Source organism: Peromyscus eremicus, chromosome 12, assembly GCF_949786415.1.
Source record: "Peromyscus eremicus chromosome 12, PerEre_H2_v1, whole genome shotgun sequence".
Lineage (NCBI taxonomy): Eukaryota > Metazoa > Chordata > Mammalia > Rodentia > Cricetidae > Peromyscus > Peromyscus eremicus.
Window position 1 is genome coordinate 4,663,058 of NC_081428.1, and position 143,360 is coordinate 4,806,417.

Genomic DNA, 143,360 nt, shown 5'->3' on the forward strand with positions numbered 1-143,360 from the left:
CTTGAAAAGTACCAGAGGTGGCACTAACCGGGGTCACGGCTGTGGGGGTCTGAAAACCACATGCTTCTTATGCAACTGGACAGTGCAAGTGTGAATTTAACACGCCCAAAGAGATCTATCTACTGAAGCGCTCCGACAGGCTAGTATTGCTGTTGAGAGCAGGTCTCGGTATCCAGGCCGGCCTTGAACCTGCTATGGAACGGAGGATGAGCAACCTCTGATCCTCATGCCTCCATGTCCCCGGTGCTGCAATGACCTACTCTGTAGATGCCAGGCAAGTGCTCCACCAGCACAGCTATATCTCCAACCCTGGGCTAGTATTGGTTTTGAAGAGCCCAGGAATATGAAAAAAATTGTATGCTTGTAGCCTGTACGCACATTTCTGAATGTATTAGGACTGACAGCTGCTGTGCCCCTTGCCCTGCATTCTCCCAGTTAGGGGAAAGGCGATTTAAATGACCCCACGACTATGTAAACATTTTAGACTAACACCCTGTAATCAGGAGCAGTAAATCCTGGATCCCCCTCCACCTCAGAGGTGCCTGGAGAGTGCTAGTTCAAGACCCCGGGACGCCCGAAATGGCATAAATCCCCAAATGTTCTCTCTGCCCTGTGTATAACCTTTGGCTGTAAAAAGGGGCCTGTAGCCCTTCCTCGGGGCTACCGAGTCAAATCATTCCCTGTAGCGCTGACTAGTAGAATTTCTTCCCGAGGTGTTTTTGAATAAACGTTGCTTCTGGTTTTTAGACCTCAGTGTTCCGCTCCCTGTTGTGTTTGTACAGTTCCAGGACCCAACAGTTGTAATTTTTTTTATACCCCAACCAAAGTCCCCGCCCTCACTCCCCATCCACTCCTCCTGTTTCTCTTCAGACACAGGTGGGTCTCCTATGGATATCAGCCAGCCATGGTATATCAAGCTGCAGTGAGACTAGGCTCCTCTTCTTCTATTGAGGCTGGGTGAGGCAATCCGGCAGGAGGAAAGGATCCCCAAAGCAGGCAACAGAGTCAGAGACAGCCCTTGCTCCCACTGTCAGGAGTCCCACAAGACTGGAACACATATGTAGAAGGCCTGCGTCATTTTTTTTTAAGTTTCAAACTGCAGTACCAAAGTAAGTGCTTTCAAGGTGATTGTGTGAAATGTTAAAATTACACTTTTGATAACCGTTAAGAAAAAAACAAACCCCAAACAAACACCCTTTAACTCCTTTAAATTAAATTAAGTGTGTGTGTGTGTGTGTGTGTGTGTGTGTGTGTGTGTGTGTGTGTGTGATGTATGGAGGTCAGAGGACAACTTTTCAGGAATTAGATCTTTCCTTCCACACACTGAACTTGGGTCATTAGGCTTAGCAACAGGCTCCCGTACCTACAAAACCATCTTGTCAGTCCCCATTTTTTTTACACTTCATTATCTTGTGTGTACAGGTATGGAGGTCAGAGGACAATTTGGGGGAATCATTCTCTTGTCATCCATCTGTGGTCCCGAGGACTTCATCTGCTGTCACCCTGGCAGCCTAACAACTTGCTAAAAGTTTTAGAGAAACAACATAGAACAGACCTACGTGTTTGCTTCAATAAAGACAAGGACTTTCACATGACAATCATGTGTGGTTAGATTATATATATTAATTTTATTTCCATTACATAAAGTGAGGAAGAAACACAGAGATTGAAATATATTACAAGGCATTTAAGGGAGGCGTGTTTGGTGGCTGGACAGAAAATACCTGAATGGACTTTCAGGGCTCTGGTAGAGTCCATTCAAATCCCCAGCTCCCTTCTTCACAGAATATCCTGTCCTCATCAGGGACAGAGAGCGGGATTAAGAAGCAAGCCCTCCTGGGGCGCTAACACTCTGGATGTTCCAGGAAGTCATGCTCCACACACTCCTCCAGCTGCCGTAGGACCCTTGGGCTCTCTGCGACAGGGAACTCCGGCACAGAGGTTCCTGGAGCATCGGAGGGCAGCTGGCTTTGGGTTTTGAAAGCACAGTTTAACGTCTTGAAGAACGGCATCAATTGCCTGATGCTGGATACGGAATGTTGGCGCAGAAGGGGAAACTCACTCTCCCTGGTGATCTCATCAGAGCTGCCAATTTCCTGCAGAGAGACCCAGAGCCGGGGAAGTGACCTTGGCTAGCGCTGAGATGCCTGTGCACACCTGTGGTAGGCTGTCAGCTCATGGCTGGTGCTAATAATAGAGGTGGAGCCTCACATTCTGATCTTTCATCCTTTCTGTCGGGGTTTCGGCCCAAGCCCAGTCCAACGCCAGGCTCCTGCCATTCCTCCTAGCAGGCTCCTCCTCTTCTTAGACTCAAAACCACAGAGCAAGTCGGGAAGAAAATCAACTTCTACATCACCGGTACCCAGGAAGCTTTATTTCCCACAAGAAAATAAGGGATGGAACTTATAACCATCCCAAGCTTTAAAACTAAGAGATGAGGCTTTGAAGTCCTTAAAAACCAAGAGATGCTAAGGGCTCTGTCGCTGCTTAGTCTGGGCGCCTCGCTGGGATTCTTTATTTTTTTTTGAGACAGCGTCATTTATAGCCCAGGCTGGTCTTGAACTCACTATGTGCCAAGGACGACCCCCAACTCCTGATCCTCTACCTCTGCTTCCCAGTGCTGGGATCACTGGTATGCACCACTCTGCCCTGTTTACATAGCACCCGCTGGAACCCAGGGCACTGTGTGTGTATGCCAGGCAAGCACTCTCCAGCTGAGCTCCATCTCCGGCCCTGTGACTGTGTCTTTTAAAAGGAAAGCACTTACCCCGTATTTTGACTTCAGAAGTTCTAGAATCCTGACAGTGTGAGGTCTGCATTCTTGGTGATTCTCTTCTAGCTCTGACAGGAAGGCAGGGTGCTCAGTGTCCACTTCTGGAACAAACGCCCATCTGTAACTGCAGGGCACAAACAAGGCCAGGTATGCTGAAGCAGAGCTCATGTAAACTGTCTACAGGAGTTCGAGTGAAATAATTTACATCCCACAACTCAGGGGCTTAATATGTTCATAGACTGCATCGTATAGCAATGCACACAATTGATTTCTATTAGCCCTAGAAGAAATCCTGTTTCCCTCACCATTATTGCTCAGTCTCTAGGACGAAGACCTAGGCAACCCACTAACCTGCTTCTACCTGTAGATTTCTCATCTGGACCTGAGGAGTGGAATCAGACATGCTCCTGGGGCGGGGGGGTGGGTGGGTGGGTGGGGCACCAGCCACTGTCACCGGTGTATTCTCAAGTGTCAGCCATGGTGGAGCAGACATCAGCATCTCCTTGCTTTTTATTGCTGACTGATGTTACATGGACAGACCACATCTGTCTGTCCATCTGTTGCTGATGGACACACAGGCTGTCTCCAGCTTTTGGAGACCATACATAATGCCATTGTCCACAGTGTCCATGGGAATGCCCTTCTTTCCGTGGCCTCTTGTCTCAGTCTTGCAGCTAAACGGAATAGCAGTGACGTTTCCTCAGATCCGAGGTGGCCATGCACAGCCCTCTACAGATACCGCACAGAGCAGAGTGTGGCCACGGCTTGGCCTCTACTGGCAGGCACCTACCACTCAAGCCTATGGTTTTCGTTAGGCTCTCTTGATGCTGCAAGGAGTACTGATCTGTCCACCAGCTGGAGACCAGTGCAGTCCCACTGCTGTAAAACTGTGCCCCCCGCCCCACATCTGTGCCCCCAGCAGCCTCTGCTCTTCTCCCTTGTTCCTAGGGTGGTGTACTTTCTAGAATATCACACAAACGGAATGATGCAGTGTGTGGCCTTTTCAGCCTGGCTTCTTTCATTTGATAATGGCCATTGAAGAGAATGCACACGTGTTTTTACCCATGACTCCTCTCTTCGTGGGGGGAAGCTAGAGAGCAGCAGCCTTTGGGGCCAGGCATGAAACTCAAAGCAGGAACAGCTGTGTTAAGCCTGGGGAAATGCGTGCCAAAGAGGCCCAGTGACCCGGAGAGGCGCTCCAAACGGATCCTCCACATCTAACTGCAAAAGACAACTGGAGCTATACAAATGCGGGGGGATCGGCACCGGCAACCCGGTTCAGAAGCTTCGGTAGCGAGAGCCACCTCAGCAGACATAAAAATACTCGTCTGTCACAGAGCCACATTTGCAAGCCTGACCCTGAGCCAAGTCATGAAACCACAGCTGTTTGGGGAAACCTGAAACCTGGGCTGTAGTGGGCTCACAAGCTGCTGGGGTGCTGCGGCTTCTCACACACTCACTGCACATGAAAGGAAAGTGAAGTGCTGCACGGCAGGGAAAACCACCGACTTCAAAGGGGGTGTGGGCCCCTCTGACTTACATCTGAAACAATGGCATCTTGTCAGGTGGGAAGGAGAGCGCCGTGTCCAGGAATTTGCAAGCAGAGAGGTACATGATGAGATCACTGGGGGACACAGCCCCGCCCGAAGGCCCGTTCCCATCGGCAACTGGGGCTTTTGTTCTGTTTTTGTTGCTGTTTCTACAAATTCAGAAAGAAATGTTCATTATACATTCGTCTACATCTTCTGCTCTTCATTCACTTGGGAAAAGTCCTTAGACACATTTCCCTGGAAATAGATCTTCTGAATATGGGCTCAGTGTGGATGCTGGTTGGGGCTGCACGTGCGGGAGCACTCCCTCAAGGTCATCTTCAGTTCAGAGTCAGTTTGAAGACAGCTGACCATATATGAGACCCTGTCTGAAAACAGGAGGCAGCCAGAGAGTCGGCTCAGCAGTTAAGAGCCCTTGCTGCTCCTCCAGAGGACCCCACTTCAATTCCCTGCACCCACACTGGGAAGCTCACCGCTGCCTTTATCTCCAGTTCCAGGGGATCTGATACCCTCTACCAGCCTCCTCAGACGTTTCATGGACATGGTGCATATACACACACAAAGGCACACATGTGCATATGCAAAATAAATACATCTTGAATAGAGAGGGGGAAGAAGTCTTCACACTAGCTAGTCCCATCACAAGTACTCCCAGAAGACAGAGGTGGTGTGAGGGCCTACATTGTCACCTCCCAGCATGCAGTGCGGAGCTCCCATGGCTTACCTCAACGATTCATCTTCCTCTTTCAGATCTTCTTCAAGTTGTATGAATGTCTGGATCTTAGGAAGAAAATGTATATTTAAGTCATTATGTGAGAGAGATCCCATTTACCTAAATGTATCTAGCTATAAAAAACCAGCAGGTGGGGGCATGGGGACACATATCTTTAATCCCAGCACTTGGGAGGCAGAGGCAGGTAGATCTCTAAGTTTGAGGCCAGCCTGGTCTACAGAGTGAGTTCCAGGACAGCCAGGGCTACACAGAGAAACCTTGTCTCCAAACCAAAGCAGACTAAAACAAAAACCTAGCAGATGGAGCCCAGGTAGAGCCTAGAGAGCAGGGAGGCACTGGGGCGGATCACCACAAACCAACAAGAGGAAAACTAGCAAATAATATCGTAGTGTGTGTAGGTCACAGAATTAAACACCCTATTCAGCTGAGAGATAACTATGTGCTATCAACACGATTACAAACAACTCTTAGAGGAGTCAGGCACCCACAGAGTGGATACTGTCCAACAACAGAAAGCATTTTAAAAGCGCCATCTTGTCCAAGACGGACACGGGTGCACTCACCAGCTCAGAGACCATGATTGGCCACAGTGAGGTCAGATGCTGAGGAGATATTCTTAGCAGCAGAACTCTGAAAAAAAGAAACATCTGAGCAGCGACTGTGGATGTCTGTCCGACTCGGAGGTTGTCTGTCAGGCGCTCTGAGGAAAGAGATTGTAGAGAAGTCACACAAATATGCAGGCTGGGGTTTCTTGTTAGCTACAAAAGAAGAAGAAAACTGTAACCACTTTGATATTGTGATGACAACCCAGTATAAGAGATGAATCCTATCTGGACCTGCAGGCACATACCTATAATCCTGGGCAGAGGCAGGAGGACTACCACAATGCAAAGCCAGTCTGCTCTACGTAATGAGTTCTATGCTAGTCAGGGCTATAGAGTGAACTCTACTCCCTGTCTGTGATGGAGAAAAAAAAAAAGGAGGGGTAGGTGGAGGATGTAGCTTAGTTGGTTCAGGCTTGCCTGGTATGCATGGAGCCCTTGGTTTTCTCCTTAGCACTATATAAACTGGGCGTGGTAGCACACACCTGTCATCCATAGAGTTTGAGGCCAGCCTGGACTATATGAGACTACTGAGAGATGGGGAGGCAAAAAGTATGTGTTTGTGCCACAAACACCCAACAGGATCCTATTATATATCCCAGGTTATCCTCCAACACAGTGACCCTGCCTCAGCCTTCCAAGCAGTAGGATGTGCCACCACGCATGTCTGTCCCACCTACCCTCGTGACAATCACAGTTGGCTAGAGTCCTCATGCCATGCACCTCACCTCACCCTCATGCGGCAGGTGCATCTGCAGTACTGCAGCCTGTACTGCACGCCTTCCCATCACCCCATCACTATAACAGCGCGGCCACTCTGAGGCAGGTGTGTTCAGCTCTGCCCTCTGTCCACTATGCACAGTGATGCCCTTCAGCACGCCCCGTTGGGGCAGTGGTCACTCATGAAGAGGCCGCACACCACAGCCAGGAGAGACTGGGTGATCCCTGAAGCTCTCTCTCCGACGGATGTGTGCTGCCTAACAGCGGCCTCCGCCTTACGGCTCTAACTAGAACATGGCTCCTCCACACTCCTGTCATGTATACTATGTTAAATTAAATCACATGATACAAAACTTCCCATCAGCCCCCACAAAAACTTATTAAAAGTCTGCTTTTTCCTTTGTTTTGGGGATTTATTCCAAAGAGGCTCCTTCCTCTGCCTGCCCTCAACATCCCTCTCATAGCATGCCCCCCATCTCTCATTTCTCACTCCTTTTAAAAAAGATTTTTTTATTAATTTTAACACTGTGAATGTGTGTATATTCACATGAGTATAGGTGCCCAAAGAGGCCAGAAGAGGGCGCCGATACCCTTTAGAGCTGGAGTTACACAGGCAGGTGTCAGCTGCCTAACTTAAGTGCTGGGAGCTGAGCTGCTCTTAGGTGCCTGCTCTCTAGCTGCCACACTGTAACTGTAACTTTGCACATATGGTGCGCATGTGTGGATATGTATGTGATGTATACATGAGGTTCACACCATCACACTGCCTGGTTCTCGTTCCCCTTCAGTAGAATGACTTCTCAGAGCTGTTTGCTGGAACTCTGCTCGCCCCTGCTTGAGAAAGGCTGCTGTGTACTTTTATTTACTTTTTTTGGATGATACAATGAAGTTATTGCTTACTGAACAATGCAGGCATATATATACAGACTCATTATATCTAGCCCCACCACAGTGACACAATACAGGAGCCATTCTGTTTCGTAAATAGGAACCTACAGTTAGATGGTTACTGATGCCTACGAAAAGCCTGGCTTCTACACACCCTTGCAATTCTTCAGCGCTCTGGGCCTCACCTACATGTCATAGGAGACAGGGAAGAGGAGGAGTATTCAGACTGGAAGGACTGGGGTGCAGCACACCCCTCCCACAAAGGTGGAGGCTTTACGGTAATGAGGTCCATGTGAGTGGCTTCAGCAGCCATGTGAAGGGACAAGCTTGTCCCTTCTGTGTTCGTCCTCAGGACTCTCCAGCTCCAGGACTGTGAGCAGAGACATTTTGTTCACCGTGAAACCCCCAGCACTGGGTCTTCTGCTGCATAGCTTGGAGCAGCCGAAGGTGGGCGTCTTACCTTGTATCAGAGGAAGGTACAGGTGGTACTGGTCAAGCTCGCCACTGAAGACAGCAAAAGCCTGGCGCTTCAGAAGCATGGCCTTCTGCTCAAAACTGGAGAAAAGCTTTAAGGAACTGCTCTGCATGTCTGCAATAAACACATCACAGTCAACTCATGTGAGAAGATCATTCAACCTGTGACGCTCCCCCCATCCCTTCACAAAGTCCGGTTCTCCTTTGAGAACATAGAGAAATCCACCCTGCACACATTTAAAATAAAACAAAACACTGCCTATCTCAGCTACAAATGGCAGTTCACGTCTATAATCTTAGCACCCGAGAGGCTGAAACAGGAGGATTGCCAAGAGTTTGTGGCTGGAGTTGGAGTGGTGGTGGTGGTGGTGGCGCACGCCTTTAGTCCCAGGACTCCAGAGGCAGAGCCAGGCCGATCTCTGTGAGTTCGAGGCCAGCCTGGTCTACAGAGCGAGATCCAGGACAGCCAAGGCTGTTACAAAGAGAAACCCTATCACAAAAAACTAAAAAATAAACAAAAAGAAGTTGGAAGCCAGCCTAGACTACGTAATGATGAGTTCCAGAATAGTTCTCTAGGCCATAGATCTAGACCCTTTCCTCAACAAAACAAAATGCCCAAACCAAAATGATAATACCGCCAAACCTAACCCTACCCCCAGTAAAGAAACCAAAATAGTTGCTCTGTGGGTGAAAGGCAAAAGTCTATTCCAAACTGCCAAGACTGTCTCCTGGGAAAGCAAGAAGGAGCAGGGGGAAGAGTTGGGGGGGGGGTGACTGACTGAGGGAGCCTAGGGCTAGCGACGACCTTGACAAGTTAGTAAGCACCACAGCCACAGTTAATGGAAGAGCCACATGTTCCTCTTGCCAGAGGTGAGGAGAACACTCTCTTTTTAGCAAGCAGAAACTTTCTTCAAGCCCCTGAGGGAATGGGGGTTTTTGTCTAAAGGCTGGACCTTGGAAAAAGGAATTTCTTGGGGGACCAGACACCCCCAAACAAACAATTCATGACCCACTATGTCAGGGAATCAGGAAAGGCCTGGGCTGGGTATGGCAGTGCTGGCCTGTAACATGGGCATTTGGGGGCCAAGAGAGGAGGATTGAGAGTGTGAAGCCAGCCAGGGCTACAGAGTGAGACCTGCCTGAGAAGTCAGAGAGCTGCCTAAGAAACTAGGCTGACTTTAGATGTTCTACGACAGGTGTCAGGCTGTGGCCCAAAGCCTTCAGCAGCATCTCTACTGGAAACTGAAATACAGGCAGTCAAGCCGGCCAGCAGACTGGGCGACTCACTTAGTCCTCTCCAAATCTGCACACCCCACCAGCTGTCACTCAGCACCATAGAAGTTTCCCAGCACTGGGGAGTCAGAGCTACACAGATCTCTTTGAGTTAAGAACCAAGTTCCAGAACAGCTACGGTTACACAGAGGGACCACCCCCACCCGTCTCAAAGAAAGTTTGACATGGCAAAAGCTGATTATGAGGGTACCAGTCCTGAAGTGTGACAATTAATTTGAAACTTACTCATTAAATCCTTAAACATTGTTTTCTCATGAGTCAGAAGATGGTCTATAATGGACTTCCAGCTGGATATGAAAAAGAAGCAAAATTAGTTAAATATGCAATTAATGACAATTTGATTAAAAGCATCAAGAAAATAACATGCCTTTCTAGAGCTATTAAAACTGCTCTGCAGAGCTGGAGAGATGGCTCAGCCGGTAATAGCACATGCTGTGAAGCCCAGGGACCCAGGCTCAAACCTCAGCAGCTACGGAAAAGCCAGGCCTGGAAGTTCACGTCTGCAGCCCCAGCACTGTGGGCTACAGGGGGGCCACTGGGGCTTATCAGCTGCTAGCCTTGCCCAAGGTTCAGTGAGAGACCCTGTCTAAAAAAATAAGGTGCACGGGAGTGGGGGGTGGGGTGGCGCACGCCTTTAATCCCAGCACTTGGGAGGCAGAGGCAGGCGGATCTCTGTGAGTTCGAGGCCAGCCTGGTCGGCAGAGCGAGATCCAGGACAGGCTCCAAAACTACACAGAGAAAACCTGTCTCTCAAAGAAAAAAAAAAAAAAAAAAAAGGTGGAGAATGACTGAGGAAGACACTTGAAGTGAACCTCTAGCCCCCACCTGTGCACGCACACACACACATAACCACACTCACCCAGAAGTGTAGACGGATTTTTCTTTGGGTCCCCAGCTCACAAAAAAAAAAAAACCAAAACCACAACTTGGAGACTTAACCCACATCGTTTGATCTGTGTTCTTTATGTGGCTCGGTTACCTTTACTCTGTCCTCCCCAATCCGCTTCCTCTCCATCTGGCTGGCGACTCCACCTTCTTCTTCCCAGAGCTCTCTGTCCAGAAGTCCTGCCTACACCTCCTGCCTAGTTACTGGCCGTTTAGCTTTTTAGTAAACCAATCACAGTGACATACACGGTGTCATCAAATATCTTGCAACACAGAAGTGTGTATACACACACACACACACACACACACACACACACACACACACACACACACACACAAAATGAACTTGAAGTGCATGGGCCAGGAAGCTGGGCAGAAATACTGCCAGGGACACCATGGGCTCTACTATCTCATGACTAAGATGGACAGGGGCAGACCGGGCACCCCCAGAACCTCCCATCGTGCTCCTTACGAACGACAGGCTCTCTCAATCTAGTGTAGTGTTTCTTTTGATAAAAAGGCACCTCGGTATTTTGAAGGATTTAATATCTTTTCAGCAAACACAGGATGGACGTGATCACCCATGACAGGGACATCCTAGGAGGTGGCACTATCGGTCTGCTTTCATTTCAGCACTGAGAATCATGCAAACCCAAGCACTGAAGACACAGAGCACATGTTTTTTGAGACAGGGTTTCTCTGTGTAGCCCTGGCTGGCCCGAACTCAGAGCCTGCCTCTGCCTCCCTAACGCTGGGATTAAAGCCATGCGCCACCACTGCCTGGTCAGAGCACGCGTTTATGGGAACAGCGTTTCTTACTGAACACAGGAAGTATCCATCTGAAAGAAAGTGGGGTCCAGATACAGTTCCAGCACTTCCTTCTTCCACGCTCGTTTAGTATAGGCGTAACCGCTCAGGGAGCTCAGCAGCTGGGCGCCGGCTCGGAAGCTGGGAGCGTTGTATGCACTAAGGGAAGAGGAGGGCCAGGGTCAGAGACTGTCCAGGAACACCACTGGATCCATTTCTCGAAGGACACATCTCGGCCTGTGGGCGGGGCGATGCCGTCACCTGTGGTTGCGCAGGTAGGGAAACACGTAGTAGAGCAAGCGGGAGATGAGTGGCACTGCCTTCTCTTTCTCGTCACTTCGATACACCATGTCCAGGAGAGAAGCCAGAACCTAAAAGATCGAGGCCGTTAAGAAACGGGCGTCTGCAGTGGCGATCAAAAGTGCCACACTACACCTGATGTCTATTCTAATTTGATCTAGAATGTCCCCTATGTGTTAGAGACTTGGTTGCCAGCCTAAGGCACTTGTGAGAGAGGCAGAGACTTTAGGAGGTGAGGCCGAGGGGCAGGAGAGAGGTCCCTGGCAGCATGCCCTTGCTTCTCACCACAGCCCAGAGCAACACGGCCAACCGCCCGGACTGAAGCCTCTACCTTCTTGAGCAAACAGACCTTCCCTTCCTTTAAAACGAGTCTCTCGGGTATTTTCTGTCGCAGGTACAGAAAGCTGACTGACTCAGGTCTGGACTTCAGAACTCACGCAGAGGAGTTCTGGCATCCGGAATGAATACAGGCCTTCAAAATGGCTGCAGAGGGCAAGCGCTCCCACGAGGGACCCCACGTCAGGCCCGCATTTACCTCTGCCAAGAGGGAGAGCGCCTGCACACTGTACATGGAGGGGGCAGAAGCGGACACCATCGCCGAGGCCGACGCTGCAGCATCTACAACAGAGAAAGGCGTTTGTTTAGCGCTGAGGCTGAGCCGGCACTTCCGTCCCCAAGCACCTTCGCTCTGACTGCAGACACTAACTTCGGGATTTGCATCATACTCAAGTTCACCCAGGACGGATGTCTACGTTCGGCTTGCTCCCCACGGCTTGCTCAGCCTGCTTTCTTATACAATTTAAGACCACAGGCCAGGGATGGCACGGCCCCATTATTCTGGGCCCTCCTACATCAATCACTAATCAAGAATATGTCCTACAGACTTGCCTACAGGCAATCTGATGGAGGCATCTTCTCAACTGAGGTTCCTCTTCCTGGATAACTCTAGCTTGTGTGAAGTCATACAACCTCATCTGGACAAAGAATGTAGGTATTTGGATCAAATACACCAGCACCAGCTCACTGTCTCCAAGTCCTTTTGGGTGACCAGCCAGCACTGTGGTCTCGATGCCCAGGGTCCATCGTCCAATACTGGCTTTGCTCCCAGTCTACCGATGTCCTTGGCACCCAGTTCTGAGCACACGTGACCTTCTCTTGAGCTCCCACACAGCCTCTGCCCCTGTAGGCTGTCTCCACTGTTCGGGAGCTGCTGCGGGACACACTCCTCCATCTCCACACAATCCTGCCTCTCACCCATCTGTGTCCTCTACTCTGCTGCTTCTCCCTCCCTCAGAAGGGCCCACCCAGGAAACGGAAATGCTGGCCAAGCCCATTGAGTGTAGGTGTGACGATGATTTGTCCCCTCTGGAATTACTGTGCGGTCAGTGAAATTCCAACCTGAATTTGCTGAAAGCAGACTAATACCGAAATTAAAAGAGACCTTCTAAAATGAGTATCCATGTATAGATTTTGCTTGATAAACAATGATGTTTGTTATCTGGGTCAGTTGGGGTTGGCTGGAGCCAGTGACTCAATCCCTCCTTGTAAAACTCAGTTAAAAGATGTCTCTGACGTACCCCATCCCTTCCCCCACGTGATGTTTTCTGGGTTGTTCAATAAATACAGAGCAAAGTCCTTTGTTAAACAGACACACAGTCACACAACAGCCAGACACAGGCACACTCAGGCACAGGGATGGAGTCACGAGACGGCATTCCGGCAAGCACACATTCAGACAGACAGACACCGGACAGAAGACACAGGGAGCATGAAGCAGTATTCAAATCTGGATTCACTCTTGCTTCAGTGACTCCAGGGGGAAGTGCTTTTATTTCTCTCCTTAAAGCGTTATTGGTGACTCAGAGTTAAACACTAATGTGTCTCATGTACGCAGCACAGGAGAGCTCCCTGCCCATTTTATACGTTGTTCTTAAGTAGTCACCTTGCTGTACAATAGTCTCTTGAAGGTACCCTTCCTACCCGAAAAAAATCGGTGTGTCCTTTGACTAACATTCCCTCCTCCCTTATACAATCTACTTGCCAACCTTTAGCAATAGATTACAGGTTAAAAATCTTTTCTGAGAATTCCATATATGAGTACTGCCTTCACACCATTTCTACCCTCTGTGATGGCTCCTTAATGGACGCTACTACAGAAAGTCAAAACTGGTCAAGATACAAGGAATAAGTGTCCATGGGGGGCACAGTCCCAGCTGCTCCATCTATAACGGAACTGCTACACCTAAGGCTCAATGAACGAGGTGGAAGAGGAGGTGGAAAGACAAGAGCCAGAGGACCAGAACCTGCTGCTTGGTAGTGTCTGAGAGACATGACAGGGAAGGTGCACCCACAGAACCTCAACACTATGACTGCCTGAATAAACCTGCACAAACACACCGTGGACAGGATAATCAGGGGGGATTCCTCAAGGCCCTGCCCCTAGATGAAGAGCTACAGGCAATCAACGGCAGAGAGAGGAAGAATTGGGGGAGCCCACAAAGGTTTCCTAGTGAGATCTGAGCTTGCTTTACCCAGCAGGGCTGCATAAGGGGATGGACTGACTGCGTGCGTGGTTAGTTACAGGTGTTCGGAAGGTCTGCACTTGGCTGTGCTAAGGGGGAGGTCTTTCGCTCCTCAATAGATATCAATAGCCCTTTAGCAGAGACAGAAGGTGCTGGTAGGTTTTGATCCAGGCCCTCCTGAGGTGATCCTGTGTTTCTATCTGTCTCTTTCCCCTCTATTTTTCTATCTAGATCTCTTATCCCTCACTCCTCAAGAGTCCCTGGGGGGAAAAGTGGGAGCTGGTCCCCCACAGAGAATCAGTCTTCTCCAGGGACAAGCCACCGGCTAGGTTATCCAGTCCCAAGTGCTCAGCCCCAAACACATACACATAGGAGCAACAACCAAGTAGGGTGTTTGTAAAGCAGTAGTTATAGAAGAAGGTGTCCGTGAGCTGGAGAAGGAGTAAGGGGACATAATGGGGGAGGAGAGGGAGGGGTGGGTATGATGTAAACACAGTACTCTGATGTGAAATTCTCAAAAACGCAAATATTTAAATTTTACAAAGATGGATAAATGACTTTTATGAGGGACTGGATTAGTTGCCATGAGAACAGGTTGTTAAACAGCAAGGCTAAATTGGGTTGGGCAACTGCTCCTGGGTAGATGCTCGCCCAGCACGTGTGAGGCCTAGGACTCGGATGGTGACACTACTGCCTGCCATCTCAACACGAAGAAAGTGGAGGCAGATGGACTGGGAGTTCAAAGCCATGCTCAGCTATATACTAAGTGTGAGGCTAGGCTGGATTGTGTGAGAGTCCTGCCTCAACAGCAACAAAGTCCCTAAATTGAAAACAAAACAAGCAAGCAAGAAAGAAGCTGGAAGCCAAGAAGCCAGCAGCAAGCCACAGCATTCTAGAGCCCTTACTGCTAACTGGTCATGATCCTGAGACCCGGCTTTGAGGGGTCCTGAGAGTCAGTCTCCTACCTCTCCCCTGCCTCTTCTCTGCTGGCCCCACCAAATGCCCCCTCCCCCCATCCTGATCCTGGCCAGACAGGTTTCCAGACGTCATCCTTCCGATCCCTGCTCTACCAACCTATTTCAGTCACCCCCGCCCCTCCCCCCCTCCCCTCCCCCCTCCCCTCCCCCCCGCCCCGCCCCTTTGGGAATTCCACCCCAGAATCTATTACTGTGCTGCGGGCTGTTTTCTCAGCTGGTGACTTCTTACTCACCCTTGAGGGTCATTTCTCTTCTCCTGACATCTCATGTGTAACGCTAACTTGCTTCTCCCATTCTTCTCCAAGCCAAAAGTCTCAACCGTCCTTGACCACATTTTCAGACCACGACATCTAACCTCCAGATCAATGGCAGCGCTCGCTGGTCCTGAGCTTAGATCACTTCTCTCAACTAGCTTTGCTGCCGATCAGCATTGTTTCTTGTGCAAACCACTCTGAAGTCCTTTTGGCGGGACCACTGGCTTCTGCTCTTGCACAATGTAGCCAGCCTTAACAACAGTCCAAGTGATGTTTTCTGATGATGGAGTATGATCACATGACTGCTCTGACTAATGGGCCAGGGCTCTATGCCAAGCCCGACAGCCTTCAGTCTCTATCTTATTTCTGAACAATTTCATCAAGACAGTGTTTTTCACTTTGAGAGACTAGGAGACAGGCAGACTCCCTGGTAGGCAGAAAGATAGGGAGAGGGGGCCATGGCCAGGAATAAAGGTGGCGAATCACCAAGATGGCTGACTTCTTCCTCACCCTCCTGATTAAAACAAAAGCCTGGCAGCGTTTGTCTCTCCCAGCAGGCTGCCTGCTGACGGACTAGCCAGTCCGCACAACAGCTGCAGACCAATCAACCATCCTGTCCGTCTTCAAACCGACCAAGCCTAGTGCAAGGGAGGAAAGCTCTGCAGAGGTTTTTAAACCCTCAGATGAGGCTGGATCTTCAGCTTTCCAAGACCCCTCTGCTGTGTGGGTCTTTCTCTCTGCGGTGTGCATGTCCTCACCCCCAACCCCCATGCCTTCCTTCACCAGCTGATTCTCTCTGCTGTGTGCATGTCCTCACCCCCCCATGCCTTCCTTCACCAGCTGATTCTCTCTGCTGTGTGCATGTCCTCACCCCCCCATGCCTTCCTTCACCAGTTGATTCTCTCTGCTGTGTGCATGTCCTCACCCCCCCCCCCCCCCGCCACGCCTTCCTTCAACAGCTGATTCTCTCTGCTGTGTGCATGTCCCCCCCCATGCCTTCCTTCAACAGTTGATTCTCTCTGCTGTGTGCATGTCCTCCCCCCCACACCTTCCTTCAACAATTGATTCTCTCTGCTGTGTGCATGTCCTCACCCCACACCTTCCTTCACCAGCTGATTCTCTCTGCTGTGTGCATGTCCTCACCCCCCCCCCATGCCTTCCTTCAACAGCTGATTCTCTCTGCTGAGTGCATGTCCTCACCCCCCATGCCTTCCTTCAACAGCTGATTCTCTCTGCTGTGTGCATGTCCCCCCCCATGCCTTCCTTCAACAGCTGATTCTCTCTGCTGTGTGCATGTCCCCCCCCACGCCCTCCTTCACCAGCTGACTCTGTTACTTGAGAGCTCTCTGCTGCCACCTGTTGTACTTCAGATTTTCCCTGCTTTTTACCTCTAACTGGCAAAGAAAAGAAACCCTTAGCAGGACCCCTAGACTGTATCACCTGGGGCTGGGGAGATGGCTCAGCGGTTGGAGCACTGGCCGCTCTAGCAGAGGACCCGTCAATTCCCAGCACCCACACGGCAGCTCACAACCATCTGTAACTATAATTCTAGGGGATCCAACACCCTCTCTTGCTTCTGTGGGCACTTGGCATACATGTGGTGCATAGACACACGTGCAGACAAAACCCCCACAACACATAACTGCTGTGGGATGTCTTTCTGTATGCTGTGAATATGTGTTGCTCTGATTGGTTGATAAATAAAGCTGCATTGGCCTATGGCAAGGCAGCTTAGAGGCAGGAGGAAAATCTAAGCAGAGATACGGAGAGAAGAAAGGAGAGGAGGGGAGATGCCAGCCGTTGCCCAAGGAACAAGATGCCAGCAGACTGGTAACGCCACGTATAGATGAATAGAGATGGGTTAGGTTATAAGAGCTAGCTAGCAAGAAAGCTCGCCATAGGCCATACAATTGGTAATTAATATTAAGCCTCTGAATGATTATTTTATAAGTGGCTGCGGGACCAGAGAAACCTTCCAGCTACACATAACAGACAGCCAGACAAATGACACTTGTCTTCCAGTACAGGTGTCTCAACTTAATGCAAGGGTGCCCCTGAGCACCTGCACACCTGTAGCAGCACAAACACGCCAGGTGGGGGGAGCGCCCCACTGCGGAGAGCTTCCTATGGCCAACACGACACCGGCATCTGTTCATCACCACTGCCACAGCCGGAAGCCGAAGTGCTGAGTGCTGCTGTGAACTCCGCCGAGTAAGGCTTACGGAGAAGCTGGGAGTGGGTCACAGCACTGTCATCGGTGGAGCTGAGAGACTGAACAGCAGACAGGCGACAACACTTGGTACAACAGAATGGATACAGCCGCAGGGGGTGTGCAGCTTGTCGGCGCCCACGGCACAGCAGGGAGTGTGCGGTCGGTCGGGGTGGGAGTGGGGCGCTCTTTCCCTACAACCACAGTCCTAACCACAGCACCGTCTGGGAAAGCATGGTTATTGGCTTAAAGCAGCAAAGGAAGGGGCTGGCAGAGAGCTCAGTCGACAAGCGCTTGTGCAATCGTGAGGCCCAAGTTTGACTCCCAGAACCGTGGAAAAAGCTGGGCACGATGCCTGGCTCGTGTGACCACGGGGCTGGGGAGGCAGACAGGTGGCTCTCAGAAGCCCGGGGGCCAGCCACCTTGTCCAATCAGCAAGCTCAGGTTCCAGGGAGAATACCTGTCTCAAGACATGAGGCAGGGGACCACTTCTGAAGAAATCTGAGGCCGACTTCTTGCCACACCCATACACCACCAGATCACATCATCACCACCACCACCACCACCACCACCACCACCACCACCACCACCACGGCCGTCGCTGCCACCGCCAACCACCACCAACGCACACTAGCAGAGCCTCCCCATTACAGCATTATCACTACGGGACAAAGCATCACTACTTCTCAGCTATCCAGCAGCTGGACAGGACTGATGGGCTGAGCGACCAGGTCTGTCCCTCCTCGTTCTTCGAGAGAATTCCTCTTTGGGTGGCAAGATATGCCACGTGGCTCCACTCCTTTTCAAACAAAAGATTTTCATTTTTGTTTTTAATTACATGGATAAGTGTGTCTCTAATGAGAATTTGTGCATGTGAGTGCGGTGCTGAGTCGGTCAGAAGAGGGCATCAGATCCCCTGGAACGGGAGTTACAGGCAGTTGTGAGCAGCCAGACAGGATGCTGGGAACAAAATACAGGCCCTCTGCAGGAGCAGAAAGCACTCCTAACTTCTGGCCAACCTCTCTGGCCACAGGCTCCAGCCCTTTTAGCCCCACTCTGAGTTAGCCTGTGACCCAGAAAGAGCCACCCAGAGTCTGTAGAGAACTCAACTCCACTTAAGTACTGGGCTTGGATGTGCCTGGAGCCTGATACTGATCAGAACTTCTCACCTGTGAGGTTTTCATTTGTGTTTTGGTTTCTCATACACCAAGATTCACATCTGCATCCTGTGGTGGTATTGTGTCCCCCAAAATATTGTGCACCCTAATAAACTTATCTGGGGTCAGAGAACAGAACAGCCACTAGATACAGAGGCCAGAAAATAGTGGCACTCACGCCTTTAATCCTAGCATTCCAGAGGCAGAAATTTGTCTGGATCTCTGTGAGTTCAAGGCCACAAGGATACAGCCAAGCATGGTGATTCACGCCTTTAATCCCAAAAAAGTGAGCCTTTAATCCCAGGGAATGATGGCAGAAAGCAGAAAGATATATAAGGCGTGAAGACCAGAAACTAGAAGCATTCGGCTGGTTAAGCTTTTAGGTTTTGAGCAGCACAGTTCAGCTGAGACCCATTCTGGATGAGGACACAGAGGCTTCCAGTCTGAGGAAACAGGATCAGCTGAGAAGTTGGCCAGGTGAGGTTAGCTGTGGCTTGTTCTGTCTCTCTGATCTTCCAGAGTCCACCCCAACAACTGGCCACAGGTTTGATTTTATTAACAAGAACTTTTTTTTTTTTTTGGTTCTTTGAGACAGGGGTTTCTCTGTGTAGCTTTGTGTCTTTCCTGGAAGTCACTCTGTAGCCCAGGCTGGTCTTGAACTCACAGAGATCCGCCTGGCTCTGCCTCCTCAGCAATCTGTGCCCACCTCTGCAGAACAACAACCTGCACACCCCAAGCAGTTTCTCAGTGCTGAGGCTTGGGGATGATTTGAGTGTCCCTTAGGGCTTTATGTGTTAAACTGAATCCCCGGCTGTGAGGTGTTCAGAGGATGAAGAAGTAAGCCAACTATGGTATCCTGAGGTGAGGCCTTCTGGTGTGACTAGGGTTACATAAGATCATAGGGTGACATCACCTTACTTCAGAACTGTACCTGCTGTGGGATGGTCTGTATGTCAAATCTGTTGCTCTGATTGGTCAATAAATAAAACAATGATTGGCCAGTGCCAGGCAGGAAGTATAGGCGGGACTAACAGAGAGGAGAATGGAGAGAACAGGAAGGTGGAGAGAGACACTACCAGCCGCCACCATGACAAGCAGCATGTGAAGATGTCGGTAAGCCACAAGCCACATAGCAAGGTATAGATTTATAGAAATGGATTAATTTAAGATATAAGAACAGTTAGCAAGAAGCCTGCCACGGCCACACAGTTTGTAACCAATATAAGTCTCTGTGTTTACTTGGTTGGGTCTGAGTGGCTGTGGAACTGGTGGGTGACATAGATTTGTCCTGACTGTGGGCCAGGCAGGAAAACTCTAGCTACATGTACCAGCAGGGAGGATGCCACCAAATGTGACCCCCTAGGCTGTGCTCCCAGAACCACAAGCCCAAATCAAACTCCCTTCCTTGGAACAGCTACTGGCAACAGAAAATGGACTAGCATGCCTGCCTGGAAAAGACCAGCCACACAATACAACTCAGGGACAGACATCCCCGTCCCTCAACTGCAGTGGGCCACGCCCTAGGATCTGCAAGGGACAGCCTACACTGTAGCTCCGACAGCATTTCCTTTGGGGCTCTTGACCTCTGCCCTGGGAAGCTCTGGTTAGGGCAGCATCCCCAGCACTGATTCTCGGCCTTTGGTCAACATCAAGCATACACAAGGCCATGGAACTCTGAAGCCTAGGAATGAGCTGGGATGACACTGGGAGATACATATGCCTGGCTGATTGCTGGGTGTTCTTTCCACACACCTCCGCCCCTAAGAAGGAAAACCACAGGTTCTCTGTTTCTATCACCAGGATCTTGTATAATTAGCTTGTATAATTGGATGTTCCTCTGGAGACTCCCATCTAGGTTCAGAAGAAGTTGACTATAGCAGCCTATGTCCCTGGCATCCCAGAGATGATCAGAAGTGAACCAGACTTTCTCGCTGGGATCCCCAGGGGCCACACTGGACTCTGGTAAGTGCCTTGCTCAGCCATCGCCGGGGAAAGGGGCCAAGGAGGAGACCCACAACAGGACAGTGTGACTTTGGAGCATTCAGTCCTAAATGGGGATATCTCAACCAAACCCCTCCACGCAGGGCTCAGGGCTCAGTGCTCAAGAGGCGGCAGGGGTGGAAAGGCCAGAGGGCATGGATGACTCCAAGGAAGTGGTGTCTCCCAGACACAACAGACAGACACACATAAAGTCACACAGACTGTGGCAGCACAGGGACTGCACAGGCCCAAGCCAGACGGTCTCAGTTGTGAGAGGAGGAAGTGGACACAATTTCCCACCCCTCACCAGACGCTTCTCCAATCGACATCAGCTCTCAAAGGGAAAGCTGGTTTCCTCCAGGGGAGTCTCCCTGGGTATATTAACCACACCCATGAGCAGGTGGTCAGCACAAAGTGACCTCAACAGTAGTGTTGTCGCGTGTGGCTTTGCCTGAGCTTTTGTTCTCCTGACCCTTTGCTCGTACATTATTGTTTACTGACAACTTTGTGATTTTATGGTTTCTGTGGATCTGTATACGCTTGTGTGTGTTTCTTATGCTTTTTCTTTTTCATTCTGTTTTCTTGTTTGTTTGCCTATTTGTTTTCTAAAGAGAGAGAGAAAGAGAAAGAGAGAGTGAGAGAGAGATCATGGAGTTGGCTGGGGTGGGGAGGATCCGGGAGCAGTTGAGGGAAGGGAAACCATGATCAGAATATATTGCCTGAAAAATTATTTTCAATTATATATATGCATAAATATATATGTGTGTACACACACACACACATGCTCATATAAAATAGGTGTGAACAGGTGCAGTCACTTGGCCCACAAGGGCATGGATTCAGGGGATGGGATGGGGTGGGAGCCTGGGCCCATGAATAGCCTAAAAAGGCAGTGTGCTTGTTTATGTGCTTAAAGTGGGTTTTCGCTTTCCAATGCCTCCTGAAGCTCAACCAATGATAGCTGATGGGTAAAAATGGCACACATTGGAGATTACAACCTGATGTTTCGATGTATGTCATAACTGTGAGGTCATCATAATCAGGTTAATTAACATCACTCCCATCCCCACACAGACCCTGTGTTCTTCCATTTTTGTATACGAAGAAGACTGAACGAACACTGACACTTGGTGAACAAAGCCTTGGGAACTGTGAAAGGCTCCAGGAAAGGCAGAGGGTGTTTTTACCTCAGGTACATTTTGTTCCCTGGATTGTTCTTGGACATGCTTTCGTGCCTCTCACAACAAACATTTACATCCAGTTTACAAGATGTGTTTACTCTTGTTGGATGTCAGATCATAGCTATAGAAGCCATCTGGTGAAAGGGTGTGCTGGGTGCTGTCCTCAGGGCACCCTGAATCTGGATATGGCCTCTTCTGCCTCGCTTTCCTGCTCTCCCAGACGTAATCTACAGAGCGGGCCAGGCAGCTGTGCTTAACTGATCTGTCCTGAGAAAGTTCTGGGAAAGGACTGCTCTGCCCACATTTAGCATGTGCTTCCTGGCGTTTATTTACATGTTTTTCTGTAGCCAAGAACCTTCCTTGGATCATCGCTTTCTTTGTTTCATTCATGTATAAAGCACACTGAAACTGAAGTACAGTTGTCTACAGCATTAGACTGTATCTGCCCCATTTTTTCAGGTCCTCAGATCCCAGGTCTCTCTGATACAGAACTGCATAGGTCAATGAAAGTCCAAAGAACACCTTTTTCTTAAAAAACCAGAACTTGAGCCCCTGGCTGAGGCAAGCGTTTCTTCCGAACCCTCCTCCACATACCGTGAACATCGTCTTCAGCATCAGACTCTTCCAGAGAGACCTGAGGCTGGGCTCTCACCTCCAGGTTTCTGCTCAGCCAGCTGGTTTGTTCCAAGGAGGAGCCAGCAATGGTCCCTACCGCTTCCAGGATTTTCTGCGTGATTTCCTGGAGAGCCAGCAGAAGCAAAATGGGACTTAGTCAAGGAGAAGGAAAGCTAAGGTCCAGTAGAAACAGGGTACAGGCTACCATTGGGAGCCACTGTGGCAACATTAGACTTTTTCAATCATTAGACTTAATAAAAGATTCTCTACCTAAAAGATACCAAATGAAACAGTGTGATTCTGACTGGCCACGCTCCAAGTCTTCACTCAGCACCTGGGGCTAATGGCTGCTGTTCTCTACCAGCCGGCAGACATAAGATACAGAGCTCAAAGTCAGCAGGACTGACAGGAAAGCTGTACTCACACCCTTTACTCAGCTGCTGCATCAGCCCTACCACGCCAGGCCAAAAAGGGACATGGAGTCACTCATGCTAAAACCCTCCTCACTGGCAGGGTGGCGACACTCCCTCTGCCTTAATCTTCACGCAGAAGAAAAGCAACATGGACCAATTACTTTCTGCTCCTGTCTTGCCTCCCCTCCCGCTCCTGACAGGGAGAGCCTCTGGGGCAATCTTATCCTTCGGCTTTGTTTTCCTGAGTCTCTGTCCGCAGAACCAGCAGAACCAGCGGTCTCTGCCTGGCACGCTGGGACACTTACTCTAGTTCACGGGATGGCTTTATTCTAACCACAATAAAGCCAATCAAGATCTGTATAAATCACGCGGTGTGCAGTAGCACATGCTTGAAACCCCAACACTTGGTAGGCAGAGAGAGGAGCATTTGGCTGGTGCTACACAGGGAGACTCTATCTCAAACAAAGCTGTCCTCAAGATAAATGGCTCTAGGTTTGTTATTTGCATGAGAAATACATCTTTCAATAATATGAGAAGAAACAAAATTAAGTAACTAAAGCTGGCTGGACTGGGATGAAGTGAGCAGCCATTTGCAATTAGGAGCAAGAGTCTGGTCAGGTTCTAGGCAAGAGCACGGTGCAAACCTGAGGACCTGAGTTCGAATCTCCAGCACCGATGTGGAGGGCTGGGCATGGCTGAAAGCATGCCTGTGACTCCAGCACTATGGGGGATGGAGAGAGAGGACCGCTGGCCTCGCTGGAGGCCAGTCTAACTCCAGGTTCAGTGAGAGGCTCTGTCTCAAGGGAGTAAGGCAGAGAGCAGCTGAAGAAGACAGCCAATGTCCTTCTTTGGCCTTAGCATGTGTGCACGTGGTAGAACACACATGTGCATACACCATACACACAGACCCACACAGACGCACATACACAAAAAACAAACAAACAAACTACCCCAATAAATTCTTTAAAAAGGAGATATTCACAGACACACACACAGTGTCTGCTCAGGGACTGGGGCTATAACCCAGTTGTTAGAGGACGGCATGAAGCCCCCCGGGTTTGATCCCCAGCACTGCACACAGCCAGATGTGGCACACACCAGCAATCCTAGCACTAGAGAGGTGGAGGCAAGAGAAACATGAGTTCAAGGTTTTCCCCAGCGTCAGAGAGTTCAAGGCCAGGCTGGGATCCATGAGACCTTGTCAAAAAAGAAGGAGTCTGGTCAGGAGCTAGATTCACAGGATGCCTGAGCAGGTTCCCACCACTATCACCACGTGCCACCAACGGAGAGTATCAGTGTCCTCTGACATCTGAGAACGTAACAACCCTAGTGTGACGTGAAGATCCAGATTCCACAGGACTGATGCAAACCCTGACTGTGGACAGCTGGGACGATGCAGACCCACGGCTGCTGGCTCTTGGGTGATGTTCACTTCCCTCAACAGCCATTTTGCCACGCCTGTCTGACCCAGCATCTTTATGGATGTCAAGGAATATGAACTTAGTTCAGACATCATCAGTGGCATCTGAAACCCACAGCGAAGATCTCTCACCTTTACTTAGACACAGAAGTCTGGTGAAAGGGGAGGCACTGGGGGCCCTCACCTGGCTTGCCTTTCCTGCTGACAGGAAATTTCAACACCACTGTTGAAACCAGAATTGCCTGAAGAGACAATACATGTTATGCTAAAGGTATCTCAAACAAGGATGTCAGGGATGGTACATAAACTGTGTTTACTCACTTTGGGCCAAAATGACCTATGACCTGGAGTTCTAGTTCTTTCGTGAGTGTAAATTCCTGAAGAGAAGCTGTGCCTGCCGTGAACAGAACTCCAGGGAGGAGTCTCTGTCTGCAGAGACTGACCAGCCAATGAGACTTTCAGTTCTGTGGAGACACTGGAATTTTACTTTATCTTGGGCTGGTTTTAGCTTCTGGAATGGCCATTCCTTGCCCAACTCCGTATCTGAACTAACAGCTTGTGATGATAAATAAAGACCTCTTAGGAGCTATTAACTCAGCAGAACACTGGCTTCTGCCAATCCAGGAGCTAAGAATGCTCTCAGACAGCCTCCTGGGCCTATAGCATAGCTCCTCCATCTCTTTGTAACCCGCCTCTCTGGTGTACCCACCAATGTATTTTAAAGTTGTCTTGATTTATGACTTTTTGTTCTGTAAAACTGTAAAACCTTCATGAAACTGCTTCTGAGTTGGAACATGGGATTTGGGGTAACCTAAACCTGTGTTCCTGGGCCATGTCACTCAATGGCTCCTGTGGTGATATCATGTTCCCCCAAATATTGTGCACCCTAATAAACTTATCTGGGGCCAGAGAACAGAACAGCCACTAGATATAGCGGCCAGAAAATGGTGGCACACACGCCTTTAATCCTAGCATTCCAGAGGCAGAGATCCATCTGGATCTCTGTGAGTTCAAAGCCACAATGGAAACAGCCAGGCGTGGTAACAAGAGCCTTTAATCTCAGGAAGTGATGGCAGGAAGCAGAAAGGTATATAAGGTGTGAGGACCAGGAACTAGCCTGGTTAAGCTTTTAGGCTTTTGAGCAGCACAGTTCAGCTGAGATCCATTTGGATAAAGACACAGAGGCTTCCAGCCCAAGGAAACAGGATCAGCTGAGGAATTGTGAGGTGAGGAAGCTGTGGCTTGTTCTGCTTCTCTGATCTTCCAGCACTCATCCCAATACCTGGCATCAGGTTTGTTTTCATTAATAAGACCCTTTAAGATTCGTGCTACAGGCTCCAGTATAGACGATCTCTCGTTCTCTTTAGGATGAGAGCTGTGATTTTTTACACTGAAACTTCTCATTGCTGAGCCTGGACAGCACCTCTCATAAACCCACCACACAACCTTGTTACAAAAGGAAATTCTTTAACCTTCACGTATAAATCACACGCTGAGGATGTCACTTGGAAGCCACAGCATCATGTACATGGCTGTTGTGAGGACAATAAACACGACCCACCTTTGAGAAGCTCTTATCCACACGTACCTTCCCGAGAGTCCCTTTCTCCCCTGAGCCTCGCACTTAGAATCTGCACTGCAGTTTCTCTTAATAAGCTGCAACAGTGCTACCCTGGTTTGTCCTAAAATCTTTCTGTGTAGAAGCCAAGAATCCTGGCTTGCCTGGACGCAGCTTCCAGGGGAACAAAACTCCTCAGACTAAGCTGGTGACAGTGTGGAGCTGTGCCTCAGTCCCCACTGATCACATTTCCACCAATGTATCTGAAAATGCCTTGAGTCTTGGCTGTCTGAGTTCAGTAACCATAATAACTTCACAACACCATCTCTCCACTGGAACATGGTATTAAGGACAACCCGAAGCTGCTCCCAGGCCACAGTCCCTCTCTCCCAGCTTACTCCCTCTGAGGTGAGAGCGGTGCTCTGTGTGACCTGTGAACACAGCCGCACTACCTGTAAGAACACATCTGTTGTAGAGGTGAGAGCCAGGTTAACACCCCCCCCCCCCCCCCCCCAGTCAGCTGGTAACGACCCAAGGTAACGACCAAAAGGAAAGGCCACAGCAGGGACTGCGGCTGAGAGGCGCCTCCAGGAGTCTCGGGGCTGAGCCATGGGTGTGACACTGAAGTTCTTCCTGGTATACAGTTCTGAAAATTCTTGACGGCGATGAACCAGCCTGCCTCCATCTTGGGCTTAGTAGCCATCTTACAGTAAAGACAACCTAGGTTCATTCCTGTTTACGACTGACCTCTGTTTCTCAAGATTGGGCTAGGCCTGTAACCTTAACTACAAATGGTTCTGTACCCCTGTTCCAGGAAAGGGTAGCCATGCCTTTGTTTCAAAAAGTTGTTAGAACCCTCTTGCAGCACTGTCCTTGTTTCAAAAGGCTCTTAGGACTGCCTTGTTAGGCCCACCTTGAGTCACGTCTGTCTCAGGAGGTCGTTCTGACTAACTTGTCACGCTCGTGTTCTGCTCCTGGAACCCCGCCTGTTTTGCCCACCAAACCCCCATTTGGAAACTGCCTACTGCTGAGCCTGTAAAAACCTTGTCCTCCTCACCTCTGATGCTGACCTCTCAAACCCCACCTTAGGGGAGGCTGCCCGTGCTTTAATTAATTTGGCCACGATGGTTTGGGTTGGTGGTCTTTCTCATCGAATCTTTGGGATTAACAGATAGCACTCCCCAGAATCCTTAAATACAAAATGATAAATGTCCTGCTGAATGTTAATAATCTGACCGGCGTCTGCGAGTCCCTGGAGGGCTTCAGGGACGCAAAGATCAGGACAGGAAGAGAGGGCTGAAACTTGCAGCCCTGCCCTTCAAATCTTGGGGTGGGTCTGAGAGTAGAACTGACCACTAACAGCCAGTACCTCAGGACCTTCATGCAGGAGCTTCCACAGCCCCTCAAGGCCTGGGAGGGGACAGCCTGCAGACTGACAGTGGGGTTCCTGGAAGGACAGTGTGAGCAGTGGCTCTTCACCTCTGGTGTCCTTGGTAACAAGCTGCAACTGTGCTTCCAAGCTGTCCAGTTATAGGGGGACTGGGAACCCCAACCTATAGTCCAATGAGAAGCTCAGACAAAATCACCCGGGGCCGGGCAAGGTGGCCGGCTTATGATCTCAGCACTCAGGAAGCTGAAGTGAAAGGTCTGCCCAGAGAATGAGACTAGCCTGGGCTACGTAGGGAGACTCGGTTTCAAAGAAACAGAACAATACCACCACTACCACCCAACAACCCGCCTCAACCCGGGGCTTGTGATTAGCATCTAAGGGACCATCACTGGCAATGAGCCCCACAAGGTGACAATTAAGGATGGAGCACACTGGCACTGCATCCCTGTCTCTCCATCTCGACCCTCTCTGGCTCTGCATGAGCCTCTTTATTTTCTCGATACATGACAGTGGATAAACATCTTCATGACGTGGGCCTCACAGTATCACTGAGCGGCGCCGACTGTAATACCGTCTCACCAGAACCGGGCTGTGCCCCTCAGGTGAGGACGCCCACAGAACCAGTAGTGGTGCCACAGCCGGAGCACACCTTAGCCAGGAGTGCCGTGACCACCTCTTGCCCCTGCCTCAGTTACTGCTCTATGTAACCCTGAAGTGCCCGTCGGGGCTCTGAGGATGGACTGGGGGCCACCGGAGCCCTTTGTCTGCCCTTTTGGCTGGTGTACTGGGACCAGTGGCTGGGCCGAGCTCGACTGGGGATTCTAGCAGTTTCTTTTCCCATTGCTGTGACCAAGCATCTGACAAGAAGTAAGTAAGGCAGGGGGAGGGGCCTTCTGGCTAACAGTTTGAAGGAATAGCTCCTGGGGAGGACACGGCAGCCTGCGGAGGCCAGCTGGGTGTCCCCCACTCATCTCAGAAAGCAGAGAGTGAACCCGAAGATGATGTCAGGAACACCCTTCTCCAGAGACTCCCACAATCTTCCCAAACAGTGCCACCAGCCAGGACCTTCATTTCAGCACACAGCCTGTGGAGGGCCGAGCAAGTGCTTTCCGGGCATGCACAAGGCCCTGGATCTATCCCGCCTCCCCCACCCTGCAAACAACCAACAGAATAAGAACCAGTTATGCCACAGTGCTGTGACAGAGGCCTAAAAATTGGGAACTGTTTTTAAAAACCGTCTTTTCCAGTTTTGGCTTCCTATAGTTATACGATGCTAAGCGCGCAAGTGGGCTGTGCCGAGAGACTCATCTCAGTAACTGGGGCTGTAACCAGGGCTGGCGGCTCAACCTCCAGGTGTGTTTGTGGCCGTGACTCCGTCCTTTCTAGAAGGTACATCACTGCTTTGGGCAAACCATAAACAACTAAGAATTTCTCTCCACCTATTTTAACCAAAAGTATCCATACATTCACTTTCTTATTTATATAAATATATTAATTGCTTTATGGGCAAGTGTTCTAACCCAAAGCCAGGCCTTGTGGCAGGGGCCTCTAGTAACCTCAGTGACCATGAATGGACAATTCTTGACGGTGTCACATGGATGTGTCACTTCTAGAGTTGATGCTGATGGCTCACTGGCCTTGGACAAGAGTGTCAGGAGGCAGACAGAATGAACTGCCGAGCAAATCAGACAAGCCCCGCCTGCCTAGAAGATTCCCAGGTCAGCCAAGCTCGCTGGAGAAGGCAGAGATCAGCCGAGCTGCCTGGAGAAGCCACAGACCGGCCGAGCTGCTTGGAGAAGCCAGAGACCAGCCAAGCGGCCTGGAAGAGGCCAGAGACCGGCCAAGCGGCCTGGAGAAACCAGAGACCAGCCAAGCTGCCTGGAGAAGGCAGAGACCGGCCAAGCTGCCTGGAGAAGGCAGAGACCGGCCAAGCGGCCTGGAAGAGGCCAGAGACCGGCCAAGTGGCCTGGAAGAGGCCCACATCAACTGAGCAGCCAGGAAACAGATACTCAATAATCCTCCATCCGCCTGCAGGCTGTCAGTGTGCCCCAGGTTCCCAGCTGTCATCCACGCTGGGGTGGGCTCCGGGGATGCAGCTGTCTGAGTGATTTCTGCTCCTGTAACCCCTCACCCATACGCCTGTACGTAACCCCTGTAAAACAGCGGTTCACCAAGTGGGACTTGGGTGGGTCCCTTCTCTTGGTCTGTCATTGTTCCTGTCTGGGGCTAGAGGATGTTTGCTCATGTCTCTCAGGAACAGCATCACAGAACAGATAAAAACTGAATTCTAGAGGGTTATAATTAAGTGCTATATATTTATCAGAATTTTTAAACTCAAGAAATGTAATTTTGTTTTTCTTTTCTTTTTTAAATTAATTAATTTATTTTTTATGTATATGACTGCTCTATATGCATGTATGATAACATTCCTGGCCACTCCCCCAGCTACATGACCCCACATGCGCGATCCAGTAGCCAAGCAAGAGGCTTAGTCATCCCAGGGCCTTACGTGTGTGTGTGTGTGTGTGTGTGTGTGTGTGTGTGTGTGTGTGTGTACCAGGGATTCAAAACAGACTCTCTTGCCAGGCGGTGGTGGCACATGCCTTTAATCCCAACACTCAGGAGGCAGAGGCAGGCAGACCTCTGTGAGTTTGAGGCCAGCCTGGGCTACGGAGTGAGTTCCAGGACAGGCAACAAAACTACACAGAGAAACCCTGCTGTGGGATGGTCTGTATGTCAAATGTGTTGCTCTGATTGGTCAATAAATAAAACACTGATTGGCTAGTAGCCAATACCTATACAGGAAGTATAGGTGGGACTAACAGAGAGGAGAATTGAGAGATCAGGAAGGCGGAGGGAGACACTGCCAGCCATGCCATGACAAGCAGCATGTGAAGAATCCGGTAAGCCACGAGCATGTGGCAAGGTATAGATTTATAGAAATGGATTAATTTAAGATGTAAGAACTAGATAGCTAGAAGCCTGAGCCATTAGGTCAAACAGTTTAAATAATATAAGCATCTGTGTGTTTATTTTATAAGTGGGCTGTCGGACCGCTGGGGCTTGGTGGGACCCGGAGAGAAAACTCCAGCTACAAAACCCTGTCTCGAGAAACCAAAAAAAAAAAAAAAAGAGTCAGGTTGCTGGGAAGACAGGGGTGGGGGTGGGGAGAACCAAGATGGAGAAGAATGTGAAGATGAGGAAGGAGATGGAAAAGGGTTAGAGTTATCAGAAGACAGGAGAAGAAGGGACAGAGAGGAGCTAAATATGAGAACAGAATTGAAGCTGTGTAGACAGAATTTAACCTCAGAGGAATAAAGTAGACAGACGAAAGAGCATCGTGTACTTAGATTATTTTCCCACAGATTACCCCCGCCACCGTTAGTAGCGTCTCTTCTGAGCCCCTGGGGTTAGGATCCTGTACATGTGCAGCTCAGAGTCTTGTGTCTTACGTCATCAGCACACACTGGTGACTACATGATAACACAATCTGCGCCTTAAGAAAGCCAGACACGGACCCCCTTCTCTCTCTGCTCCCTGCTCTGCTCCCTCTCCCACTTCCCTCCCCCACCAGGCCTGGCTCTCCTCCCCCACCTCTCCACCTTTCCCTCCTAATAAAGCTCTAAAAGTACCACTGGGTTCTGTTGTGACCGTGACCTTTCCCTGCGGTAACCAGCACCACTTACTATCACCTGGGTAGGAAATTAAAGAGGCTGGACCTCAGTAATTTCTGAAAGGTAATGAGGAATGAATATGATCAAAACACGTGTGTGAAGCTGTCAAAGAATAAATTAGAAAAAGATAAAAACTGGCCCACTCTTAATAAAAGTCACAAAAACAGGTGGATTTAAATTAAAGAACAAAAGTTTTTACACAGCAAGATAAGCTCTTGTGGGCTTCATTGTTTCTTTCCTTAGAGAAATTAAATCTTAAGAGAATCACTATATTTAAGCATCTGTCTGTTTTAAGGCTGGCTTTAACCTCCCCCTACAGGGTCTCATGTAGAACAGGCTGGCTGGTCTTGCCCCAAGAATAACCATGAACTCCCAGTTCTCTGCCTCTACCTCCTGAGATCCTCCTCCTGAGATCCAGGGTGTTCAAATGCCTCTGGCAGAGTGGGCTAAAGGTATTTTCTTAACTGTACTGTTTGCGGTCACCTAGAAGCTAAATTGCAAGGAACACTTAATAAGTAGTCATGTATATGTGTGTGTTCTTAATTTTTAATAATTTTTTATTTATGTGTATACAGCTCTGTATGGGTGGATGCTGACAGAGGCCAGAAAAGGGTGCCAGATCCCCTGGAGAGCTGATGGTCTGCTCCCTGTTAATTCCAGGACCCAACAATAGCTCAGTAGTCCTGGTTAATCCTCAGCACCACAAAAACAGACTCGGAAACAGCCCTAGGCATGGTGGCACAGGCCTATGGTCCAAGCATGGGAGACTGAGGCAAGAGGACCATTTTAAAAAAACCAGGGACTAGGAGGAAAGAGAACCAGATTAGATGTCCATCAAGAGACAAATGGGCCGGGCGGTGGTGGTGGCGCATGCCTTTAATCCCAGCACTCAGGAGGCAGAATCAGGCAGATCTCTGTGAGTTCAAGGCCAGCCTGGTCTACAGAGAGAGATCCAGGACAGGCTGTTAGGATTCTGCCACTCCTCCAGCTATATGACCGCACACGTGCAGCTCAGTAGCTAAGCAAGGGGTCTTAAGTCTTAGGTCATCTGTGTGCTGCATGATTACGTAATGCATGCAGCCTGGTCACGCAATCTGTGCATTATATAGTTCCGTAAGCCCACCTGCGCATGTGCAGGGAAATCCTTAAAGAGCCAGACACAGACTGTCCCCTCTCTTCTGCTCTCTCCTCCTTCCTGCTCCGTACATATCTTCCACAGGCCTGGCCATTCTCTTCTGTCCTCCCCGCCTCCTAATAAAGCTCTGATACTGGGTTTTGTCCTGCCTCCGACCTTTCCTCACAGAGTAAAACCAACACAGGCACCAAAACTACATGGAGAAACCCTGTCTCGAAAAACAAGGCAAAATAAAACAAAACAGAAAAAGAGACAAATGGATAAAGAAAAATGTGGTACATTACAATTTCACTGATGTGTGTACAATGGGATTTTACGTGACCACAAGGAAAAAGGAAATGATGACATTTGCAGGAAGATGGATACAACTGGAAGTCATTATGTTAAGCAAAATAAACTCAGAAAACAAATACTGTGAGTTTTCTATATGTATATGTACACTATGTGTACGTGTGTGTGTGTCGGGGGGGAGTGTCATGAAACCAGAAATGGGATTGTGAGAGGGGCAGATGAGATCTTACGGAAGGTGGAAGATGGTGAGGATGATGGGATGCACGCAGTTCAAAAGAAGGGTGACTGGTGGTGGTGAGGAACCAGACAGAGGAGGGGGAGGGAGCGTGGGGGAAGAGGAACAAACCAGAACGAAATTTAATGACACAGATGAGCAAAGATGCCAGGATGAAACCATTACTTTACACATTAACCTGAGATTAATAATAATAATAACAACAATGACCATGATGATGATGATGATGATGATGAAAGCCAAGGGCTGGGATGCAGCTTGGTGACAGAACACTTTTCTAGGTCTTGCCATGTGCACAGCCCTGGGTTTGATCCCTAGTACTGCGGGAGGATAGAAAAAAAGCAAAGGAAGAGAGGAGGGGGAGAAGGGAGAGAGAACACAGGAGGTTACGTCTGCGTTCTGGCAGACACTGTCAGTTAACAGGGACCTGGGCATTCTTGGATTTCGGCGTCTTATGTGTTAAGTGTGGCAGGGCAGAGAATCCATCTTGGATTCTCACTCAGGCCATTTCAGGTTTAACTAGAATGTGATCTCCTTGACGGAGGATCCTGTGGAAAATTACCCAACTCTGTTCTAGGACCTGAGGCCAAGATGTCCCTGCTAACTTATCTTAGCTCCTGTAAACTGCAGGCTTGTGCAAACCTCCCCCTGCAGCTGCAGAGTGAGATACTAGGATGTGGTTTTCCCTTTAAAAGCCCCTTGGTCTAAACGCTCGGGGCTACACTTTGGTCCTGAATACCTGAGTGTAGTCCCGGCTGATTAGAATAAAGACTTTCAGATGTCTATGAACTGGTGGGCTCCCTGTAACATTTGGTTTTGGAGTCGAGGAATACTGTACATATGTGTTTAAACTGAAGCCTTTGATAAAAAATAAAAATAGCCATGGACTTAATCAATATTAATAACGGTAGAATAGTGATGTTTAAACTATATCATGACTTTTTTTTTTTTAAAGTGGAGTCTCACTAAGTAGCCATGGGATTTCCTGGAACTCATAGCAATCCCCTTGCCTCAGCGTCCCAATTTTAGCATTCTGACCCTCAAGTGCTGGGATTACAGGAAGGAGCCACCATATCTGGGTAAGTTTCACTGTTTCTAGTATTTCTGAATTTTCTTATGAACACATAATTGCTCTTTTTATTTTTTTATTTTTTTGGTTTTCTATATAAGAGTCCTGGAACTCACTCTGTAGACCAGGCTGGCCTTGAACTCAGAGATCTGCCTGCCTCTCCTGGAATTAAAGGCGTGCGCCACCACTGCCTGGCCACATTGCTTTTATATTGGGGCAAAGAGAAGGTTTTGAGGAAAGCATCCTGGGATGAGAAACATCCATGTTTCACAGACATCAGCGTACAGGCAAGCAGGAGGGCGTCTCACAGACTCCCCAGCAGGCAGCTCCAGCACGAGACACAGCTTTCAGAGAAAACCCCAGCCCAAGCCCGCTTGAACTCTTCACTAATGGGAGGGACTCAGAAGCTAGGCTGAGGCTCTGTGTACAGGTTCTTTGCAACAGTGGCATCCTGAAGAGGCTCGACACTGCAGGATGGCCGACCTTTTCAAACACTCCCACATACACACCTGGAGGTCTTTTTGGTCCTTCTTGCTTTCCAGGTTGGGTGTTCTTGTCACAAAGTCATTCAGCATGCTGTTGGGAGACAATCAGCTTCAGGTCAGATTGTTACAGCAATCAAGTGTGCTGCTATAGTAAACACTGTATCCCCCTGCATGTGGAGACTGTACCTGAGAAGCAGAAAATACCCAGGGGGGGCCAGGTTCAGCTGCACAGACTCCTTCAGGACACCCAAGAGTGAGGGGAAGTTCTCCTGCAAGTCTGGTATCGAGAGTCTATATGAAAAGCAAAGACAGGGAAGCACAATCTCAGCGTGGGAAACAGAAGCATGTTTACTCAGAAGCACATTTCAGATGCAGGAGAGCAGATGGGCGAACAGCGGATTTGACTGGCCCAACGCTGGCCTGTTTTTAGTTTTTTTTACAGTCTGTGCAAGCTTGGTTTTAGCACTGGGGCAAGCATCTGCAGTTAGGAACCTGGAATTCAGCTTCTGGCATGTGGGGTACTCTGGGTTTCATTGTCTGTAAAATGAAAGTCTCAACCAGCCGGGCAGCTTTCCTCTCTGGCTGCATTTGCCCAGCACCGAGGGCAGCATGCATCATGGGTGGTAAGGATGCAGCGTAAAGGAAGGTGACACCTGCCAGTGATCACTGCCCAGGGCTGCTCTCAGTTCAGGCCTCTCCAGCAGCAAGGACGGTGATGATGTCACCTGGCAGAGATTTGTCCTGACTGTGGGCCAGGCAGGAAAACTCTAGCTACAAATGGCGCCCAACGGCTCGAGTTTCCACCTTAAACCTGAGAATATTTAATAAGCAATTCTAAACAGAGCCAAAACCAGGTTCCTGCTTCATATCTCATATGGGCAGCTAGGCGCCACAAAACGTGGGTTTGAGCTACTGGCGGGTTCCTGGCGTTTGCGCTTGACCTGCAGTATGTCGGGAATGAGGCATCTACAAGCGGCACATTAGCTGTGTGGTGGATTTAGCCTTTGCTAGTATTAAAAAAAAAAAAAAAAAAAAAAAAAAGAGGTTTCTGGGCTACACACTGCTTGGATAAAAACATAGACCCACGATGGCTCCCAGAGCTGGCGGTAAACGTACCACCACCATGTTGGGAAGCTGAGGTGGGCGGAGCCAGCAGCCACAGTGCTGTTTCAGTCTTAGAATGCTGCAGTTTAAAGCAATAGGCTCAAGGTAATATAAAAAATAAGCCATGTAAAGATGGCTACCACACAGAGAATCTGGATTATGTTCTCTTTGATATTTGTAACTGAAGAAAAATATTTGATTGCAAAAGCTGTTGAGTTATGCCAAAATGTATATTTTAAAGGTACCTTGACTTCAAAATTTGGATGTAAGGATATGTTGCTTTGGAAAGGAGGCTCTGCTTTTGTTTCCACAGAAAGCCAGAGGCTATGGATTTGTTCCAGGTTAAGATACATCAGGTTTGACCAGCCAAGACCCCCTGAAAGGTCTCCGATGACACCATGGCCCAGATGATCCAACATCCAGAATGGTTTGAAGGCAACTGGCTCAGACAATACAGCCTCATGGACTATTCCATAATCCTAAAATTTTCTTTGTGTCCCTATAAGATACAGCACCCTCCTCCAGCAGGAAGTAGTAAGAGAAGCTATGCCCAAATTCCCAAATTATATGTAATTTTACTTTGTTAAGGTTAAAACATTCCTTTTTGGAAAAAAAAAAAAAAGGGAAGTGCTAAAACACTGATTGGCCAGTGGCCAGGCAGGAAGTATAGGCGGGACAAGGAAAGAGGAGAATTCTGGGAAGTGGAAGGCTGAGTCAGAGACACTGCCAGCCGCTGCCATGACAAACAGCATGTGAAGATGCTGGTAAGCCACGAGCCATGTGGCAAGGTATAGATTTATAGAAATGGATTAATTTAAGATGTAAGAACAGTTAGCAAGAAGCTTGCCACGGCCATACAGTTTGTAAGCAATATAAGTCTCTGTGTTTACTTGGTTGGGTCTGAGCAGTTGTGGGACTGGCAGGTGAGAGAGATTTGTCCTGACAGTGGGCCAGGCAGGAAAACTCTAGCTACAGTCACCACTACACAGCCAGGTACTGCAGCACAGTTTGCCAAAGCTCAGATGCAGGCGGGAGGCCACACCTCCACACGCTGGTACCTACCTCACTACCTCTGGCTCCACTTTGGTGGCTCCTCCTCTGCAGCAGAAGGATGATAAAAACCTACCCTGAATCTGCTGGGCATCTCAGAGCACAGAAGCCACTGAGGTCAGCTGGTGTCACAATAGCACTGGCTATCCCAAGGAGTGGCATGCCTAGCTCAGAGGACTGCAAAGACTCTCGTGAGTGAAGACTGACAGCTAGTTTGAATTTAATCATCAATGCAGTGACTGCTGGGATTACAGTCCTCAGTTTACCTTTCTGAGAGCTAGACTGTGAGGAGTGGGAATAGCTGAGATGTTAACTGTGCGAACCAAGGGAACTGCACTGGGTTGTCAGAATATTTACTGTGAGCCCCGCTCCCTCCCCCCACCCGGAACACAACCCCAATTGACAGGCTCACATGTTTCAAACACATGGGTTCCAGATGGTGGTGCCGTTTTGGGAGGCTGTGGAATTTGGGGGGTAGGAGGCATGGCAGGATGAGGTGTATGCGTCCCCTCCACCCCTCACTTACCCCAGCACAGATGGCCCTATCCATGCTGTACCAGGGACATAGCTAGAGGCCCAGCTAAGTGCTCTTTGCATGCTGGGGAATCCCCCCACCACCAGCTTCAGTCCAGACCGGGATTCAGCTGAGTAAAGCAAACCAGAAGTCACCCGGCATAAACCACATAAGGCCTGAGCACAGTACACAAAACCATTTCTCCTTTTTCTAAAAGAGGCCTTTACCCTTTCCTAGCTGTGGGTCTCTAAAGTCAACCTCATATAAATCTAAACTGTTAGAGCTTGAAAAGCCTCATGCACAGCTTCGCTGAAGTGCAGAAATGGGTTTTAACGATGGCAGCTCAGCTCTTCAGAGAAAGAACAGTACAGTTACTGAGGCCACACCCTTGCCCTGGGAAGAGCGGAGCCACTAAGACACTCTCTGAACTCAAGCCACGTTGCTCCTCATGGTCCCACAGTGGCGCCTGCTGCAGGCATGCTGGAGGGGACGCCCACCTCTGGATGAAAGCGTAGCAGAACTGCAGCACAGGAATGTCCACCAGAGGCGATTTCTGAAAAGGAAGAGGACAGCAGTCACTCAGGCTGGTAGGAAGGCGGCTGTCAAAGAACTCAACAGAAATCTCAACAAGTCTGCAGCTGCTGCAGTTGGAATGTCACACGCACCAGTTCCCCAAATGGAAGTGCTATTCAGGAGTCTGTGGGAACTTTAGGGGCTGAGTGAGACGTCTCACTAGGGGGAGGGGAGGATGACGACAAACTTTGAAAGTCACATCCTGGCCTCCCTTGTCTCTTTTCCTGGTCTGCTGTGACATGAACAGTCTCCACACACATTCCTCCTGCTACCATGAGCTGAGCGGCTCTGCCATACCTTCCCTACCATAATGGATGGAGCCGTCTGAAGCCACGAGCCGGGTATGTGTGTCTGTTTCCTCAAGCTGTCCGTCTTGTGGTCAGGTGACATGAGACCAATAGAACACACTAATAAAACAGAGCTTTGAGCCAGAGTAAAACACGAGGACACACCAAGACAGCTGTGCTGCTGTTCCCGTGGAACCTCCAGCTCACTCCTGCTTTATCCGGAAAGCCCCATTCTTCTCTCTCCAAACCCCACCCTCTCAGAGAATCTCCAACAAAGAAAAGGAGCCGAACAGCCCAGTTCTGCATTCTTGGTGGCTGCAGCAGCTCCTCCCCTGAAGTTGTAAGCAGCCCAAGTCTCCGCCTAAATTAGTCGGCTTTTGACCATACTTGGACACAAACCCAGCTTGTGGAGGACGCGTCATCACCCCCTGGCCTACAGGCTATATAAGCTCCCTGCTTTAGTTCAGGAGTGTGACTTCTCCGGCACTGATCTCTGGGATTGGAGGACTCACCCAGAAGCTGCTTTGCTCAAATAAACCTGTTCTTTTACTTTTTCATTTCAGCTTGATCTGGCCTACTGTGTCGGAGGAGAAACCTATTATCGTGATACAGAAAGCCTGTTGCCTGTGCAGCCCCAACTTCCCTGCGCAGGAAACTGGGGAGAATGTGGACCACGATAAACACACAGAATGACCCTAGACAAGGGAAGTGCCCGGTCCTCAGTGTAAGAGCTGCCTACCTCAGACTTCCTTACGTCTCAAGTAGCTGAATTATATAAAAACGGTCCCAAAACACTTTTTCTCTTTATTCTTAGAAAGCTATTATGGAGATTGAACTAAAATAACCAGAGAACCATCAACTTCAGCCAGAGAAAACCTAGTTTCTTTTTTACACTCTCCAAACAAGAAGTCACAGTTTTCTATAGACTTTCAAGTAACCTGAAGAAACACAAGCCAAAGAGGTCCCACAGGCTGCACAGTGTGTGTGCCTCTCCAAGACAGTGCCCTGTGCATCCATGGCAGCGGAGCTAGCCTGACAAGGACCCCGTAGCATGCACTCTAATTGGTCTTTTCTTTTTTTTTTTTAAAAAGATTTATTTATTATGTGTACAAGTATTCTACCTGCATGTATGCAGGCCAGAAGAGGGCACCAGATCTCACTATAGATGGTTGTGAGCCGCCATGTGGTTGCTGGGAATTGAACTCAGGACCTCTGGAAGAGCAGCCACTGCTCTTAACCTCTGGGCCATCTCTCCAGTGTTTTTGTTTTTTTTGTTTTTTGGGTTTTTTTTTTTTTTTTGGTTTTTTGAGACAGGGTTTCTCTGTGTAGTTTTGGTGCCCGTCCTGGATCTTACTCTTTAGACATGGCTGGCCTCGAACTCACAGAGATCCACCTGGCTCTGCCTCCCAAGTGCTAGGATTAAAGGTGTGCACCACCACTGCCAGGCCTCCAGTTATTTTTCAACCTAGAATCTAGACAAACTGAAACAACACATTCAGTCTACTCTGCTTCCAGTTCATGTGTGTGCAATCCATGTGTGTACAGTTCGTGTGTGTGCAATCCATGTGCGTGCTGTTAGCATTTAGACATTACCTGCCTGGCTCCTTGAGAATCTTGCCAGTAAGCAAGTAGTACCTTGGCCAGCTCAGGGTCCTGAGAACACCATCCCATGGAGTCCTGTTTTCGTAGTCCATTTATGCATGCACCAAGGCTCTTTTAAGAGGTGGGCTCCAACTCCCCCCTCTCTCTTTTCCCACGAGGTCATGTCTGCACCTCCTCTCTCTCCCCTTTCCTCTTTTTCTCTTCTCTTCTTCTCCCTCTTCTCCTCAGCTCCCTTCTTTCCCTTCTCCCCAATAAAACTCTCTACAGGAGTGCGGACTGCATGGTGCATCTCTCTCTGGCTCCCACCTGCCGTGACCGCCGAGCACCATTTTTAAAACACAACACCTGCAGTTCGTGTGTGTGCAGCTCCTGTGTGTGCGGCTTGTGTGCCTAACTAGAACAGGTCTTGATAAGGACTCCATAATTGGTTAGGTAGAGACTTGCCGGAAGAACTCAGGAGCGTCACAGTTCATCCTGCCACCCTGGGAACTACAGCTCTCGTCTCTTCAAGCATCCTCAGACGGACACTGTCTGAGGAGGACCTCCAGAATGCTGCAGATAAAGAGCCCAGCCATCTAGGGCCGTCTTTAGGTCCTTCGCAGGCACTTTCGTCAGGCTGGATCAGATCTGCCAGCCTTGGGCTCCGTCAGGACTGACTGTCCTTAGTCTCCAACCTACAGCTGCCAACTTCACAGAGGCAACATCCGACCCCTGGAGCACAGAAGTCCTGGCTTGCTGCAGCCCCTCCTGGAGACCACAGCAACGAGCCTGTAAACACACTGCTTCGTGACTTTCTTCGTCCTGTAACTATACACTCACGTAACCTTTTCCACAGCCAGACACCTCCTTCAGGATAATTTAAATATGTGTTCCTCACAGGGTCACTCACATTCGGCTCCAACTATTTTTGTATCTCTCTTCAGACAGAGGTGATTCAGTCACACTCCGAAGCCTTGTGTTTCACTGCGGCTCATACAGTGTCTTCCTTCCCCGACTGTCTGAATAAGCTCTGTCTTCTGACTGTCTTCAACTTGCCCTCGGCCAGGGACTGACTTTGTACTGTAAGAGCTACAGTCATCAACACTGACTGTTTTCTCTAACACCCTCACTCACACAACACACTTGAGCCAACACTGGCCCAAGCTGCGTCACTCAAAGGCCGCAGAGAAAGCTCAAGGTTGCCAGAGGAATCTCGTTTACCCCTGGTCTCTGCGCACAGCTCCTTACCGGCTTTCCTACAGCTTTTCCTCACAAGAGCTGAGGACTATTAATACACCCGCTGTTCCTGAGTGTGTGCCTTCTACAACTCGGAAGTGTCTTTCTCAGGGACACGTGGTCCTTCCGAAGTAGGACGCGGGAAAGCCTGACCTATATTTCTTAGGCTCTATGGGAGGGTCAGGCCTAACTGACTTCCACGAACACCGGAGAGCAAGTCCAGATGGCCTGATCCCACACGGCCTGTGCCTGGTCCACTGTGCCCCCGCTCCCGGAGCCCATGCTCCAGTCCTTACTTAGTCTCTCCTTTCCTCACCACTGCCCACGGGGACTGAGCCCGGCACCTCCCCTGCCAAGGTGTGCCTGCACCCCGACAGCTTGCCTTTGTTTACTCTCCACACCTCTCAGGCTGTGGAGCTCCTGAGGGCAGGTGCCATTTCCTTTCTCTAAAAACTGTTCCATGAAGTACACAGAAGGTGCCAAGAACTGAGCACCAGGCCGTGCGTGTGGCAGCAGGGGTCAGGCAAGCTAACTCCCGTCTCTAAACAACACCGGGACCCTGTAGGCCTCCTCCAAACACAGTGACAGCCCCTCACTACAACCCAAGAATCCCGTGGTTGCCTCTGTGCCACAATTTATAGAAGTAGCACCAGGAAGGACTCCGGAACTCCTGGAGATCTCCCAGGGCGTGCTCCTCCGGGGTGTGCTCCCAGGGCGTGCTCCGGGGTGTGCTCCCGGGCGGCTCACCTCATCCCCTTTGATCTGCAGTGGCCTCTTCACCACCTCCTTCACCAGCTGCAGCACCGAGTCTGTCTGCAGGGTGCTGAGAGCACAAACCAGGTCGACAAGGGTGTGCTGGGATGCGCTGGTCACGGGGACGATCTGCCCGGAAGAGAAGAATTCCTTGAAAGCTTACTGGAGAAAATAAAAATGAAATGGCACACACACAGCCTTCCACAGCGGCTGTCGCTGGACAAAGGAATTTGCTTTCCCCATAGTGTGTATGGAGGTATGTACGTGTGCGAATCCACGTACACGTGTGTGTGTGTGAGTGTGTGAGTGTGTGAGTGTGTGTGAGTGTGTGTGTGAGTGTGTGTGAGTGTGTGTGTGAGTGTGTGTGTGAGTGTGTGTGTGTGTGTGTGTGTGTGGAGACCCGAGGTTGATGTTGGCTGCCTCCACAGTCTGTGCCTTTTTCATTTCATGTCATTTATCACGTGAGTGCATAGGTGTAGGAACACCCGCCACAGCGAACATAAAGAGGTTGGAGGACGATCTGTGGAAATCAGTTCCCTCCTGCTACCACACGGCCACCCCTCTGCTTTCATCTACCTTTGTCTTGCTGTGGCGCCGAGCTTGCTTTCTGCTCCACACTGTAGCAACTGCAGCCATCAGCTGAACCCCGAGATGGGCTGTCAAGGGGTTCAGCAAGTCTAAAATTTTCTGTCTTATAATCTGGTAAACAGAAAAGCAGGAAGTTAGCTGCAAATAAAAAGATCTTCACAGAGCAGTACCGGGCCCTCACCTGACGCACACTTAGCTGCCATCTACGGTAAGAACTGACTCAGAATTCCAGCAGTGTGTTTCACAGCTGAGGGGGCTGGGACAGAGGACGGGGTGGAGACCCTTGCAAGAGCTGGGTATGAGACAGAACAGACACCCCTGCAGAGGGAAGCACAGTGTGGCCAGGAAGGAGAGACACAGCCAGGTGAGGTGCTCGACAGGTCTTGAGACGGTAAATATTCCCGAGGGATAACTAAACCTGGTCACGTGTGTGTGTGTGTGTGTGTGTGTGTGTGTGTGTGTGTACACCTATGGATGTGCCTGTTTGTGTGCATTCCTCTGCAGCACTGGAAATGCAATCCAGGGTCTGGAGCATGCTTGGAAAATGCTCTCGCACTGAGGTGCGTTCCTCTCACACGGAAACCCCACAGCCTAGGTTTATCTCCAGCAGCTGGAAGAGAGCCTAGACTCACTAGAAAAGTTAATATTCAAGTTCTAAAAGTATATAGCATCCACCAAATTGTATCAGTTAAGCCATTCAGGATGAAGCTGTAACTTGGCCTTAGCCATCATATACTCTGCCTCTGGCTTCTCCCATTTCCTGAAAGCTGCTGTTCACTCTTGCTGCCCCGAACACTCTGCCCTGGTTCTACCCTGCTACCCTGGTCTCGGATCAGCCTCTCTGCCCAGTACTGCACCCTCCCTGCACCACAGAGCAGCCAGCTCCGTGCCATGCACTGTCAGAGCCTGTGGCCTCTGCAGGGTGCCCTCCTCTTCTCATCTTGGCCTCGGCCATGAGGGCCGGGCTCTGTCTTGCTGGCCCACAGGAGCATGGACAGAGGTCACTATGTCCTCACTGCTCATGCTTACTTCACGGTAGACGAGTTCTCAAAGCATTTTCCTTGACTGCAGTTAGCCCATCCTCCCACGAGGCAGCAGAGCCCAGCAACAGCCTCGTCTTCCGGATGAGGAGACCGAGGCCCAGACAGAATGAGTCCTACAGAGGGTTTTCCGGACCTGCTGAGAGCAGCTTCCGCAAGCAGCGGGAATTTGCACAGACTTCCTTTTAACGTACCTACTGGGTTCAATTTTCCTGCAGAGATGTGAGGATCTATGAACCATGAAAGGGCACCAATGACAGACCAAAGAATGTTGTCACCCCAGTCCAGCTTGGTAACCCGTGAGTCTGTTTATGAGAGTCTGTCTCACTATTACCCTGGAACTTACCATGGAGACCGCAGTAGGTTTGAACTCAGATATCCCTCTGCCTCTGCCTCTTGAGCACTGGGGTTAATGGTGTGCACTACCATGCCCAGCTTACTCATTTTTTAAGAATCCAGTAACTGACTTTTATTTACAACTAGTGTGTGTGATGTGCGAGTGTATGATGTGTGTGTGAGAGACCACATGTGTGCCACAGCGCACGTGTGGAGGTCCGAGGACAACCCTCAGGCCTCAAGCTGTTGTGTGGGTTTGGAGGCTCAGACTCAGGTCACCAGGTTTGAGAGGCAGGGGCTCTACCCACTGAGCCATCTCACCAAACCGCAGTGAGCTTAACTGGGTCTACTCGCAGGCGCATGTGTGGGAGGGTCACCCACAGGAATGCAGGTAACGTACACCACAGGGAAAATCTCCTCAGGGAGGGGTGGAGCATCCTCCCCCACACAACAGAACGTTAGTGGGCTCCTCTTGTCAGAGTCTCACGGGGCCCATCACAGCTGCTCTGATTCCAAGACAGCAATGGCCATGTCATTCCGAGGACGGCACTCGACAGAGCACCTTTGGAACTGCTCCACGGGAGCACCTCTGGAGCTGATGGGAGCACCGCAGATGCCAGCCCTGCCGAGCACTGGTGACTGTGAGCCCGAAGGCCACACCTGGGGTACCCAGCTCCTGCGTGAGGTAATTCTGAGCCACCACAAACAGTGACATAAACCCCAGGTGTGGCCCTCTGAGGCGGAGATGTGAAAACTAACAGTCAATGTTTTGGGGCTGGTATGTTTAGTAAGATAAACTCCCCAAAGCACACTGACAGCCCACACTGGAGTGCCCCGGCCTCAGATGCACGTCTAGGAGATGGGCCGTGTTTAAAAGCGGGACTCCTTAGACACTCAGGTGAGGACTAACACTATCAGACTTTAGCTTTATCAATAATGCATTTTCAACAAAGGCTGAATCACTCACACTCCTCTGTTCTGTATAAAAATAAAAAAATTTGTTTTTGTGAGAATGGGTCTTAGGTAAAGGTGGTTGCAAGCTCTGTTTGTAGCTGAGGCTAGCCCTGAACTCCTGGCTTTCCTGCTTCCACTCTCAAATGCTGAAAATTATAGGCATGTGCCGTAATATTATCTTAGGGGAGATTTCTCCATTTGACTTGAACTGTGGGTCCCATTAAGTATTTTTTATGATTTGTGTACATACACATTTTTATGATTCCGTACATACACATTTTTCTTTCTTTGTTTATTAAGACAAGGTCTGGCTACGTAGCCCTGGCTGGAACTCACTGTACAGGTCTGGCTGGCCTCAAACCTGCAGCAGTAGCATTCTCCTGAGTGCTGCCACACCTGGCATACAGAGACAAAAGAACTGATGAAGGCAGAGGAGGAACAGCACAGCAGTGCGCCGCTGCAGTCGTGAGCCCAGCTCGGGAGGCGGAGGCACACAGACCGTCAGGAGAGGCGCTCACCTTGGTGGTTTTGAAGTAAACGGAGGAGGACCCTTTTGTGGCCCCCAGGAGATCCACCGGTCTCTTCTGACTTTCCTCCTTTCTGAGAACATTCCAGATGAGGGCCATGGTGTTCACGATTCGAGGCAGCTCCTCCAAAATGGCGTTCTTGGCGTTCCTCAGGTTGATGGGGTCACTGATGGCAGCAGTCTGAAAGTTCAAACAGGGTGAGGAGGCTCACTGCACCAGCCTAGTCCCCTCTCCCCTGGGGATGGTGTCGCTGCTGGGAGTTGGGGTGGACCACCACCCACGTGGTGGTCTGGAAGCGACATTTGTCCTGGGATGTGTCGAGCTCCTGCTTGTTTTCAGAGAGAGAGAGCTGACATGCAACACTTCAAACTATGAACTTTTTTTTTTGACAGGGTCTCTATTATGTAGCCCTGGCTGGCCTAGAACTCACTAGGTAGACCAGGTGGGCCTCAAATTCAGAGATCCACCTGCCTCTGCCTCCCAAGTGTGGAGATTAAAGGTGTTCTCACTACATCTGGCTTAAACTTTTTCCAATCAACCAACAGTAGGTGTACTTTAAGATTGTGTTTTGTTTTGCTTTTTAAGAGAGGGTCTCATGTAGCCCACTGGTCTCAAACTTGCTACCAGAGTAGCCAGAGCTGACCCTGAGTTCCTGATCCTCCTGCCTCCACCCGTCAGTGCTGGCAGCATTACAGGCATGTACCACCAGGCCCAGCTTTTGTCCTGAGACTTATCTAGACGGGGTAGAGCAGCCTCCTCAGATTTCACAAGCATTGTATGACATCAGGAGGTTAAAAAATACTTAGACTAAGGTGTGTGCAGGGCAAGGGAGATGGTTCAGTGAATACGAAGAGTGTTCATTGTGCAGGCCTGAGGACCCAGGTTCAAATCCCCAGCCTCCACCTGAGTTGTACACAGCTGTATAGGCCTGTCACTTCAGTATGAAGAGGGGAAACAGGCAGATGCCGGGGCCCATCAACCAGCTGGCCAGCCGGCCAAAGCCGGCTCTTACGGTTCAGTCAGACGCTTTGTCTTATGGTAAAAAGGCAGAGAGCAGCAGAGGAAGACACCCAAGACTTCCTCCGGCCTCCATGCGCACGTACACAGGCTCATGAACCTGCCCATGCATGCACCACACACACACACACACACACACACACACACACACACACACACAGTCACTATAAGCCTAAAATCAAACAATCGGCTTTACATTTTATCCCCACTGCCAGCTGACTGAACAATGGGCAGCAGCTGAGGAACTCACCCATATTTGTTTCCTGAGTATATATACCTCCGTGTGTACATCTGCATACCTTGCATATATTTGCATAATGCATACACATATATTCATACTCACATTTGCATCTCTTACATATATTTACATGACATTTGCATCATTCATTACTATTATAGACTCGACAAAGTCACAACCCACTAAAAACAAACAATACAAGCAATGTGCCTCAAATTCAGGGGAAAGAAAACATACCTTTTTGTGCTGGGTGGGCTGTTCCAAAAGACAAAAATGGCTAATGGTTGTTAGACCTTCCAGAAGAGTGAGCGGGTAATCTGGAGAAATGTTTTCCTTCTTTGAGGTTGTGCTGTGGCGAAGAAATGAGAAACTGTTAAATAAAATAACTGGGCGGTGGCAGCGGGTGTGGGGGTGTGAGGGGGTGGGGAAGGCAGCAAGACTGCTCAGTGGGTAATGACCTGAGTTTGATTTCTAGAACCCACTTAGAAGGAAAGAAGTGAGTCCTAAGATGTCCTTTAAAGCATGCGTGTGTGTGCGTACACACATACACACACACACACACACAACTGGTCAGTAAATACTAGAAAAACATTTAAAAATGAGACACTGAATTGTGACAGGGATCCTGTGGTGTAGCTCTTCACAGCTGATGGCTTCTGGCGGGGGTGGGGGTGGGGGTGGGGAAGGACTCGGGTTTCTTTAGGGCTGACCACTGGGACTTTGACCATGCTCCAGTGCGTATATATGGCAACACAAAATGGACTAGGTATTTCCTTTTCCTTTTCTGTGGGGGAGGTCACAATGGGGGGGGGGGGAGTGGACCTGGGAAGATGGGGAATGAATGGGATCAGGTGCATTCTGTGAAACTCCCAAATAATCAATAAAAAATGAGACCCTGGTTTTGAGAATTTAAAAGATCATGAAGCCATGAAGGTTTTCAGTCCGACACGTAAACACAGGAAGGAGAGAGGTCACTATGCTTGATGAACTGGGGCTCCCAAAATAAAACGTACCGGCATCTTTGGTGTCCTTTTGCGTTTATGAGGTCACTATGGAAGAATGGTTTGAGGCGTTTACTCTGAAGCAGGTCCTAGTTTTGTTTATTTCCATTTGGCAAAACTAGCAGACTCAACTGACTGGCCGCTCGGAGATGGCCGGGTAGCTGAGGGGTTTATGTAATTTCACTTTGAGACAGGGTATCACGTAACACCCAGCCCTCTAGCCAAGGATGGCCTCGAGCGCTGGTTTATGCCGTGCTGGGGACTGAACCCACGGGTTTATGAATGCTGCCAGCAAACGCTCTACCAGACTGTGTGGGGTTAACACCAAGGGATCCGAACCTACACGCTCCTGGTGAATGCCCACCAGCCTTCTCAGGGGTTGGACTATCTTTCAGTTGGTAGCTTTGGCAAAACAGACATCCCTTACAAAACCTGCCAGTAGGAGCATCAAGTTCAGCATACCTGACGGACAACTTGACAGATTCGCTTTCATACTGCTTGACCAGCTCGTCCAGGTTTTTGCAAATCTGGATAACAAAGGGTGTCACCGTCCAGCCCAGAGACTTTCCAAAGTAAGGCAGGGAATGTGTGACCAAGCTCACCCAGGCGGGGTGCATGCCATAGCCATAGGCAGGCTGCAGGCCCCTCACCACCGCTGAGACCAGCAGGCCCTGGGAGGTGAGGGGGTGGGGCTGCACATACTGCATGGCTCCGATGGCCTGCTGAAAGTTAAGGGCCCTCTGCCACTCCCGGGACAGGGCCGGCTGACTCTGGGCATCCTCCTGACCCTGGCCCAGGTGGTGCTCCAGGACGATGAGGGCCTGCAGGAGCTTGAGCAGCTCGATCTGCAGCGGGTGCTCGCTCCAAATCTGGTCCTGTCCCAGGTTGATGAGGCTCTCCTCGAAGAGGCCGTCCTCCATCAGGCCCCTGCCTCGGTCAGCGGTGGCCAGGCCATAGCGCTTCTGGCTGGTGTACATGGACGCGGACAGCGACAGCAGGACAAACTCCTGGACCTTGCACCTCTGCAGCAGGCTGCGGATAAACTCCACGTTCTTCCCTTCCGAGGACTTGGCCACCGAGACCAGCTGCGTGGTTATCCTGATCAGAACCTCCACGCTCTTGACCTGCACGTCCCGGTTGCCGAGGATATCCCTGTGGCAGACCTTCAGGTGGCAAGGGTAGTAGGACCGCAGGAAGCTCAGGCAGAGGTAGGTAAGGAGCTCGATCAGCAGGGAGTGGGGGCACACGTTGGGGGCCTGGGTCTGCAGCTTGCCGTAAAAACTCTGGCCAATGAGAGCTTCCTGGTGGCGTGCCAGGAGATTGGAGATGAGGTTGAGGTGCGCGGTGGAGCTGGTGTCTATGCCAGTCCTGGACACAGCCTCAATGAACTCCTTGGGGTTGGTCTTAAGCACAGCCTCCAGCACGGAGAAGGCGTAGAGGACCCTCTGGGAGTCGTAGGGCTGCAGGTAGAGCAAGATGTGTTTGAACAAGGCCTCGAGCGTCTCCTGCTTCTCCCTCTGCTGCTTCAACAGCCTCGATGTGGTGATGGCCTGGAGCTCCACGTCGGCCTCCTCGTCGCTGGAAAGCGACTCAGAAGCCTGTGTCTTGTCCGAGTCTGCTCGCACTAGGCTTAACTTGGTGCTGGACTTGAGGCTTTCTGGCTGGAAGGCTGCCAGCAAGGCCGCTCGCTTCGAGTACGCCCTGCCAGCCACCGGTATGGGTGCACAGCAGTTCTCCTCATGGCTCAGGTCCTGCAGGTCGTGGGAGGGAGATGAGAAAGTGGACGTGTTCTCACTGTCGGTGTGGCCCGAGCTTGTGTCTGCAGACTCTGTGTGCTCGCTGCTGTCCTGGCCACCAGAGGCCACCCTGTCGGAAAGGTCCATGTAGTAGGGCGTGTCTTCCTCACTCAGATCGCTTCTCGGTGGGCATTTCTCCGGTTCCTTCTCTACTTCAGCCCAGATGGCTTCACGATCCACTGTGGTGAACTGGCCGAGGGGCAAGTGCTCCTCAGAGGCACCTTCTTGCAGCTCGGACACCCCACATGCCTCTTTGAATGTGGGCTTCTTCCTGTTAAACCAATGATGGAAGTCCTCTAGAAATCACAAAATGACAAACAGCTTTAGACCAGAGTGGCTAGGATGACAAATAAACTCTGAGGTGACCTCAGGCCTAAAGCAGACAATGCGCACTGGACCACACCCAGGTCTAGATCACGTCACGGGTAAAACAGACACAGCAACATAAACATGTTTAGCTGGGAGGGGTAGTCAGTCAAAAGAGAGCCATCTTAGAGTACAGAAGGCCCTGGGTTCGAGTCCCAGCACCGCATAAAGCTGGGTGCTGGCGCACACAGGTACATCGGCTCTTTAGAATATTCAGGAGACTGTGAAACTTAGTTCTACTGTCACGGTGTGTTATAACAACTTTCGGGTTTGTTTTTATTTTGTGACAAAGTCTCACTGTACAGCTCTGTTTGTCCTCAACAACAGTCCCCTGAGGGCCGGGGTCTGTGTTATGGGCCACTGTATCTGTTGAACACATCATTTTTGTTTTTATTGTAAGTTTTGGGAGAAGGCACTTTGAGAAAAAATACGAATGATTTTGTTCCAGAAATTCCCTCTTCGGAAATGCATTCCACAGAAAATCAGCATATTCCAAAGCTGTGAGGATAGGGCATGCGCTGAAGGGAGCTGCTTAGGAACACGCTGTGACAGACGGCGGCTGGACTGTTAAAGTGTGCACCTGTATGCACGGAGATGAGGCACGTACAGAACAAGTGGAAGGGAAGAGCCAGCTGCAGAACAGCTGGACAGCATGAGTCTACTTGGAGCGTATCCAGGATGCACAGCTGTGGGGCATGGGTAAGCTACCAACAGCACCCAGCTCATCAACGGGCATTGTCGGTAATGCCTTTACCTCTGAATTTCTGTGTGTGTGTGTGTGTGTGTGTGTGTGTGTATGTGTGTGTGTGTGTGTGTGTGTGTGTGTGTGTGTATGTGTGTGTGTGTGTGTGTGTGTGTGGTGTGTGTGTGTATGTGTGTGTGTGTGTGTATGTGTGTGTGTGTGTGTGTGTGTGTGTGTGTGTGTGTGTGCGTGTGTGGGCATGTGTGGAGGCCTGAGGCTGACGTCTAGAGGCTTCCTCTATTGACCTCCATCTTATGAAGGAGGCAGGGTCTCTCAGGGGAAGTCAGAGCTCCCAGACACAGCTAGGCAGTCTCTGCTTTCTGAGTGCTGGAATTACAGAAGGACCATTGTGTCCATCCAGAATTTATGTGAGTGCTAAGGATCCGAACTCAGGTCCTCACTTTATCCACTGAGCCAGCTCCCCAGTTCCATATCAAACTGTTTTGTTCTTGTTATTGTTTTAAGTGGGAATTTGCTTTAAGTAGCTCAGATTGGCCTCAAGGTGATGATCCTCCTGCCCCAACCTCCCAAGTAAGTGCTGGTGGCGAGCCACTATGTCTAGCCACTATCTAATTTTTAAAATAAGCACTTCTGTAATGAGGAAATATACAGCACTGTAAAATATCAACTCCTCTTTTTCTTCTTTCTTTCTTTTCTCTTTCTCGTATGAGTGTTCTGCCTGCATGTATGCCTGCACACCAGAAGAGGGCACCAGATCTCATTACAGATGGTTGTGAGCCACCCTGAGGTTGCTGGGAATTGAACTCAGGACCTCTGGAAGAGCAGCCAGTGCTCTTAACCTCTGAGCCATCTTCCAGCCCTCAACCCTCCTTTTAAGAGAGGTGAAAATCAAGACTTTGATACTATGAAAATTCTTGGCTAAGGAGCTTCCACCAGGTCTATGCCATGAACACCAGCACGATCAGGAGAGGAAGGTATGTAGAAACAGAGGTGGGCAGTCTGCGGGTGCACAGTGCACAGCACAGCAGAGCCAGGCGGGGCGGGCGGGGGACTTCTCTTCCCTTCAGTCTCTTGCGTTAGTAGGGAGCAGGCTGCATCTGCACCAGGCAGAAAACGGGAAGTGGTGAGGCGGTGCAGAGACAGAATCCAAAGAACCCGAGGAGGGGGTTTTTAAAGAGGAGGAGGAGGAGGAGGAGGAGGAGGAGGAGGAGGAGGAGGAGGAGGGGCGGGGGCTGGCTGGCAAGATAGTTCGCTTGCCACAAAGCCTGAGGACCAGAGTTTGATCCTTGGGACTTGCCTGGTGAAAAGAAAGAACCAATTCCAGAGCTGACCTCGGACCTCTGCACATGTTCCATGGCATTCGTGTGTCCATACAAATATATGTGTGGGACACACACACACACACACACACTCCACGTAAAACAAAAGACAAAAGAAAGACTAAAGCGTAGAGCTGGTGTGCAGAGCGTCATGAAGGTGCTTGGTTTATATTTCTCTAAGCGTCCCTTTCTTAGGATGTGGAATAACTCAGTCTCCTCTCTGAGAAGGGTGGCCAGCTTCCCCTGGCTCCCCCCATCAGCAGTTACAGGTTCTGGGAAGAACCTTGTACAGGGCAGCCCATTTCCTTTTTCTCCACCTACCTCAAGGTGGCGCTGTTTCTCTTTGTAAGATTAGCACAAACACAAGGACTGTGGTAATATATTGTGTACCCTAATAAAATTTACCTGAAGATCAGAAGACAAAACAAGCCACTAGTTTAAACACAGAGACCAGACAGTAGTGGCACACACCTTTGATCCTAGCACTCAGGAAGCAGAGGTCTGTCTGGATTTCTTTGAGTTCAAAGCCACCCTGGACTACATGAGATTGACTCAGTCTAGGAGAAAACAGAGCCAGGCAGTGGTGGCGCACACCTTTAGTCCCAGTACTGGGAAGCACACACCCTTAATCCCAGAAAGTGATGGCTGGGCGAAGAAAGGTATATAAGGTGTGAGGAGACAGAACTAAAGGCTTTGCGGCTGAAGTGTCCTGATTTCAGCTGGAGGCTTTTTTGGCTGGAGCATTTTAGGTGAGGACTCAGAGGATTTCAGTCAGAGGATTCGTGGAATTGGTAAAGTGAGATGTGGCTGTGGCTTGTTCCTTTGTCTCTCTGATCTTTCAGCATTCACCCCAATATCTGGTACCGGGTTTTTTTTAATTATAAGACCTTTAGAAATTCGAGCAACAAAGGACAACTGACCAGATTCCACACAAAAAACATTGACATTTTTAGTCACCCAAAACTATCCCAGATTTGGGGTGCAGACCTACACAGAGTGTCACTGGGCAACCTCACTTAACAACGGTGCTCACACACAGGCACCATACCTCTGCTAAGCAAGTCGGGGGAGGGGAATCAGCTTGGGGATGCTGGCAAGGATGTTCTAGCTGTACTAGAGACACACATGGATTATTTTCTCCGTGAAATAATCAAGAATCCCTGGACTTATTTGAAAAAGAGGCTACCCACTTGAAAAATGACAAGTGTGTATCGTGGCAGGATGAAATGTGGTTTTTTAATTGTGTACGTACAACCATGAAATAGTTATTAAAACATCACATACCTCACGTCACCGTTTCTTTTGTAGTGAGAACATTTAGAATCTACTCCTGCAGAGGTGAGAACAGAGGCAGCTGCCAGAGGCTGGGTGGGGAAGGCACGGGACATGCTGGGTATGAAGCATGTATGGGTATGAAGGTATGAGGGTTGGCACCTAAGAAGGGTGAGTTTTTTTGTGTCCTGTTGCACAGCAAGGTGACCACAGCTAATAATAACATATTGCATATTTCAACTATTTCCTTTCAATAACAAAATACTGACTTTTCAGTGAACACAGCAACCCACACCTTCTAGTTCAAAGTGCCAGATCCTGTGGTGCTTGCATTTCCAAAGTCCCCGTAAGTTTACAAGGGACAGTCGTCACACTGTTAGGCAGAGTAGACCTCCGCCTGCTGACCTCCCTCCCCATGGGGACTCCTCAAGCTGCTCACCGGCTGAGTTCTCCTGCTTGAGGCAGTGGATCGACGTCCTCTGGGTTTTGGGCTGGAGCAGCAGCAGGAGCATGGGTTCGAGGATGCGTGCCACATCTCCGAGGGAGAGTGCGCGCACCAGCCAGCCCTGGGCTGCAGCACTGATGGCACCGTCTGTGCAAGCCAGGCTGTCCAGGACGACAAACAAGGACCTACGGGTGGAGAGCTGCCACTCAGTCCCCACTCTGCTGCCCCGGCCAGCCAGGCATCATCCTACACTGAGGCCCTGTTGTTGACCACAGACACCCCGGGGAGCTTCATCATGCTGGCCTTAGGGACCAACTGAATGACACGCTGTGTGCCTAGCAGCATGCCGTGCTTTTAGAGACAGAGAGGGCACATGGCGAAGACAAAGCAGAGTAGAATATACCGAAGAATACGACATCCTAAGCATGTAGCTGATGCTGTAACAAGTGAAGTGGCTGCTTGAGGTCTAGACCATCTGCATCCCCCAGGATGTCCTCTCATCAGGGCAAGCTGATTCTGAGGCAGGGTGGGTTCCTCATCCCCATCACATTAAAAACTCTCAGAAGAGTCTCACACTTCTGGGCTAAATGAAATCACAGGACTCTGGATGCCATGTCCTATGCAGCATGGACTGAGGTCAAGGCCGGGGTCACAGCTCCAATGTGTCAGTCTCTCTCTCCCTCCCGAGCCCTGCACAAGCCTGGGGTCCCCACGTGGCTGAGGACGGTAGATCACGATGGAGAACGGCCTCACCTGTCAAAGGAGCGGTTGTGGGACGTCACGCGGCTGCCCTGGATCTCTCGTGTCAGGTGCCAGATCACAGAAAATCGAAACAGAGCCTCCAGCCTTGTTCCCTTATGAGGAAATAAATGGGAGGAACTTGGTCTCGTGACTCTGTATCAGTCACTGTAGGGCTCATATCTATGTAGTTATTTGTGGTACTGGGGGGTGAGCCCTGGAATACTCCAAGCAATTACTCTACCTAGGCTTCTTTCAACTTTTTTGTTTTGATTCTGACACAGGGTCTCACTTAGTTGTGCAGGCTGGCCTTGAACCTGGAATCCTCCTGCCTCAGCCTCCCCTGAAGGGATCACTGGCCTGTAACACCGGCTCAGTGCCTTATTCTGGCCTCCAGAGGTACCAGGAAGACACAGGGTACACATATATACATGCATGTAAACAAAACATACACATATAATAAAATTAAATAAATCTATCTTTTTAAAGAATTATTTATTTATTATGTATACATTGCTCTGCCTGTATGTATGCCTTTTTACCAGAAGAGGGGACCTGATCTCACTACAGATGGTTGTGAGCCACCATGTGGGGGCTGGGAATTGAACTCAGGACCTCTGGAAGAACAGCCAGTGCTTTTAACCACTGAGCAATCTCTCCAGCCCAAATAAATCTTTTAAAAAGAGATTTGGCATCACAGTGTCCAGAATCACACCCAAGTCCTATGGTCCAAGGAAAACACAGAACACAGTTCCTTTGTGTACCCTGGAAATGTCAGGCCCAGGAGCCTTAACGAGCAAGACAATCAGTTGGCAGAAAATTCTCAGAAGTCCAACAACTATCTACGACTAAGCCTTACAGGCAGCTCCAAAGGCTTCCAAGTCCTAGCTTCCAGGAAATCGGGGCAAGTGTCCATGGTGAGCCTCAACATGGACACACTGTGTTTTTCAGGACCCTAAAAGGAATGCCTCCATCTGCTGGAATCTTCCAGCCCTGGGCTTCCAGATCACCTCTGCTCATTAGGACATCCACTAGCCCAGAAAAGTCTTCGCCTGGGTGGGTACAGTCTGCCTTGGGCATGTAAAGTGGGGCAGACGCAGCAGCCTGCCGGCCACAGCACATAGGCTACAGGTGCACAGCTCACCTTGTCCGGGTCCAGCAGGGCATGGCAGATGATGTCCTCGCAGATGTTGGCCGTCGGAGCCAGGCAGTGCAGGCGATAGAAGAGCTCTACGCAGGTCATGTGATGCTCGCGGGTCTCCTTGTTCAGCTGACTCCAGAGCACACGAGCCACCCTCTGTGGGGGGAAAGGAGTGGGGTGACTGGAGCTCAGAAACACCCGTGCCTTTCCTCCTCGTGGGAGGAGGCCCTGGAGTGCAGGCTTCTATTTATAGCTGCTAAGGGAGACTCGTGAGCACCCATGCTGTGCCACCAAGGCTCAGGACCAAGCAGAGACCCGCCAGCAGCTGCCTGGCGAGAGGCCCCAACTGCTCCCCTCAGAGCTTGTTGGAGGGGAAAGGCTACATGCCGAGAGAGGCTTCTGCCCTGTGCCTGCTAAGGGGCACAAACGGCCAGGACTGGATCCAGAGACAGACCAGCCAGTCCAGGTCCCCCCAACCCTGTGGTTGCCGCTGGACCTTCACAGCCCTTGGGCCAGCCTGGTCTGAGGAAGAGGCCCACTGACCTACACGCACATGCTCCCAGTGAGAAATACCTGATAGAAGTCTGTTTTCTCCGCAATGACCTTCAGGATCCCGGGAGCAATGGGAGGGACCGTCACCATCTGTAACTTGCCAAAAAACGGGTTGTTCCCAGAGGTTTTGTAGCGCTTCATCTTGTCCTGGATGACGAGCGCCAGGGACTGGGAGTGGTTGATCACTTCCAGCAGGGTGGCGACGGCGATGTTCTGGAGGGCACAGTCGCTCACGCAGCAGCAAACGGTCATCAGGGATTTCAGCCAGGATGGAAAACTGCAGTCCCCGGCTCCTGGAAGGGCAGCGGACAGACAAGAGAGGCAAGCCGGTGACAGCGGTTCCCGCTCAGGGGCCACAGCACCCACTCTGGACAGTGACAGGGGTCGCCTGGACAGCAGTGCGCTCATCGGTAGGTGACCTCCGCGGTGAGACTCCCTTGAAAAGAAGGCCGTCCTAGAGACACTCGGGTGAAGAGGAGCCCCACCAGGGTGGGCCTCTGTTACGGTTTGGAACTGAACTGTCCCGAGAGGCTGGTGTTGGAACACCTGATCCCCAGCGGGTGGCGCTGTCCTGGGACGTTGTGAAGCCTGCGTGTCGGAGGCGGGTCGGTAGGATGTGGCCGGTTAGGGCCTGCCCATGTCTCTACTGTCTTTCTCCCTGCTTCCTGATCTGCCAGGATGTAAGGGGTGGCCACCTCATGTTTCCATCACACTAGGTCAGCTGTCCCGTCCCTGTTACCAGAGACAATCTCCTGAGACCCTCAGCTGAAAGGAACCTCTCTTCCTCAGGTTGCTTCTGTCAGATAACAGTCACAGCAGCAACAACAAAATTAACTAACGGATCCCCAACGCAGCACCGTGCCTGGAGCCCTCACTAAAGGAGTCGTCTGTATGGGGTGATGGGGCTGTGCTCCTAGGACCGCTTGCCACAGTGGCAGCCTGGAAGACACAAAGGGTTGTTCCCACTGCAGACAGACAGAGTACAGGTCTGCTGACGCCTTGCGCTGACGCTTCTGGTCTCTAGAACTGTGAGACAGGAAGTTTCTGTTGTTTAAGCCGCTCGGCTTTGTGATGGGCGGCTACGTCTCTAACAACACTGGGTACCTTCCATGAGTCAGATCTCCGGGTGGGCCAGACAGGTTTACAGACAAGGCCCGCCCAGAGAACCTGCTTGCAAGTAAAGCCACAGGAGTCAGACGCGAAGCCAGCAAGCTACCACTGGTGCAGCCAGTTAGGAACAAGAAAGGGAAGAGTGTGGTTGGTACAAACCCCTAACCGAAGGCTTGGTGTCCAACGTGCTTCGATCCACACGTTTTCAGACTTGGGGAAGTTTTCAGAGTTTCCTGAGTGATCTTCCCTAACCTAAACTGACCGTAAATCGTGCGTCAGTGTCTGACTGGGAGGCCGTCGCTGCCCCCTTCCTGGTGGACATGACTGTAGGTATTTGGACATCAGGCCCCTATCACAGGATTCCCGACTGGCCGGCCCTGCCCTGGGAGGGCTGCTCTCTCACCTGGCGTCTGGAAGAGCGTGTCACACAGCTGCTCGGTCTCCTCCTCAGACAGGTAGACGGGGAAGGTGGCGCAGTCCAGCAGCAGGTGGCAGGCGGCAGCGAAGGCCTCCCTGCAGTCCTCCTTGGAGCCCACCAACTCCACGACCACCTGGTCAATGTCCCACTCGGTTTCCGCTTTCCTACGCGGGCTGCTGGGCACAGATGACGGCGACTCTGAACTTTTTGTCTTAAAGGGAGACCCGCGCGCCGTGAACAAGTCCGAAAGCATTTGTTTAAACTGGGGCACAGTGATGGGTTTGGGATCCCAGGAGCCCTTCCTGCCAGAGTGGCTGATGCTCTGTGTCTGGCCCTTGCTGCTCTTCTCTGGGGGCTCCTCGGGTTTGCTTTCCTCCCCAGACACTGCCAGGGATGCTGCAAAGATGTTCTTGCTGGCGAAGTTGGCAATGAGCTCCTGGATGCAAAAGAACGTCCTCTGCATGCTCCCGTCCTTTTTCCAAATGTCGTCTCTGTCAGCAGACACCCGCGGTACCCTTAGGTGCTCAGAGAGCTCTGGCGACGAGGCGCTGAGCCCGATCCCACTGTCTTCAGATTTCAGTGGGGGGAAGGGAGCCTCCTCATCACCTGCGACTACAGCCTTTGTTTCCAAAGTGATGTCACTGTTGTCTCCTTTTACTGGACTCTGTAAAACATAAAGAAAGCCTGTATCCCATCCCTCATGGCTCTTCCGCTGCAGTTAAACCAGGACGATGGCGGTCACCACAGTAGTTTGGTTTCCAGACCTGAAGTTGTTTCTCTAGATTCTTGCCTTCCATGCCCTATAGACACCTCCCCACACCCTCAGTAATGGCCAGCAGGAAGGACACTTAGGACCACCTGACATTCTTTAACTGACCACTCGCTGGTCACTTCTAGCAACGCTCAGCTGGGGCTGAGATCAGGAGCTTTCTAATCTTCTCACCCACGTTTCAGCGGAAAACTAAGAAAGGAAGGTCGCTCTGCCACGTGGGCGGGAGCTCTCCTCTGAGGCCCAGCATGCTGCAGTCCACCCGTCAGTCTACAGCATCACCAACTCATCCAAGAACTCTCACCCCTAAAGAGCAATCTGCCTCAGTATCCCCCTGAGCCCCAAACCCGTAACTGTTCAGCTGGTTTGGCAACACCTCTCACAATTTCAAAGGAGCAATCATGCCTTTCAGTCACAGCCCACTGACTAAACTGTATCCCTCAGAGACTCAGGCACCCACCTACACACACTGTGTGAGGATGCTGTCTGCAAACCTTCTCAACAGCGAAAACCAAGGGGAGCTAGACAGCGGATCACGGGTACAGTTACTGGACAAGGCCACATCACAGAGGGACATGCAGAAATTACCACACACACAAGGGTGCTCCCGTGGTACAGTCTGAGAGAGCAGACAAAGTGACCACACAGAGCGGGTTATGATGGACTGTGCCCCAGACAGGTGCTCAAGTCCTAACCTCCAGAGCCTGGAGTGGGGTCTTATTCGGGGAAAGGGTCTTAGCAGATCATAAGTGGGGGGCATCTGGGTAGCCTAAATCCAAACAGGCTGTTGTCTTCATAGAAAGGGGGAATTTAGGCACAGACTGCACACACAGAACACCATGTGCATGTGAATGCAGAGATGGGGTGGGGTGGGGGTGGTAAAATTCTGACAAGCCTCAAGTACCACAGATGGCCAACAAGCCCAGCAGAAGCTTGCAAAGGGGTCTGGGGCAGCTTCTTTTATTTATGCTGGGAGAAAACAACCCGGAACTCCAAACTGGGAAAAGTGATTTCTGTTATTTAAGCCACACTGCCAATTCAGGGCATACTCTATCTGCATTTTAAGTGAGTCACGTCACATGCACACAAACTCACAGGGCTGCCTGTGGTTATTAGCACTGTCTAGCCATTCATGGTGGCTATGGGGCATGGGTGTGGGTGACATGAAGGAGATCAGCTACTCTAAACTTTACAAGTGTCCTGAACACAGTGGCTACACATCTTCTTGTCCATATTGTTTTCCAAACCATGCCCATTACCTCCCACTACTCAGAGCACCACAAGCACCCCAGTCCTGGGGTACATACCGAGTTCCCACTGGTGGGCTCCATGTCTAGGTAGGAGGGAGGCATCTGGACTTTGCTCAGCACCTTGAAACATGTCTTCAAGGCGTGTGTGAGCTCAGCTAAGCTCAGGGCGTCCACCTCCTCAGCCAGAGACTGCAGCAGGCAGCCGAGCAGCTGTGGGAGGTACTGAGTCTGCACCTCCGAGTACAGTTCCTGCAACAGAGAAGAAGGGCCAGTCACTCCCCACCACTGGCCATACCAGGAGAGCAAGAGCCTCAGAACAGCACCTTAGACCACTGAGATTTCAGAGTCAGTGTCACATTAGCCCCAGACCAAGGATGTCGTCCTCTCCTTTCCACTCATTACCTTCTCTTGGATAAAGTACTAACACTGTCTGCCACATGCATCATATGTGTTCACTGTCACCTCCAAAACTGTCCATCATCTGGTTTCCATACTTTGGCTCAGCCTATTACCAGGCCCAGAATTTACAATCCCTTTAATTAAAACAGCAAAAATGAGCCAGAAGGTGGTGGTGCGCACCTTTAGTCCCAGCACTCTGGAGGCAGAGGCAGGTGGATCTCTGTGAGTTTGAGGCCAGCCTGGTTTACAGAGTGAGTTCCCGGGACAGCCAAGGCTACACAGAGAAACCCTGTCTTGAAAAACAAAAACAAAAACAAAAACCAAACAGCAATAGCTGGGTTTTTGCCCCAGCTCAGCGGGAAGCGTGTGCTTGGGAGGCAGGAGGCGCTGGGATTGGTCCGATCATGAGAAAGGAAGGTAAGATTACACGGGCTACACTCTGACAAGCCAGCAGAAAGAGCGTTGAGCGTGCAGGGGAGCATCGCGTGTACCTACCAAGGGAATCACATCCAGCAGGAACACGAGGAGGGTGCAGAGCTCCGAGACGCTGGGGGGAGGGCCGGCAGCTTCTCCAACAGCCGCAGTCTGCTTCGCTGGTCTACGTCAACACAGGACAGGAGGTCAGTCCTCTCCCACAACCCCTGCAAACACCTTCTCTTCCTGCTTTACCAAGACGGTCTCTCTGGGTAGCTCTGGCTGTCCTGGAACTCACTGTTCTGTAGACCAGGCTGGCCTTGAACTCAGAGATCCGCCTGCCTCTGCCTCCCGAGTGCTGGGATTAAAGGCTTTTTGTTTTTGAAACAAGCCCTCACTAGAGTAGCCCTGAGTAGCTTCAAAGTCACTGGGATTACAGGCATGGGCCAGCATGACCGGCTCAATTTCAAACACCTTATGGTGTCCAGCAATTACTCTGTTTCGAACACTGTGGAAGACAGCTTCTGTGGGGGTCACACCTCAGTTTTGGTGACAGACTGCCTAATGTGGAGAAGTACTGGTGAGTGTCCTGCTGGAGTGCCTCTGAAACAAATTCTTCTGACTTAATCTTCATCTGTTCAGGTGTGGACTCACATCCAACAGACACACAGCGATGTCACTATGTACGGCTGCAAGTCCCTAGTGCCAACCGAAGACGGGTTTCCAGGGGAACGGCCTGCGTTACACAACACGGGCCAGAGGCTGTGTTTTACTGTTTGTTTTTTCTGTTTGTGTTTGAAACAAGGTCTCACTACACAACACTGCTGACCTGGAACTTGGTATGTAGACCAGGCTGGCCTCGAACTCACAGAAATCCTCCTGCTTCTGCCTCCTGAGCACTGGGGTCAAGGGTGCACGCCATCACACCCAGCTTATGTTTTCCTTTTTGAGGTCCCTGAGAGAGCTGTCTTCTGGAGACTGCAGCCCCACTGACTAATCCACTGCCAGGTGCTCATCCCCGGAATCAGCGTTTGTTTCTAAACAAGCAGAGATGAGCAGGGGTGGTCCGGATGGGACAGGCTCTCACAGTCTCGGGCACTGGAGCACTTGGTCCCCAGTTGGTGGCGCTGTTTGGGAGGTTTAGGAGCTGCCGCCCAGCTGAGGAGAACATCCTGCAGGTGGGTCTTCACTGTACTCCCTGTTTGAGTTCTGTGTGTGGTGCCTGCGGTTCTAACATGTGAGCGCCCAGCTTTCCTGTGCTGCCAGCATGGCCGCCACGCCTCCTGGCCAGGATGCTTTCTCACCCTCTGGAACCACAGGCCGAAATAAACTCTCCCATAGCTGCTTTTGGTCATGGTGTTTTATCACAACAACAGAAAATAACTAATTCTTGAGGACCTGAGTTTGAATCCCCAGAACTGAGGTAAACACAGATGCAGCAATGTATACATATAATCCAGTGTTCCCACAGGGAGAAGGGAGGTGGAGACAGGAGGATTTTACAGACACTCATGGGCCACACAAGCGCCATGGTCCACATGCACACAAATAAACACACAATACTGATAAAATAACTAGCCCGGGCCAGTGATACAGCCTGTAATGCCAAATACTTAGGAGGCTGAAGCAGGAGAGCAGCAATTCAGCCTGGGCAACTCAGTGAGACTCTGTCTCAAAACTACAACAAGCAACAGAACATGGAGGTGCACACCTTTAACCCCAGCACTCAGGAGGCAGAGCCAGGTGGATTTCTGTGAGTTCAAGGCCAGCCTGGGCTACATTGTCCATGCCAGCCACAACTATATAGTGAGACCCTGTTTCAAAACAAACAAAACAAGGACAGGAATGTGTGGTGATATTTTATTTGTGCTCTAACAAATAAAGCTTGCCTGCGGATCAAAGGACAAATCTAGCCACTATATTAAACATAGAGGTCAGACAGTGGTGGCGCACACCCTTAATCCTATCACTCAGGAGACAGAGATCCAGACATCTCTGTGAGTTCAAGGCCACACTGGGAACAGAGCCAGGCATGGTGGCACACACCTTTAATCCCAACACTAGTTAATCACAGAGGTCTGGAGACAGGAAGTGACAGAGCTGGGTGGAAAGAGGAAGTGATGTAGCTGGGCAGAGAGAAGAAGTGAGATGGCAGGGCACAGAAAGGTATACAGGCGTGAGGAAGTATACAGGAAGTAGCTCTCTCTAGGGCTACTAGCAGTAAGAACTTGTGACTGTGGCTTGTTCTGTCCCTCTATCTTTCAGCTTTCACCCCAATATCTGGCTCCAGGTTTTTTATTAATAAGACTGTTTAGCAATTCGTGTTACAGGAATGTGGCTTAGTGGCAGAGTGGCTTTGTGCTTAACACGCACAAGCCCCCGAATCTGATCCCAACACTGAAAAGAAAGAAGAAAAGAGGCAAGCTGCCACAGCACACTCTACCCTCCCTGCCGCTGCTGCTGCTGACTGGGCACAGGGACAGTCAACTCGGGATGGTTTCAGGGAGGCAGAGGAGCACTGAGGAGCCGCTGAGAAGTCAGGCATGCCTGGCATCGGACTCTGGCGGCTACTGACCTGCTGTGCTGGACAAGACCCTTTACGTCTCTGGGTTCCAGCTATCTCACAGATCCACAGCATGAAAACAAAATGCCTGCTTCTCAAGTGACTGCTCAAAGAATTCACCTCAGGCTTTGTAGCCACAGGACATGCATGGGCAAAGTTTACATGGGAAGTTAGTTTCCATCACAGTTCCAGGCCCCTGTAGGATGGGGTGGGAGTCGTGAGCCCACGCAGTATTCAGTGCTGGGTTAACAGTGGCACAAAGCTCATCATAATAGCTTAAAACATGAACATTGAACCATTTCATGGTAATTTCGTAAGAACTTAAGAAGACTGGAGAGTCTGAGTTCAGCACCAGACACCTGCACCTACGCCTGGGGAGGCAGACGGGGCTTGCAGGAGAAACTGCATCGATGAATGCAAGAGAACACTGTCAGGGGGCAGTCTAAAGTTAGAATTTAATGAATAATAAAGTGGCCCAGGGTCTTGAAACACAGATCCAGTCTCTGTCCTATCAGAGTCCTACATGACAACCAGCCTGTGTCCACTGGCCTCTGAAGCTCAGGAGAGACCACTGAGAGTCACTACCCGTGAGACCCTGGCCCTCCACACAGCCACAGAGCCGGCCACCTGCTCCCCTGCCCACACATCGTCCTCATCAGCACACTCACCTAAAGCACTCCTCGAAACACCGCGCCATGTAATCCCACAGGAAGTCTGTGCTGAGCGAGGAGACCAGCAAATTGACCGTCTTCACAATCTCGGAGGCGTGTCTGTTTTCTTTGATTGTGCTGTAGAAGAGAGAGAGCGACTAAACACACTGATGGAGGATCCGAATCACAGAAGGTGGTGCCGAAGAAGCCTCTGACAAGCTGATCAAGATACAAACGCCGCTGCTTCAATTACAGGAGAGGAGTTCCACAACGCCTCCCTAAATAATAGCTTTTCCAACGTTTTTCACCTCTCCTTTGACAATCTCATACACATATACAATGCACCATGGTCAAGCCTACCCCGACCCCTCCTGCCCCTAACATGTCCCCTCTCACCTTCTTTTCGTAAACAACCTACTGAGTCAATTATCAGTGCCTGCACGAGCACGGTCACCGTGCCAGCAGCCACACCCCTGAAGAAAACGACTCCCTGCTAAACAGTGTTCTTACTGATGGGTCTCTTAGAAACACGTAAGGGTTATTGTGAAAAGAACATGACGTTCAGCACTGGTACCCAACCCCACCCTCACCCCCACCCAACTGTAGGTTCAGCAGAGAGACTTGGCTACAGGTTTATGTATTTGCTTACTATGACGCTGGACGTCAACCCAGGACCTTGGACATACTAGACAGGTGTTCTACACCAAGCTCCACACCCAGCCCATCGCTAACAGTTTTAAATGCATATGTGCAGCTCGGTAAAGCCCTCTAGGGAACACTACAGAAATCCTTACTAGGTATACAAAGATACACGACCAGTTGAAAACATGGAAGCCACCTGAAAGGTGATGTCAGTCAGTAAGGGACTGGTCTTTTCATCAGGATTAACTTAATGACAAGTTCCTGAAGAGGAAGCTCGGGTAGTCACATTCCAGAGAATGTGCACCACCTGTGCACTACAGATCCAGTTGCCTTTGCTGAATGATGCTCAAGCTTGATCTGTAATACCCCTTACTGCAGGCTAGGAGGGGACTAAAGCTCTCCCCACATTCCCAAGGAGGGGCTGACCATGGGGCTCCGACCTGTGGCCTGCCCCCCACACCCCTCAGCACTTGATGATTCATACTGAAGAGCAGAGGGGGACAGTGGAGGAGGGATTATCGAAGCGGAGACTGTGCTCATACCTTATTAGCAGATTCCCACTCTGAGTGTAGCTAAGTTTAAGGTCAGAGCCAAGGACATCATGGCAATAAGCATAAAAGGCTCGGATGACTTCCAGAAACAAATTCTCAACCACTTGAGGTCCTAAAATCAATAGAAACCAGTTAGAAAAGAACTAATAATATAGTTAAATGTTTGCTTTGAGACGTGGCGCAGGCTAGTCTCAAACTCTCCACATAGCCAAAGATTACTGGATGCTGTTTCCTGATGCTGGCCAGGCACTCTACCCACTGAGCTACATGCCTAACCCTTAACCATCAAATTTTAAACTAACAGTACCAAGACACACATAGAACACACGGAGTAACTCCATCCGTGTAGTCTTTTTAAGATGTATAGGTATAGTCAAGGGTTCCGGCAGCGGCGGCGGCGGCGGCGGCGGTGGCAGGAACATCTTGGAGGAAAACAGCTGCACTACTGCACAGCGCACTGCGTCACACCCTGTTGCATTTGGGCACAGACTGACGCCTTCCCACAGCCACACACGCAGGCACTGCGCTGCTGTCCCTGACTAGACAAGGTGACAGGTCACAGCAGGCTCCAGCAGGTTGTCCAAGCCAGCTTCCCCTGGGTGGAGTTCCAAACCCGTGGACTGCTTGGCCAAACCCCACTCCGTAGAAACACCACAGGAGACAACTTCCCTGCCTTCTGCTCTTGCAATCAAGAGCAAGAACACCAAACGTGTGTCCTGAGAAGCTGGACGAGAGCCACGGAACTGCACCAGGCCCGCGTCAGCGCCGCGTCCTGGCCACGGGGTCATGTGGAGGGACGAGTTTTTAAGCGCCTGGTCCTGGGCACATCCGGAGGGATGAAAGCACGCCCGCTCTCAGCGAAGGGAAACTCCGCCTCTTGGCTGTGCAGATGGCGAGAGCACGCTCCTCTTATGTGCATTTGGTTTTCAGTGCTATGACCAAACCTGTAGCCTCACTGAGCAAATGCTCTAACACCGAGCTACACGCTGAGCTTCACAGACTCACAATGTGCCTCTGAGAGAACTCTTTTTATAATTCATTTATATTTTATGTGCATTAGTGTCCTGCCTACATGTATGCTTGTGTGAGGGGGTCGGATCCCCTGGATCTGGAGTTACAGACAGCTGTGAGCTGCCGTGGGGGTGCTGGGAATTGAACCTGGGTCCTCTGAGAGAGCAGCCAGTGCTCCCGACTGCTGAGCAGTCTCTCCAGCCCGTGATAGAACTATTTTTATAAGCTTTGTGTGTGTTTTATCTGCTGGAAGGGTGCCAAATCCTTCCTCCCACAGAAGGTTTTGCAGCCTCTTTCACAGAGACAAGAAGACACGGCTAGAGCCCACCTGCTCAGAGTGGGCCGGACCGAGAGGCTGCCTTGTGCTCCTGTTTCCATACAACCGACTCTATCTACCTACACACACGTCCCTCCGACAACCACGTCAGCGGAAGAGCAAACTTCACAACTGCTCTCTCAAACACTCACCCTCTTCTACAAAGTCCAGCCTGCACCCGGCTAAACGGTGCGGTTTTTTGCTCATGACAGGGCAGCTTTGACACGGAACACACATCTCCTAATGCTAAGTCTTATTTCTCCTTTGAATGTCTCCCTGAGCCACACAGCAAGCACCCAACATGCTAATACTACTCGATCCACTTCTTAGGCTAAGACACGACTTTCCTGAGATGGAGTTTACCTCCAGGTACAGAGGAATCTTGTGAGCCGTTGGCGGCGGTGGAGGTGGGAAGGAGGAAAAGAGAATCTGAAGGCACAGGCACTTCAGGAAGAAAGGCTCACACTGTGGGTTGGTCAAAGCCGACGGGGATTGTGAGGCTCGGCAAACACCCTATTTGTAATATATCAGGCATCTCCGGGCAGCTGCGTTCGGCACACCAGGCCAGCAGTGCTTCCTGAAAGGAAGGCTCGGCACTGGGTGACCTCAGGGAAATGAATCACCTTCGGACTCTCCCTTTGTAAGGTGGGTATCACAGAGGTCCTACCTCCATGTTGGAGGTGTGGAGACATGAGGCATGCAAGTCACCCCAACAAAATAACTGATGGGAAAAAGCTGCAGGCAGGACCTGTCCAGACGGCTCAGTGGGGAGACGTCTGCCACCGAGCCTAGCAAACCCAGTTTGACTCCTCAAAGTTGTCCTCTGACCTCAACATGTACTCCGTGGCACGCACAAGAACACGTGAGAGTGCACACGCATGCACAGTACATAACACATGCAATCGTTTTTAGAAAACTGCAGTGACACATAGTCCCTGTGTCTATAATCCCAGGACTTTGGAGGCAGAGACAGGAGATGATGGATTCGAGGCCACCTGGTTACAGATCCAGTTCCAGGCCAGCCTGGGGGGTACAGACAGACGGTCTCAAAAACCCAACGCACAAAGAAGACCAGCGTCCTAGTAGCTGGGGTGTCTCTTCCATCGTGCTGCCCTGGAGCACATACTGTCCTGGCCACACAGCACACACTTCTCACACTGTCCCGACCACACAGCACACACTTCTCACACTATCCCGGCCACACAGCACACACTTCTCACACTATCCCGGCCACACAGCACACACTTCTCACACTATCCCGACCACACAGCACACACTTCTCACACTATCCCGGCCACACAGCAGACACTTCTCACACTATCCCACACAGCAGACACTCCTCACACTATCCCACACAGCAGACACTCCTCACACTATCCCACACAGCAGACACTCCTCACACTGTCCCACACAGCAGACACTCCTCATACTATCCCACACAGCAGACACTCCTCACACTATCCCACACAGCAGACACTCCTCACACTATCCCACACAGCAGACACTCCTCACACTGTCCCACACAGCAGACACTCCTCACACTGTCCCACACAGCAGACACTCCTCACACTATCCCACACAGCAGACACTCCTCACACTATCCCACACAGCAGACACTCCTCACACTGTCCCACACAGCAGACACTCCTCACACTGTCCCACACAGCAAACACTCCTCACACTGTCCCACACAGCAGACACTCCTCACACTATCCCACACAGCAGACACTCCTCACACTATCCTGGCCACACAGCAGACACTTCTCACACTATCCCACACAGCAGACACTCCTCACACTGTCCCACACAGCAAACACTCCTCACACTGTCCCACACAGCAGACACTCCTCACACTATCCCACACAGCAGACACTCCTCACACTATCCCACACAGCAGACACTCCTCACACTATCCCACACAGCAGACACTCCTCACACTATCCCACACAGCAGACACTCCTCACACTATCCCACACAGCAGACACTCCTCACACTGTCCCACACAGCAGACACTCCTCACACTATCCCACACAGCAGACACTCCTCACACTGTCCCGGCCACACAGCAGACACTTCTCACACTGTCCCACACAGCAGACACTCCTCACACTGTCCCGGCCACACAGCAGACACTCCTCACACTACCCCAGCCATACAGCAGGTACTTCTCACACTGCTCCGACCACACAGCAGACACTCCTCACACTATCCCACACAGCAGACACTCCTCACACTATCCCGGCCACACAGCAGACACTCCTCACACTATCCCAGCCACACAGCAGGTACTTCTCACACTGCCCCGACCACACAGCAGACACTCCTCACACTATCCCACACAGCACACACTCCTCACACTATCCCAGGCACACAGCAGGTACTTCTCACACTGCCCCGACCACACAGCAGACACTCCTCACACTATCCCACACAGCAGACACTCCTCACACTATCCCAGCCACACAGCAGGTACTTCTCACACTGCCCCGACCACACAGCAGACACTCCTCACACTGTCCCACACAGCACACACTTCTCACACTGTCCCAGCCACATGGCAGACACTCCTCACACTATCCCGGCCACACAGCAGACACTTCTCACACTATCCTGGCCACACAGCAGACACTCCTCACACTATCCGGGCCACACAGCAGATACTTCCCATATTATCCCAGCCACACAGCAGATACTCAGAGCCGAACTCTGAACTAACGACCGGAGGGCTTCACGGCCGATGGATGCTCTTGGCTTTGTTCTTGCCAGAAGGCGACCGTACCCTGGCCTCTTAGACAGTACCCTTGAGCTTGCAATGCCATACGGGGGTGGGGGAGGGGAGTCTGGAGACTCCTGTTATGAGGCTCAGGTGACATCAGATCTGATATGAAGGGCTAACAGAGGGAGAGGTAACTTTCCTCAACAGACTCTCGGGGATCACAGTGTGTGTGCAGGAGGGGCCAGGGGTCACAGTGTGTGTGCAGGAGGGGCCAGGGGTCACAGTGTGTAAGAGGGGCCAGGGGTCACAGTGTGTAAGGGGGTCAGGGGTCACAGTGTATAAGGTGGGTCAGGGGTCACAGTGTGTGTGTAAGGTGGGTCAGGGGTCACAGTGTGTGTGTAAGAGGGGCCAGGGGTCACAGTATGTGTGCAAGAGGGGCCAGGGGTCACAGTGTATATATATGTACAAGGGATCAGAAGGCCACAATGTATGTGGAAGAGGGGTCAGGGGTCACAGTTTGTGTGTAAGAGGGCCCAGGGGTCACAGTGTGTAAGAGGAGTCAGGGGTCATAGTGTGTAAGAGGGGTCAGGGGTCACAGCATATAAATAAGAGGGGTCAGGGGTCACAGTGTGTAAGAGGGGTCAGGGGTCACAGTGTGTAAGGGGGTCAGGGGTCACAGTGTATAAGGTGGGTCAGGGGTCACAGTGTATGTGTAAGGTGGGTCAGGGGTCACAGTGTGTGTGTAAGAGAGGTCAGGGGTCACGGTATATGAATAAGAGGGGCCAGGGGTCACAGTGTGTAAGGGGGGCCAGGGGTCACAGTGTGTAAGGGGGGCCAGGGGTCACAGTGTGTAAGGGGGGCCAGGGGTCACAGTGTATAAGGGGGGTCAGGGGTCACAGTGTGTGTGTAAGGTGGGTCAGGGGTCACAGTGTGTGTGTAAGAGGGGCCAGGGGTCACAGTATGTGTGCAAGAGGGGCCAGGGGTCACAGTGTATATATATGTACAAGGGATCAGAAGGCCACAATGTATGTGGAAGAGGGGTCAGGGGTCACAGTTTGTGTGTAAGAGGGCCCAGGGGTCACAGTGTGTAAGAGGAGTCAGGGGTCATAGTGTGTAAGAGGGGTCAGGGGTCACAGCATATAAATAAGAGGGGTCAGGGGTCACAGTGTGTAAGAGGGGTCAGGGGTCACAGTGTGTAAGGGGGTCAGGGGTCACAGTGTATAAGGTGGGTCAGGGGTCACAGTGTATGTGTAAGGTGGGTCAGGGGTCACAGTGTGTGTGTAAGAGAGGTCAGGGGTCACGGTATATGAATAAGAGGGGCCAGGGGTCACAGTGTGTAAGGGGGGCCAGGGGTCACAGTGTGTAAGGGGGGCCAGGGGTCACAGTGTGTAAGGGGGGCCAGGGGTCACAGTGTATAAGGGGGGTCAGGGGTCACAGTGTGTGTGTGTAAGGTGGGTCAGGGGTCACAGTGTGTGTGTAAGAGGGCCCTCTAAATGCAGAGTCTAACTCAACCTTTTCCATTTTATACTGAAATGTTCTCATTTACAGAGGAGCAGCTTGCTCGTGGTCACAGGCATATGGGGTCCCTTATGGGTTCTAAACCAAGGTTCATTAGTAGTTACGACAATGGAGTGAACAGATTCGCTCTGCAGGACCCACACGCACCCACAGCAGGAGCCTGAACTTCATCTACTGTGCAGAGCAGAACACCAAACCATATGCTTTCAAGACTCTGTATGCTGACCACATCTGTGTTTAAACTCTCCCAAACATGTGATCTACATCTGTCCGGCGGCCGTGGCTTTTCCCACAGTACCTATTTCTGGCTTGTCCAATAGACTGACGAGGATGCGGAAAGGCTTCAGGTAGGCATGGTGGCGCTCCTCTACGTCAGCGTCTGAGAACTTCTGATGCAGTATCTCAGCAAGAGCCTGTGTTTGTTCACAAAGCCACACATTAGGGTACGGTATGTGGGAGGGGACAGCATTAGTGGCTGTCTTAATGCTAAACACGGAGGGAGAATGAGGAGCAGCCCCAGTCCATAACGCACAAATGTCAGTCAGTCCTTCAAGGGCCATACTCAGTGTCTACTTGGAGGTCTCACAAAGAAATGCACTGAAGAGCTATGATAAGGATCTGGGGCTGGGTCAGTGGGTGGAATGCCTGCCTAGCACGCATGCCGTCCTGGGTTCAATCTCTGGCACCAGTAAACCAGATCCAATGGTGCACACCTGTAATCTCAGCACGTAGGAGACTGAGGCAGGAGGGTTAGAAGTTCACGGTCATCCTAGGCTACACAGTGAGTTTGAGGCCAATCTGGGAAACATGAGATTTTGGCTTAAAACAAACACCCAAAACAAAACACAAAAACAGAAAGAAAGAAACAAGACTGTAATGAGAAATGTCCTGATTGTGGTCAGATTTCCATTTTCAGAAATGTCCTTACCTCAACTAAAAGATCCTTGGAGTATTTATCAAAAAAATATGAGGATTGGTCTTCGTAAGAATTTGAAATGACAGATTCTGGCACAATGGTATTTCCTTTAATGTCTGAACCTATAAAGAATAAACAGAGGCTGTAAAAAGACCCTGTGTTTCACAGGGATACTGCATTGTGCAAACTCCTCACGCTGCAGTATTTTAATAAATCCAAACTCCTTCAACAGAAAAGCAAAGTCAGGTCCAGTCCCTTTTCCCTGCTCCGGGAGGTACAGGTACGAGGCAAGTGTCCTACAACTGAGCCCCACATCTTCTGACAGTGACGTCCTGGCTAACATCAGGCAGGGAGAACTCCTCCCCGCGGGCATCAGTCAGTTTGTGCCGATCATTCACTACCCCTCTTCTGCAGTAGGATATAAGGACTGGAACAAAGATCATTTCACCTCACAGTTTGTCCAGCACTGCTTGACGTCAAGGCAGACTGCCTGACCCACTGTCTGCATGCCCTCATTTGGGGCTCTGGATTAGTTAGTGGGATCTCCAGGGCAAAGAAGAACATTCTCATGGTATAAGCAAAAACCTGAGGTCCCAGGCTAAGCAAGGCCTAGAGCTTTCTCCACACAGAATGCCATGGTCTTTCTTTTATTGGTTTTTCAAGACAGAGTTTCTCTGTGAAGCCCTGGCTGTCCTGGAATTCATTCTGTAGCCCAGGCTGGCCTCAAATCAGAGATCCGCCTGCCTCTGCCCCTGAGTGCTGGGATTAAAGGCGTGCACCACCACTGCCTGGCTGGGGCTGGAGACCTGCTTTGATGGTTAAGAGACATCCTGCTCTTGCACAGACCTGAGTTAAGCTTCCCGAACCCATATTAGGAGGCTCGTGACAGCCTGTACCTCCAGCTCCAGGGAACTTGGCAGTTCCTGGCCCTTGTAGGCACTGCACACTAACATGCACAAATAACTCAACACACACACACACACACACACACTACACACACATACACACATTTTTTTATTTAAATCTAAATTTTCCAAAGTGAGCTGGAGGTATATGAAGCCCTGGATTTTTGTCCCCAGAACTATGTACACTGGGCTTGGAGGTGAAAGCCTGTAATCCCAGCACTGTAGTCTGTACAGAGTACACACAACAGGCTCCTGCCTCCTCCACCTCTGTTCTTCTGTACTGAGGATTGGGCCCAGGCTTGTATATCCTAGGGAAGCCCCTCCTATTAGGCCACACCCCTTTCCTAGCTTAATTTGGTTTTGAGATAGGGTCTTGCTATGTCTCAGCCTAGCCTTAAACTCTTACTGTCCTGCCTCAGCCCCCTTGTCCTTTGGTTAACCCAAATGTCCCACCACACCTGGGTTTATAACAAGCTTCTCATTAAATGCCATTTAGCTATAGATTTTTTGGTTTTTCCAGATCTTAAAATGGGACTCAGCTGGAATTTTAAAACCCCACTTACTTCTCTTTTTAAAAAAGTTGCAGATAATCACAGCTCCTGTAGGAAGCCGACCTCAACTGGCCAGGGCTGTGTTAGTCATGGCTGTCTTTCCACAACTCATGATTCAGAAACATCACTCGAGGCAACACTTATCCCACAAAGCAGCACTGAGGCGCACACTCACACAGCGCTCAGTACCTAGTAACCAGGCGTAGAGTCTTCTGTTGAGAGACATGTCCCTTCTCAGTAGGGTCTGCGTGGCAGCAGAGAGAATGTGTACAACATCACGTCTGAGCAGGGGGATGGCTCTCTCCTCGGGATCCTAGCGGAAGGACGGAGAACGCATTACTGAAGGGAACGCTGAGGAGGCCTCTGCTTTTGACATGTCCCACCCCCAGAAGACAGCTGCCCACCAAAGACTCCAGTCCATCGCCGCTTGCTTGGCAGCCAGTTCCTCAGAACTGACGGTCTATCCTGGAGAGACCAAGATGCGGAAGCCAAGGAAACGTCACCAGAGTCACAAGGTCCTTCCCAGTGATGTGTAAGCAGTATAACTAACTGCCGGTGAGGGGAGACTCTGCCGTGAAGGTGGTGAGTCTCCCAAGGGGTTCCAGAGAAGTTTCTCTGAGTCTCAGCAATGCCAGGGGAGGCCCTTCCATGGTGACGATGCAGCTGCCTCTGAGTCACCAAGCAAAGCCATTGTTTCTCCAAGCTGGGCTAGGGGACATCATTCCCTGGCCTGTCGCTGGTGCCCTATCTGGCATAAAGAACCATCTGTTCACCTCTTCCCAGGACAAGTCACACAAGGCCCACAGAATAAATAAGGGCCATCCATGGGCTGAGGTGAGTGGAGACTGCCAAGTGGCTGAGCTCCATGACTGAACTGCTGTGGATACAAACACCTGCCCTTTGCCTTTGAAGTAACAGGAAGTGTCCAGGAGGGCAGACGTGACTCACCAGACAGGTATAAAATGGGAAGAAAAACAGAATGATTTCCAGGTTATTTCTTTGTACAAGAACATTCACGTCTAGCAGTGATGCACACAGTGATTTCACCTGAAAAAAACAACAACAAATCATAGTGCTTGTTCCTAAGAGACCCAGTACCCTCGGCCGGCTGCTCTTGTGCAGACACAAAAATTACGTAACCTTTGCTGGGAGTCTTGACATGACATTAGTCCACACAGGAGGTTGGGGGTGGGAGCAGGGCTTCAAACTCTGGAGACTATGAGGCTACATGATGTGAAGAAGACACACAGCTGTACACCTACCTCACCTGAGAGCTGGGGGGAACTGACTGTGCACCCAGTTCGAGATCTTAAATTCTGTAACAGGGTCCTCACATAAAACGAAAGGAAGACATAGGGTCCAGTGGACCCCAAGTCAAGGCAGTTCCTACTGAGTGTCCTCTCTGAATACAGAGGAGGGTGCAGACACACCGATGCTGGAAGCCACGAGGCTTGTGGGAAGCTATGAGGTTATGAGGCGTGGGGGCCGAGAGTCTGAGGAGAGAGCAGGTGAGCAGTCAGCTGGGAGCAGACTAGGATGCTCCTGAATTGGGACTGTGTAAGCCACGTATCACAGCAGCACAAGACAGGTGTGAGCTAAGTCTGCCTTTACAATAGGAATCCCTCAGTGACCGACAAAGACCCGTTGAAAGTGGGTGGAGGTAGTCAGTGGGAAAGCTGTCGGCCCAAGGGAGGCTTAGGCAGGAGAAACAGGGCCGTAGAAAAGGAGAGAACAAGCAGGTTATACTCACAGGGCAGGAAAGAGGGACACACACATGCAGGGATCTCCTACATCTCAACCACAGCCTGGCGGGGGTGGGGTGGTCTTCAATTCCATCATGTGACCCCCAGAAAGAACTATGGGAAAGTTCCACCACTCCTCTGCAGACAGGAATTCCTGCTAGCACAGACTTTTGTAACCCACTGATTTAATCTGGAAACATTAAGTTCAAAGTGCCGGTTCACGACCAGGTGGTGACAGACAGCGTGCCATCAAGCACAGGGTCACGGGTTGGGAAAGATAAAGGTCTGGGGTGCTCCCATTACCCAACTCATGGGCAGGGTTGGGGTTACCAGGGAATGCGGGTTCCCCTGAAGGGCCTGGAGAAGGAGGCTGGGGAACCTGACATTTAGGTGTGAGGGCAGTCTAAGAGGACCAGGGCACAAAGAACAGGGCAGGAGTCCCCAGGACACCAGAACAGGGGAGGAAACAAGACCAGAGAGAGGCACAGCAGACTCCTGGCAGTGGCTTCAGGCACCTGTGTGCACAGCCACGGGTCACTGAGGAGCCACGCTGCCAGGCCAGGAGAGCGGCCTCAGTGGGTAAAGGGAGTGCGCTGTTGTTCCACAGGACAGGACCCAAGTTTAGTTCCCAGTACCCACATGCTCCCAGGGCTCCGGGTCTTCTTCTGGCCTCTGTAGGTGCCCATCCATCCTAATACCTCTCTCGTTCTCTCTCTCTCTCTCTCTCTCTCTCTCTCTCTCTCTCTCTCTCTCTCTCTCTCTCTCTCTCTCTCTCACACCACTCACAAATAAGAATGCTCCCTGATGGAGAAGCCATGCCCACATCTCCGGGGGAGCCAGGCACCTACCGCGAGCTGGTAATCAGTACCCAGCATGTACTTCTGCTCCTTGCCCGGTGAGTCCCTGCTGATGTGGCTCACCACAAACAACGAGGCAGGGAGGCGGATAGAAGGGCTTGTCAGGACGCTGCCCCACAGGGCGGTGTAGAACACCTCCCGGCCCACCACCAGAGACAGTCTCAGGAGCAGGGCATCTGTTCTGTTGGGGAAAGACAACACGGTTACAGGGTTCCTCAACCTTCTGCACTGTGGGAGAGCAGGACACTCAAGGGTTCGCCCCTGGCCAGGGAACCCCATCTTCCTGTCACTCCAGACCACTGTCATCTCTACACTGGCGCATGTCCTGCCCACCTGCTGTCACGTGTCACACTGATGTGGCACACAGACCACCTCTCGGTTCTGGGGGTGGAATTCAGGTTGCTGGGCTTGGTGACAAGCACCTTTACCCACGGAGCCATTGCCCCCTTTACTACATTTTTTTTTTTTTTTTTTTTTTTTTGGTTTTTCGAGACAGGGTTTCTCTGTGTAGCTTTGCGCCTTTCCTGGAACTCACTTGGTAGTCCAGGCTGGCCTCGAACTCACAGAGATCCGCCTGGCTCTGCCTCCCAAGTGCTGGGATTAAAGGCGTGCGCCACCACCGCCCGGCCCCTTTACTACATTTTTAAGTAGATTTACTTTATTTACGTCTGTATGTCTACGTGTAGGTATGTGCATGTATTTGCAGGTGCCTGTGGAGGCCAGAGGAGGGTACTGGATGCTCTGGAGATGGAGTTAAAGGAGGCTGTAAGCCACCCAACATAGAAAGTGGGAACCAAACTCCAGGCCTCTTAAGGCAGCAAGTGCCCTTAACTGCTGAGCCATTCCTCCAGCCCCATACATTTAATTAATGCATTCATGTGTGTTTTGCGTGTGCAGTGTGTATACCTGTGTGTGCATATGTATGTTGCATGTGCTTGTGTGCTTGCATGCATGAACAACAGGCACGGACAGTTTGGAGGACAGTCTGGAAAAGCTGACCTCTTCTCCCACCATGCGGGTCCTGGGTATCGGACTCCAGACACCAGGCTTGGTAGCAGCCACCCTAACTGCCGGGCCATCTGCCAGCCCCCCTTTATTTTTAGACAGGGAGACTCTGGTATCCCAGCTGGCCTCCCGCCTCAGCCTCCTGAGTGCTGGGAGTCACAGGTGTCAGTCACCAGGCTTGCCACGCCTCCTTTCTTCACTTCATCTTCCCGTGACATGACACAGAGTCAGCAGCCCATGATGAGCGTCACCATCAGTGGATCAGGGCCCGTTTTCCATGGGTGCTAAAGCGAGGCTCTGTTCTGTGGTGCTGGCACTGAAAACCGCATGTGGGCTGGTGACAGGCTGCCAGTGACCCAGCAGAGAGGGTTCACCCCCGGGTTGACTCATCACCTGCAAGGACTCCATTTCTCATGTTTCCTACCTGCAGAGCGTTGGGAGGAAAGAAGGCCAGGAGCTGCTCAGTGTAAAGAGCAGCTCACAGCGTTCCTCAGCTCAGCCCTTCTGTGTTCAAATCCCGGCTATGGGGCCTGGGACAGGACTGACCTCTGCACGAACCCACACTCAGCCAGGAGAGAGAGCCAAGAGTCTTTGCCTCTGGAAGACGGTGCAAAAGTGGACTGGGAGTGTGTGTGTAAAAACAGCACAGAGCAACAGTGGGTACATGGGCTACGCTGCTGGATAGTAGCCCTAGTGCCCCGGGTCCTTCACGGTCCCCAATGCCAGATGAGGAGCACGACACACCAATCACCTTCAGCTTGCTTTTTGATTTCAAAAGCAAATCAACAAAAGGAAAGGGAAAAATACTTCCTGTAAATATACACTATGGTTATATATTAAAACAGAGTTTGTTTTTAAAAATGAGTCTGGGCGATTAATACAGAGACTCACACCTGGCCAAAGTGTAGAGACTAGAGGACTGCAGAATGCTGTGCTCCAAACGGAGCACCTGGATCACCCTCCCCCCCTGAGGCTCAGGGGTGGAAAGACCAGGAGCCAGGGGCCGGGAGGAGTGCTGGGGCAGTGCCTGCTGGACGTGGTACGGCCGATGAGCTCACAAACTCACCGCACCTGGGGTCACTTGCACAAGACCAGCAAAGACTGGGTCCCTCAACAGTTCATCAAGAGAAGGGAGGGGCTGGCGAGGCCCACCCTCCCTAAGGGGGTCACTTCCTGCAGCGACGTAGCCCTTCCTAAGGTGACGATGCTCTTCAGGAAGCCCTGTTCAAACTCAGTGGGTCACACACAGCAAACACAGGAAAGTGGGAGCCTTGCTGGGAAGAGGACAGGCTTTGGGGCCGGAGAGGGTCAGGGGCAACACAAGGAGGACAACATTCATTACATAGATTCATGAAACTGCCACAGAATAAAAAGTTAAAGAAAGTTTTCAATGCGCCTGAACCTTTCTGCCTCATAAAATATCTGCAGGAAATGATGCACTGGATCTTAGGAGAACAGGGCTGAGGAGGTGAAAGTCAAGCCAGGAGGTTAGGCAAAGAACACAGGAGGGTTTTGAGGATGAAGGTATTGATTGGTCTTCTATTAAAAGCTGAGCAAACACACAGGGCTTGGCTCTGCTCAGTTCTGGGCCGTCACACTGGGCGGAAGTACTGTTGAGAGGCTGCATTATGTGGTGAACTGGACAGATGAGTCAGTGTGTGCCCTGCTGGGCAGCCTCTGGGCTGGGCAGAGGAGATGCTCCTATGTGAGGAAGAGACTCCTTATCAAGGAATTACTTCAGGAACTCCCTGCCCTCGACCTAGATAAAACCCACTGTGAACACTAGAACATACATGCACATGCTCTTTTGTTCTGAACAGACCACCCCCAAGTATGAGACACAGGATGAGCTGCCAGCCGCTTGCACAGCTCCCCCAAGGAAGGCTCCACCATCAAAGCCAGGAGACTCTCCTACTGATCCAATGCTCAGGACACTGGCTGGCTTTCTGTACCGAAGAAATGCAACTGTATATCTCGTCACATTATTCTCACTACGAAAGAAAGGCCAGGCCTGGTTGGCAGCTTTGGGAGGCAGAGGCAGGTGGATCTCTGAGTTCGAGGCCAGCCTGGTCTACAGAGTGAGTTCCAGGACAGCCAGGACTGTTACACAGAGAAACCCTGTCTCAAAAACAAAAACAAAAACAGGGGCTAGAGAGATGGCTCAGTGGTTCAGAGCACTGACTGCTCTTCTAGAGGACCTGGGTTCAATTCCCAGCACCCACATGTCGGCTCTTCTAGAGGACCTGGGTTCAATTCCCAGCACCCACATGTCGGCTTACAACTGTCTGTAACTCCAGTTCTAGGGGACTGGACACCCTCACACAGATATCCATGCAGGCAAAATACCAATGCACATTAAAACAAACAAAACAAAACAAAAAAACACAAATAAAAAAAGGTCACAAAGAATAACTCTGACATAACTACACTCTGGAAAAACAAAATAACTAGGGTGAAAAACTAGGAAACTTTCTATCATGATAGAATGACTCAAATTACCTCTGTGGTTAGGATCTAAGAATCAGTGTGCAGTTTATAATACAGAACCCTAAACTTTTCTTCAAAGCCAACTGACAGCAATCATCACCACCATAACCGATCAAGCCCACGGTATCTCCATTCTTCCTCATTCTCCCTGCTACCCTGTCCCTCCTGCAGACACAAGCGCCATCAAGTGACACCGACCTTTACAGAGTGTGAAGTAAGTGGGTAGCCTGCCTAGGGATGGTACCACAGCCCCAGGCACCTCACAACCTCGGCTCTGACAGACAGGAGGCTTGGTGTCGCTGGAGCCATAGCTCGGTGTGACCCTTTGAAACTGAGCAAGCAACACAAATAAATATGCACGAATATCATCAGGTATTCAAAGCAGCATTTCTCACCACCCTGCAATCCCAGTTATGGGACATGGAGGCCAGGGAGAGGCTCCCAGGAGCCTTGGGATTTAAGACCTGTGGGGGAAACATAGCAAAACCCACTCTCAAAAGCCAGAACAGATAAACCAGAGTTTCTTAACCTAACACTACTGACTTGGGGCTGGCGCTTTGTCCCAGGAGAGCTTACGAACCTAGGTTGCCTGTGGCACTGTAGGCCTCTGCCAGCTACCCACCAGCAGCCAACCCTTCCCCAACCTCCCACCAGAAAGTTCCAGGTCCTGCCGAGCAAAGCAGTATCACTCTGCAGATGAAGAGCCTGATTGTGCTGTTGTTGAGACAGGGTCTCACTATGTAGTTGGGGCTATCTTCAAACAAAGGGTGATCCTCCTGCCTCTGCCTCCTGAACAATGGGATTAAGTGTATGTACCCAAGAGCCATTGACTTAACCGGTCATTTCTAGTTAAGCTGTGTCTCTTTTTCTTTTCTTTCTTTTTTCCTTCCCTGTGGATTTCTGAGGCAGGGTCGAAGCTGATCTGGAAGATGCTATGTATCCTGGCTGGCTCTGCCTCGGCCCCCCTGCGGCTAAGGATCCCAGTGTATGTCACTATACCTGCCTCTAGCCTTCACTTTCTCACAGCCATCAAGGCACTCCTCCTCTTCTCCTAGAAAGGAGTCGGGTGAGTATTCACCGTTTTAATCTCATTTTCTTAGTGCAGCAAAGCACAGGCGTGTGGCTTTGGTACCTTCAAAGGGCTCTGGAATAGGTAATAAATACGCCAGCCTCCAGAGGTTAGAAGCCAGAACGGTGACACTGTCGCACACAGGCCAAGAGTCCCGTTGGTTTGCGCGCACTGAGAACTGCAAACGGGAAGTTTCCACCTACGTGAAAGCAGTGCGTTACTTCATCCGCACAGCTGGGTCTAGCCCAGCCCTTCCCAATGTCTCCCAACACTGACACTGTGACCCTGGTCCCTCCTCTTCCTGTCTAGGCATGAGAATTATGTGCTGGGGTATTTCGCTCTCTTCGTAAGGGCTCAGGAGTCCAGCTCTTTCTCAGATTAAAACAAAAACAGCCGAAAACCATCTTATACTGCCGGGCTCACTCACTGTGCCTATAACATGCTCAGCCATCACATAAACCTTGACCAGCGTCTGCCTTGGAAGCTGGCCACCACATCTGGGCATGGCAGACAGGCTTGGTTTCCAGTGACAGCTAAATCTACTCAGTGATCCACGCAGCTACCCAGCTCTTGGTTCAATGTCAAGAAATCACAACGTTGGGGAAAAAATACCAATATTAAACAACACTATCAACTGTTCAAACAAAGTCTCATTCCTCAACCAAAAGAGCAAACAAAACTCCAACTTTCAACACGTTTCTAGTGTGAGTAACATAGATTTGAAAAACGTTTGGCGAGCTAAGTAATGTGTCCACCTGTTAGAGAATGTAAAAACTCAAATATGCACATACTAACACACACAGACACTCATGGGCGCACACGCACACATGGACGCACGCACACACGCACGCGCACACACACACACACACACACACACACACACACACACACACGCACGCACCTGTTGTCAGAACATGAACGCACCAGAACTTGCAGGAAGTCAGGTGATACCTGCCCTGATACCTCCAGTGTCACCATGACTACTGAGTCCACACACTCCCAGGCCTCACCACGTGTGCTAGCCACCATGGGTGCAAGGAGACAGATTCTTCCTCCAGAGATGTGACTATAATGGTGGGCTCTCCGCTGGGGAAATCAGGCCTGAGCTGTGAAAGCCTCAAGCAGTCCACACTAACCCTCTAGTTAGGCTTGTCCCATCCAAGTACAGATGCAAACGAAATGCAGACTGGGCTGCCGTCACGGACTACCATACTCCAAGCTACTCTGTTCCAGGTTTTCTGGAGCTTACAGGAACACTCCAAGTACGGCTGGGATTCACTTCCTGAGTCTACAAGGGGCTCCAGGCACCACCCCAGTGCATGCCAGGGTGATGTGGCTGAGGCCTGGGAACAGCACGGCAAGAGGGGCCCGGTGCCAGCACATGGGGTGTGCACAGGCATAGTCAGCAGCTACCACAGATGGGCTGGAACACGGTCCTATCACCAGGAGCTAACCATTACACCATCTCAGCATGGTCAATGTGAACAGCGTCACCAGAACCCTGTGAGAAACTTAAGAGCTTTAAGTACTTCTTCAGGTCCTGCTGAAAGCCGTGAAGAGATTTCTGCTCTGGTCCAACGTGGCAGCATGTGCCTATGATCCTAGCACTTGGGAAGTAGGGAACTGAGGCAGGAGGATTGCAGTTAGATACCAGTTGGGGCTACATAATGTAGCAAAACCTCTGTGTCAAAAAAATAAGAAGAGCCGGGCAGCAGTGGCGCACACCTTTAATCCCAGCACTCGGGAGGCAGAGGCAGGCAGATCTCTGTGAGTTCCAGGACAGCCTGGGCTACCAAGTGAGTTCCAGGAAAGGCCCAAAGCTACACAGAGAAACCCTGTCTTGAAAAACAAAAAACAAAAACAAAAAAAAAATTAAAAGAAGAAGAAGAAGAAGGAGAAGAAGGAGAAGAACAAGAAGAAGAAGAAAGAAAGAAAGAAAGAAGAAAGAAGAAAGAAGAAAGAAGAAGTGGGGAGGGGACCCTGCTCTGCACACTACTGATTATCTCTATGTCCTGCCTGTTGAAGAACCTGGCTTTGCCTTATTATTTAGAAACTGGAAGGGCAGTTCTGGAGTCTGAAGCATGTGGATTCTACTCCCAGTCTGTTGCTCCCTGTGGCAGCAGCACTGAGAACCCTGCTCATCTCCCCTCCCCCACCTGTGAATGGAGGTGCCCATCAGGGGATGCGTCCTCCACCAGAGGAAGCGGGCATGTGCATCTGTGTGTGTCTTCCCTCCACAGACTGTGACAATTCAGACAACTCCCTAGTGGACAGGATATAATGGGTGCCCTGCACGAGAGCCTCCCTTAACAACTAGGACTCTTCTCAAGGTCAGGGTCTAATATAATCTCTCCAGCCTTTGACTTCCCCTCTAGTAAAGAGCTTCTTGGGAGCGTGGGGACTCTGTTAAGTGGTGAGCAGAGAAATGTGAGCTAATCCTACCTTCTCTGCACCTTCCAGCCCCCCCCCCCATCGTGTGTGTGTGTGTGTGTGTGTGTGTGTGTGTGTGTGTGTGTGTATTGTTCTGCAGTGGGAGATCCCAGACCCGGACAGGTAGAGCCAGCACCCCAGCACCCCAGACATGCTGTCCACCAACCTGTCATAGATCTCGGAGCCCTCTTCCAGGCCGGGCAGCAGGCCTACGAGGAAGGCCTGGAGACTGGGCAGGAGCAGCTTCTGCAGCGGGAGGAAGTACTTCTCGTACAGGCCGAGCAGCACGGGCCGCACGGACATGGCAGCGTAGGCCAGCAGGGGAAACAGGCCGCAGCTTTGAGGAAGAGAAGAAGGGCAGGTGAGCGCAGTCAGACACCTTGTCACAGATCCCAGGGGTCAACGGCGGAGGGGAGGTTTGGGGTTTGCTTTCCTTTACTTTCAGTGGCTGGGGATGAAACCCAGGGCCTTGCCCAGGCAAAGGCTGAGCTCCACCCTAGTCCCAGAAGGGAACTGTAAGGAGCAAGCAGAGCCATTTAACTGGTGACAGACGCATGTTTGACAGGAGATGGTCACATGACACCGTTAAGTCAAAAGCAGGCAACCAAGCTATATGCACATTCCGCTCCTTACACATACCATGGAGCCTGGATGCAGGTCTTTCTGAAGGTGACCCGTCTCCTGGTCACGGCTGGATGACCAGATACTGTGTGGTTTTTCTCCCCTATGCGTATTTTGCTTGTCATTTTCCTTTAAAATTTTTTTTGAGGTAGGATTTCATGTAGCTAAGAGTGACCTTGAACTGCTCTTCCTGCCCTCACCTCCCAAGTGCTGGAATTACAAGCATGCACCACGACACCTGGCTTCTCAGTGCTAGAGGCAAGCACCCTACCCGCAGAGCGACACCCCAGCCCTTGCTGGTCATTTTCCACCTGTGAACTGGAACACTCTTGCCCTGGTGATGACAGTCCTGGAGCGGGAAGCGGCTGTACCTGTACAAGAACAAGTCCTTGGCCAGCCATTTCGTCCCCACAATCTTAAAGATGATCTCGTAGGTCTCGAGGGCTTTGAGGTGCACACCACTGGGCAGGGCGGGATGCAGACACTGCGCTAGCCTCTTGCTGATAAGGAGTCTTCGCGGCAGCAGGGAATACTTGAGGTTGCTCTGGAGAGCCTGTGAGACGAGAAAGGGAGGTGAGAGGGTAGCTGTGCCATCTACGGAGGGAGGCGGCTCTGTGGAGGCCCGGACACAGCATGGGCTGAGAGACAGACGTACGGAGAGGGGTCACAGGGACTGTGTGTGGAGGCGCCACGGAGACTCACAAGCCAGGCCAATGCTGGAAGGGAGGCAGACGGCTTGGTGACACGGTGGTACCCAAGGACAGACGAGGGCTGGATGCACCTCCATCCCAGGAGGCCAGCAGTCCCACAGAAATGAAGAGGATACTGGGCTGTAACCAGCATAGACAACATTGTCTCCCTACAGGGAGCCTGCTATGTGCATGGAAGCCCCGGCTGTTTGCTTAGGGAGAAGGGGTCCCGTCACTCTTCAGCTCAGCTACCTAACCATGCAGTTTTGGGTGGAGCTCATACATGGGGGGAAGGGCAATTTCTGGCATCTCTACCAATTAGGGATTGTGCTGAGAACATCTGAATTCCATAGGAAGAACACATTGCAACCCCAGTGAGATGTGCACAACAGTGTCCCCAAGCAAGGGGACACAGAACCCAGGACAAGGGTTCCTCATACAGTAGCTTCCGGAGCTGGGGATACAGCTCACAGCTAGGGTATTTGCTTGATGTGTGCAAGGCCCTGAATACTGAAAGCAAACAAGAAAACCTGCTCTTCCTAGCATCGAGGAAGAGAGGCAGAGTGCATGGCTAGGAGATTTCAATACCATCTGACGCTGCGGTCTATCAACCCACACCTCAGGTTATTTGCACACACATATCTGTACTGAGAGCATACGGGGTAAACTCCAGGTTTCCTGAGAGTCCCTCAAAGGCCTCCAGAGCATGGCTGTAGTCTGCTCTGCCTACCTCATTTCCACTTTCTTTTTTTGTGTGTGTATGTATTTGCACATGTGTGGAGGTCAAAGGTCAACATTGGGTGTTTTCCGCAATAATTTTCTACCTTTAAAAAATGACTTATTTAGTGTGTGGGGAGTGCACATACTACAGTGAGTGTGTGGAGGTCACAAGACAACTTGTCGGAAGTAGTTCTCTTCTTCCACCATGTGGGTTCCAGGGATATATCAAACTCAGGCTGCCAGCCCTCCGCCTTACTTTCTGAGATGGAGCTCTCACTGAACCTGGAGCTTGCTAATTCACTGGGCCGGCTGGCCAGGCAGCCCGAGGTCGCCCATGTCCACCTCCCTGGCCCGAGGATTACAAGTGTGCACTGCTGCACCTGCTTCTTTACATGAGACTGACCCCAGGGTCTCACGTTTGCACTGCAAGCCCTTCACCAACAGAACCACCTCAGCACCCTGTACCTCACTTCTTAACAGCCTGCTCCACATCTGTCACCACACGGAGCAGTCTTTGCTTTCTGCCTACACTTGGCAGCGCCTCACCTGAACACCACTCCCTCATCCACCTTGCTCACTCTTCCCCACGTGTGACTCGGCTCAGGCCCCCTCCCAGGGAGGCAGCAGGGTCCCCAGACAGGGCACTTCCTGCCTGCAACTCTGGGCAAGAACTGTCTCATCCACTCTGCAGTCCTCAGCATCCCAGCAGCGCTTGACACCAAGCAGGTGGCAGGGACCCTTGCTGCACCAGCCATGCCCCAGCCCTGGGTCAGGACGCTGGCCCTGGGCCATGTGACCTGGGAGCCATGACAGTTTCTACTTATAAATAGAGACTGCTTCCACCTCTAAACAACCCAGGTTAGGTGGGAGGTGAAGGGAAGAAGAGAAGGAAAATATTTTTCAGTAGAAGTCTGTAATCTACATGAACTCTCAAATTTAACACAACTGCATCTTTAAGAAGAGTTAGATAAACTGGAGGTTATCAAGACATATCTTTTTTTTTCTTTGTTTGTTTTGTCTTTGTTTTTCCGAGATAGGGTTTCACCGTGTAGCCTTGGCTGTCCTGGAACTCTCTGTAGACTATCAAGAAGGATCTTAAAGGGCTGGGGCTAGGGCTCAGGTGGTAGAGTGTTTGCCTAGCATGCACGGGGTCCTGGGTTCAGTCCCCAGCAATGTGTAAACCAGGCGTGGTAACGTACTCAGGAGATCAAGATAATCCTGGACTACACAGAGTTCAAGGCCAGCCTGGACAGATGTGGGAAACAGCACATTTTATGTGGGACTTTTCAAACACACAGAAGAACAGGCAGAAAAGCCAGGTGGCTGTCACCCTGCTTGGCAGATCAACTGATGGCCGGTCCTAAAGATACGCACTTAGACGTTCTCTGGGACTAGTGACCGACTGAACAGCAGTGACTCCTCAGGGCAGGAGCTGTCCTCACTGTCTCCCTGTTTCTGACAACATGGTTTCTCTGGTCAAGTCCACACTGAGTCTCAGGTGTGTTCAGTGCGTTCCAAGGACTGCTGTTGTCTGTGGTTTCACCAACGGGCTCCACACCAATGTGGGCAACTGGAATTCATGAGCATGTGCACAGAACAGGATGGCCATGTGATGTATGAAAACCAATACGGTCAACGGAATTGTCTGAGTCCTTTCTGGTATGGGCTCCAAAAGCCAACTTGAAGATCTTGAGGCACTCACTCCTGCCTTTAGGGCCCTGGTCCACGGCTCGAGGAAGCCACTCCCGGTATAGGCCCCTGCACATCACCAGCTGACAGAGGAAGAAGCCACTGAGGAACCATTAGGATTTGGGGGCCTGTTTTGTTGCCGACCTTCCCTATCTTGACTGATGTAACTCTTCTCATAGGTCCCCCTTATCCACAAGGATCTGAGACCCCCGTGGATGCCTGAGACCATACGACAGTATCAAGCTCTGTGTATATCATGTTTGCCTACACATACACCATCCAGATAGCAATCACCTTACAAATTAGGCTCTGTAAAAAACAGGCCGGGCGGTGGTGGCGCACATCTTTAATCCCAGCACTTGGAAGGCAGAGGCAGGAGGATCTCTGTAGCCAAAGTTTTCTCTGGTCCTGCCCCAGCCCCACGGATCCCACTGCCACTTATAAAATAATCAGAAGCTTATATTAATTAAAACTGCTCTGCCATTAGCTCAGGCCTACCACTGACTAGCTCTTACATTTAAACTCAACTCATTTCTGTTCATCTATATGTTGCCACGTTTTCCGTGGCTTTACCTGTGTGTCATTACATGCTGCTCCCTGGATAGTGGGCTGGCGTCTCCTGACTCAGCCTTCCTCTTCCCAGAATTCTCCTTGTCTGTTTATCCCGCCTATATTTCCTGCCTGGCTACTAGCTAATCAGCTTTTTATTTATCAACCGATCAGAGCAACACATTCACAGCACAGAGAACATCCCACAGCAGATCTCTGTGAGATTGAGGCTAGCCTGGTCTACAAAGTGAGTTCCAGGACAGCCTGGGCTATACATAGAAACCCTGTCTCAAAAAACAAACAGCTGGCCAGGCGGTGGTGGTGGACACCTTTAATCCCAGCATTCAGGAGGCAGAGTCAGGCGAATCTCTGTGAGTTTGAGGCCAAACTGGGCTACAGAGTGAGTTCCAGGAAAGGTGCAAAGCTACAAAGAGAAACCTGTCTCGAAAAACAAACAAACAAAAACCACCACCACCACCAACAACAACACACACACACACACACACACATACACACACACAAACAGCTGACAGCAATGTAATAGCACCCTGTAAAAAAAAAATATGATAAAATGTCTTTGGTACTGTGCTTACACTTCTTGTGACGAGGTAATTAATACGTTTTTCCGCCGTAAGCCAGATCAAGTCAAACTGAACAGGTGTACTGAGCAAAGCAACTCTCGGGTGGGTTCACTTGTCTCAGAGAACTAGGCCAGAGAAGTCCTGTGCCTGAACTAAGGAAGGAGATTTTAAAGATTGTAGGCCGGAGGTGTGATGGTGTGTCCGCCACAAGCTGGGTTTGTGCCTAGGTATGGTCAAAAGCCGAGCGCTTAGGTGGGGACTTGGCAGGTGGCATCATCAGGGGAGGAAGTTGCAATAGTCATCAAGAATTCGGAACTGGGCTTTTTGGCACCTTTCCTTTGTTCGAAACTCTCTGAGAGGGCCAGATTTGGGGGGGGGGGGGAGAGAGAGAGAGAGAGAGAGAGAGAGAGAGAGAGAGAGAGAGAGAGAGAGAGAAATGGGGCTTTCTGCACCGTGCGGGGAGAGCCAGAGGCTCCAACTGAGCAGTAGCAGAGGCCTGTGTGGTGAATGAAGACATGACCCAGGGATAGTGAGTCAGGGTGAGGGTCACTCCAACATGGCACCATGACATCCCCACAGCCGACAAGCTGGACAAAGGACAGACACCCTGAAGATACTTAACATCATCAAACTATATACCTGAAAAGGGTGAGGGAGGGTTCAGGCTGTGCCCGCCCTGTCTCAGCTACTGTGTGGGCTGATGTGGGAGGACTGCCGGAGCCCAGAAGTTTGAGGCTCTGAAGACAGCCTGCACAACACAGCAGGACACTGTCTCAGAGGACTGAAGTGTTAACTTTTATATTATGTCACAGTGATTTTAAAATGGAAAGGTTCTGTACTTCAGCCTCTTGCCAGCTGAGGTTTTGGAAACAGGGTCTTGCTGTGGAGTGCAGAGCTGGTCTCAAACACAAAGCAGTTCTCTGGTCTCAATTTCCCAAGGCTTTGAAAACAGCCTGAATAACAGAGCAGCACTCTCAAGAAAAGAAAGTTAGAATGGCGACTTCTATACTGTGTATTTGTTACGACAATTTAAAAAGGAAGAGACCCCATGTCTCACAGCAACAGAGGAGTTGCGGGCTAAGAGCCAGCTTTACAGGTTTTTTTGTTTTTTGTTTTTTTGTTTTTGTTTTTTTGGTTTTTCGAGACAGGGTTTCTCTGTGTAGCTTTGCGCCTTTCCTGGAACTCACTCTGTAGTTCAGGCTGGCCTCGAACTCACAGAGATTTGCCTGCCTCTGCCTCCCAAGTGCTGGGATTAAAGGCGTGCGCCACCACCGCCCAGCTTACAGTTATTTTTGACATGAGATGTTAAGCATGTGCCACCGTGCTTAGCCTTCCATCGCCACTCTCTGCCAATAACATGCCTCAATGCCCACCTGCACATGTGTCTGACATCACGACCCCTCAAACCTGGCTGAAAAAATGTGAAGACATGAAGCATTTGGGTATCAAAAAGGAAGCCCTAGCCACAGAGGTAACTCTCAGGCTATCCTTCTACCTCCCATGCAGCAGGATGAGGCAATTCCCTGCCTGCACGTCCCACCTTAGAGACTTCCCCCCACACTAACCCAGGGTTATTCATGAAGAGCTAGCCTCTTTTCCTAGTCCTTATCCCCTGTCCTCATCCCTACACATGGCAGCATCCCGGCCCAGGCGGGGAGGGCCATCCACTGTGCTGCTGTTTCCAGCCCCTGTAAGAATGCTGCTGTGGAATAGACTTCAGTGAGGAGGCCTTAGAAACACTCCCAGAGCAGGTCAGAGTGGTGTCGAATGTTCCTTTGCACCATGTGAATATATTCCGTTGTGTTTGGTCTAATAAGGAAGCCGCCTGGCCAATAGCTGGACAGGATAAGCTTGGGGGAGAGCCAAACAGAGAATGCTGGGAAGAAGGAGGGTAGAGTCAGAGGAGTTGCCAGCAGACATGGGAAGAAGCAAGATGGGCGTGCTGTACAGAGAAAAGGTACCAAGCCATATGGCAAAGCAAAGATAAGAAGTATGGGTTAACTTAAATGTAAGAGTTAGCTAGTAATAAGCCTTAGCTATTGGCCAAGAATTTATAATTTATATTAAGTCTCTTAGTAGCTATTAGTGAAAGGCTGCGGAGACACAGAAAAACCCCACCTACAAATGGCGCCCAAACATCCAGTACCAAATCCACGTAAGACCTGAGAAAGCTTAAAAAAGGTTCTAAACACACAAAAATGGAGCCAAACGTGGTTTCCTAGTCTTGCGTCTCTCATGCCAGCTGCAGTCTAGAGACACATATCCTGGCAGCTGCTAGCACGCATTGAGCTAAGCCACATGGCGGGTTCCAGCAGTCTCTCACACTACAGAGGCATCTCCCAGCTGCTGCCTTCCGACCTGAGCTGCCAGCATGAGCTCCGCCAACTCGCTTCATAGAAGGCTTGGGGTTTTGCTCATGCAGACAGAAAAGATTACAGATATGCAGTAAAGACTGATACAGGCAGAAAAAAAATCTCTAAATGGTTTATAATGTGTTTAAAAATGTACAAAGCTTGAGAGAGAAAAGAAAAAAGGTATAGACAGTCATAAAAAAGAAATATACAGTTTTAAAAATAATGAAGTCCTTAAAAAGGGGGTAAAGTTATATAAAAGAAAAAAGCCATGTAGAGATGGGAAATACAGAGAGTCTGGATCCTGCGTGTTATTGTGTTGTCTTTGAACTTTCTGGCTGTATTATAGAGACACTGTATTATAAAAGCTGCTTGATTAAACTAATCTATGTATTTTTAAAATGTCTTGACTTCAAAATGGAAGTCAAAAGATATGTTACTTTGGGGAAGAAGTTCTGCTTTTATTTCCACAGAAAATGAGAGGCTATGGATTTGTTCAAAGTTAAAGATGATCAGATTTGATCGAGGAAGACCCCCTGGAAATCCTGAATACAAACATAAAGAAATAAAGCTAGAAGAACTACAAGACACATGATGTATATTTTACCTGCTCAAACATAAAACAAAAAAATCATCTTTGGCTGACTTGTGTAAAATACAGTCTGTATTTGTATTAATACAGATATGTATGTTACCTTTAAAAGTTTATGTATTTTCAGAACAAGGGGACCAGACACCAATAAAAATGGATGGCGCAGGTGATCCAGCATCCAAAACAGCTTCAAGGCTGCTGGCTGAGATGATCCAGCCTCACAGAATACTCCAGTCAAGAAATAACAATTATCCTGATTTTTCTCAAGGTTCCTCCAAAGATTCCAACACCCCCAAGCAACAGGAAGTAGTCTAGACAGCAAAGCCCATATTCCCAAAAGATAGATTATGGATGTTTATTGTCATTTAAGGGTGGTTGGTTATAAATTGTTATTGGTCTTAGTCAAAAAAAAAAAAGACTAAACAAAAGCATTAAATTAAAAAAAATCTCTTTCTAAAGGAAAAAAGGGGGATATAATATAGACATGATGAGATAAAAGGTAGATTATTGAATCCACTTTAATCCAAAAAGCAACTATTAATCTCAAAATATTTTAATTGATATAGATTTTGGTTTGTTGACACAAATTTAGAGTTAATTTTATTATACTATATGTATGTTTCTACTCTTGTTTAGGGTATTACATTTATGCAGCTCATCTAAAAATGTAATATATAATTAAGAAATACAGATAAATAGTCATCTATAATAGTCAAACTTATAGTCATGTTAGGTATGTTTTCAAGGTTATTCACAGATATATTTAGATAGATAGATGGTCTTTAAACACTTCAAAGACCTACAGAATATGGCATTTAATATGTTCAATAACCTAGTGAGACACATCTGCTCCTGGCAGCATCAATCTACTTCAGAGAAGATGATGGGCATCGAAGAAACTATGTATGGAGTTTGTTTTCTTTCTTTCTTTCTTTCTTTCTTTCTTTCTTTCTTTCTTTCTTTCTTTTTTTTTTTTTTTTTTTTGTTTTTCAAGACAGGGTTTCTCTGTATAATTTTGGTGCCTGTCCTGGATCTCGCTCTGTAGACCAGGCTGGCCTCGAACTCACAGAGATCCTCCTGGCTCTGCCTCCCCAGTGCTGGGATTAAAGGAATGTGCCACCACCGCCCGGCAGAATTTGTTTTCTTTATGGCAAAAGCTAGCCATTTGGACAAAGAAACTGCCCTTGCCTCAATTGCTGACAATATACTATCCAAATTGGACCAGCGGGATACAAAAAAGCAATGGCCAAACTTTGCCAAGACAAGGTAGGACAGTCCTTCAAAATTCCCTTCTTCTCAGAAACGTATGTCAGATACACTAGGCCTATAGGCCAAAGTTGGATGCCCCAATGTTACAGAAGAACCTAGGGTTACTGTCCAGACAGTCAGATGTGCCTGTCGTTAGGTAACATTTAACTTTCTGGGGTCTTTGATGAAGCTGAAGACTAGACAGTCATAGATAAAGTTTTCCTTTGTTATGATAAAAGGTAAATTAGGCATAAAACTTTAGAATCACAAAGATAAGATAAATAATAGAGTATTTTCTCTAAATTATGCCAAATACAAATGGACTGCAGCCGCGGAGACACAGAGAAACTCCGCCTACACAGTGGAGGTTTATTTTCAGGAAACTGGAAGCCCAGATTGGTTGGTCATAAGCCTAACACACACAGTTCATGACAAACAGTCTACAAATACAGAACAAACTCAGAGAAGCCGACGAGCTGGTGGGGAAATTAGTCATGGTTTCAAAATCATTTTCAGTCAGCTCCATGGAAAGGAAAACAATGATTAAAGAGGAAAGTAAGCTTCCCTGTTCATTTCACTCAGGAGCTATATAATCCCCAAAGAATTCCTGAAAGTACAATTAGGATATAATGACAACACTCTTGACCTCATTGCATCCACAGACGCAGCAGACTGACCTTAAAACAAACTACCAGGGGCCGAAGGCGTAATGTCCCTAAGTAGTTCTGCTCAGCATGCAGAAGCCCTGGGTTGGATCCCTAGTCCCAAAATAAATAAATAAATAAATAAATAAATAAATAAATAAATAAATAAATAATAAAACAAGAATAAAATGTAAGTTTGAGAAAAAGGGCTGAATTACAGCCTAGTTTCATGACTAGAAACCAAGAAAGACCTATGTTCCACCCCAGGGTTTCTCTGCGCCTCATTTTGGTTCCTTCTGATATAACACAGTCGGACAGCGTGATCTTCTCCAGGACGCAGAGGCAAGCATATCTCTGTGAGTTCGAGGCCAGGCTGGTCTATAGAGCAACAAGTTCCAGGACAGTCAAGGCTACACAGAGAAACCTTGTCTCGACAAACCAAAAAGAAAAAAAAAAAAAAGAAAATAAAAGGCGTGTGTGTGGGGAAGGTATGTTTTATGTTATGTGTATTTTTAACCATTAATAAAAAAATAGTTTAAACATATTTAAACTTAAGAGCATGGGCATGGGTTTGATTTTAAAATGCCTTATTTAGCTAGTAAATGTCTCCTCTTCAAATTCCCAGAAGCGGGGAGGTGGGGGGTGGGGGTGGGAGGTGGCTCAGTGGCCCCAACACATAAAGCAGGATGTGGCCACACGCACACTGTATTCCAGCCCTGGGCTGGGGAAGCATGGGGGTGCAGAGATCTGAGGATCACATGGGCCTGTTGGTCATCATTTTAGCTCCAGGTTCAGTGTGAGAGCCTGACTCAACATCTCCCCCTGATCTGTGTGGATGCACATCCACACACGTGTATATACTACAAACATCACACACACACACACACACGGCACAGTCCAAACTGCCCCTGCAGAAGACAATGCTTACTGCAAGGGTCACATGCCACCTATAGGAAATGTAAGCAAGCCGGTTTAACATACATCTCCCGTCAGGACAAAGAGGCACAACAACCATCTAGTACAATACTCCACGCCTTCCTCTGGAAGTCTGTCACCTTTATGAGGATGCCCGTTTTACAAAGCAACAACTAAGCTGTAGATGTCACAGTGAGTCAGGCTGGCCAGGTGTATCAAGCTTCAGCGCTGAGTTACAGCTTTGCCAAGGGACACCAACAGTGCCCTTTAGACCAAACGGGATGGGAACAAATATTGAGTAATAACAAATTGGCCAGGACTTCCCACATTAAGGCAAGCTGCGGACTGACAGCAGGAAGTGTCACACCTCACTTGAGATGGCAGTGACACGGGGGTGGGGGGTGGGGTGGGGTGGGGTGTGTGTGCAAGGGACACACTGGAGAAATGGGTCTCCTGCCTCTCCTGAGAGCCACAGCTGGAGTCGGGACCCACAGCAAGGCTGGCCCGTGTTTAACTGGGGAGTGACACCACTTCAACTTCTGGGCAAACAAGAAGCTTCAGGATGAGTCAGCTCTCCATGCAGCACCCACCTCCTGGCACCTCACTTGGTAAAGCTTCCGGAGAGGAACCTGTGTAGGTTAATTCAACTGTTCGTCTCATGTAGAGAGATTAGAAAGCTAAGGTTTTCTTTTTACAACTTCTTAAGCCAGGTATGGTGGCATATACCACTAGTTCCTGCACTCAGGAGACAGAGGCAAGTGGATTCCTGCGTTCAAGGTCTATAGAGCAAGTTCCAGGACAGCCAGGGCTACACAGTGAAACCTTGTCTCAAAAAACCAAACCAAATATATACTTGTATTTATATAGAGAGATAGATGAATAAATAAAAATTCTTATTAAGTCGGATGCAGGGGCTCAGGCCTATAATCCTAGCATTTTCAAGGCAGAGGCAGGAGGATTGCCATGAGTTCAAGGCCATTTGTTCTTGCCCTATCAGCCAGTGCTTTCTGGGCTGCTGCTGGGGTGGTGAGTAGCAGCAGGTTGATGATTTGGACTAGGAGAGTCCCAAAGGTGCAAGCAGGAAGGTGAAGGGGCCTGACTGTAGCAGGGCAGGCCCAGAGGCCAAGCGCAGCCAGTGGGCGGTGGACAGGTGCAGAGACATTTATCATTCACCCAGAGTGGACTCTGTCAAGAGGAGATGCTTGGGAAAGAGCTCAGGAAGCCACTGTAAGACCAAGGGTCTGTACCTAACCTGCCGGGCTGGGTTAGGTCAGGGATCCTCCTCTCATGGACTGCCAGGCTGTCACAGGCTACCTGAGTGCCCCAAGGCTGTTTTCTCACACCGAAAATGTGCTGCCACCCACCTACTCACTGGCTGGCCATGTAAACACTGAAAGGAGCTGAGACACCCGGGGCATCCACCCCACTTCTCTAGTACTTTAACACGTAGTGTGCAGACATGCATACACACAGAGACATACAACCTACACATGCATATGCACATTTCTGCACATGCATATGCACACACAGGTGCCCTCTACATATGCACACACTCCACACATGTATACCTGTGTGTATTAGACACGTATTCCTTCCCTGTGTGTGTGTGTGTGTGTGTGTGTGTGTGTGTAAGACTCCTTCTGTGTGTGTGTGGCTCACACATGTGTGTGGAACCTCAGGCTAATGTCAGGGGTTTCCTCGGTCACCTTCCACCCTATCTACTGGGACAAGGTCTCTCACTGAATTTGGAGCTCACAGATTCAGCTGGACAGGCTGAGCAGCAGGCTCAGGGCCATTTGTGTCCCCACCTCCTCAGCCCAGGGTTACAGGCACGCACCGTTTCACATGGGTTCTAGGGATCTCAGCTCAGGTCCTCAGACAGCAAGCCCTTACAGCCAGAGCCGCCCTCCCCCGTCCGCCCGTTAGGACTCCTTAACTTCTCCCTGGAGCCGCACCCCAGCAACACCACTCCTTCACTGTTCCCCTTCGGGCAGCACAGTGGGGCTCACCTGGTGTACACCAGGCAAACCGAGCTCTACCCTCAGCCCCATCCTGCACCTTGTAAGGACACACAAACACTTTCACTGTCAATTGTCAAGTGTGTCTGCGTGGCCCACAGGGGAACCAGGCGCCAGCTCGGATGAGGTTAAAAGATGGGCTTGGTTGTGACACATTCGGCTGTATGGACACAGAGTATCCAGCCACACGATTTTAAATAAAGAAAACATAATGTAACTTATAAAGCCAAAAATCCAGAGCAAGGTCCCCCCCCCTTGGGGGAGGGCATTCAGAAATACCTGGAGACATTTATGACGTTTCTATTTGGGGGCAGAGGAGGGATGACTGGGCTGTACTGGTACATCGTGGACAAGAGGCCAGGACGCTAACAAACATCCTACAGTGCACAGAACGGCACCCACCTCCACCCCAGATGCCCCTGATCCGTGGCCGAGACACTCCCATACAGAGGGGCAGGCTTCCATCTCTGTTACAAATATAAAGAGAAGCACGACAAAAATAGCTCACTCTCAATGGAATGAAAACAAGCAAACAGTGTCTTCCTTTTATGTCTCGGAGCAGAGGAAATCCCTTTCAGAAGCTGGCCTGCAGCCTTCCTCCCACGTCTCAGGGGTCCCACAAATCACAAGGCCACGTCTAAAGTAAACTGCGTCATAGAAAACGGAATCAGCAGGATTCAATCTGAGAACCAGAGCATTACGCCTCCAGCTACCTCAGAGCTCACTCCCACGTGATCTCTCCACAGAACAGGGGTCTTTTTAACAAGAAAGAGAAGGGACTGGCTATCGGGTGGGCAGCCACATGCCTGCCCCACATTCAGAAGTAAGGAGTCTGAACTGAACCCAGCTGCTCCCTCTGAGCATGCTCAGTGCTCCTGCCTTCTTCCCCAGGCGGCAGCCCCATTAGACTATCTGCCAGCATACCAAGGCACTGAGACATCCAGCTGGGGAGTCACCAGAAGCAAGGGTCTTTCACTTGCGTAAAAAGTAACACTGTGTATCATTCATATACACACATTTTAACGGCTTATTTTATTAAAAAAAAATAACATACATGTGCCCATGTGTGGGTATGTAGATGTGAGTGCAGGTGATTTCGAGGCCCAGAGACACCGGCTCCTCTGGGTTGGAGTTACGGCGGTTGTGAACTGCCTGGTGTGAGTGCTGGGAACTGAACAAGAACAGCACGCACTCTTAACTGCTGAGCATCGCTCCAGCCCGACACTTCACATGTTGATCGGCTAGTGAGATGACGCACACACTAAGGAACACACTGATTCTTAATGACACAAGCAACAGAGGCCGGGCAAGGGTGAGGCAGTGAGAAGCACCAGAGGCCGGGCAGGGGTGAGGCAGTGAGAGGCACCAGAGGCCCTTCTGTTAGGATCACTGCCTAATGAGATCACCCGCCATTCTCCCACAGTAAAGGCTTGCTGGGCCATCTGCTCAGCCAGGGGACATTTTTCAGTGTGCCTGGAAGATGTGAGTGGAAGGAACATGTGCCATTAAAACTTACCAAACGTGTTGGGGCTGGAGAGATGCCCAGTGGCTAAGAACTTGTTCTGGTCTTACAGAGGACCTGAGTTCTGTTCCCAGCATCCCTGTTGGGCAGCTCATAACTGCTGGGAACTTGAGCTCCAAGGGGTCTGACACCTCTCTGGAGCCACCTGCACTTAACACGCACGCACGCACGGACGAGTGGGTGCACACATGTGCGCACATAAGCAGGACGGAGAGAGCTATGTAGAAACTACCCATTTACTTTTCCCTCCCTTCACTTTATCCCAGGAACATTCTCCTTTAGACTACTGGTCTACCTCATCTGAAGGCCACGTAAGCCATTGTATGTCACATCATGATTTACTTCAAGGAGCTCCCTAACTGACATAGTTACTTCCCATTATTTGTTACCATATACAAGAATAAAGGCCCTTACGACTGCCTTTGTGTTTTATGTGCACGGGATTAAAATAAATTTATAGTGGCCCATGTTAACATTCTAATTGTTTATCATGTGAAAAAATGCAAAAGTCACAATGAACTTTTACTCCATTCCCTCTGAATAGTGGCTCAAGTCTGCTCACACCAAGTGTTGAGGACAGGGAAGGGCTGTAGCTCTCACACATGAGCAGGATGTAGAATGGTGCATCCCCTTGGCAAACCTCTTGTGGCCTCTACAGACATTAAACATGCAGCCAGAGAGGTGGTTCAGCAGTTAAGAGCACTTGCTGCACAATCCTGAGGACCAGGGTCTGGAGCTCAGCACCTCATTAACGAGCCTGTGACTCCACGAGATCCTAGCTTGCTTCTGACCTCCACTCAAAAGCATAGGTACATGCACCTGTGTACACACAAATAAGTAAAAAAATAATAAAAAATAAAGCTTTAACAAATTAAAACAGGAGCTGGAGAGATGACTCAGTGGTTAAGAACACTGACTGCTTTTCCAGAGGACCCAGGTTCAATTCCCAGGATCCACATGGTAGCTCACAACTCTCTGTGACTGCAGTTCCTGGGGCTTCTCACATAGACACACAAATAAATCATTAAAAAAAAAATTAGCTGGGCGGTGGTGGCGCATGCCTTTAATCCCAGCACTCGGGAGGCAGAGCCAGGTGGATCTCTGTGAGTTCGAGGCCAGCCTGGACTACTAAGTGAGCCCCAGGAAAGGTGCAAAGCTACATAGAGAAACCCTGTCTCGAAAAACAAAATAAAACAAAAAACAAAACAAAACAAAACAAAATTAAAATACATACCCACTGGAAGAAAGTCAATTGTCTTCAACAGGAAATGGATCTACAAACTGTGTATCTGTGGACCTTCCCCAGCAGTACAAGGTAAATGAATTATCAATATCTACAGTTCGTTAACCTTCAGGATAGCTTTGTTAACTGCCAGAGGTCAGAGCAGGAAAAACAGGGGATGCGCCCCTTTATACAAAGTGTAGAGTAGCTTACTTTTAGGACCGTCTTAGGTAGCCCAGGCTAACCTTACGCTCACTATGTAGCTGGAGGCTGTCTCCTGCATCTAGCACCCAGCTGCTGGGATTACAAGTCTTTACCACCACACCTGGCTCTGCTTACATAAAACTTTTTAAAATGTGAACTCCTTTACAGTGGCAGAGAGGAAGGAGCCAGTTGTCTGGTGATGTGGATAAGAAACACCAGGAGGGAACTTCTGGAGGTGACAGACACACGCTCTTGATGGTGGTGACGGTCTCACGGGGCTGTATGCATGTCAAACCCCATCGAATCCCACTGGATATGTGCAGGGCTGGTGTTGTGGTTCTGTGGTAGAGTCTTTGTGAGGACCTGGGTTTGCAGAACTGTGTTCAGGCTACCGTGCGTCCATACAGCTTGGCTGGAGGTATGGGGCCCACTAAAAAGGACAGAGAGGAAAGCCTATAATGGACTCAAATACCAGCTTGAAGGTTGGTGTTCACGTCCGAACCGTTGCCTGGACTGAAAGGCAGCCAAGTTTAACTTCGCCCTTCTGTTTCAGTCTGATTGGGCTACTTTTACAAACTACACACTGTGTCTTTCAAACAACACGAATTTACTTCTCACAGTACCAGAGGCCATGAGCACGGGGCGGCTGACTCCGATCTCTTCCTGGCTTGCAGATGACTACCTTCTGACTGTGTCTTTGCATAGAGTGCTTGGAGAGAGCAGACAAGGAGGAGGTGTCTTTTTCCCCTCTTTCAAGGGCATAGTCCTATCCGATAAGGGCCCATTCTATGACCTCATTTAACTTAAATTGCCTACTAATGACACTTTCTCCAGAGTCACGTGGGGGTTGAGTCTTCAACATACTGCTGTCCATGCGGGGAGAGTTCAAGCTTCACTTTCTAGACAGAGCAACGTAATGGGTCACCATCTCTTTCCTGGACCCTGAACTCCATCCATTCTGCTGGATGGCACACTGCTATTGTTTGGTTATTGGTTACTGAAGAGTTACTTGTCTGTGTGAACCTGGCTGACTTCCATCCCTCCAGCAGATTGGAGAGGATGAACCACAAACAAATTCTTTCACTCAAACACAAAATAAGTCAGCTATCCTGGTCACAAACTACTGGAAAGCATAACGGACTCCTCTGCAGACAGAAAGCTCTTCTCAAAAAAGCCCCTCAACCTTGTCATGTTTGAGAAGCTCACACTGGGCAGCTGAGTCAGCAATGCCCTTGGAGTCTCGGCAAGAGCCCAGCAATCTGGGATGAGGGCCATGGTGTCATCTGAACCCCTGAACTGGGCACAACACACCAGAATTCAGCAGCTGCTGCCACATGCTGGAACCAGGGGTTTGAGCTGATCACTATCAGTGGAGAACATCGAAGGTTGCTAGCAAGTAGCTAAACAGACATAGCCCCAGACAGAGGGGTCACATGCCAGCAACGGACAAGAGACAGCCCCGGCATCTTATGGCTGGGAGGGGCGTCTCGTCACCCCCTTCTCAGGGCCCAGGCAGCGGGAGTGAGGAGGGCTGGCCTAGCTCCTCGGGGTCGGGAAGAGATCCTCACACACATCTGTAGGACACCCCACAGTGTTGTCCCTCCTGGAAGGAGTGGGTGTAGTGTGAAGCACGGCAGCCAGAGCTCAAGTCATCAGGAAGGCTGCCTGGAGAGAGCAGCGGAGCCTGCCCAGGACGTCCCCAGGGTCACCGTCACTCTAGCACTACACAGGCAAAGGTCTCCCTCCACAAGGCTCCTGGGCAGTGAAAAGGTTTGAACAAAGAGCACCGTAGCCTCCATTGGTGAGAAAGCCCATCTGAGCATCTGCGAGAAAGGAGCTTGTGAACTGCGATGTGGACAGACGTCTGGATTTCACTGCGAGATCTACTAATTGCTATCTGAAGTCCTAATACCCAATACCTTTCAGCAGACCTGCATGTGGAGAGACCCTTTCAAAGGTAATTAGGATAGAGTGAGGCAGTGGTGTGTGCCTTTTCCAGGGAGTGTCATTGGTTTACGAGACCGGACACAAGACAGGGAAAATAAAAAAGGGGGCATGGGAAGGAAGAAGAGGCCCCACCTCAGATGAATGGAGGATTTTGACACATATGACTAAGTTCGCTGTGGAAGTTGCCTAACTAGGAACACTATTCCTCCATGGAGGTATTTCCTATAGAAATGTTAAAATGGCACTGAACCATACTTAATGCCAGAATGTACACAACCTTGGATTAAACCTTACTCCTTTTCAAGGGTAAAACCCCAAACTTCCTGAGAATCTCACAAACAAAATTAGAGAGCTTGCTATGGACCAAACATGTCTTAACTCCTGTGTCTTACTATCGTAAGGATCCCTTGAATTCCTGCAACCTCAGATTTTTGTCTATCAGACCTCAATCCTGTCCAACACACCTCAGGAACCACCCTCAGATCCCATTTCCTAAGAAGGAAAATAAAAAGAACTCCTTAGAAACCTGTGGAACACATGCAGCCATCACCATGACACCTGAACATAGCCTTCTCTCGAGAAGCTCACCAACTCACTCAGGGGGACAAACTCGTTTTCTTCAGCCTCTTGTTCTCTCTAACGCCCCGCTGAAATCTCTTCAAAACCTTTTCTTAAGCCCTGCCCAGCTACACACAGATTCATCCTGAAATTCTCTTCTGCCCTAAAGCCAAGAGTCCTGGCTTCACCCGAGCAGAGGTCTCAGCAGGAGAACTCTGCTTCCGCTGCCTACAACACTTAAAGAGAGGACAATCAGGACATAGTGACGCCCAGGGGACATCCAGGCTGTGACAGGGCTGCCCCTTTACCACCACCACCACCACCACCGCCGCTTCCCGCTTCTCCCTAATTCCGCTAAAGAGAATCCACACCTAGAGCCAGGCACAGTGGTACACACATTCAGTCCCAGTACCCAGGGGCTTGAGCAAGGAGGATTGTAAGATCAAGGCTAGCCTGGGCTACACAGCAAGACCCTGTCTCCAGACTACAGAAGAAATGCTCCCACCTAGCTGGTTAAAGTATTAACTACCAAAGGAATTTTCTTTAGATTGGGATTCCCCAGGACATCTGATGGTCTCTGTCAGATGCCACCACAGTTATTGGTTTTGCTAACCAATCCCCGCCCAGCAGCTGTCTTCCTGCCCAACTCCTCCTTTCCCTCGCTATAAAAACCCTGTTGCTCCCCACAACTGAAGGACTTAATCCTAGGACTCCCCTTTTCTCTGTCACTCTCTCTGTCTCTAAAGCAGCCATACTTCACTGTGCCTTGGACTCAGGCCTTCAATCACAGACAGCCTCCCTGCCCGCTCACTCAGGCCTCTGCTCGAATGTCATGTCAGCAGAAAGCCACCTCTGTCTAAAAACCATCACCGTCCCCCTTCCCCACCACGTCCCACATTTAATTTTCCCTCCTAGCGCTCAAGACTCAATGTCACGCTGGTTGCTGTCCCACCATTAAAGCCTCATCTTCCACGTGAACAGGGGTTCTGTGTTCCTGCCACAGCCCGGCACCCAGATGTTCAGTCTACTGTGGCATCTGGCGTCCTCTGACGAACCTGCTCTAACAGATACAGCTGGGCTCACAAAGTGACTTAAACTGTGACACAGAGGAGCTGAAGGCACTGTCCACTCACACTTCAGGGCTCAGCACACCGGCTCCTCATGAGAGCTGACGATAATCGGCCCCCACATCCCAGCTGCTCTCACAGTCTGCTGGTCCGTGGTGTTCCCTAGACGGCACGGTCCTGTTCTCGTCACACATGGTGTCACTTATCCATACATGCCTGTCTGTGTCCAAGTCTCCTCCTTTTTCCGCAGAACTGGGGGCTGAGCCTGGAGCCTAACGCATGGTGGGCAAATGTCCTACCGCTAAGTCACAGCCCTCTGGCCCTCTCTCTAATTTATCAGGTCAAAGTCTCACAAACTTGCCCAGCCTGGCATCAGACTCTCTCTCTAGTCCAGGTGGCCTTCAGACCTGCTGTCCTCCTGCCTCAGCCTCCTGAGTAGCTGGGATTACAAGCCTGAGCCACCAGGCCTGGCTCAAATGTCCCCTTTCTGTGATGGTGCTCACCTTTACTTCCACTCTTGGGAGGTAGAGGCAGGTGGACCTCTATGAGTTCGAGGGTAGCCTGGTTTATATAGCAAGTTTCAGGCTAGGGATACATTGTGAGACCTTGTCTCAAAAAAAAAAAAAAAAAAAAAAAAACCAAAAAAACCCCAAGAAAACATGCCCCTTTATCATAAGGATACCTTACACAGTGGGTTCCAGCCATCACTAATAACTTCACTTCAGCTTGATCAGCTCTGTAAAGAGTTTATTTATTTGCAGATACAGTTACATTCTGAGGACCCAGAGTGAGGATTTTGATAAGTACAGTGCAACACACAACAGCCACTAACAGCTACTTGATCTGAACGAGTTAGTCAATAGCTACTGGCAAAGAAATCGCACTGGCCTCACCTGGGCAACGGAGTGGGGCTCCTTGGCCACGAGAAGGCACAACTCATCCTCCATATATAAACTGCATAGACTTCGGCAAGAAGACATAGGAAAAGACTAACAACAGCATAGCTCTGGGGGTCAGGCACGTGGGCTGAGCCTGTGCAGGGGCGTGGTCAGAGCTGGATGTCAACTTATTTTACTAGTAGCTTTTTATTTTATTCTATGCTACAATACTGGGGATTGAACCCATACCTCACACGCCAGGCAAGAGATCCACCACAGAGCTGTACCTGAAACCCTCTTTTTACTTTTTACTTTGAGACAGTGTCTCGCCTTGCCCAGGCTGGCCTTGAACTCACTCTGTAGCCCAGCCAGGCCTTGTATTTGCCACACTCCTTTCTCAGCCTCCCAATAGCTAGAACGGCAGGCCAGCACCACCAGGCCTGGGGTGTGTTACAGGTACAACACAACACGGCACAGCGAGTCCTTAACACACAGAAGTTCTCAGTGAACGTCAGCTACGGAAGGCAGAGCTGAGGACAGTCTTACTCTGGCACCCTTGTCCCACTGAAGTCTTGCAAATCCTTCAGGCTGGACGCTCTGACCCACTGCCTAATTACAGCAGCAGAGAACAAAGGGCCAGGGCTGCAGCTCAGCTGCCACACACGGTTCAACGCCATCACCACATACACAGATGCACCGTCGTGGGGGTGGAGGTGGAGGGTAGGCAGAGAGGCTAGTGCCAGGCTAACTGTGAAACATAGGACCTTGTTTTTGGTGGGGGTGGGTTGTTGTTGTTGGTGGTGTTAAGCAATAATGCCCAAAGGACAGGGTGGGATACCTTGGGTAAAAATCTGTAGAAGAAGTAACCTTTTAAATCAAACCTTTATCCAGTGCAATACCACAAACAGGGGTCCTATCAGGGAACAATCCTTAGGAAAATAAAGTGTTAAGAGCTGCACTCAGTCCTTCCCAGAAAGGAGGAATGACTCAGTTTCTACCATTTGCTGGGGACCGTGTAGACGAGACAAGTCCAGCAGGGTGACGGGACCTGCCACTCCAGCTCCACTCCACTCAGGGCTATAGCCTGGGCCAGGTGTGTTTCCGGAGGAGCCCTTCCACACCTCCATGTCTCAGAATCTGCTCCCACAACAACAGGACAAGCAACAAAAGTAACGCTCGCTACGGGTTGTACTTAGGAATCAAGCCCTTCAAAGCGTCCAAGACACTGTCCATCCAGCACCCATGACAGCCCTGGACACCAGGACTATAGCAGGAAGACAGAGCCCCAGGGTGCCTTAGCTGCACCCACAGTAATAGATTAGCTCTCCAGGATTCTGTTCCCTCACCTGAAATGCATCCGAGAATGTCAGCCCTCTCCTGCAGGAGAGTCTGTTAAAGAAACCCATTTCTTTCGGACTGCTATACGAGCATTAGCTCTACTAGACGTGACGGTTAATACTGTTAACTGTATGTACAGTAAGATAACTAAGGGGGGAAGACCCACCCTCCCTAAATGTAGGTGGTTCCACTCCTGAGGTCCTGGACTGAAGGAGAAAGTGAACTGAGTGTCAGTGTTCACCTCTCTGCTAATTAAGTGCAGATGCCATGTGACCAGCTCCTCAAGCTCCTGTTACCGTGACATATCTGCATGCATGCGTGCACGCAGGCACGCACGCACACACGCATGCATGCATGCACACACACACACACACACACACACACACACGCACGCGCGCGCGCACACACACACACACACACACACACACAGAGCTCAGTGTTCTTTCTGTCTTTCCTTTGTTTTGACACAGCCACAATAGCTCAGGCTGGCTTTGAACTCATCCTGTACTTGCGGCAGGAGCCTTCAGCTTCTGGTCTTCTCCACGTCCCCGTGCTGGAAGCCCAGTGCTTGGACACCTGGTAAGTCAGGGACTGAGTAGTAAAGCATCTGGCAGGACTCCAATGTGCCTGGGTGTGCCCCCCCCCCCCCGCCCCTTTAACCAGTCTCTGGGAGTCCCTAAGTGTTCACCTCCCCACCCGCCCTGAGTATTCCTGGGCTGGGGCTGTCCAACCAAGGAACCTCAGGCTCCAGTATCACCTCAAAAAACCTCGGGAGTATAATTTGTCAATCCTATTGAGCACTTACCTGCCTGTGACATTTCCAAGTAGATGTGCCTTGAAGGAAGCCAGGCCTTTCCTGGCCAATGGGCTGCAACCTCCTATCTCTCCCCAAGCCCGACAGCCATCTGCCAGGCTGAGCCGCTTGCCCCACCCCCACCCTACGCTGGGAACTGAGCCCAGGGCCTTAGGCCAGCCAGGCAGGCACTTTGGGAGCTGCTTTCTGGCCCCGGAGTGAGAGTGTTAAGGTGGGTACACGGGGAGGGGGACACACAGCTGCCCCATTCTCCACCACACCCCTACCCCTGTTCCTGGAAAATAAAGGGAGGCACTCTCTCTCCTCAGCGGGGCTTTCTGGGGCTCCCTGACATGCAGAATAGAGATGGAGGGGGAATCCTCCGACTTCCATCTGACACTCATGCTCCAACCCGAGTGCTGGCCAGACAGCCTGAGAGTTCTCTACTGTGCACCACAATGGTCACAGTGTGCCTAAGGATCCCTGTGGTGTCCTCCCTTTGGGCAGGACAGGAGAGTCACACAGAGACCACCGGAGCCCCATTTGATCCACTTGGGTCTTCCCAGACCATAACCCAGTCTCCACACCCAGACACACACACACACACACACACACACACACACACACACACACTCACTCTCACACACTCATATACTCACATGCACACACACTCATATACAAACTCACACTATTAGTTTACTTTCTATTCTTCTAGAAGTTACCAGTTAGTAACAAAAGGGCCTAAAAAGTAGAGCACAAAAGAAACAGAAAAACCCTCAGCAGACACGGAATAATCTTTCAATAACTAGGCTGACGATTTTAAATTGTCAGTACATAGACTTATTGAGAAAAGGCTACCCACAGGTGTAGTGTGGTAAAGTGTGGTGGCGCACACCTTTAATCCAGCACTTGGGAGGCAGGAGCAGGTAGATCTCTGAGTTTGAGGCCAGCTTGTTCTACAGAGTGAGTTTCCAGGACAGCCAGGGCTACACAGAGAAACCTTGTCTCAAAAAAACCAAAGAAAAGAAAAAAAGAAAAGGCCATTCCACTGTATCAATGCTATAAAAACCCAACACAACAAATTCTGTGCTCGACAGATGCTGGAAGAGTGCTATGCGGTGACCTGTGCTAAGCATGCTAAGTCTGAGGTACAGAATCTCTGGCTGTCCTCTCTCTTCTGTTTTTCTAGATGTTCTAACCTTCACAAATTCCTTACCATAACAAAAAGACAACTCCGTCCCCACCTCCACACCTTCCAAACAGGAAATGGCCCGGTACCTTGTTGAGTTTGCCCAGTGAAGATATGAGATCCGCCCATTCACTGGAGGACTCGAAGTTTCTTAAAGCCTTTTCGATCACTGAGGAGTAACTTCTGTATCTGTAATCGCTTAGCAGCTCCTGCTCCTCTGGGTCCATCGTACATTCTCACACTGAAGGAGGGCTCTAAAGGCGAAATCAGAAAAGGACATGAGGGAGCCGCTCCCAGGCAGAAATCCTTCCCAACTCCGAGTTACAAACGAGAGACCTGTGTCCACAACCTCACTAGGCAATCCAATTCAAATATTTAGCAAGGCTCCCAGACCAGGCAGTATGTAAGTAAAGATAAAGAGTTCCCACCCTCCTGGATTCTGAGGGACACAAGTGCACTAGGCAGAAAGAAGAAGGATGCTAGGACCTGTCTAACGGACAAAATTAATTCCAGGAGAGAAACCAGCAAAATTACATCTTACTGCTGGCTGGTCATTCTGAATGCAAAAGGCCCCTCCCATTACAAACCTAAGGGAGTGCTTTCAATCTGAAGGATCCACTTAGCAGTTCAATCCTCTACAACTAGACTAGGGTACTGGAAATATTCTCCACAAAAACCAAGTAAGAGAGCCGGCTTGATGGCTCAGGAGGGAAAAGTACTTATTACAGGAGCCTGGCAACCTGACTCTGGGCTAGACATGGTGAGCATGCCTATAATCACAGCACTAGGCAGTGAGGCAAGAGCATTAGGAGTTCGAGGTTATCCTCAGAGACACAGTGAGTTCAAGACCCACCTAAGACACATGAGATCCCGGGGCTCATGACAGATGGAGACAGACAGACATAGGTAGACTGAGGGAGGGGGACATGAGATGCTGCGGGGTGCAGGGAAGAGAAAGAAAGTATAAGCTTAGTGGAAATGGTCAGCCAAGCAAGATCATATATTGTATGACTTCATTTGTATAAAATACCCCAGGTGTGCAAGTCTCTCGTAATGTCAGCAGGTTAGTGGTTGCCTGGGGCAGACCAGAAACAGACAAAGATAGGGTCATTTGAGGTCACTGAAATGTGGTTATGGCGACTGTTACTCAACTCTGTAAATCTACTGAAAATCGCTGAATTATACACTTGGTGAATTTTGCAGTCTGTAAATTATACCCAAATTAACACTTTTTTTAAGCTAACCTAACTGAATTCCATCCACTCAGCACACTCTTCCCTCATCTTCCCATTCTATAGAAGGTGCCCCCTCTGTGGGCCAGACATGCTCCTCTAGACTCTTCCTTCCCTTGGCCTGCCACACTCAACCCAAGTCCTGCTGGCTCTGCCTTGTCCCTCTGTCCTGAGGTGCAAGCCCCCTGGCCCCTGCAGGTGTCCAGAGTCTCCCACCCACTCTCATTCTTCTCCTGTCCCATGTTCTCACACAGCACTCCCAGAATCCTCCTGTGGCGTAAGTGAACACTCCCTACACTAACGCCAGTCTCCAAGGCGCCCCTCTCTGCTCCCTTCACACTGCATGGAGCACGTTCCAAGACAGACTCATCCTACCACAGAGCCTCTGCGCTGCACTACGCAAATGAATCCGCAAAACCCACTCTCAGGAGGACCTGTAAGCTTTTTCTGAAATAACAAGCTTCACACTTGGTGAAATCAGAGTGAAAAGGTGCCCAACTGAGGCAGCGGCTTATTTTACCAAATCAAGTCTATGAAGTTCCTATAGCTGAGTATACCCCCTCTTTTTTTCTCTAAGGAATTTCCAGTCTGAACTCCGACATAACTTCAGTCCTGAAATACCCTATGTACGGCTTTCTTCTTTTCTTTTTTTTTTTTTTTTTTTTTTTTGGTTTTTCGAGACAGGGTTTCTCTGTGTAGCTTTGCGCCTTTCCTGGAACTCACTTGGTAGCCCAGGCTGACCTCGAACTCACAGAGATCCGCCTGGCTCTGCCTCCCGAGTGCTGGGATTAAAGGCGTGCGCCACCACCGCCCGGCTCAGCTTTCTTATTAAGTGTCCCAGAACCAGGGAAAGAAACTTGGGCAGGACTAACAGAGGAATTACTTAAAATGTTGCAGCTGAATTTGGCATACGGTGACCAAGGGTGGGCTGGAGTCAGGAAAGCGCTGAGGATCTGAATTCCACCCCCAGATATGGTGGGGCACACTCTTGTGACCCAGGCACCGGAGCTCTCTGTCCAGAAGCCCAACACAACCTGAGCTCCAGGCTTAAGGAGAGACTTTGCCTCAAAATAAAATGGATGGCCTTCCTGAGAAATGAAACCCACACATTTGCCCCCAACACACACACACACACACACACACACACACACACACACACACACACACACACACAGAGTCAGACAAGAAAAAGAAAGAGAAGAGGAAGTCCAACTATCAACAGACATGTCCTCAAGGTCCACAGGTGTGGACTCTTGTGTTACCAGGAAGAGAGCCACCACTGATAAGATCAGTGTTCAGGACACGGGTGCCTGGCTGCTCCCGGCAAGGAGGCTCTCAGCCAGGGATGAAGGCCGCAGGTGCAGTTCTCTGTTATGGTCTGATGCTGGAAGAAAGTGCTAGCTGGTAATAACAGTATGGCTAAGAAGCTTGGAAGTTATTCATGCAAGCTGTTGAAACACCTTCAAAACATGGGGCATGGGGAATTACAAAACTACACAGCGTCTGTGTCTGCTCAATACACCTCTCACTTATGAAACACACTGGAGTTCCATGAGGGATGTGCCAGCCGAAAGATGGGAATATTAGGAATTAGAGGTATACGTAGGATTCAGGCTCAGTTCAGCAGGAATCTCTGTTATACCAGTGCAAAGAATGACCAGGTCAACCTCTATCGTGCAGCTATGCTGGACACCTTGGTGAGATGCAGAAGTTCAGTAAACTGATAGTGCTAAGTAAGCTATATTATATATATAAAATATATATGCTACGTCTATACACAGAGGAACAGGTGTACGCACCCAAGTCATCAACCTCACAACAGAAAGCGTCAGAGGAGCTCTCTCACATTACCCATTCCTAATTTCGTAGCTCATACGAAAACCCCAAACCATCTGCTAGATCCGGAAGTCGATTGTAAATACTCTCACAAGGAAGGAGTCGGATGAACACGGTAAAAACCGAGAACCAGCAAGCGGCCTTCCCATTACCTGTCGATGATGTCCCTGCGTCTACAGCACATCAACCCTCTTCACCAACTGGCCCAGTTTTGACTTCGTTCTTTCAGAGCGAGATCAAATGGCACTAGAAAAAAAAGAAAAAAAAGCAGACACCTGACACCTCACAGCAATAGCTTTTAAATGTGGGGTGTCCTCAACAAACAACCCTACACAGGTCTCCCGAGAGGGAGGCTGCTGTCACCGGGTGAGAACCTCCTCGGCGGCTGCTAATCCTCCGGCGCAGAGCCAGGCTGGCTGGTGCACCCGCACGGAAGCTGGGACCCCATCGGGGAACCGGGAAGCCCTGCCCGACCCAGGCTGACCTTCTAGAACCGCCCTGGGCCGGCGAGGCGGAGACGGGTGGCCGTCCGACCTCCACTTGCTCGCAGGGACCCTGCCCAGGCGCGGAAGGCCGGGGCTGAAGCCCACACCCACGCGCGGCCGTACCCGCAGTGCAGCAGACGCGCCGCCGCCCGAGCCCTGCGCATCCGCCGCTCCCGGGCCCGCGGGCGGGGACGAGACTTACCGGCGGCCGGGGACCTCGGCGGCGGGCGTGTGGCGAGCCTGTCGGCTGCGGGAGACAGCGGCTCTGCGATACGGCTGCGAGCGGAGGAAGCGCAGCACCTCTCAGCCCAGCCTCGGTCGCCACTCCCGGAGGGGACCAGGCGGCTGGGGGTGGGGCCGGAAGGCGGGGCCTCGGGGGCGGGGCGGGGCCTCGGGACGGGGCGGGACCTGGAGGCAGGCCCTCGGCGAGGGGCGGGGTCCTCGGGGTGACTAGGCGGGGACCATGGTGAGCGGAGCCGTGACCTTGGCGCATGAGCGGGGTCGGAGGGGCGGGGCCTCGACCTGATGGTGGTGCTTCTCCCCTCGTGGGCGGGAATCTAGTCGCGTGGGCGGGGCCTTGGTGGCGGGTGGGTGTGGCCTATGCAGGATGGGGCCGGGCCCTGACCCCCATAGGGCGGAGACTTGGCGGCGGGGTGAGAGGAGGTTGGGCAGGGTGGGCGGGGCCTCGCGTCTCAAGGCGGGGCTCTGGGGGTGCCTAGAGACCCCCCGCTTGACGGCTGGTGGGTGGGGCCTCTGGGGGCGGGGCCTTGGGGTCAGAGGCCGGTGTGGGCGAGGTCTAGACTAAGCGTCCAAGCGGCCCAGGGCTGCCCGTGGTGGGCGTGGCCTCGCGATGCAGCCCTGCAAGCCTCCCACGGATGGGCAGGTAGCCCTGGGCTTTCCTGACACAACCAAAGGACAGAGGACGTCAGTCAGGGCCTGCCCAGAGCCGTCCGCCCCTGCTTCTTTGTCCCACGGAGGGCTGTTCCCAGGCTTTGCGTCAGGACCACACCCACATCCTCCACCGCGGGGAGGAGGCAGGAAAAATCCCAAGCTCCAGGAGCTGAAGGCTGGGGGACTCCGGGTTAGGGTGTCTCTGCATCCTCGAACGTTAATATCTCCGGGTTCACCCAACCGGATGGGCCTGACAGCTACGGATCAAGAAGAGTGGTGGGGTCTGGGAGCTCGCAGGGCTCACCCTGACATTGACCCCGTCTGGATCACTCCAGCCGCAGCTCCCAGCCAACTGAAACAGCGCTGCCTACCATCTAAGGTTGTCATTTCAGTGGTGGCCTCTTCCCCTTTTAACCCGTCAGAGTCCCTCGGTTTTAGATCTGCTCTGGGGCTAGGCAGTTCATTTAGAAGGAGCCATCTGTGCTGGCCAGTTTTATGTCAACTTGACACAAGCCAAAGTCATCTGAAAGGAGGGACCCTCAATTGAGAAAATGCCTCCATCAGATCCAGTTGTACGGCATTTTCTCAATTAGTGATTGATGGGGGAGGGCCCAGCCTATTGTGGGTGGGGTCAGCTCTGGGCGGGTGGTCCTGGGTTCTTTAAGAAAACAACTGAGCAAGCCATGAGAAGCCGGTAAGCACCTCCCCTCTGTGGCCTCTGTGTCAGTTTCTGCCTCCAGGTTCCTGTCCTGTTGGGAGTTCTTGTCCCGACTTCCCTCAGTGATGAACAGTGCTGTGGAAGTGTAAGCCAAATAAACCCTTTCCTTCCTGAGTTGCTTTTGGTCGTGGTGTTTCATCACAGCGATAGTAACTAAGACGCCATCCAAATCCATTTAGTAATCGTTTATAATGTTCAGTGAATATAGATACACATTTCTGGGAGAAATATATGTAGTTTGTATCATACTCCAAAATAGATGTATCCAGGTGGGCTAAGCAGGTAAAGGTGCTTGCTGCTAAGACTGAGTTTGATCCCAGGAGAAGAAAACCAACTCATAAAAACTGCCTTCTCACATACACTTACAATGTAGTACAGGTATGGACATACACATCACACACAAACAAATGTTAAAAAAAAATCCACAAAAGCAAAGCCCAAATGATAACCCCAAATAGGAAGAGTTATGTTAATGGTTAAATCTGGGATGCTGGGGGAAAAAACAAAACAAAACAATGGGGCTGGAGAGACGGCTCAGTGGTTAAGAGCACTGGCTGCTCTTCCAGAGGACTTGGGTTCAGTTCCCAGCATCCACATGGCAGCTCACAACTGTCTGTAACTCCAGTTTGAGAAGATCTGACAACCTCACACAGACATCCATGAAGGCAAAACACCAAAGCACATGGAGAGAAAAAAAAAAAAAAGTCTGGGTTGCTGGGTGGTGGTGGCACAGGCCTTTAATCCCAGCACTCGGGAGGCAGAGCCAGCTGGATCTCTGTGAGTTTGAGGCCAGCCTGGTCTACAGAGCGAGATCCAGGAAAGGAACCAAACCTACACAGAGAAACCCTGTCTTGAAAAACCAAAAAAAAAAAAAAAAAGAAAAAAGAAAAAAAGGGGGGATGGGGGAGTGGAGGGCTGGGTTGCGAACATTTATTCCATCCATTTGCTGGATACAAGGCCCTGGTCTTCTAGTGACGGGTTCTAGGAGTGGTCTTAAAATGGAAGGAGTGGAAAAGCAAAGACTTGAGCCAATTTAACAGGGAAATGTTGATTTCAGGAAAATTAACTTCCTAGCGAAGGTTTGATGAACTCTCGTCGTAGAAGTTGTACAAAGCAGGCAGACAACTGGCAGCAGTTTTCTCTTTTCTTTTCTTTCTTTTTTCTTTTTTCTTGGCTTTTTGAGACAAGGTTTCTCTGTGTAGGCCCGGCTGGTCTGGAACTCGCTCTGTAGATCAGGCTGGCCTTGAATTCACAGAGATCCACCTGCCCCTGCCTCAACTGAGGAATTGCCTCCATTAGACTGACCTGTGGGCACATGTGTAAGGTGTTAATGATTGATGTGGGCGGCCCAGCTCACTGTGGGGGGAGCCACCTCGGAGCAGGTAAAATAAAAAAGCAGACTGAGCAAGGCATGGGGGCAAGCCCAATAAGCATCGTTCCTTCAAGGTCTTTTCTTCAGTTCCTGCCTCCAGTTTTCTGCCCTGCTTGAGTTCCTGCCTCGGCTTCTGTCTTAGTTACTTTCCGGTTGCTGCGACTAAACATCATGACCAAGACAATTTATAAAAAAGTATTTAACTGGGGGGCTCACGGTGTGAGAGGATTCGAGTCGGTCACCTCAGAGAGCATGGCGACAGGTGGGTAGGCGGGCAGGCATGGCGCTGGAGCAGTAGATGAGCTTATGTCCAATCTACCAGCACAGGAGGCGGGGCGCAGGGAGGAAATGGAATGGTGTGGGCTTTTGAAACCTCAATGCACACCTACTCTTTCCCAAACAGTTCCACCAACTGGGGACCAAGTATTCAAATATATAAGCCTACATAAGGGGACCATTCTCATCCACACCACCACAGCTTTGCCAGTGATGGGCTGTAATCTGTAACCAAATTAGTCCTCTCTTCCTCCAAGTTGGTGTTGGTTAGTGTTCATCACAACCACAAGTAGCAAAACAGGATACTGTCTTAAACAAACAAAAAAACAAAGACAAAAATAATCGAGGCAGAAGATGGAGCTCAATAGTGGACTACTTACCTACCATGTGCAGCCTCTGGATTCAGTTCCTGTTAGGAAGGAACCTAACATCTGTCATCTGCCCAGAAAGCTAAATCGGACCTGCTTTCCAGCCTTTGCTCTGTCTGTGTGGATAGAGACTTCTCCAGCTCAGGACACGCCCCCCAGACCCTTATGGTAATTTTGTTTTTCTCAGTCGTTCTATACAACCTATCTTTATGGGCTTTTCAGTGTAGTCACATCTGATCCACATTTAGCTTACTTTGTTCCTCAAGGAGATTTATGTATGATTTGTTCTGCATATGGGATTGCATTAATTATTACCAGAATAATTTTCACAAAATTGTACTGTGCTTAAATATGGCTAAAATAAAGCATTCAGACCAGAGGTTTGAACCTGGCTATTGAGTGTTGAGATAAATTCCCATGGCTTGTCTCTCTACAGCCAGTGAAGGTCACAGAGACCCCGAAATCTCCCTTAAGTTTTATATCAACAGAGTTACCCATGTGTCTTAGGGTTTCTATTGTTGTGAAGAGACACCATGACCACAGCAACTCTTATAAAGGAAAACATTTGAGGTGACCACTTACAGTTTCAGAGGTTTAGTCCATTATCATCATGGTGGGACATTTTGGCGTGCAGGCAGACATGCTGGAGCGGGAGTTGAGAGTCCTACATCTTGATCCAAAGACAACAGGAAGCGAACTGAGACACTGGGTGTGGCATGAGCATATATGAGATCTGAAAGCCTGCTTCCACAGTGACACACTTCCTCCAAAAAGGCCACACATACTGCAACAAAGCTACACCTCCTAATAGTGCCACTCTCTATGGGGGCCATTTTCTTTCAAACCACCACACCATGGCTTCTAATAGAAACCAGATGGGCCCAGTGTCAGGTACCGAAGGACTTGATTCAGGCAGTCCTGGATATACCTTGTTTTCCACAGCTGTGTGGTCCAGGACAAGTGAATTAAGGTCTCTAAGATTTTATACCTTCACTTGAAAACAGAGTAAATGCAGGGTATGGTAGCTCACGCCTGTAATCATCACACTCGAGAGGCTGGAGCAGGGCTCTGATACAAGTTTGGGCTACATGGCTCTAGGCCTGGACTACAGAGCAAGTCCCCTGCTGTGGGAGGTCTTCTGTACGCTGTGAATATGTGTTGCTCTCATTGGTTGATAAATAAAGCTGTTTGGCCAGTGGTGAGGCAGAATAAGGTTAGGTGGTACATTGAAACTGAAGACGGAGATGAAGAAGTGGAGTCAGGAGAGACTCGGCAGACGCCAAAGGAGCAAGATGCCAGAGCACTGGTAGGCCATGGGCCACTTTGCGATACAAAGACTAATAGAAATGGGTTAACTTAAATGTAAGAGCTAGCTGGTAATAAGCCTGAGCCATTGGCCAAACATTTATAAGTAATATAAGCCTGTAAGTGATTATTTGAAAACGGCTGTGGCCCAGGACCGGGCGGGATAGAAAAAAGTCTCTGTTTACAGTCCCCATCTTAAATAAAACTCCCAAAATTGGGCTGGCAAGATGACTCAGAAGGTAAGAGCACTTGTCATACAAACCTGAAGACCTCAGATCCCCGGCAACCACGGCGGAGAGAACCAATTCTTGAAAGTTGTCCTCTGGCCTCCACACACATACTGTGGCATGCAGATGTCATGACTTACTCGTAACATGGCATTAACACACACACAAACATATATCCACAGTAATAAACACAGATAATAAAGAACAAAATATGGTATATATGTGCACAATGTCACCATGACACTTCCTTTTTTGTATGCTACACCCTCCCCCCTCAAAAAAAAAAAAAAAACCTGAAAGAACAAAAAGGAAAATGATAGCGTCATCAACAGCGCCGCCTTACCACACCGGTCACACAGCCATGTTGGGAAACACCAGCACGACACACAGGCTAATTAGTAAATGGTACGTCTTTAGGTCGTGATTTTGCTCTCCTTTGGGTTCTAAGCCTGATTATCATTTTCTCTAAGCACATGAGAGTATCTTGCAGCATCTCCTGGATGCCCATGCTCTCAGGAACTCTGAGGCAAGGGAAGAGCCATCTTGGGAAGGGGACTAGTCCCCACGCCACTTTGTAAATGCTCCTCTTGAGGGTTGACCTATTTTTTTCCTCTTTCTATGGCCTGCCTGGGTCTGTGCCTCTGACCACATGGTTGACCACATGGTTGGGGTGTGGCCATTCACAGCTCTAGCCCTAAGCCAGTTCAACCAGTCCTGCTTTTATTAGATGGAGACCAAGTCACCTACACTTGTCACTCAACCATGAGGATCCAGAGGAGGGGCAGCACATCCATCCAGTGTTCTCCTGTGTGCTGCGGCTGACAAGGGTCTCCTAAGCCTCACAGCTCCACCCTGGAAGCTGGGATTGGCTGGAGAGGAAGCAGAAACAGAAAAGAGGCAGGTGACTTCTCCACTTCCTGTGTTTAAGCAGAGCCTGTAAAGTTGGGAGCTTCCTTGCTAAGTCCCCACCAGCAGCAGGACCCTGGAGGGTGGCTGCAGGGGGACCCTTGGCTGTGGAAGCTCCTCAGAAGCTCGCTGAGACCATTAATGTTGTAGGAGCTACAGCCTGGCTGAACGGACGTTGGAGTTAGTCAGTGAAATAAAAGCAGGCTGAGGGGCTGGAGAGACGGCTTGGTTGTTAGGAGTGCTTGTTGCTTTTGAAAGGGTCCTTTACAAGCACCTGTAACTCCAGTAACTCCAGTTCCAGGGGATTCAACACCCTCTTCAGGCCTCTATGGGCACCAGGCATGCACACACACACACACACACACACACACACACACACACACACACTTGCATATATACATAAAATAAAAACAACCCCCCCTTTTTTTTTAATTTGAAAAACAAAGCAGGCACAAGTAACTGGCTGAAAAAAGTCAAGGACCAAAAAGAGTTTGGACATAGCAAATTGTTCAGATTTAGATTGTGGAACCACACAGGTATGAGCGGACCTTCCTTCTCAGCGTGCAGAGAGAATCAAAGCACATCAGCCTCCACTCATCTCTCTAACCAGCATTTATTAAACCACTAAGTCCCAGAGCAGACGGTCACCACGTTTGCACGACTTTGTCACGGACTAGCTGGCCCTGAGGCTCCGTGGCATCTGGAGGCAGGAGGGCCAGATAGACGGGGGTTTCAGCCCCCTCCTCCACGGTCCTGGTGCCCTGGTCCCTCGCCATGTCGGTCTTCACCCATCCCGGGCAGCAGGCATTCAGCAGAATCCTGTCTGCTTTCCTCTTTTCATCTAGCTGCCGGGCCAGGATTCTTGAAAGGACTGTCACCCCCAGCTTGGACACCCCGTAGGCCGAGTCTGGCCAACCTTCCCTCTCGTGGACCTCATTTTTTGTGTCCTCCACAAACTTTTTCATGAGGTCGACCAAGTCTCCCTCTGTGAGTGTGTCACACCGGAACCTTTCCTGAAGCTCTTCACTGCAGTTTTCAAGGGCCCGTGACCCCTGCAGACTGCTGATGTTCACCACTCTCCCTGCAACAGACAACATGTATGTATGTGCATGAGTGGACACCCCAAATAAATTAAACAAAAAATAAAAATAGAAAGCAAGTCTAGAAGACATACAGTCCATGCACCCGTGTATGTGTGTGTGTGTGTGTGTGTGTGTGTGTGTGTGTGTGTGTGTGTATTCCAAGGGGACAAACACATCTCTACCACTGGCCACCAGGCTTTCATTCCACAGCAATTCTATTCTACTATTGCTGGAGTTGCTGATTTAAGTTTCATAAAAATTAGTTAAATGCGGAGGCAGAGCCAGGCAGATCTCTGTGAGTTCGAGGCCAGCCTGGGCTACCAAGTGAGTTCCAGGAAAGGCACAAAGCTACACAGAGAAACCCTGTCTCGAAAAACCAAAAAAAAAAAAAAAAAAAAAAAAAAAGTAAAATGCATTCTTAGCATAGAATTTCCAACTGCCTTTGAAATGGCCCCAACATACTTCCACCATTTTGTAATATGTATTTATGTGAAGAGGTGTTCTTGGCACTAATGATTATAGAATCAAAATACCAATTGACTTTGGGAAATGTTGAAGATATGTTGCATCCTACAGCATCAAATGTTCAACTAAGATCAAAACTTCTATGTAAATAAAGAAGCACATGCATCTAATTAGTATGCAAATTGGCCTTAATCTTAAATAGTAAAACTCTATGTGTGTTTTTTTTCCTTTTTGAGACAAGGCTTCTCTGCGTTTCCTTGGCTGTCCTGGAACTCACTCTGTAGACCAGGCTGGCCTCGAACTCACAGGGATCCGCCTGCCTCTGCCTCCAGAGTGCTGGGGTTAAAGGTGTGCTCCACCACCTGGCTTCATATCCGCCCCCACCTCCCCATAGTCTCTCATTAGCTTAGGTTGGCTTCAAACTCTCTTTAAATAGCTGAGGGTTAGGATTAGACATTAGAGTTAGGCCAGATCCCCCTGCCTCCACCTCTGGAATACAGGCATATGCCACCATATCCAGTAAACACATTACTAGGAATTGAACCTAGGACCTTATGCATGCTAGGGAAGCACTCTACCAACTGAGCCACATCCCCAGCTCTAAATGAATTGTTTTAAAAATAAATGTCTTGATGGTTCATTATCAGAAATGTTGGTTTATATATCTATTTCATATTCCTGGTGTTGCATTAAATTTCCCTCAGAGTAAAAAGGTCACGGATGGAAAAGGCTTAAGAGGCCTTGCTTTAAAGATGATGGTATGTTAGATTTGTAGGAGGTCTGTGGCAGCTGAGGACCACCCAAAGGGGAACTAAAATACTGAATCAGGGAAGGAGTCCTTGGGATCACATCTGTTTTATGTTTTCACAGCAAAGACACAGGAGCATATGTGGGACCCAGGGGCCACCCACAGCCCCATAGTTAAAAAAACCACCCCTGGCAAACACATCCTACTCACAGGCCAGGGCCAGCCTCCTGACAACTTGCTCAATCAGGATGGGATGCCCTATGCAAATTGGAATCCTCAGTCCTTCCAGTGTCAGCTACCTGCCTCTTCCTTTGTTCAGAGCGATGACCCCATCCAGGAGGAGCAGACACCCTTTAGCTGCCATTGTGGTTTTGTTTTTTTAAGCAGCTGCCATAACAGGAAAGCTTCACTTATTACCTCCCCTCCCCCCTCAACTCTCCATCCCCCAGTCCAGACCCAGCCATGTACTTCCTAGTCCCAAGTCATCTCGTCAGGTGACAGAAGCACCAGGCAGCTCTCTATAAAACCCCTCTTCCTTCGACACACTACTCCACCTCCTCACCACCTCATCCCAGGGGACCCTGCCCTTCTCCTTCGGGATTAACCTCCTCAGTTCTCTAAGTTTGCATGGTTGGCTAGGGCTGCGGGCAGCCCCTCCATCCCTGAGCTCCAAGTGCCTAAACCAGAATGGGGCCACGCCTCGGGGTGACCAGCCTAGTGATGATCACATCTACACAGGAGGGAGGCCCGTTCCCCACCCTGGTTCTGACTTCATTAATCTAAGTTAACCATAACATGCTAAGTAACCGATTCATGAACATGAATTGACAAAAATTCACAGCTACTAAAGAGGCATTTGGGTTCATAATATAATTCCAGCACGTAGTGGGCTGAGGCAGGAGGACTGCTATGAGTTCAAGTCCAGCTAAACAGTTTCAGGTCTGCAGAGTCTACCCAGAAGGAAGGGAGGGAGGGAGGGAGGGCAAAGAAGAAAGTAAACAATAATTGTCGGAGCTGCTGGACGCCTTCGAGGAATTCTAATCCTTATGATGGGGAGTTGTCTGGTGTCCTCTTTGATCTGAGGGTACATGTGTGGGAGGCGCTGGGGTTGATTAAAGGTCAGCCTCATAACCAGATGGGGGGTGGTGTGTGTCTCCATGCATCCAGAAACACTGCCCGCCTCTTTTTAGAGAGAACAGGCAAGTAGCTCCCTCTCGTGGCTTAATTGTTACTTCAATTATTTTTGTCTTGAGCAAGTAAGCAAGACCCTTGCTTCTTAAAAGTAATGTGCTAAAAGCTAGATAGAAAGTAAGAGGCCGTGACGGTTAGCACTGTGTCCCTCAGGGACCATACCTTTAGCAAAGTCAAGTATTCTTTCTATACTATAAGTCAGATTTCTCTTTGGGAAGGAAATCACCAACTTAATTAATACATGGTTCCTCTTGTTCTTACACTCTGGGTTAACCCCAAGCCCCACTCTCCACAGGACTTTCCTTTATCTTTCAAAATAGCCTGGTTCACATTTGATGCTACGTGTGTGTGTGTGTGTGTGTGTGTGTGTGTGTGTGTGTGTGTGTGTGTATATATATATATATATATATATATATATATATATATATAAATTTTTTTAAGAAAGGGTTTCTTTATAGCCTTGGCTGTCCACGAACTCTCTCTGTAGACCAGGCTGGCCTCAAACTCTCAGAGATCCGCCTGCCTCTGCCTCCTGAGTGCTAGGATTAAAGGTGAGCACCACCACTGCCTGGCTGATGCTATAATTCTTATTTCAATAGAATGAATTGTATTGATCAGATGGTGGAGGTCATGTTGACCTCTAGAATCTCAGGCTCCTGAGTTTGGGGATTGCAGGTATGGAGTTCCTGTAGACTTTCTATGATCCTGTCCCCTAAGAAAATGATGGAGGAGTGACCTTGCAGGTTGGGAGTGAACAGGTGGGTGGGCAGGAATTCAAGTTCATCTCTTATCACACTTTTCAGATTGAAAATTTCTTACAGCTAAACTGATGTGGTGGTGTACCCCTAGAATCCTAGCATTCAGGAAGCAAAGGTAGGAGGGGGCATCAGAAGTTCAAGGCCAGCCTGGTCTACACAGCAAATTCAAGGATAGACAAGACTATAGAGTGAAATCCTGTTTCAACACAACAACCCCCACCAAACCAGCCAACCAAACAAAAACAGAGAAAGAAAAATTCTTGTATCTTGAGTTAATTCTCATTCAAAATGTTTTAGATTTACTTATGTATGAGTGTTTTGCCTGCATGTACGTATGTGAACCAAATGCATGCCTTGTGCCCAAGGAAGTCAGAAGAGGGTGTTGGATCCTCTGGAACTAGTTACTGGTGGCTGTGAGCTATGTGGGTGATGGGAACAGAACCCACGTCTTCTGCAAGACAAGTGCTCTTAACTGCTGAACCGTTTCTCTAGCTCTGAAAAATTACATTTAAAAAACAATAGCCACAGGGTTTCCCCTCAGTATCACAGCTAATCTTGGCAAAAGAAAATCCTCAGAGAAGTGTTCTGCCCCCTCCCCCAGCACAGCTGCCATTTCCCACGCTTAATTAATTAATGTTAATTAATCTCGGTATCCCAACTCAGCTCCAGGATCTGTGGATGAGATGGTCCTCATGTGTACATCACCATATTAAATATTAGAGGGAAAATTAATAATCTATTGAACCCTCACAGGCTGGAGGTAGGTAGTTTCCCATCAAAAAGCATTTCTTTTGGATTCTCTCAGTCAGTTTACAACATCTAGAATAAAAACTTTCACATACGTTTTCTGAAATTTTACACAAGAAGAAAGGAATAGAAGGACTGTCATAATGCTAGACAAGTCAGGGGTGGGCTCATCCTTGCAACATCAGGGGAGGACTCTCAGACATCACAGACCTTTGGGGACAGGCTACATCCCGTGTCGGAGGGTTGAGCTCATGATCTGTCCCACCAAGTTCTGACAACCACAGCTTAAAGGCTCCATCGAGAAGCCAGACACTTTGAGAAAATAAGGCAGTTCTCTATTCCCAACTCAGGAACAAATAGCAGCCCTGGGTGATTCCTGTAGGTGGCCCTGTCCGAGGGACCTGTGGCTGCTTCCTGAGGGACACCAGTCCCACGCTGGACTTACCATGTGGTTTCATTATGGGCAGTAACTCAGTGCAGACATTTCTGGTGGCGAAAAAGTTTGTCTTCAGCGTCGTCTCAGCTTGAAGGTCGAAGGGTGTTGGATCATCCACTTTGAAAAGCATAAGAGAAAAAAAAGGAATTACATTTCTCTCTGAAACTCTTATGAGATGGTGGATCCCATCACATAACAATTAAAGGAGAAGTAAGCTAAATTTAGAACAGTCTTGCTGGGCATGGTGATGCTCACATCTGCAAACACACACACACACACACACACACACACACACACACACAATCTTACAATCTTTAAACTAAACGTTAATAGTTCTAAAGCTATTGTGAGCAAAGGGTAAGAACTTTCTGGTCCACACACCAAGTTTCTCATCAGCAGTGTTCATGCCACACTTTAAGAACACCTAGTTGGGCTTTCCCATCTCAGGCTTGAATACACATAGGTGGTTCCTGGGGATTGGGTGAAATGCAGGCTCTGATGCGGCAGGTGGTAAGACCTCAGTTTCTGTGTGGACAGCTGGAGCTCAGATATACATATGCATCGCATCGCATCGCATCGCATCGCATCGCATCGCATCGCATCGCATCGCATCGCATCGCATCGCATCGCATCGCATCGCATCGCATCGCATCGCATCGCATCGCATCGATCACACTTCCAGAAGCAGGAGCTTCCGGGGCCATCGTTCACAATCCCTCCTCCATCAGTGGCTCACGGTTGCTGGGGTGGTGAACTCTCGATTCCCCTTCTCGAAAGTCCAAGGACTGAGTTTGCAAATGCAGGCTGGTGGCGGGTATCCTTTGGTCTCAGGCAACGCACCTGTGGCTGCTCAGGACCAACAGGATAGAGACTTGTGCTACACAATTGTCTCCGCCTCTTGTCAGTCTCACTTCTCCCAGCGTTTTAAGTGAAGCTGGCCTGTTTGTTTTTGCTCCCAGCACGTGACAAATAGATAATTTTACTAATTGAGCATTTGTTAGAGTAAATGATCTTGATTCCCTCCCCTCTTAAGGAAGATGCTTTTCAAAAGCACACTTGCATGTTTGATAACAAACCTTAGCTCCCAGGAGGAGGAGGGAAGCGGGATTCGCTTCCTTTTCGCTAGAGCCTCTCAAAACGCTCCAATAAAGCCCGTAGGAAACCCACTACCGTGCCAGCGCGCGCTAATTGTGTCTGGGCGACACATTTCCTGTCTTCAGCAGATGTCCCCTGGCATCTATGAATGCGCCCTTGTTCCACGCGAAGCGAAAACTCCAACCGCTTTTGGAAACCCCCTTTCTGAGAAAAGCCTTCGTGCGTGGGACAGAAAGCTGATGAGCTTGGCAAGGCGTGGCCCACTCCCAGGAGGCCGGTTTTCTTGCAAACAGGCGCAGCTGAAAGTTCCAAGGAGGGCCTCGGGCAGCGCACAGGCCAGCACAGGCCGCCGACCGACTGGGCAGGCTGGGCGTGGAGTGGGGCGCCTGGGCAGGCCGGCACCCGTGTCACCGCACGCGGGAACCCGCCTCGCAGGGTGTGAGCCGGGCGCACCCACAGGGCATGGCGCAGCCCTCCCGGGTTGCCAACGCTCGCTGCCCAGCACCCTCGTAGAACCCCGGGCACCTCCTCCTGGAACCCCGCACCTACTTCTAAAGGCGATGCCCGCGTTGTTGACCAGCACGTTAAGTCCCCCGTACTCCCTGCGCAGAAAGTCGCGCAGGGCGCGGATGCTCTGCGGGTCATCGATGTCCAACTGGTGGAAGCGCGGGCTCAGGCCCTCCGCCTGCAGCTGCTGCACCGCAGCCTTGCCCCGCGCCTCGTCCCGCGCCGTGAGCACCACGTCCCCCGAGAACTTCCGACAGAGGTCACGCGTGATGGCGAAGCCGATGCCCTTGTTACCCCCGGTCACCAGCGCCACGCGGCTGCAGGACGACATCTCGGAGGGACACGCGGATCACCGGCTTGCTGGGCCGGCTGGGCAGCGGGCCACGCGTGGTCAGAACCGTGGCGCAGGACTAAGTTCTGGGACCCGGCGCTGCGACTGCTCGAGAACAAGGCCCTGGGAGTCGGTCCCTCCCCTCCGAGGAGGGGCCATCTGTTCCCGAAGGGTCCGCCTCCTCCCGCACGCCCGCCGGAGCAGGGATACGGCTCAGGAGCAGAGCGTGTCAGGGACCTGCTCCCAAAGGAACCGTAAGGGGTCAGCGGGACTTGTGGCAGTCGGATTGAAGCAGCTATTTTTTTTTTTGGGGGGGGGAACCCTCAAAAGGAGGAAAACAAGTGCTACGTAATTTTCTTGGGCTGGAGCTCGTGGGCTGGAGGCCGTCGTTTTCTGCAAAATGTAAATGCTTGCTTCTGCGGAACTGGCACTTGAGATTACTTAACACCGAACTACTGTAGAGCCGATTCCAGGCTGCTTGCTTTAGAGAACAGAGCCTGGGAGTAGGTTTAACAGGTGTGGGCGAGCTCTGCGCCTCTGGAGCTCTGCGCGTCTGGAGCTCTGCGCCTCTGGAGCTCTGCGTCTGGAGCTCTGCGCGTCTGGAGCTCTGCGCGTCTGGAGCTCTGCGCGCCCCCACGTGGGAGAGCAGGCTTGTGTTTACAGGACCATTTTATGTAATCCGAACACCTACAGGAGCCAGCAGCGCCAAGGCCGTTGGTTTTACCCAAGTGTACAGGAGTGTACAGATGGATAAGTGTGGGTCTAGGTCGACGCAAATCCTCTCCCAAGAAGACTCTGAATTCAGAAGCAAAATTCCAGGCGCGCCTAAGTGTGGGCATGAAATTAGACCTCCTCCCGTCTTTAGTGGAATCCCAGTCTGTGTTGATCCCAGCAATTGGCTAGCGATTCAGGGTTTAAGGACAACTAAGTCCTCACGGTGATTCAGCTTTTCCCAAGCCCAGCCTGTCAAACTGCCCTGGCCTCTTGTTCCCGACTCCACCTTCTGTTTCAAAAGAACCCTGAGGTCAGAAAGATGAGCTCCGTGGGGGCCTAGTGTGCCTGAGATGGTTAACTTGAGAGATCCTAGACTCACCCAGGAGACAGACCAATGGGCATGTGAGGGACTTTCTCAATTAGGCTGACGGGGTGGGAAGGCCCATCCTTAACGCGGGCAGGATGGGATGATGCGCTGAGGCTGTGGAGCTGGCTCAGTGGGTAAAGGTCATAAGGCCTAGAGTTCAAATCCCCAAGATCCACATAAACGTAGGGCAGGGTGGCTGGTCTGTAATCCCAGCCTTTAGGATTCCCGAAGCAAGCTGATTAGCCAAGTTGGCAAGGTCTGGGTTCAAGTGAGAGACCCTGCCTCAAAACCTCTGGAAGAAAGGGATGGAGGCAGGCGTTTGATGTCAGCCTCTGGCCTCTGCTCATAGGCACCCTCCCCCCCACATGGTGGCACATACATATGCAAAGAGAAACAACATGAGCCGGGCGGTGGTGGTGCACACCTTTAATCCCAGCACTCGGGAGGCAGAGCCAGGCGGATCTCTGTGAGTTCGAGGCCAGCCTGGGCTACCAAGTGAGTTCCAGGAAAGGTGCAAAGCTACACAGAGAAACCCTGTCTCGAAAAACTGAGAGAGAGAGAGAGAGAGAGAGAGAGAGAGAGAGAGAGAGAGAGAGAGAGAGAGAACATGAGATGAGCCTGAGTATCTGTTTCTCTCAGCTCCCTGACTACAGACAGTTCCACCATCTGTCTTATGCTCATGTCCTTACGATCCCACAACGGACGGGACCCTCAAACCGTGAGCCAACATAAACCCTTCCTCCCTCCCTCCCTTCCTTCCTTCCTTCCTTTCCTTCCTTCCTTCCTCCCTCCCTCCTCCTTCCTTCCTCTTTCTTTCCTTCTTCGGGGTGGGAGTGGGGCATGGTTTCTCTGCTTAGCCCTGGCTGTCCTGGAACTTACTTTTTAGACCAGGCTGGCCTCAAACTCAAAGGAATCCAACTGCCTCTGCCTCTCAAGTGCTGGGATTCCACTGCTTTCTCCCCTAAAGACCAGTGGGGATTTGGAGTGTTGTTCAGTGACAGCACACTTGCATAGCACACCCTTGTGAGTGCAAGTTCCTGAAGAGAAGCTGTGTCTGCCCTGAACAGAACTCCAGTGATGATAAATAAAGACCTCTTAGGAGCTATTAACTCAGCAGAACACTGGCTTCCACCAATCCAGGAGCTAAGAATGCTCTCAGACAGCCTCCTGGGCCCATAGCATAGCTCCTCCATCTCTTTGTAACCCGCCTCTCTGGTGTACCCACCAATGTATTTTAAAGTTGTCTTGATTTATGACTTTCTTTGTTCTGTAAAACTGTAAAACCTTCACGAAACTGCTTCTGAGTTGGAACAGGGAACTTGGGATAACCTAAACCTGTGTTCCCAAGCCATGGTCCCTCAGTTCCTTAAGGATAAACTGTTTTGTTATGGAAATTATTTTAACTATGTAAAGATGTGTTACATTTGTTTAATGATGTAAGGATGTGTGTTCAGTTATAAAGATGTGTTGCATCTGTTTCACCTTGCCTGCCTAAGGCACCTGATTGGTCTAATAAAGAGCTCAATGGCCAATAGCTAGACAGAGAGAGGTTAGGTGGGACTTGGGGGTGGGCGGAGACACAGAGAGGTCTCAGGGAAGAAGATAGACATAGTGGCCAGCCTGAACACAGAGGGGGTAAGACATACAGGAGGAGAGGTAGAAGTCTTGACTCACATGGCAACAAGTAGATTAATAGAAATGGGTTAATTTAAGTTACAAGAGTTAGTGGGACAAGTCTAAGCTATAGGCTGAGCTTTTTTAAAAATTATAAGTAATAGTAAGTCTCTGTGTCATGGTTTGGGGGCTGGCAGTCCAGAAAAGCCTGCCATACTGTCTCTTACTCCTTTTAGGATGAGAACTAGGGGTTCTGTTTATTCATTTATTTATTGTTTATTTATTTTTTTGTTTTTTGAGATAGAGTTTCTTAACAGCCTGGCTGTCCTGGAACTCACCCTGCAGACCAGGCTGGCCTCAAATTCACAGAGATCCTCCTGCCTCTGCACTACTGCCTGGTTGAGAACTGTGGTTTTTATGTCAACACCTGGTACTGGGGTGGGGGGAAGGAAATTTATGTTAAGTGCATACTCTGGGTCTGGTGAGATGGCTCAGTTGTGAAATTCCAGTTTCATAGCAGCAGGGATGACTCCCAACGTAGGAAGTTATTGGTTAGGGCTTGGTTCTCACTCTAAGATCTTTTTGTTTTTGTTTTTCAAGACAGGGTTTCTCTGTGTAGCCCTGGTTCTCCTGGAACTCCATTTGTAGACCAGGCTGGCCTTGATCTCAGAGATCTGACTGCCTCTGCCTCCAGAGTGATTAAAGGCATGCGCCACCACCACCTGCTCACTCTTAAGATTATTAAACAAGGGGAAAGGCACTTGTCACCAAGCCTGGTGACTTGAGTTTGATCCCTGGGGTCAACATGGTGGAGTGAAAGAATTGACTCTTGCAAGTGGTTCTTACACACACACACACACACACACACACACACACACACACACACACACTCATGAGTGAAATAAAAAATGTAATAAAATTTTTTTAAAAGAACAGAGTTCTATTTAATTTTTTCCCTCTCTCCCTCCTTCCATTCCTAGATAAAATCTCTTGTTGCTTCCCCAGGTGACCTTGCACTCAGCTGAGGATGACCTTGAACCGCCTGCACTTCCTGCTGGAATCACAGGCCTGCATCACCTTGTTTCTTTCTGAGTCTTATTTTTTTGACACAACACTGATGTTTTGTTTTGGAGATAGGGTCTCACTGTGTTTCCCTGGTTTGTCTTCAACTCCTGGTTCCAGCAATCCCCCAGCCTCTGTCTCCAGAGGAGGCACTGGTTCCACAGACACACACCACTATCAGGCTTTCCATCTGTCTGTCCTCTTTACATATCTGGCAAAGATTTAACATCTTCAAGAGAAAATTTCCCAAGGAACCAACTTTTGCATTCCTTAATCCTCTTTTCTCCATTTCCCCTGATTAGTTAAATTTTGTTTTTGATTTCTACTTCCTGCTTTTTGCTTACTGTGGGTTTTATTTGCTTATTAGTCCCTTGAAGCGGAAGCCATGGTTGCTGGTTTGAGATGTTTCCTCTTTTAGTAGCATTCTTAAAAACTGCTTTGCTTTTGGGTTTGGGTGTTGGATCTAGAGCCAGAGCCCAGTGCAGACTAGGTAAGCACTCTGCTGCTGAGCTATACTTCCAGTCTGCCTTTGGATACCTTTTTTGACGAACGCTATTCAGAGAAAACTTTTAATTCCAAACTATTTAGTTAGGGTTCTGGCTATTTTTCTGTTGATGTCTAACAATTTCATTTGTTATGAAATTAGAGACACCAAACTCTAATGGCATCTTTTAAAAAGAGTACACAACTGTCAAGGAAGGAGGATGAGGCAGGGGCGTGGGTTCAGATCAGGAGTTCAGACCAGCCTTGGCAATGCAACAAAGCAATATTTTCTCCCCCCCCCCCCCCCCCCCCCGCCACCCACCCTCCAGCCCCTTGTTATGCTCTCCAGTATGCTCTGGAATTTGTCATCCTCTCTCCTTAGTCTCCCAAGTTCTGAGCTTACAAGTCTGTGCCCTCATGTCTGGGAAAACCTGTCTCTTAAAAAGAAAAAAAAATCTTTCAAAAGCTGAGAAATACTAAAGAGTGTTTGTTCTATGTAACGATAATTATTTCAGAGAAATGTAAAAATTAGCAGAGACAGAATAATTGGAGAACAAAATGTGTGGGAAGAGAAAGTTGCCGGTTCCAGGTGTCCCATGGAAACCTCAGCTGGCTGGGTCCCTGTCCACTGGGGAGTGGAAGGGAAGCTGTGGGGCAGACACACAGTCCTACCATGGGTCCTACCACAGACACAGTCACGTGCATATTTTCCAAAGAGAGATGGGTTCTTGTGGTTTAACAAAACTTCCCTTTTTGTTACCATGACAACGATGTGTTTCATTAAGACATTTCTGTACATGCGTACCACTCTGCTCATTTCCACCCCAGTACTCTCCTGACCCCACTTCCTTTTGCTCCTTCTCCCCCCAGTGTGCAGTTCCCATCCTACTTCCTGTCCTACATAGATCAACCTGGTCTCTGCGTAGAGAAAATGGGTGACGCTCTTGTACATGGCTTATTTCACTTAACACGATGCTCTTCCTCCAATTCTGCTCATTTTCCTGCAAATGATACCATTTCATTCCTCATGGCTAAATAAAACTCCACTGTGTACAAATGCCACATTTTCTCTCTCCATTTGCCTGTGTGTGGCCATCTAGGCTGGTTCCCTGTTGTGGCTATTGTGAGTAAGGCCTCAGTAAACATGGATGTCTAAGAATCTCTGCTGTATGCTGACTAATATTTCTTCAGGAACAGTCCCAGTCACAGTATAGCTGGGTCATATGATAATTCTGTATCAAGTGTATTTGGAGGAACTTCCTATTCTCTGGAGGGTTTTTAATTAATATGATGAACTTCTTAACTTGTCTTTGTTCTCATTGAGGTTATGACTACCCCTGCCTCCCAGCCTCCCTCTGTCCCTGCCTTCCACAAGATCTCATGTAGCCCGCTTAGACCTCATGAATTCAGGGATCACAGACACACTCCACTGCTGTGGATATCGCTTTGTATAAATAAACACTGATTGGCCAATAGCCAGACAGGAAGTATAGGCGGGACTAACAGAGAGGAGAATTGAGGAAACAGGAAGGGAAGGGAGAGATTGCCTAGAGTCGCCACCAGAACAAGGAAGATGTAAGGTACCGATAAGCCATGAGCCACGTGGCAAAGTATAGATTAATAGAAATGGGCTAAATATAAGAGTAAGAGCTAGACAATGATAGGCCTGAGCTAATGGCCAAGCAGTTTAAATAATGTAAGAGTCTGTGTGTTTATTTTATAAGTGGGCTCCGGGACTGGCCAGACCTGGCGGGAGCTGGAGAGAAATTCTCCAGCTACACTCCACCTTACCTAGAGACCTGCTGTGTTTCTTAATCGTAGAGTAAAAACTGAGTCCTAACCAACAGCCTGCTGTATTGAGGCTCTCTTTTGAGACTCCTGCTGCATATCTGTGGAACTGGGTGCCCACAGATAGTCCTTCACCTGCACCATTCAGTCGAGGTTAGGTATAGGGCATGTTCAGGAGTGAAGCTCCCTGACCCTGGGGCTGCTCCCATCTCTCCTATTTTCTGTGTGACTTTGGGCAAGATTCCCAATCTCCCAGTGCCTCAGTTTTGTCCATCTGAGATGATTGTAGTGCTGGGTTGAGTGACAGCTGTAAGTTCCTACTATAAACATGCTGGGGTGGGGTGTGGGGTGTCTCAGCTGGAAGAGCACTGGGTCTTCTCCAGGGGACCTGTTTTCTATTCCCTGCACCCACACTATTGCTCATACTCATCTGTAACTTCATTCCCATGGGCTCCATTGCCTTCTTTTGTCCTGTGTAAGCATCAGGCACGTACACGATGCACAGACATAGATGTAGGCAAAGCACCTATATACATAGAGTTCATTTTTAAAAATTAAAGGTAGGTGCTGAATTCTTGGGTCATGTCTCCTTTAAGCTGTTTGTAGACAAAATTCTGATGACATCAGACAGCTTCCATGCTCCCAGAATGAGCAAGAAAAGGTTTGACATTATTTCAGAATCCATGTGCCGAGTTGGTGTTCTAGTTAGGGTTACTCTTGCTGTGATGAAACACCATGACCAAAGCAACTTGTGGAGGAAAGGGTTTATTTGGCTTATGCTTCCATATCACTGGTTTTCATTGAAGTAAGTCAGGGCAGGAACCTGGATGCAGGAGCTGGTGCAGAGGCCATGGAGGAGTGCTGCTTTCTGGCTTGCTCCTCATGGCTTGCTCAGTCTTCTTTCCTTCCCTCTCCCTTCCCTTCCCTTTCCCCTCCCCCTTCCCTTTCCTCTCCCCCCTTCCCCTTCCTCTCCCCCCTTCCTCTTCCCTTCCCCTCCCTCTCCACCTTCCCCTTCCCCTCCCTTTTCCCCTTCCCTTCCCTTTCTTTCTTGTTTTTTGAGATAGGGTTTCTTTGTGTAGCCTTGTGTCCTGGAACTCACTCTGTAGATCAGGCTGGCCTGGAACTCACAGATCTACTGCCTCTGCCTTCCCAGTGCTGGGATTAAAGGTGTGCGCCACCACTGCCTGGCTCAATCTACTTTCTTATAGAACCCAGGTCTGGGCCCTCCTACATCAATTACTAGTTAAGAAAATGCCCTACAGGCTTGCCTACAGCCCAATTTTATGGAGGCATTATCTCAATTGAGGTTCCCTCCTCTCCAGTGACTCTAGCTTGTATCAAGTTGACATAAAACTCTCCAGCACAGTTGGCAACTTCAGACATCACCAAATTGGTGCTGGAGACAATCCATCTACAAGGAGACATCTGAGGATGAGGACACCCCCTGAAGCATACAGCCCTGGGATCTCATCTATGGCAAACGCTGACCAAACACAGATGCTTCCCAGTTTCTCATTTAAGCTTCCGAGACATGGCAGACATACGGTGTTTGGGAAGAGGAAAGCTGGCAGGAGCACCCTGTAAGCCACGGGGCACTTTTTGTCCAGGAATGTCAAAACCAGCAAGAAGGTCACCATTGCCAGCTGTGGACAATGACAGCACTTTTCGTGGGGAGCTTAGACAGCCCTGAGTGAATATATATTGTTTGATATGGGTATGGCCACGTCAGGAACCAAAGCCTCAGACTCCCGGGAACTAGGCAAAGCTCTCTTGCCAGCTCACAGGGACGGCAAAACCTTCCTCTGGTCCCGGTGTGAATATTGGCAGTGTGTGCAAAGACTAGCAGCGACGGCTTCCTCCTCTGGGATGTGCACAGCTGGAGTCTGCGGAGACCACTGGCCTACAGAAACCCCCCATGGAGGCCAGCTAACTCCTCCCTGTGCGGTAAGTCATAAACTCAACGAGTTTCTGGTTGTCGAGCAGTAGGTATGCGCTATCAGAGCAAGTGCCACCCTCCTGATCCCAGTTTTTCTGTACGTGTGTCTGTCCTTTCTTCATTCCCTCGATGCCCCAGTCAGATAAAGTTCCAACCGCACTGGATGTGGTAACTTTTGACTTGAGTTCCTCTTAACCACCAGACCGTTCCTTCTGTAGCTCAGGAGAGTGCCCTCTACTCCGTCTGCTGTCAATATCTCATAACCTCTGTGCTCTTGTGAATCTCAAAGATTCAAGGAGAAAGATCACTGACCCAAATCATCATGGCCAACCAAATAAAGCAAGCAATTAATTAAAGCAAGCTTTTTTCTTTTTTAATTCACCTACACAGACTGCCTCATCCTAAGGTGGGTTCGAGAAGACATGAGGAAGACAAGGTTTTTATAATTCAGTGGTGGGGGGTTTCCAAATGGATTGGGCAGGTAAAACAGTGGGGTTACAGGAGCAGAACATAGTATGCCATAATGACCTTCTGAAACAAAGGCATGTGTTGTGGAATATTATTTTAAGGTGTGTTGCATTTGTTTGTGCTATGGAACATTTGTTTAATGATGCAAAAATGTGTTGCATTTTTTTATTATTATGTATATAATGTTCCGCCAGAAGAGGGCACGAGACCTCATTACGGATGATTGTGAGCCACCATACGGTTGCTGGGAATTGAATTCAGGATCTCTGGAAGAACAGCAAGTGCTCTTAACCTCTGAGCCATCTTTTCAGCCCCATGTGTTGCTTTCTTTTATGTTTCATTTGTTTAATTCTGTGAAACTGTGTAACTCTGCCTGTCTAAAACACCTGATTGGTCTAATAAAGAACTGAACAGCCAGTAGCAAGGCAGGAGGAAGGATAGGTGGGGTTGGCAGGAAGAGAGAATAAATGGGAGGAGAAATCTAAGAGGAGGAAGGTGTTAAAAAAGAAGGGGCCAGCTATCCAGCCACACAGCCAGCCATGGAATAAGAAGGAAAGAAAAAACATACAGAAATAGAGAAAGGTAAAAGCCCAGAGGCAAAAGATAGATGGAATAATTTAAGAAAAGCTGGCTAGAAACAAGTCAAGCTAAGGCTGGGCATTTATAAGTAAGAATTAAGTCTCCATGTGTGATTATTTGGGAGCTGAGTGGTGGGACCCCAAAAGAGCCAATGAGCCAAAAGGGGGGGGGAACCCAAGTACAGACATGATTGCAAGGTATTTAAAACAAGGCAATCACTGCCTGGCGGTGGTGGCGCACGCCTTTAATCCCAGCACTCGGGAGGCAGAGCCAGGCGGATCTCTGTGAGTTCGAGGCCAGCCTGGACTACCAAGTGAGTCCCAGGAAAGGCGCAGTGCTACACAGAGAAACCCTGTCTCGAAAAACCAAAAAAAAAAAAAAAAAAAAAAAAAAAGATACTTTAAAAAAAAAAAAAACAAGGCAATCACAAGAACCTTTTGAAACAAAAGTAGTACTGCAAGATAGTTATAACTTTTTTTTGGTTTCTTGAGACAGGGTTATATAGTAACTTTTTGAAACAAATAGGAGGTACGAACCATTTGTAGTTTAAGGTTACAGGTGGGGCATAGCTCAACCCTTGAGAAAGAGAGGTTCAGTCATAAACAGTAATGAACCTAGTTTGTCTTTCCTATAAAATGGCTACTAAGCCCAAGATGGAGGCAGGCTGGTTCATCTTTTCTCCCTTGTCTATGTTTCCCTTGATATGGTCTTAGCATTCTAATTATCCAGGTGTGGGGGAACAAAATTTGTAATGCATGGAAAGATACATGGCCCATTTATAAATTATACCTGTTGGTTAGCACGGAACAAAAATTTTAAGTCCATATACTCTTGGTACGCCAATAAGTAGCTGTTTGGTCTTCTTTTCCTTTGGACCTAATATTTCAACCGTTTGTTGAGGGGGTGATGTATGTACCCTCCTCTGTAACTACTTCCTGCTGAAATTAGGATATCCTTGTCAGGGCCCAGGAAGCTGGAATATTAGCCAAAGGCCAGGAGGGGATTAGGGCAATGGGGCATTCATCAGAAGCATCTGATTCACTGGCCCAGCTGAAGAGTCAGGGAGAAATCACATTGACTGGACTGGTCCACATCAGGTTTTAGCAAGCCCAGAGCTTTCTGGTTTTGAAGGACTACCTGGGACTGGTGTGGTATAAATCACCTTTGGAACAGTTTGCAGTCCAAAGGATGGTGAACTCTGACCAGACAGATACAGACTAACGACCAAAGTTAACATTATAGAACTTCGAGGAGAGCTGCTGACATGTGATACTACCAGCGCCTCTTATTTGCATGCTGCCCTTGGGGGCAACTCCTCTCCTAGTGCTAAAGACACTAAGAAGATACTAGAGAGCATGGGCATCGAGGGAGCTTGGGCATAGAGGCGGATGATGACCGGTTCAACAAGGTCGTCAGTGAACTGAATGGAAAAACATTGATGACGTCGTCGCCCAGGATGTTGGCAAAGTTGCCAATGTGCCTGCTGGTGCAGCTGTGACTGTTTCTGCTGCCCCTGGCTCTGCAGCTCCTGCTGCTGGTTCTGCCCCTGCTACAGAGGAGAAGAACATGCAAATAAAGCCTTTTTTGTTAAAAAACAAAACAAAAAAAACTTAAGGGAATCTAATATTTGGAGCTTCCCCCTCAGGAATAGGCAACAGGAAAGGAGGAAGGTTAAACTGTTGACTGACAGGAGTACTTATCTGCAGTCTTTTTGACCTGTGAGAGGTGGATCTAAGTCTTGAGACTTTTTCGACTCTCTGGAGCTTATATTACCACTATTGTAATCTGCATTGAAAGCCACAATAGAACTGGCAGACAGCAGGAAGAGAAGGTCACCCTAGGTGTGGCTGGAGCATCGGATACCTCAAAGCCCACCCTGTAGTGACATACTTCCTCCAACAAGGCCACACCCACTCCAGCAAGGCCACACCTCCTAATAATGCCACTCCCTATGCACCTATGGGGGCCATTTTCAAACCACCACACTCCTTAAGTTCTATATTTAGAAGACAACCAGAGGAAAGTTAAAGTCTTCTCTTTGTGATTGATAATAGTAATCAGTGCTTTAGCAGCTCACCAGAGCTTCACTGATTAATGTTAAAACTCTGAATTTTTAAAATCTTAGCATAGCCGGGCGGTGGTGGCATACGCCTTTAATCCCAGCACTCGAGAGGCAGAGCCAGGTGGATCTCTGTGAGTTCGAGGCCAGCCTGGTCTACAGAGTGAGTTCCAGGACAGGCACCAAAACTACACTGTGGTATTGTGTTCCCCAAAATATTGTGCACCCTAATAAATTTATCTGGGGTCAGAGAACAGACAGCCACTAGATACAAAGGCTAGAAAATGGTGGCACTCACACTTTTAATCCTAGCATTCCAGAGGCAGAAATCTATTTGTTCAAGGATACAGCCAAGCATAGTGACTCACACCTTTAATCCCAGAAAGCGAGCCTTTAATCTCAGGGAGTGGTGGTAGAAAGCAGAAAGGTATATAAGGCGTGAGGACCAGAAACTAGAAGCATTTGGCTGGTTAAGAATTTGGCTGGTTAAGCATTCAGGCTTTTGAGCAGCAATTCAGCTGAGACCCATTCTGGATGAGGACTTAGAGGCCTCCAGTCTGAGGAGACAAGACCAGCTGAGGATCCGGCAAGGTGAGATAGCTGTGGCTTGTTCTGTCTCTCTGATCTACCAGCATTCACCCCAATAACTGGCCTCGGGTTTGATTTTATTAATAAGAACTTTTTAAGATTCATGCTACACTACACAGAGAAACTCCGTCTCGAAAAAAAAAATCTTAGCATAATGATAGCATAGAGTAACTTGTATTTTATATACCTTAAGTCATACCTTACGTCCTAGTCACTTTGTTTAGATTTTTATATCTTTAGATGTCTATAATTTAAATTACTTTTAGATCTTTATAATTTATATAATACTTGAACTTTTAAAATCTAATTATTTACCATTAGACACACGTAAGTGGTTGGTTACTGAGGGAAGTCTTTGCAAAGCAAGCTCCTTTAAATAGTAAAAGTTACATGTGAAACCTGTTGAACTTTTAATGTGAAGCCTGCTAGTCAGGCAAACCCGTCTGTGAGTTTACCTCTTCATCAGGAGACCTAATAGCTCTAGAGGAACAAGTCCTGGTTTTTACATTTGAAGTGCATTGACCAGGGAGCAGCTGCTAACGTGCTGAAGCTGCAGTTATCTGTCAACACCACCAGAGACCCGAGAAGGATAAATTACAGCGGTAAGAACAATCCAAATGGCCTGTGCACCAGTTAAAATGACAGAGACTGACCCTAGGCTCCCGAGGTCTTGGTGGCTTCATTAGGAAGAGGTAGTCAGTCTTTGGCTGTCATATAGGACAGCATTACATTTTCAGTTGCTGCACAGGATGGCATAGGCTTTTAGCTGTCAGACTCAGGAGGTCCAAGAGGTTTTCCCGTGGATGAGGAACTTGTAAAAACTGACCCACTTTGACCAGGCAGAGCAGGGCAGCCAACCCAACAGTATGTCCACAGTTTGGGCACAGCCCTGGTGGCAGGGGCAGTTTTGCCCAGTGGTTAGCAATATTAATTTTGGTCGAGTCATCTGTGCCTCATCATCTTTGGAGGCCTTAGGGTCACCTCTAGGAGCTGGCATCTCTGTCTCTCATACAAAGAGTTTTCCATTAAACATTTTAATTAATATATTCAGCAGAACTCTGAAAATGTTTTGAGGGCCAACTAAGTATACCTGATTTTAAATAAACTTTACTTGTTTTTAGTTACTAGGAGGCTAAATAAATCTTGTCCTTGTAAATGAATTATATTTGTAAAGAATTTGATCATTTATAAGGTGACTATTAAACTTTGAGTTTTAATTATCTCTAACAGTTTACAACAAGGTAGTAGCTTTTATAAGATTAGAATTTTACAGTTTTATCCATGTTAAGTTTAGTCTTAAAAAATTATAATTCTTGAATTGAAGCTCTTTTAGTATAAATCATAAATACAGTCTATCTGGAGACTGGCAACTTTATTTTTCTGGTCCTTTCATAGTGTACCATTGCAGAATATCACAGTTTTTTGTCTGACTCAGTTTGTCAAAATATAGCTAAAGCTTAACCAGGTTAACAAAGGCAAGAAGGCTTGACATACATTCTTAAGTCAGTCTCTGTTGGCCTGAACAGACCTTAGGTAGAGAGACATTCTATAGGCTCTTTGCCAGACTGCTTCGGTCATTGTCTTGTTGTACCATAAGACAGGAGTATCCCAGTTTCTGGTGTTTAGTGTTTGGTATTGCTGTGGAACAATCCTTTTCTACACTGTGAATATGTATTGCTCTCATTGGTTAACAAAAAGCTGACAACAGGCTGGCAGCAGGGCAAGGAGTTAGGTGGGAAAGACAAACTGAGAATGATGGGAAGAAGGAGGGTGGAGTCAGGAGATGCCAGCCAGCTGCTGAGCAAGCAGGACCTGTGAAAAATGAGGTAATAAGCCATGAGCCAGGTGGCAATACATAGATTAATAGAAATGGGTTAATTTAAGTGTAAGAGGTGGCTAGTAACAAGCCTGAGCTATAGGCCGATCATTTATAATTCATATTCAGCCTCTGAGTTGTTTATTTGGGACCTGGAGGTCGGGATAGGAAACATCTGTTTACAGTTTATAGTTGTGGCCCTGACTTTAGTAGGTCAATGACATGCTGGTGTTTAGGATCCCAGTGTAACCTTGGGTCTTTCTCAGGGTGAGTCCTTAAGCATTTAAATCATGTTAGCAAGAATCATTAGCCAGGGCCAGGTGGTGGTGGCGGCGGCGCACGCCTTTAATCCCAGCACTTGGGAGGCAGAGCTAGGCAGATCTCTGTGAGTTCGAGGCCAGCCTGGGCTACCAAGTGAGTTCCAGGAAAGGCGCAAAGCTACACAGAGAAACACTGTCTCGAAAAACAAAACAAAACAAAAAAAGAATCATTAGCCAGAAGTGGGATTGCAGGAGTTAAAAAAAACAAGGTTAGTAAATTTGGAGACTTGCCCAGAACTCTAGAGTTTGATGGATTATGTCTTTGTTTTGAGATTACCCATGTAGTTTTCTAATTATTAACCCTATGTTATAGTTTTAAGCCAACTTTTGTTACATATTTTATAGATTTTTAACCATATCCAATAAATTCATAAATCCTGAGATACAGAAAGTTCATATAATAGTCTTAAAAATTTTGAGATAAGGTTTATATCTTAGCAAAAGTTTTAGACAGTTAAATGAAACTAATATTCTAACTTTTTAATAGCTGCATTGCCTTGCTCTTTTTTTTTTCTTACCATAGGATGAAATCTTTCCAACTTCAGAGGTAGCTTTTCAATCCAGCAGAATAGCATAAAACAATGTTTCAACATGACCTATACCCAAATGACATTTGGATCCTTACTAAACTGAATCCAGTGACCAGAACTAAAATTTGAGCCTTGGCTATCATACTGGCTGGTTTTGTGTGTCAACTTGACACAAGCTAGAATCATCAGAGAGGAAGGAGCCTCAGTTGAGGAAATGCCTCCATGAGATCCAGCTGTAAGGCATTTTCTCATTTAGTGATCAATGGGGGAGGGCTCGTCCATGGTGGGCAGTACCATCCCTGGGCTTCTGGTCCTGGGTCCTATAAGAAAGCAGGCTGAGCAAGCCAGGGGAAGCAAGCCAGTAAGCAGCACCCCTTCATGACCTCTCTGTTTGAGATCTTGTCCTGACTTCCTTCAGTGATGAACAGCAATGCTGAAGTGTAATAAACCAAATAAACCCTTTCCTCCCCGACTTGCTTTTTGTTCATGGTGTTTCTTAGCAGCAGTGGAAACCCTAACCAAGACAGCTATCAAAGTGGCAATAGGCAGTGGTGAACTGGGGCCTGCGCGGGGTGCACAAAACTGCCCAGGGTGGCATGCTGGGGGGAGGGTGTCGGCATTGCTCTGGTTAGACCTCACAGGAGTGGTAGCAGCTAGAGCGTGGTCCAGCTCCCATGTGCACCTGTAACTGGACAAGATTAATGGGGGCACCAAAGCATACTCAAGAGATGGAGGCGGAAAAACGAACACGGGCTAGAGGACCGTCCAGCTTGTTAGTCTTATGACCCATGCTGAGAAAGACAGGCAAAACACAAGACAAGGCACAGAGCAAAAGTAACAAGAGGGACAATGACCATAGCAATTGGGGTCATTTAGAGGGTCACCAGTTTGACCAAAGTTTTTATTTATTTATATTTTTTTTATTTTTATTTTTAACAGTAGGAGACTTTTTCTCACTTGCTTCCCTCCCTGCACAACCAGGCACTGGGAACCCACTGAGGCTTCCTAAGCATTGACTTTCCCTGTTTCAGTTAGGCAGGATCTTTTCCATTTCCCCGTCTTAGCTCCTGGTAATGTCTGATGTCTAGCGCTGTGTCTTTTTAGTAGCTTGGCCCCAGTGTCATGGAACATCCTCAGGGTTCTTCAGCTCTGTTGGCAGCCTAGGCATTGAAATCCCGACAGTGGCCACTCAGATGCTGGGTCTTGTTAGGGTCCTGGAGATGTCCCACCAAAGACCACCATCCACATATGCAATCAACAAGAGCATTTATTACCAGCATGCTGGGGCCTTCTATCCTACACAAAGATAAAATGGTAACAACCCCCAGAGAAGCTCACAGGCTCCTTTAAAGCACAGCTGAGGAGAGTTCCTAGGGTAGTTATATCATCTCAGATGTGATTGGCTTAATCAAGTGGCAATCATATTAGTATGTTCTAATTGGCAAGGGCTAGACAGAGGCTGGTTAAGGCTACAGCTTTTCCATTTTGGGGCAGACCTGGACAAGTCCCAGGCTTTGTCCTTATTTGGTTATTACCTTGAGCTGCTGTGGCTCAGGCCTGGTACCAGGCCTCCTCATCCTTGCTGTCGGGGTTGTTGGAGATTAATTGTCCTTTGTCCGTGGCTCTTTCAGAAACTGCTTGCTCAGTTCCAAGAAGCAGGAACTGAGGCTGAGATCTTAACTGAGTTATTAGGATGGCTGTCATGATGTTTGCTTGGCCCTTTCAGATCTCTCCATTTTCTCAGCTCCCAGTCTTTCCTGGACATCCCCAGGGTCCCAATGTGGGTCAGGAAAAGAACTGGTGGCTCTGGGTGAACTCCCAAGTAACAAGATGGGCGTGGACATGTTGCCCTGGACAGGGGAATATCGGATCTTGACAGACCTCCCCCTACACCCCCAGGTCAGGATCCCACAGAACCAGAACAGAACCAGGTCCGCAGATTGTACCTGTGACTTATCAGAGGGGGCCTCTGTAAACCGGTGCTGCATACCTCCTAGAGAGCAGCTCTTCAGTCTGGAGGGCCTGAGGGAAGGGCCTGCCTTACAAATTTCTGAATTTGTGTTGAGGTCTTGATCTCACAGAGAACTCCAAAGGTTAATTTAAAGATGTGAGGAGAAAGACCACATCCCCAAATCATCATGGCCAAATTAATTAAAGCAAGCAATTAATTAAAGCAAGTGTTTTTATTTGTGTACATAGGCTGCCTCCCCCTAAAATGAGGTTCAAGAGGTCAGCGTTGAACATGAGGAAGACAAGGGTTTTATAGCTCAGATGTAGGGAGTTTCCAAATGGGGGATTTGGCAAGCAAAATAGGTGGGGTTACAGGAGAGGAAGGATGTCTTGAAACAAAGACATGATTGCAAGGTAGTCACAACAAGGTAGTCACAACAACAGGTAGTCATAATAAAGTGGTTATAACAACCTTTGAAACAAAGGTTGCAAGAGGATTATAATAACTCTTTGAAATAAAGGCATGGTTGCCCTTTCCTGGAACAGGGAGTACAGTAGTTAAGGTTACAGTAGGGCACAGCCCAACCTTGAGAAACAGATTGTTTGTTTTTTTGTTTTAAGATTTATTTATTATGTATACAGTATTCTATCTGCATGTAAGCCTGCACGCCAGAAGAGGGCACCAGATCTCATTAGGTGGTTGTGAGCCACCCTGTGGTTGCTGGGAACTGAACTCAGGACTTCTGGAAGAGCAGCCAGTGCTCTTAACTTCTGAGCCATCTCTCCAGCCCAAAACAGAGGTTTAATCATAAACGGGAATGAACCTAGTCTGCCGTTACTATAAGATGACTTTTAAGACCAAGATGGAGGCAGGCTGGCTCTTCACTCACTGCAGCTCTCAGGGTTTTCTGTTTTCCCTGTTACACTCTTACGTGTAGCTGGATTGCAGGACTTAGTTCATAACTATGAATAAAAACTAAGTGAGAAAAATATGCTTATGGCTGTGTAGTCACATGGATGTATAAACAGATGACATGACTGCCCCGTGGTGTGGATAAGGAAAGGTTTTTATTGTAGAAACGAGAGAGAGGACAGCCAGAGGCATCTGCAGGAATCCAGAGCAGAGAGAGAAAGAAGTCGACTGAACATGGCCAGGGCTGTGTGTGAGAGAGCTGAGAACAGCAGGTGATCGAAAGTAGAGAAAACATAATGAGGCAGGAGAGGAGGGAGAGAGAGAGAGAGAGAGAGAGAGAGAGAGAGAGAGAGAGAGAGAGAGAGAGAGAGGAGAGAGAGAGAGGAGAAAACACAGCAAGAATGTCAGAGTAGCTGGGGGAGGGAAGCCCACATGATGGAGGGAGTTTAGGGTAGGGGAGGAGGGCTAGGGTGAGGGACCTGGGGGCCAGCACAGCACTCATATGCTGAGAGGCACCACAGGCAGCCATGTGTCCCTCCTGCCAGAGGAAAGGGAAATGACTCCTTTTGGTAGAGGTGAACCAGTTTCACGAGTTCCTGAAGAATGCCGGCTTCTATCTGACCACCAGAAATCCTCCTGTAGGCGGGGTTGAGCCCATTTCTGGATATTTGAACTGCCTTTTGGAGTTTGGAACCTGACGGTGGCAGCACACAAATCCCGTGTTGTATTCTGTAAAACAAGAGGGACATCGCCACCTAATGTGTCGGTTCATCGTCATTTATCAGTGCCCTCCCAGACAGGAGCAGGAGCAAGCATGACTCATTCCCAGAGCCACCGGGAGCGGGGAAGAGGAGAGAGTGTCTGCAGCCCCACCCCAAGGACGCACCATGGCTCCTGGGCAGCTTGACAGGGCAGCTTGGAGGCAGGCTGGGGCAGGAATGGGACTCATTACCCCTCTGGAAGCAAGGGCAAGGCCAGGCTCCTGTGTCTGCAGACTAGGTAAACGGACAGGATGGTAGCTGCCCCTCCCCTCCCCCCCTCCCCGCCCCTCTTCACCATCCACCAGGCCTTTCTGCCTCTCCTTCTCAGGGGTAGACTGTGAGGTGAGCTAGGGTCAGAACAGCCGTGCTGTGGGTGCTTTGGAGATGACAGAGTCCTGGTGGTAGCTTGTTGCCAAACTGTAGCCCTACCTCCCAATCCTGTGGGTTCTGTGCCCCAGTGGAAAGAATGGGACCTGAACAGGTGGGACAAACTGGTATCCGTCTCTTGAGGTTACCAGGTGACCGTCCCTTTGGTACCCTGGAATTGGTATATGACTCAAAGTGACTCAGTGGAGAGGTTGCTGCTGGCTTGGCTTGGAGGAAGATGCTTCATAGGCAAATGGTGAGGGGAGTTGTTTATGTGTGGTGTCCAGGAGAATCAGTTAACTAGACTGGATAAATTATAACTTCAGCATCATGAAAAATGAAACACTGGCCGGACAGTGTCCCAGTACTCAGGAAGACAGAGGCAGGTGGATCTCTGTGAGTTCAAGGCCAGCCTGGTCTACAGAGGGAGTTTCAGGACAGCCAGGGCTACACAGAGAAACCCTGTCTCGAAAAACAAAAACAAAAACAAAACCCACAAACAAACAAAACGAAACCCTGCTGTTAACAAGGCTGTCAGTGATGGCTGTGAGCAGAACTCATTGGCCCACAGTGCCCTCTAGTGGCCGTCACCGCCCTTCACGCCAATGTCAACTTCCTAAACTGTCTTGAAAAGGGACTGTCTGGGTTGCCAGGCTCCGTCTTGCTTCCCTCCCCTCCTCTTCCTCCTGTATCTTGGGAACCAGGCAAGTGCTTTCTCACTGAGCTGCATCCCAGCCCTTCTGGGTAGCTTAAAATGATAGAATTTTATCCTCTTAGGGTTCTAGCAGAGGCCCAAGGTCAGTCAGTCTCTGCAGGCCTGTGCACTCTCAGGGATCGCTGGTGAAGATCCCGCCCCCACCTTTTTTCCCCAGGGAACTCTTGAGGAGACAAGGATAAGAGATTTAGATAAAAATACAGAGGGGAGAGAAACAGACAGAAACACAGGGTAGCCTCAGTGGTGAGGAGTGGGGGCTGGATCCTTATCCACCGGTCCAGAACTTTATTCCAAAGGGGAGGGGCAAAAGACCTCCCCCTTGCTAGATACAGCCAAGTGCAGCCCCTTCCAAACACCTGGTACCCAGGCCCATGCCCAGTCATCCTCTTATGCAGCCCTGCTGGTAAAGAAAGATCAGATCTCACTAGGAAACCTAGGTGGGCTCCAACAGCACCCCCCTTTCCTTTTAAAAATTCCTTTTTCAAAAATTCAGGCCTCAAATTTACTATGTAGTAAAGAGTGACTTTATACCTCAGATCCTCCCGTTTCCACCTCCTGAGAGCTGGTATGACAGACATGGGCTACCGTGCCCCATTTTGTGTGGTGTGGAGAGTGGAACCCAGGGCTTTAGGAACGTCAAGCAGTCGACCAGCTGAGCTGTACCCCAGCCCTCCTCTTTTGCTTTTTGTTTTTGTGTTTTTGAGATAGGGTCTCACTGAATAGAGTTGGCCGGCCTGGAACTCACTGTGCTGTGTGCAGGCTGGCCTGCAGTGAGCTTCTCCATGGCCTGGAACTCACTGTGTAGTCCAGGCTGGCCTGCAGTGATCTCCATGGCCTGGAACTCACTGTATAGCCCAGGCTGGCCTGTAGTGATCTTCTCCATGGCCTGGACCTCACTGTGTAGCCCAGGCTGGCCTGCGGTAGTCCTCTCCCTGGCCTGGACCTCACTGTGTAGCCCAGGTTCGCCTGCAGTGGTCCTCTCCCTGGCCTGGAATTCACTGTGTAGCCCAGGCTGGACTGTAGTGGTCCTCTCCTCAGCCTGGAACTCGTGTAGCCCAGGCTGGCCTTTATCTGCAGTGATCGTCACCCCTCAGCTTCCTGAGTACTGGGATTAGTGGCATGCACTACTGTACTGAAAGGTCTCTCAGATCTGGGTTCCAGGGGGACACTGAGTGGATTGCTCGGGATGAACAACACGTTTAGCAGAAGAGTATTAACTTTGTGGACGGACAGACAGACAACATGGCAGAGGCACTGAGGGAAGTTCAGTCTTCAGTGCCAGAAACAGAATGGCAGGAACTCCGAGGGGGAGTCAGGGCCCACGTGGCAGAGTTGGGGTCCTTTCTTACGCCCTGTGAGGAAGAGGTAGCCCTCTGATATACTGGCAGGCGGCAGAGAAAAGGGTGGAGGGCAGGATGTGTGGCCACTGTTACTCTCTATGATGTAAACTCACTTCTCAGGGTGAGTGATCCTGGCACCTGGAAGTTTTTTGACCATGGACTCACAGGTAATGATCTCAGCAGGGTGGCTGGTGGTCAGAGTGTGAGAGGGGATGGGCCTGAGCAGCCAACTAGACTGGATTCCAACATTACATTGTTACTTGTACCTGGCTTAAAGTCTTAGTCCTTGGGCGCTGGCGTAACTCCAGTTTCCCTTCATCTGTGTGACCACCTACCTCCTTTCTGCTTCTTATATGGATACTGGCTGTTAAATTTAGGGCCCTCTCCAATCAAGTATGACTTTTTGGTTGTTGTTGTTTCTCTGTGTAGCCCTGGCTGTCCTGACCAGACTAGCCTTGAACTCACAGAGATCTGCCTGCCTTTGCCTCCTGAGTGCTGGGATTAAAGATGTGTGCCACCATTGCCCTGCTCGGTATACTTCATATTAGCTAATTACATCAGAAGACTTCTTTTTGAAATGCAAAAATAACACTTATGCTGTGTGATAAAACTGATGGAGAGTGGCACACTTTAGGAATTGTGACGGAGATGTCAGCTGGTTTAACTAAATAAAAATCCAAAAAGTAAAAAAATAAAAATAAAACCCAGACTGAACATTGTGTTGAGGCTGGACTCCAAAGACACAGTCCCGGGGTCTTTGGCACAGGAGGTATGGCCGTCTGACAGAGGTCACTAGGGGCCAGCCTTTGAGAACAGCACACAGTTCTGTCTTCCAATCCTGTCTCGCCCTGGTTGGTACCACTGGAGAAGCAGCAGCTAGCTGTCAGATGCCCCTGCCGGCAGATTCACTTACTCCGGCCACCATGCCTTCCCTACCATGATGGACCTGGTTCCCCTTGAACCAGGAGCTCAAACCTGTTTCTTCTCCCTCATGTTGCTTCTGCGATGAACAAAGTAACTGATACTGAAACTTGGTGTCAAGAGTGGATTGTTACAGTGATAAGCCTGACCGGTGTGGAGCCTGGCTTTTGGAACCAGTTTGTGAGGATGGAAAATTGAATTGGAGCTATGGGCTGAAGAAAACCTAGCATGCTGGCAGCAGAGACTAGTGGGCTCTTGTGGGGGTGTGGAAGGCAGGGTGCCATGAGAGACCCAGTGCTCATAGGTTTTAGAGGGGAACCGGGACACCATTGGGAATTATAACATTCATGTTACATTCAAGCAAAGGATTCTGTTTGTGTCCTGACAATTTGAATGTGGCTTAATTCAACACTAACAGACTAATGATTTGGTGGAGGGCATTTCCTGACATCATAGCGTTGGGGTTATACTGTGGGTGTTGCTCACTGTGTTCAGCCAGGTGTGTCATAAGAACTCAGAGCAAACAATATGACAGAAAGACAGGAAGATGTCCATCTGGACGCAGGACTGAGCCATGTAGTTTCAGGGTGGGTGTGGAGGAGGGGCTTATAATTGTTAAAACGATTTGTGATGTGACAGGGCAAGGTGGTACAGAGCTTCTCCATCTCGAACTCTTGCCATTTCAGGTTTAATTAGAATTTGACGTCCTTGATGAGGAATTTGTGGAAAATTACCCAACTCTATTCTAG

General features: G+C 49.6%; 2 protein-coding genes across 2 annotated transcripts; both read right to left on the reverse strand.

The window, feature by feature from the left end:
* Positions 1-1,600: 1,600 nt before the first annotated feature.
* Dop1b (DOP1 leucine zipper like protein B) lies at positions 1,601-108,236 on the reverse strand. The gene is made up of 38 exons (XM_059277668.1): positions 108,101-108,236; positions 107,566-107,659; positions 104,435-104,599; positions 82,003-82,184; positions 81,177-81,347; positions 74,011-74,200; positions 72,369-72,467; positions 71,610-71,733; positions 69,977-70,086; positions 69,347-69,461; positions 63,479-63,599; positions 62,313-62,432; positions 59,163-59,265; positions 58,326-58,517; positions 56,235-56,913; positions 54,743-55,014; positions 54,173-54,325; positions 53,044-53,144; positions 52,285-52,475; positions 46,852-48,481; positions 45,626-45,737; positions 44,125-44,313; positions 41,265-41,387; positions 40,683-40,817; positions 36,756-36,811; positions 33,777-33,881; positions 33,615-33,681; positions 21,900-22,044; positions 11,561-11,643; positions 10,987-11,096; positions 10,738-10,884; positions 9,259-9,320; positions 7,727-7,855; positions 5,620-5,756; positions 5,048-5,103; positions 4,314-4,472; positions 2,768-2,897; positions 1,601-2,096 (listed from the first exon to the last, which is right to left on the reverse strand). The coding sequence occupies exons 3-38, from the start codon at positions 104,570-104,572 to the stop codon at positions 1,845-1,847; spliced, it is 6,888 nt and encodes a 2,295-aa protein (XP_059133651.1). The 5' UTR covers positions 104,573-104,599; positions 107,566-107,659; positions 108,101-108,236; the 3' UTR covers positions 1,601-1,844.
* Positions 108,237-114,558: 6,322 nt separating this feature from the next.
* Cbr3 (carbonyl reductase 3) lies at positions 114,559-121,416 on the reverse strand. Its single transcript, XM_059277294.1, has 3 exons — positions 121,033-121,416; positions 119,398-119,505; positions 114,559-115,042 (listed from the first exon to the last, which is right to left on the reverse strand). The coding sequence occupies exons 1-3, from the start codon at positions 121,319-121,321 to the stop codon at positions 114,606-114,608; spliced, it is 834 nt and encodes a 277-aa protein (XP_059133277.1). The 5' UTR covers positions 121,322-121,416; the 3' UTR covers positions 114,559-114,605.
* Positions 121,417-143,360: the final 21,944 nt, after the last annotated feature.

What these genes read in the sequence shown, in the direction of transcription:
- Dop1b (XM_059277668.1), bottom strand. Translation starts at nt 104,572, where the DNA reads ATGGACCCAGAGGAGCAGGAGCTGCTAAGCGATTACAGATACAGAAGT. An exon ending in CACAACCGCTCCTTTGACAG is followed by an intron (nt 52,476 to 53,043) that starts GTGAGGCCGTTC and finishes CTCCACCCGTAG; the next exon opens with GTCCTTGTTTGTCGTCCTGG. An exon ending in TGCTACGCTTTCATCCAGAG is followed by an intron (nt 33,882 to 36,755) that starts GTGGGCGTCCCC and finishes CTTTTCATATAG; the next exon opens with ACTCTCGATACCAGACTTGC.
- Cbr3 (XM_059277294.1), bottom strand. Translation starts at nt 121,321, where the DNA reads ATGTCGTCCTGCAGCCGCGTGGCGCTGGTGACCGGGGGTAACAAGGGC. An exon ending in CGCGGGCATCGCCTTTAGAA is followed by an intron (nt 119,506 to 121,032) that starts GTAGGTGCGGGG and finishes TGCTTTTCAAAG; the next exon opens with TGGATGATCCAACACCCTTC. An exon ending in GCCCATAATGAAACCACATG is followed by an intron (nt 115,043 to 119,397) that starts GTAAGTCCAGCG and finishes TGTCTGTTGCAG; the next exon opens with GGAGAGTGGTGAACATCAGC.